The 112958-nt window shown below is 36.7% G+C and overlaps 1 long non-coding RNA gene and 2 pseudogenes across 1 annotated transcript; 2 read left to right on the plus strand and 1 right to left on the minus strand.

The window, feature by feature from the left end:
- The first annotated feature begins 5518 nt into the window (after positions 1-5518).
- Positions 5519-82636, plus strand: LOC140505944 (uncharacterized). The gene is made up of 6 exons (XR_011967713.1): positions 5519-5875; positions 17587-17721; positions 53774-53938; positions 57073-57244; positions 71807-74930; positions 80639-82636. It is a non-coding gene; the product is annotated as an uncharacterized lncRNA (long non-coding RNA).
- Positions 61300-64867, plus strand: LOC140503212 (small ribosomal subunit protein uS10-like; annotated as a pseudogene).
- A 150-nt stretch (positions 82637-82786) lies between the features above and the next one.
- On the minus strand, positions 82787-84443 carry LOC140505943 (beta-hexosaminidase subunit beta-like; annotated as a pseudogene).
- Between the last annotated feature and the right edge of the window lie 28515 nt (positions 84444-112958).

Here is a 112958-nt window from a genome sequence, read left to right on the forward strand (position 1 = left end):
GACAAAAATAAATGATAAATGATCCTCACCCTCACTGACATAGTCCTAAGAGTGCTGAATTTGAAATTCCAGAATTTTAGAGCTTCCTTCACCTTGTCCCTCGTTCAGGAGCAGATTTGGGATAGCAAGGACAGAAATGAATTTAACCAAGGTACCTGGGGAAACAAAGGAAGTGAGCCTTTATTATCTCATTTGATCCTCATGACAAACCTGTAAGGTAGGTGATATTACTCTCCCCATTTTAGAATTGAGGAAACTGAGGCAGACAGAGGTTAAGAGATTTGTCCAGATTCATAGCAAGTAAGTGTCTGAGACAGAATTTGAACTCAGGACTCTTGACTGTGGATCTGGTGTGCTATCCAATGTGCCACCTAGCTGCTCCTAGCTAGTATGGAACTCTAGTGTTTTAGAAAAACTGGGTGAAACTTCTGTTTCTGTTCTCTGTACCAATCTAGCCAGTCTTTCTCTTCTTTGAAACTCTCATCCTTTGCGAATAAGGAGATAAACAGTTCATCAGCCTCAGTCCATTCTGGCTGCACTTCTCATAGGCTCCAGCAGGCAGAAGTGATGAAATGAAATCCCCCTGGGGGTCAGCTAACGTAGCAGTTTGAAAAGAATATTTCCACTTGCATCATAAAAGTAAGACCTTTGGGAATAGCTGTGACTGTCATACTAACCATTTACAGCCCCAACTGGTACACCTGATTACAAAGATAAATTCTCTTCATAGTCAAAGTCTTCTTTTAGCTATTACTCATACAAGGCATTCCATCTTTGTGCCTCCTCCCCCTCTTCTCTTGCTTCCCTGTGTTAGAATGCACTTTCTCCTCACTTCTGCCTTATAGCAAGTCTATCTACCTTCAAAGAATACCTCAGATACCCCTTCCTATGGCAGTTAGGTAGATAGAGGTGTAGGACCTGGAGTCAGGAAGACCTGAGTTCAAATCCCACCTCAAACACATCCTACCTGTGTCAACCTGGGCAAGTCCCTTAACCCTGTTTACCTCAGTTTTCTCATCTGTAAAATCAGCTGGAGAAGGAAATGGCAAATGTTTCCAATATCTTTGCCAAGAAAACCCCAAATGTGGTTACACAAAATAATACAGGACTGAAAAAGGATTGAACAGCAGCAGCAACCAGCTGTTAAAGAGCACTTTTCCTGAGCCTTAAAGTTATTGGTACTTCCCATTGCACCCACTGAAATTACTTTGCATTGTAACACCATCTCCTTTGATCATCATAACAATTCTGTGAAAGACAGGCATTTTTATTATCCCCGTTTTGCAGATGAGGAAACCAAGGCTGGTAAAGGTTAAGTGATTTGTCCAGAATCGCACAGATAATATATCTGAAGCAAGATTTAAACCTGGGTCTTTTTGACTTCAAGTTCAGTTCTCTATCCACTGTTATGCATATATTTTGCATTCACTTATCTATGTACATGTTGTTTCCCCCCCATAAAATGTAAGCTTATAGGTAGAGATTTGTAAATAGAGGCTGTTCATTCTTTTTGTCTTGGATAGTAGACAATAATAAGTTGAATATACAGCAGAAAAACTTGCAATGTTTAATATGTAGCCTCAAAAATGTATTGTTACAAAATGGTGGACTTCAGAATGACAAATGTTTCTGGCTTTAAAAAAGAATAGCGCTTGTTTTATTAGGTTCATTTTAATATGAATCTTTAATATTCATTTTTATCAGAAGCATCAAATTCTGGAAGCCATTATACATTTATTTTTTTGTGGCAAATTTTTGTTTCTGTTTTTGTTTTTCTGTTCATATCTTCCATTTCAGATACTTGAAACCACTAGGTGGTGGTACAAGAACACGGGCAAAAATATTCCTTTCTGCAGCCTATGAACTTGCTCAGCTCTTTCCCTGTGTTAAAAATGGCTAGCCACTTGGGTCCTTAAATGCCTCCTAGGGGATGCCATTGTGATTGCTGTTTAGTAGTTGAGCTCACATTAAATTGATGTTGAGTTTTACAACAGCTGTTAGATACCACTTTATGTTGATGTTGTGACTTTTTAAAAATGCTCATTACTTGGAAATGTTAACTCTTCAGCAGGAATCTGTTGAAGGTTTCCAAGGACTTTGAAGGGCTTACTTATATTTCAGACTGATTTACTGATCTTCAGCTGCTGCAATTGAAACTATTTGGAACTGAACATTGTGTGTGTGTGTGTGTGTGTGTGTGTGTGTGTGTGTATGTGAGCTGATTGCATTTTCAGTAATGCAACCAGCACTTCCTAGCAATGTCAGATGCAAATGGCAAAAATCATCTGTCTGCAGTGGCCCCATCCTGTCAACAACCATCCTGTAGTCTGAAAAGTCTTCTTGCAACATTGGCTTCTATCTGGAGCTATTGAGAAAAATATGTATTTTGGAGACAGGTTTATAGGCAATATAAAAATGTCTTTTTCTAACCTAGGTAACTTTTTGTTACTTTCTTTAAGATTACCTGATTTGTTTAGTATTCTAGATCCAAGTTTGAGGCTGTTGAACAAGAAAACCTCATAACAAAGGAATGCAACATAAATATTAAACTGTTATCAGAATTTTATTGCGATCATTTGCATTTAAATTCTCCCCAAATCTGTGTGATTTTATCTTGATGGAGAGGAAAAACTCTAGGTTTTAGTTGCAATGACAGTAATATTCTCATCACAGCCAGAGTTCCTTCCCCTGAGGCAGTGTCCTTGTTGGCTTACTAGACATGTAGATGCACAAACCTTTCCCCTTCGTGTCAACGTATGTATTACATATGTACGTATATATGTGTGTATATATATGTATGTATATGTATATATGTGTATGGATGTATATGTGTCTATATGTATATGCGTACACACATATGTACATATACGTACACACATATATGTTTGGTCAAACAGGGAAACAGAACTATTGACATCATAGTGGTAATAGATAGAGTGCTGGATTTAGAGTCCAGAGGAGCACCTTGGTTCAAATTCCATTGTGCATGCTGACTAGCCTTGTGACCCTGCACAGATCACTTCCCTTCTCCAGGGTCCAGCTTCTCATCTGTAAAATGAGAGTGTTGCTCTAAATAGCCTCTAAAGTCTCTTCCAATTCTAAATCTATAAGACGTCATTTCCATTAGCATTCCTTGGAGAATAGGGCAAAAGGTCCTTGCCTTACTATGCCAAGGGGCAAAGGGAATGGTATTCCTTCCACCTCTGAAGGATTTTGCTTATCTCCTACCCCAGAGGCCCATGGTACCAGTAACTTTCCTTCCCAATTCTGCCATGTCCCCTCTACTGGGTAACTTGACTCAAAGCTAGAATATCCTCTGCTGGCTCTTCCTCTCCCTAACCTTTTTGGCCCCAGGTTTAACAAAAAGAAATCTAATTTGGCAGTTAGTATTCACAGGCTTTGGATGTGAGAAATTAGGTAGTTTAGGTAAGATTGTGCTAGAGATCATGGGACCATCAAGGGTATTATCTTCTTATTTTCATAGTTATTTAACTCATGCTTTGTCATCCTTAGTCCTGTCTTTAAGCAATTTGTTGGTTTGCTCAAAGAAAAGTGACTTTTTTTTTGCTCCTTTTCATTCAAATTCATTCAAATAAGAAAGGTAGAGTTCAATTTAAACTAAAAATACTAACTTAGAAAAAAGCACCTGCACTTCCTGTCTCATGGAACATGAAACCATTACAGAAGCAGTTCCAGTAAATGGAATCAACACGGCTGATTTCTTGGTTTTATTAGGAAAGGTAGCCAATTTTGTGATCCACGGTGTTTAAATCAATTGAACTATAGTGAAAATTTTCCCTCTGAATCGGCCATTACACAGCTTGCAACCCTTTGTTCAGGAGATTAAGTTTGCATCTCCTCACATTATCTCTTTGTAATTGGAAAACTTTCATTCTGACAGAGAAAATGTGCCAGCCTCCCTCCCTGTGAGCCTTGCCACAAGCCAGTGCAGGGAGCCATCTGGAGAACGGATGCTGAAGTCAGGCAACGACATCCTGTCATTTTTTATCTGGAACTTTACAACCGAACAAACAACGGCATCTTAAGCTTCATTTGTCTGAATCTCTAGTGCTCTTGGCAGAGGTCGTAACCAGCAGTGGTTTTGTTGATTTGCTGCATCAAAAGTAATTAGGTTACAGCACTCACTGGCACAGCCTCTGATAATGGCAGAAGAGCCTCAGGCTTTAACTTTGTCCATTATGTCACAGTGAAGTTTATACTCATGAAAACACACTCCTTTTCTTTGGTTTGCTGGGTGTATTTCATCGCCATAACTGTAAACCTGAATATCTCTTCAAGAAGCTTATTTAGGCAGACTAGGGTGTCTTCCTTTCCTAAATCAGAATTGCTTCTTTATCATTTACAGAGTGCAAATTAAACAGTTGATGCCTCATGTTGGGAGGTCGTGTCACTAAGATAAATGTGTGGCGCCTCTATCTTCACTTGATGTCTTCTTTTGAGAATAGTGGGGGGAAAGCACCTAGAATTTGGGGGTGTTGTAAGATTCTATCAGATTGACTTGGAACTTAGTTCTATACCCTTGCTCATAGGATGACAGTCTCACTGACCTTTTAACCTTAGCTTTTCGGAAAACTCCAGTAAGAGCCAAACTTTCATATATGAAGTTATTAAATGAATCAGTTTCAGAATGTGAGTAAGATAAAGAAACCATTGAACTGGGGTTAAAATCAGGGCATTATTGAGCATGCAAAATAAGACACATTTGAATTATAAGTGGTGATCAGGTTTTAAGACTAGAGGATGAGTAAAGAAGAAAAAAGGGGATTTCTCTCTGAAAGAGTAGGAGAAAAAGTAGTCAGAACTACTTGGGAATCTCATCAGACCTCCTGAGTATTTGAAAAGGTGCATCTTTGGTGTTATTTATTAAGATGTCATCTTAAACACCTCCATAGCTAAAGAACCAGTTAATCCTTTTGGTCAAATGGGGGTGGAATGGAATGAGGCTAGTTAAGAAGAGAAAGAAAAAAAGGGGACCCTAGAAATAAGGTTTAACAGTTTCCTGTATAAATGTTAGAATGCTAGTCAGTGGGGGGTTGTGCCAATGGAAATACTGGGCTTTGGCTCCACAGGGAGGTCACATGTTACCAGAATAGCTACACTATCTAGATGAGATTTTTCAGTTAGCTTGCAGAATGATTAAATGTATTAAAATGTAAGTTATAATAGTAACAGATAATAGTGTGCAGAATGTTTCCCAAGTTATCTCTTCCTCTGGCATCTAAGGCTGTCTTCCCTCCATGATGGTGCTTGTCCCAAAAATTCCTCTGAATTTAAAGGAATTAACATTTTGCCTTCTTTTAGAGGTTGCCTGGTTGGAGGGTGGACAGCGTGCAAAGTTTGCTACTTTTGATAGAAGTCATAAGCATATGTGAAAAAGAGGGTTAAGTAAGTGTTTATTTGAGGATTTAATATTGCCTGCACTCAAGGAGTAAAGCAATTATCCTGTTGTTAATTTCATATTCAGGAACTCCTTATTTATTTATTGTTTACCTCTCTGCATAATGAAAATGCAAAGGAAGTCTGCTTCCTCTGGTGCTCTAATTTTATATGGGGTAAAATGTTATGTATAATTTTAGGTCACAAATTGCTGATTTCCTTCTCCTTTAAATTCTCTAACTACAGAGGCAGCTGAGTCATAATGGATAGAGTGTTGGACTTAGAGCCAGGAAGACAGAGATTCAAATCCCAACTCTGATATTTATTAGCTTTGTAACCATGGAAAAAGTCACAACCTCTCAGTCTCAGTTTCTTCAACTTTCCCTCATCTTTTTCTTTCATTTCTTCAGGCTTGTAGGAAAGTGTATAGGACAACTGAAAGCCTGAGAAGTTTGTACTTATACGTATACATAATAAGGTAAGAATATGGAATAACAGATTTTTCACTTGGGTTCTACCTAGGGTTTGGAAGTTGTTCCTGTCTTTTTCCCTACCCTGTTTCATTTTCATTGGGATGGAAGAAACCAAAGGATCTTGAGAGGCTGAGAAAAACCATAGAAAAATCCAGGAAACTCTTGGCAATTATTTGTTGAAAGGGATACTCTAAAATAATTTTGAAGGGGTTCAAATTGATAATTGGGAATTGAGGGAAGTTAAAAGGATTCTCTACTCTAAATCAGATAGAAGCTTAGAACAAAGACATTACTCCTAACAAGGAGGAATAAATAGACTGAATGACAGACCAAATACCTGGATTGTCTGGGGAGAAAGGACAAACAAAGTTCAGACTCTAGGGAGAGACAAGTTAATCTCTTTAGAGGAAAAACAAAAATAAAAACAGCTAAGGGTTTTCCTCTCCATCTGATGTTTTTGGTAGGTGGAAGACCTGCTTCCCTTATTAAAAGAGCTGAAGCTTAAACCTCTAGGTTAAAAAGAGAGATGGCAAAAATCACTCTTCCTTTCATGGGGAAGAAAAGGGAGGTCAACTGAAAAAGACAGTTGAAACCTAGGAGTTGTAGCTGAGTGATGCTACACAACCACATGCCCAGCAGTGCAGTGCCCAGCAGTAACTGCAGCAAGACCAGGGGAGAACTTCCTGACAAGACATCCCACCTATCACCTGAGACCATCAGGGAGCAGGCACAGCAGAAGCAGCCTGATGCTATCCCCAGAAGTTAGGAGCAGCTCTGCAGCAGGGGAAGCATAAGTTAGCCCTGTAGAAATGCACCCTGCTTCTACATGTTTCCTATGTATTTTCCTTTCTGCATTGGTGTCCTGGCCACACATATAACATAACCTATGTTTGTGCCCTTTCACATATGTTCCCTAGTCATGCCCACTGATGGCTTCTGTATTTGTGGGAACAACATTCTGCTCCCCCCTTTTTTCTTTTTTATTGTGCTTTTTCATTAAATGCCATTGTTTTGAATTAATTTTGTCCCCTGGCTGACTGATAAAAATGACTGCATCAGTAGAAACTTGTGAGCTGTGGATGTGGGTGTGGACTGAGAGATAACCTTTAATATGGGCAACTTTCATGAAGTCCCTAAGTGAAAGAGACAAGTGTCCTAGGTACTACAAGAAAAATGGAATAACAATACCTCTGTTGTCTACCTCACATCGCTGTTGTTGGACCCGAGTGATTTAATTGGATGCAGGGTTATTGTGGGGCTCAGGTAAAATTATATACGGCACACTTTTAAAATCTTAAGTGCTATATGAATATCAAATACATATATGCATATATATACACATATATGCGTGTATGTATGTTACAAACATACACGCATATATGTGTGTTTATTATTAAAAATGCCCCAGCATAAGGTTCTCATCTCTCAGAAGAAAATAGTTTTGTGGAAATAAAATGTACTACATTAAGTAATTGTAACATATACTTAATATCTTGAATTGTAAATTACACTCACTGAAGCTTTTCCTTTTAACTTTTGTGGGAAAAAAAATCACAAAACCATGCTGATTGGATCTATTACAAATTTATGTCATGTAATCTCAACTGGGTCCTCAATTTGGCAAGGAAATTCTTTTACGCCTCTCTAAATGACTTTCTGTCTCACTCACCACAGGACTTTTCTAAGTTTTCATCTCTCCTAAAACATCTTATAACTCCTCCTTATCCTATCATCTTAGCTGAGACTCTTGTCTCATATTTCACTGAAAACTTGAGGTCCTTTGCTGAGAGCCCTCTCTTTTTACCCTATCCTTACTTCATGTCACTTAGATCTCCTCCCTGACCTTTACCTGACATAAAGAAATAGCCCTTCTTCTTGCCTGGGCAAACTCTTCAACCTGCACAAATGATCCCATTCCATCTCATCTTTTCCAGAAGTGTCCCCTAAATTATCTCCATTCTCACTTGTCTTTCATTTCTCCCTGTTAGCTGGCTGCTTCCCTACCGCCTACAAATATTCCCGTTTCTCCCCCATCCTCGAAAAACCACCACTTGATCCATACATCCCCTCTACATGTTAGCCCATATCTCTCCTCCCTTTTGTGACCAGACTCATTGAGAGGGTCATCCACAATTATCCCCTGCATTTCCCTCTTGTTAACTCTCCATAGTATGACTTTACTCTTCATCATTCAACCAAAGCTGCACTCTCTAAAGTTACTAATGATCTATTTGCCAAATCTAATAGTTTTTTCTTAATCATCATCTTTCCTGACTTCTGCAGACTTTGACACTGTTGAGAGCCTTCTCCTTGATATTTTCTTCTTTGTAGATTACTGTTCTCTCCTGCCTCTCCTTCCACCTATCTCACCTCTCCTTCTTGTCTCTTTTGCTGGATCTTCATCCATGTCATACATGCAGACAGTAGGGTCCCTCAAGGCTCTGTTCTGTGATCACTTGGTGATCTTATCATCTCCCATGGATTCAATTATCATCTCTAGGTTGATGACTCTCAGATCTACTTATTCAGCCTATTATCTATTCTGACATCCAGTCTTGTACCTCTGCCTATTGGACATCTTGAACTGAATATCTGTAGATATGTTGGTTTTTTTTTTTTTTAAGGCAGTCAGAGTTAAGTGACTTGCCCATGGTCACAAAGCTAATAAGCATCTCAGGCCAAATTTGGGCTCAGGCCTTCCTGACTCCAGGGCTGGTGCTCTAGCTTTTGGGTCACTTTGTTTACTCTATCTGTAGAGATCTTACTCTATGTCCAAAACCAAACTCATCTTCCCCCACTCAAAACAAAACAAAACAAAAAGACAACCGCCCCAAAAAAACCCAAACCCGTCCTCTCTTCCCAACTTTGCTGTTACTATTGAAGGCACCACTATCCTTTCAGTTACCAACACTCAGAACCCTAGGTATTGTCCTCAACTCAATCTCATCCCCCATATCCAATCTGTTGTCAAGTTCTATGGCTTATTCCTTCAAAATGACTCTTGGATATGCTCCCTTCTTTCTTTTGACACTGCCACCACACTGGTACAGGTCCTCATTGCTTCATGGCCACACTATAGCAATAGCCTGCTGGTTGGTATCCCTTCCTTAAGGCTCTCCCTGTTCTAATCCACCCTCCACTCTGCTATCAAATCTATACCTGATATTTCTTAGGGTAACCATTTAAAAAAAAAGTTCCAGAAAAGACCTGCTTTACCAAAGGGAGAGAAGCCCTCTAGTTCCATAAGTGGAGGTTGTTTTTACTTATAAAGAGAGCAATGAACTGTCTTGATTATAACTTTAGCAGATTATATCTGTGATATAGTGATGATGTGTTGAATCATCATCAACACAAGGGAAATGGAATAAAGTATATCCTAGAGAAATGTATGATCAGAAAAAGAGGTGAGGGGAGGTCAGAAGCAATAATGAAGGACAATAACTGGATAGCCCACGTGGTAATTAGCCATGCAATAACAAGTGATTTAAAAGAAAGTCACTAGCCTGACGGATGAACTCTGGGAAATTTAGAGGAGGATTTGGACAGTCACACAAAACAGGCAGACATGAATAGACAGTGATCTGCATACTGGCTTTTTGTATGAGGAATATTCCCATCAGTGTGATCACAGCTCCATCCATGTACCAAAGTGAAGATGAAAAGTTTTACTATGTAGGTCTAAGTTGTAGACAGTGGCATTCAGTCAGAGCCAGTGGGAGAATCCCAGTTAAGTGTGTATATTTTGGATATCTGATGAAAAGGGAAAAGAAATCAAAATCCATTTTTTCCCTCTTTTTTATATCTCCGAGATTGGAAATACTAGGGCTACTCAACAACTCAATCCCTTTCTGATTGACAGAGAACCTGCTTTTTGACAAGGGTCAGTTCATCTCTTAGGCAATCTGGTGACCTCCCTCCCCCCAGCTAGGGGCTTGTCATGTTAATACAGAGTTTAGTGAGAACACCACTGCAGCTCAGAGTTATAGAGCCTAAGAGATCTGCCAACCTTATCCTCTCCCATAACTGGTTTTAAGGTCTGCATCACTATGCCAGGTGAAAAGAAAAATTAATAAACTTATTTCCTTTATAAGATAAGCCCATCTTTGCGGTTCTGTGCTGTGAGCAGTATTTGAGCTAATTCATTAAACTTCAGTGTTTTGTTTATTATTGCTGGTTCTTGTTGGCAAGTCTTAAATATGTGATCTGAGGGGTCCCCACAAATCACTCTCCAACATCAGAGACCAAAGATGTCAGTTATAGAAACCAATAGCCTCACTGTTATTCTTGTATAAAGTATATGAAAAAATTGGGAAACTATTATTAGGTAAGTAAAGCTAAGTAAATTTTACTGACTATGTTTTTCATATATCAAATGTTAGATCCATATCTCAAGCCAGCACAGTATGATATCCTAGTTCCTGTTTCTTGTTTCTGTATTAAACAGAGGTTACAAGTACTAAACAAAAGCTATGAATTCAGTCCACCAAAACTAAGCATTGTTTTGGAATGTCAAAATTTGGTAACCAGGAATTCACTTGAAATATCAAGCAAGATAATTGTTATTGCTTAGCACAGCTCCTGGCATATATAGTAAGTTCTCTATAAATGTTAGCTATTATTATGTGTAAAGGGAATTCAGTTGAGTGAGCTGGGGTAGGGGAGTGAGAGCACATAAGACAATATAGGGACAGGAACAGTTCCTTTGGTAGCCTGTCCCCTGGAGAGTTTGGTCTGTCTCCTTCTGGAGTTTGATGATATGTATGTATTGTATGTATACACAAGCTCTAGGAGGAGGGCACCATGTTGACAGGATCCTAGAGTTAGCACCTCTGGACTGGTAGTTCCACAAAGTGGCTGAGATTGACAGTTTTGAGGCAAAGCATGGGGAGAGCTCTCCCCTTCCACATACACCTTGACATTCCAGGGTAAAGCCCCACTTAGCCACTGTTAGTTGTATCTGAGGTTAGGGGCTATTGGTTATAGTTCATTCACTATTTAATGAGTCCCTACTCTGAGCTAAAGGAAATATGCATAAAATTAGATTGGGGCTTTCCCTCAAAGAGCTTATAACCTAATATGGGAAATGAGCTTTAAGAGAAACATTTAATAATGTCAACTTAAAATCAAATGACTCTAAGTGTGATATATTTATTTACTTCTGGAAAAATCTTACTACATTTGCAAAAATTTGGTATGCACCAGGGCCAGTTGTTCAATTTCATTGATATTTATACAAAGTATAGCTTTGAATGAAAGAAAATTAGACCATCTGCTAATGTGACACTATTTGATTTGATTCCTAAACACAATACTTTAGCATTTTTCTAACATGTTGATGTGTCTAAAATAGTTTAGTTTCCCTGTTGGCCCATATCCATGGTTTCTAACCTCTATCACTGATGCACTTTACATTACTCTACTTTCTAGTCTCCCAACATAAGGTGGGACCATCTTGTAATATGAATGTCATATGTATGTCCATCTCATCATGTAAATGCGGTGCCCCTGCTTTTACCAATTTGTTATTCCATTGTTTCAGTTGTGTCTCACTCTTTGTGACCTCATTTTGGGATTTTCTTGGCAAAGATACTAGAGTGGTTTTCCATTTCCTTCTCCAGCCCATTTTACAGATGAGGAAATAGAGACAAATAGGGCTAAGTGACTTGCCTAGGGTCACAAAGCTAGTTAGTCAGGTCAGATTTGAACTCATGAAGATGAGTTTTCCTAATTCTAAGCACAGAGCTCTATCCACTGTGCCACCTAGCTGCCTTATTTTTAACCTGTGCAATTAACTTCATTTTAGTCAATTAATTTCAACTTATTTAATTAACTTCATCTTCTTTTGATGGAATTCTGAGAAGTAAAATAAGTGGAAGGGTGGTGGTGGGATATAACATATTCTTGGACATGAGTTTAATTACTCTAATTTTATACCTGAATATATTCTTAGTTGTCTCCTTAAAGCAATCTGAGCCACCTGGGTCAGACTCTTAGCTCTCTCCTGCTGTCCACAGTAATCACAAGCTAGCAGACTGTCCCTTTCTCCCCCAATTTCCATAGAGCATCTACTCTCTAGGAGCACAAAAATACAGTTCATATGCAAGTCAATCATGCTTGTGATGTCATTGAACAAAGAACAAAGACCAACCGGGGAAGGATACGCCTTCTGCAGACAAAACTATTGTGGGGTAATGGTCAAAGCCTAGGGAAAAGATCACAAACACCTGGAAGGAATGAAGAAACAGACTTTCTAGACTTTAGGACTCTTCCAAGGGGGGAATGGGAGAGATTTGTAGTGGAAGAAAAAAGAGAGGAGTATCTGTTTTTGTCAATAAATTTGCACAACTTCCCTGATGCAGTGGGGCTAAGTTGTGTGGCTGCCCATGATATAGATCAGATTGTCTTATGTACTATATTGATATCACCGACTTTTAAGGATTGGGTTGCTTGTTATTGCTGGAGAAGGACATCAGATGGGGGATGTGCCTTTTTACACTGTAGAAGTTATACCATCTCTATTTTTTAAAAACATTATCTAGAGATATATTTTGGTTTTATATTACCTTTACCTCTTAGTTTTCTTTTCCTCCCCCCATGCCCATGTAGCAATCCATCCTTTGTAATAAAGATTCTTTTTTTTTAAAGAAAGAAAAAGACCTCCAGTAAAATAAACCAAGCTAGCCCACGTACCACGTCTGACAGTCTAGGCAACATTCCATAGTCCTAATCCCCCACCCTGGCAAAGAAGAGGCAGACCACCCTAGAGAGTGGAAAGAGAATTAACTCTGGAGTCTAAGGCCTTGGGCTCAGATCTCAGCTGTGACGTTTACTACCTTTGTACCCTTGAACAAGTCTTTTAACTTCTCTGGGCCTCAATTTCCTCATTTATAAAATGAAGATGTCAGGCTAGAAGGTCTTTTTCAACTCTATGTGGTCCTACAAAGTGCCTGTTTTAAACTCTCCTTGGAGAACAGAATTGATTTTATATCCATCTTTTTTCATTTGACCAATTTCTTGGGTGTGAGGCAAAACCCTGGTTATTTTGATGTGCTTTTCTCTTATTTTTAGTGCTTTTGAGATATCTTTCATATGGTTGTTAGTTTTTAATTTATTTATAAACTGTTAATTTATGTGTTTTGACCAGTTATCTATTGGGGAATAATTCTTAGTCTTTTATATTTGTATTAATTTCCTATATATTTTGGTTATCAGAGCACATTATTGTATCCAAAACGTTTTCTTAATTTATATCTTATCCCAGTTCATTGATTTCATTTGTCTAAAAGTTTTTTCAATTTCACGTAATCAAAACTTTTATCATTTGTGAATGCCTATATTCCTGTGGTTAAGGATATTGCTCCTTAGTCATAGATGTGAAAGGGTCCTTTTAAAATTTTCTTTCAATTTTTTAAAGGTGTTATATTTAGATTTATTATGGCATATGGTATAAGATGCTCCTCTAAATCTAATTTCTGCCAAACTGTTTTACAGTGTTCCCAGCAGTTCTTGTCAAATAGGGAGTTCTTCCCTAAGTAAGTTATGTTGTTATTTTTCTAACACTGATTTATCAAGTTTTATTGTTTATGAGCCTTTCTTTTCTAGTCTGTTCCACTCATCTGCTTTTTTTTTTTTTTTTTTTTTTTTATGGTTACCAAATAGGTATGATGATTAAGGCTATGTAGTATAATGCAAGGTTTGGAAGTACTATTCTTGATCATTACTGCTTCTCCCCCCTGTCATCCCCCACCCCCAATCATTTCCCTTGAAATTCTGAACCTTTTGTTACTCCAAATGAATTTTGCTCTTGTCTAGTCTAGCTCTAGAAAGTACCCCTTCGGTAATTGATTTTTATCTATACCTTCCCTTATGTAATTGGTTTGTACTTTCTCCATAGCAACTGCCTTTCTGGGATGGGTGTGGCTTTTGCTAATCTGCCCACCACCATTCTATTTACTTGCTGCTGCGGTAGCCTTTCTTTACTGTTGATACTACTGGGATTGATGTGGCTTTTGCTACCCACCATCAGAGCAGTAACCAATAATTTCTGTACCTGAGATGACAAAAAATATACCTGAGGCAAGCAGTAAGAAATGTTTTTTAAAGCTAGGACAGTTCTCCTGGTAGGAGAGGCTGCCACCTGAAGAAAGGGTCAGGAGAAAATCATGGATATTGGGGAGAAGCACACCAAAGATGTTTGTGTCTGAGATGGAGAACATAGCTGCTATGGGGAGGAAGCATCTGGTAGATGACTACTTTAAGCAATTCTTCTGGTTATCTAGGTGCTAAACTCCATTGTTTCTACTCAAATATGATCAGGGTCCTCTAATTTCAATATGCTGGGGTAAAGTCCTGGTAGCCCAACCCAAAATATGTCAAGGTTTGCCATCAATCTGTTGCAATTTGTATATTTATGAAGAGAGAATTTTCCTTCCTCTAAATTTGTGAACAAGCATTTAGGGTTATAGACCTAGAGCTACTCTGGATCCAAGTGGTTATAGGACTTACTCAAAGTCACAAAGGTAGCAAGTTGTTAGAGATGGGATTTGAACCTAGGAGGCCTCCCTCCAGAGCCTGTGATATTTCTATTATACCATGCTGCTTTCTTTTACTAAGTACCTGTTCTAGGTCAAGACCCTGAGGATACATAGAGAAAATGAAATACACACCCTTCTTTTTTGAAATTGGCTCCCTTTTGGATGACTATAGCACAGGCACAGATCGGTAAATTCAAATGATGCGTATAATCCATGGTGCAGGAACTTCTAGGCTCTGGTTCAATCTTGATTATTGACCAAAGAAATCATTTTTCCAGGTGTTGTGGAGCATGCCTGTCTTCCTTGCTACTGAGGAAGATGAGGCCAGTGGATTTCTTGAGTGAAAGAACTCTAAGCTACAGTGGGCTATGTCAATATTTCATATCAATATGGTCAGTCCCTTCAAAAGCAAGGGCTCATTAGATTGCCTAAGGAGAAGTGAACCAGCTCAAGTCAGAAACAAAGTGGGTCAGATGTCCTGTTGTGATCAGTAGTGAGTGATCCCTGAAGGTCCAGTCTGGACAAGCTAGGGTGACACAATCTTTTCAACAACAACAAAAGTTCATTTTCCCTTTAACTTGTCACACCCCGATGGCCAACCCTTACAAAGTTTACTTCATGAAAAACTCTAAATATAGTCCATGCCTAGAAATACATACACATATACATACATAGATATATGTGCATGTATGTGTACATACATATATGTACATATATATGTACATATATATATATACATATATATATATGTATACAATTAGAAATATAAAGCATTCTCTAGTTCCTGTTCAAGCATTCAAGGTACCATGAAATATTCAAAGGACACCTATATGGCCAGTGTGCCAAGGTTATTTTCTAGTGGGTTGTGTGGGCTTAGTGTTGAAGACCTTGGCCTGTTAGCAGTTTCTTTGTGACTGAGTGGCAGTGTGATATAGTACTCTTATATGTTACTACCCTCCATATACGTTGACCTTGTTATTCTTGTACATGGCATTCCATCTTATAGTTCCCTGCCTTTTCACTGATGGTCCCTTGTTTCTGGAACGATCTCCTTCCTTACCTTTGCCTTCTGATTTACACGGCTTCCTTCAAGAGGTGATGCTAATTCTGCTTTCTGCAAAAGGTTGTCTCTATCCATTTCTTAATACCCTCCTCTACTTCCAGGACTTTCCCTCTAAGATTACCTCCCATTTATTCTGAATATATTTTGTAGGTATACTTTGTTTGCATGTTGTCTTCCCCATTAGAACATGAACTCCTTGACTTTCTTTGTATCCATAGTGCTTAGCATAGTGCCTGGCATGATAAATGTTTAATAAACACTTCTTGTATGTGACTGATATGTGCATATATATATATATATATATATATCAGATACAGGACAGCTATTATTTTAACCTATGTACCTATCATCATTAATACAAGCAATTAGCATTTATTTCATAATCATTATATACAAGAGACTATATTAGGTCCTGTCTCATAGAAGAGTTCCTTACCTTTGAGGAGCTTTTAGTATAAGAGGAAAGGAAGTACATTGGATTGATAAACTAATAATAACACACAATAACCCATAGTACTAGTGCCAAGTAAATAGTATAGACCACTTGTTAGAGGAAGAAAAGAATATTATGGGCATACAAAGCTTCATGAATGAGGTATTATTGAATGAGTTTCACTCAAATGAGTGAACAGGAGGAGGAGGAGCAAGAGTAGTGATCTTATATCACCATGACCTGGTAATTATATTAGGCAATATGTTCTATGGATAGAATATGGAGTCAGGAAGACTTATGTTTAGATCTTCTCTTAAACTTTATCTCCGTATGAACAAATTTTAAAACTTCCATTTCCTAATCAGTAAAATGGAGATGTTAGCTATGGTACCTGCATCATAGGGTATTATGAGGTTAAAATGAAATATGTGCGTGTGTGTGTGTGTGTGTGTGTGCTTTGCAAATTTTTACACGATATATAAGTGCCAATAATGGAATTGTGACTAGATGCAGGATTTCATTCATATAAAGTTTTCCTAGATGAAGAAGCTCCCTCTGCCAATGCAGATGGGCACCTTGACATAGCCAGTAGGTATCAGACGGGGACTTGAATCCAGGTCTTTCTGGCTCTGGGAATAGCTCCTTTTCCATTATGCCATCTTGCTTCTATAATAATATTATAATAATGATTTGTTATTTCATAAAGAGGTTTTAACAAGTTTAAATCAAATTGCTATAACAAACAGAGAGGCCAAGGGAGCTGACAAACACTTGACTTACTTGCCAAGAAGAGAGATAATGCAGCCAAGGGCAAAAACTGTCTAGAAAGTAGAACTGTTTACAAACTGTCATAGAGAAATACAGTGGACAATTATGAGCAGTGTTGTCTCATAAAGTGGAGAGAAACGGTGAAAGGCAATACTAATTTAAAGAAAATGGAGGGAGACATAAAATAGCTGAATCAGACCAAGTCTACCTAGAGGAGATACATGCTGGAGATGACACAATATGCAGGATTAGGAGATGAAGTCACACACAGTATATACAGCAGGGGAAGGTGCCAAAAGCATGGGGGAAAATCTTAGATCTTATTAATACATAAAAGAAGACTGAGAGTATCAAAACCATAAAAAAACTACCAACTTATTTGCCTATTTTCTCATCTTTATAAAATCTGTATACGAATAATATATATCAAGAATATCCACAATAATGGTACTGGAAGGTAAAGTAAGATTTTCAAAAATGATATTCATTAATCAAAATTATCAACATAGTTTTACCTATAAAATGCAGTAAACGCTGGAGAAAATACATAATCCCTCTGTAAGGTACTGTTTGTTAGAGCAAAACACTGCCTTAAAGGCACTCTTTCAAGTGTCTCTAATGAATATATAAATCAAAATTATGTGCAAATTCCTCAAAAGACATAGTAATAGAGATAACTTTGATGACCCTTCAATCGTTAACATTAAGCAAGGTATAAACGAGGTAAATAATGTTGACATTGAAAGGTGAACCGCTGTCCTGGATGAAAGCCACAATGGAGTCCAAGTTGAAGAGGGATTCCCTAAGGGTGACTTGCATCCTACAGGCATTCTTGTTTGCAAATGTCATTGTGCTTCATGTATCAAGTCCTGAGCTTTCTGCGCAAGATCCTTAACCTCTCCCCAATCATCCACATAGGAAAAAGCAGGTGAATGGTGATGACCGTTGCGTAGATTGACGTTGAATTCAATGCAATCAGCTTTATAGAGCTCTTTCTTCAGTGATTCTTGGGAAGACAGTGCAAAGGGACCAACAAATTGAACCAAAATCAAGGTAGGAGACTCATCCTTTGGGAAATTGTAAAATTATTCAGATTTCAAACTTCTTCCTAAAACCAAGGCCTTTAATTATCAACATTCCACCAGTAGTACTGTGACACGTCACAGGATACTAGAATCTCTGAGGAAACAAAATGGGGTATCACTCAGAGGTCAATGGAAAGACACAAGGTAAGTGTAAACAGGTTGTTACATATGACAAAGAAGGAAATAGGAATAATAACTGAGGAAAGGAAATAATCATAGAAATTTATTATCCAAAAAGATGACAACCTGGTCAAACAGAAAGAGTAAAGGATAAAGAATTAATAGCTTAGAAGATCTGGGAATAAGAAAGGATCATTTGAATTGACTCCATATGAGAAAGCAGCTTTTCTTTAAATTAAAGTACTATCTATTTTAACTAATTGTGAAATATTTTTAAATATCCCATAGTTAATTTTGCATAACATTTAATTTTTAGATTTGCCAGAGGTATTAGGGAACTTTTTAGTCCAATCCTCTCTTTTACAGATAAGGGAATTAAGAAATAAGATCTCATTCAATCAACAAACATTTCTTAAGTGCCCACTATGGGCCAGGTTCGGTGCTAAGTGCAAAAAATAATGCCACAAAGAGGTTACATTCTAACAGGGGAGACAAAGTACATACACACATAGGTGTATGTATATAAATGCATGCATGTATACACACATATGTATATTCAAAATATAGAAAAAGTAAAACAAGGTTTTTCGGTAGAAGAGGGAAGCACTAGTATCTAGGAGAATCAGAAAAAGCCTCATGTAGAAGGTAGCCCCAAATATGAACCTTTGCAGCCCTACTATATTTGGGATTTAATAAACTATGCTCTACTTATCCAGAGTCATCATTAGTGAAAATTCGCTTTTAAACATTTAATTGGTTAAACCAAAGCATTCTTTTTAGTTGTCTAGCTGATTTGTTCTATGCAAATTTTTAAGGTCCCTGGGGATGCAAAGCAAAATTTCAAAGAAAGCAAAGACCAAAGACCTACAAATATTTTTCTAAGTAATATATCACTAAGGGATATTTAAGTTGCATGTGTTTAGAAGCTGAATCAAGGAAAATTGATAGTATTCCCCTTGGACTTAATACATAAAACACTCCTTTATACTCTATCTTGAATATTTGATAAATGTTTGTACCATGCACCTGGCAAATTGGTCTGGTTTGAGTTCTTGCTGGCAGACATCTCCCCATAATTCATTCAGTTTGTCCTTGATTCATCCAGTGAATCTTTTTTCATATTTGGAACAGTGGTATAGTTCCTCAAATTTCAGGTCCTGTAAGATAGTGAGAAGCCTGAATGAACCCAGTACTAACTATGTGGCATACACACACACACATACTCACCTATATGAAGATATATATATATACACATATATATACGTATATATAGTTATGTATATGTACATATGTGTCTGTATGTATGTGCATGTGTGTGTGTGCATGTGTTCGTGTATAATTCACATTAGATGCTTTTAAAATGCATTTTAAAAATGAGATAGAAAACAACAGAACAAGATGAAGCCTTAGTCGTTTTCCTCCAACAAGGAGTCCCCATAAATATACTAACATAGTACAAGATTCTATGACAGATGCGACCATGGAGATAACTTTGTTGAAGGATCTTCTGATTATCAGTGTCAAACAAGGTAGAAAGCAGGAAAACATATGCTTACCTAAGCTGTGTGCTAGAGCTTGCCAGGGGGATAACCGATGTATCACTGAGATAGAAGGAATACCTGACTGATGGTGAGGTTTTCGAAATACTCCTCTTTTCAGATAATGTCATATTTATTATAGCCATCCCTGACGTATATTGAAGTCTCCTCAATCACAGCCATCACTGATGTTCATAGGATCATCGATTTAGAGTTAGAAAGAAACTTAGAAGTCCAACATCTTTATTTTACAGATGAAGAAATGGAGTCCAGAAACTAAGTAATTTAATAGAGCCCTAAGTACTCACACTATAATAACAATATTGTCAACATTATAGTATGCTTTTGAAGGGGCAGACTACAGTCTATCAGTGCATGGTTCTTGCCTGGATAGGCACTTTGTTGTTTTTCAGTCATATCTGTCTCTTAATGGTCCAGTTTGGGGTTTTCTTAGCATACTGGAATGATTTGTCATTTATGTCTCCAGCTCATTTTATAGATGAGGAAACTGAGGCAAATAAGGTTAAATGACTTGCCAGGGGTCACATAGCTTGTGTCTACGGCTGGATTTGAACTCGAGAAGATGAGAGTTCCTGACTCCAGGCCTAGCCTTCTATCCACTATGGTGCCACCTAGCTTTCCTGGGGGTTCCACTGAGATAGGCATGACCAGTGAATAATATGGTGGGCCTTGTATCATTGAATATTTACTGCTCATTATGTGCCAGGTACCGGGGATACCAAGAAAGGCAAAAATGCCATCCTCAAGGACCTCTCATTCTGATAGAACAGATAGGTGGAATGGCATATGTTGGTAACCTGGAGATATATTACAGCAACAAAATAACACATATAGAAAGTTCTCCCCCTACCCCACTGTTTTGAGATCAGTGAACAATTTACTGAAAGACACAGGTAAGAACTGCACAAGGTGATAATAATATTAACTAGCAATTACACAGTACCTACAATATGCCAACTTCTCACTGTTCCATGCAATTTACAAATAAATTTCACTGGATCCTCACAACAGCCCTGGGAAGTAGATACTATTATTTTCCCATTATGCAGTAAGGAAACTGAGGCAGAGACTGCATATAAATAATAACTGTATGAAGCCGGATTTGAACTTCGGTTCTTGACTCCTCTCTTGCCCATGAGAAAGCAGCATGGAAATTTACACTGGTAAAAAAGAGGTGACAGGTAGATTTTATCTATGTTCGCTTTGCACCAGTGCTAAAAGTTCTGGGTGGTTTTTATTTATATAATTTTTTATACAGTATGTACTTTTCTTAGGTTTATAATTTATTGAAATATGATATCCATTTTTATTGCAACTTTTAGTGAATCTGCTAAATCTTAGGTTATCTCTCCTTGGCTGGTTTTTTAAGTTTTTGATACTACATTTCTTAGATTTTCTTCTGTTTTCTGTTTCTCTTTTTGTTTTTTTTTTGATATTTTTTATATTGTTGAGTCATTGTTCCCTCTCACTTCTAATTATCAGAGCATTCAGTTCTTGAATGAGGTTTTCCCTGTCAGCTCTAAGAATGTCAAGTTTTAAGTTTTCTTGCCATTCTTTCCCCTCTTGATTTTCTATTCTGTATCTTGTTTCATTTCCTCCAGGTATTCTTGCTGTCTCTGTGGTCAGTGCCTTTTTTCCTCTGAGATTTTTATCTGTTTTTGTTATGATGTCCCATCTTTTTCAGGGGCATCTCTCAAATCAAGGTAGCTCATGATGGTCAGAATTTTCCTAAGTTTGCTTATGGTGAGACCTCCCTGTTTCTGCTGACCAACCCACTTAACTGTCCTTAAGCTGACTCTGGCACAGCTCACTTCTTCAGTTTCAGGCTGGTTTTCTTGCCAAGACCTCTATTTCTGCTTCTTTTGCTATCCATGTTTACCTGCACTTGGATGAGTTTCCTGATATTACCTTTCTATCTGCCTCTGTCAGCTTTGGAGATGTTTTGGGGCACTTCTGGACTGGATGGAGGTGCTTACTTCTCAATCTTTTCAGTTTTCTGTATGTCTGAGGCCATTTAAAGGTCTAGTTTATGCTGAAGACCCGGACCTTTATGTTGCAATCTTAAGAAGAAATTGTCCTCCTTCAGTCGCCCTCCCCACCATAATTTACTACCAACTTCTTCAGAAAAGTGAGGGATATACAGTTCCTTACCTATTCTTGGGGATAAACTTGGTGATATTGTACAGCATTCAGAATGTTTTTTCTTGTTCTTTCTATTTACATATTTGTAGCTATTGTGTATATTGTTTTCCTGATTTGACTTATTTCATTTGGCATATTCATTGTTTTTTATGTTACAGAAAGGCAGCTAGGTGGTGCAGTGGATAGAGTGCCAGGCCTGGAGTCAGGAAGACTCATCTTCCTGAGTTCAAATCCAGTCTCAGATACTTACTAGTTGTGTGAACTTGGTCAAGCCACTTAACTCTGTTTGCCTCAGTTTCCTCATCTGTATTAAGTGAGCTGGAGAGGAAAAAGGCAAAGTACTCCTGTATGTGGCCAAGAAAATTCCAAATGGGGTCACAAAGATGAGGTCACACAAGTGAAATGACTCAACAATATAGATATCATGATAGTATTCTATTACATTCATGTACCACAATTTATTTATCCATCCCACAGTTACTGGACATCTACTTTGTTTCCAGTCCTTTGAGCAATTCTGTGCATATTTTGGTGAAAATGGTACCTTTCTGGCTTTAAACTCCTCTAGGTATAGATCTGTTAGTGGAATCTCTGGGTTAACGCTAATTGATTCTTAATAATTTTGGTCAAACACAACTACCTAAAAAAAGACTACTAATAATATTCTTGCATTATAAGAAAAATTGAAAGATTGTTATGGTAAGGAGCAAAGCACCACCAAAAATAATCATTTGCTTAGCAGTGACTTCTTGTGACTTCCTCAGGAAATCATTTCAGATTGACTCTCAAATAAAAGAGATATTTAGGGTTTTATGTGCCTCTGTTAGTATGAATGTCAGGAAGTGCACTCGAATTAGATGACTTCTTTATATTAAAACCCAGGTTGACAGGATGACACCCTAAGCTCTTTGTTGACTGACCAAACTAGGCAGTTAAAGATAGAGTCCAGAGGCACATCTCAAGCAGCCTACCTCACAGAGCTCATCAACTTATTTGCTTTTGACTGTTGGTTAAGAAACAACAACATATATGAACGTATATTTCACATGGTGAAATGTTATTTTTGCCTCAAATAAAGTATTTTTAAAAACTACTGTAAATACAGGAATTGATTCTGTCGAAGCATAATTGATGCATGTTGGATTGTGAGCAGAGCCCCCAGGTGCTTGCATTTGCTTAACTTAATGATCTAGGGAACAATAAAGGGAAGCGGGCAGGTCACAAGTTTTGTTGAATGTTGGTAGAATAAGTGTTCTTTTGATGGACCACATCAAAATATTGAACCAAATCATTTTGGGAAATGATGTCAAAGTTGTTTTTTTTAAAATATTCTTTAGAATTTAATTTAATCGGGCTTTTTATAAACTTTTATTGCATATTCTTAGATCATAAGCTCCTAGGATCATAGATATGGTTTAAGAAAAATAAAATCAATCACAGGAACCCAGAGGAGTAGTTCTGAACCCTCCATCAAATGTAACATTTCATAGGCATATTGTAGGAAATGAAAGCTACTGTTTCCTAGAACAAAAGTTTGCAAAGGATTGAATTGAATGAATGAATAAACAACCTTTATTAAAAGCTGATTCGGTACCAGTTCTCTTCTAGGTACTATGGATGCAAATACAAGTGAGATAGTCCTTTCCCTGAAGGAGCTTACATTCTAGTGTAGGAAACCACACATATGGGGGAGTGGTGCCTAGGGAATGAAGTTTCTGTCACAGGAATTGTGACTGGATCCATAAGACAGTCAAATGTCATGTCCTTTCCAGGAGTAAATTTATATTTAATTACTGTCTCTGAATTAAGAAATGGACAAAGAGAGAAAAGTTGTGGAAGGAAGTGTGTGCAGTTATGGACACATTCACAGAGCAGATGACAAGATATCCAGGTAGGTGGCTGAATGGTATGTCATTTAGTTATAACTCTTCTGCCTCCAAAAAAAAAGGCTTCTGACTATAAAGGAATATGATTAATTTTGGGGGGAAAACCTCAGATGGTCTGTGATTTCATATCATCATCATCATCATCATCACCATCATCATCATCATCATCATCATCACCACTCCCTCCAGCTGTAAAGATTGAAATCATTTGATGAGATCAGGATAATCATTCAGGTTCTATTTATCCTTGACTCTAACAAGACTCCTTTTCTAGTTATACAAATCTTGATGATGTCTTGATTTCTACCATTATTCTATGTAACCTAAGTCCCAAATCTCATTGGTGTGGGATTCATTAGTGGAGCTCAAGGCCCTGTACTTGGATGAGGGGTGAGGCAAAGGGGTGAGAGAGGGAGAGAGGAAAGCTTCTATCTTGTGACTCACAGCAATCTCTTCCATCTCTTTGGGCTCTGTCTTTGCTTTGAGTGATTCTACCAATCAGCTTTGAGAGAGAAGATGCGTGATGCCAAAGCAAGGATCTGAAGGGAAAATAAGACTCTGGGAGGCAGCCAACATGAGAGGAATTAGAAATCTCTATCATGTCCCTACCCCCAGCTTGCTATACTAGAGGCTTTGTAGAATTTCCCCTTGGTGAAGTCTGGGACTATCTTAGTTGGGCTAAGTTTTCTTGCTCATAATAGGTGAGGTCTTTCACTCTGTCTTGTCTGGTATTTGTTCTCCTATGTATACTTTCTCTGATTTCTGTTTTACTATTGGCTTGGATTAATGAGTTTCTTGGATAAATGGGTTTGTTTGAGTGTTGGGTCTGGAATTAGGAATACCTGAGTTAAAATTTGGCCTCTGACACTTATTAGCTGTGTGATCCTAGGTAAATCATTTAACTTTTGTCTGCCTTAGTTTCCCCAATTATGAAATGATGATAGTAATAGCACCTACCTTTTGTGAGGATCAAATGAGATTATATTTTTAAAAGGTACTTAGCACAGTGTCTGACACATAGAAGGTGCTTTTTCCTGTCCTCTCCCCTTCTTTTTCTCCTCCTAGGTTCATAGAATCATAGACTCACAGGTTTAGCCCTGGAAAGGACTTTAGGGGTCATTGAGTCCAACCTCCTTATTTTAAGGATGAGGAAACTGAGGTATAGGGTGCTTTAGGAAATTGCTTAGTTAGTAATTATCTGCAGCAGAATTTGACCTCAGGTCTTCCTGGCTCCACATCCAGCACTCTGCCTACTATGCCACTTAACAACATCCAGCAACCAGTTTTCCCAGCTAGTGAGGATCACAGTAGAATTTCCCTTTGTTCTCCATCATTTATAGTAAGAAATTATCATTTAGGCAAATCAAGAAGTTATTTGTTTCTTTAGTTTTGGCAGAGACAAAATCCCAACAGAGGTAGGGGTATTTGAAAGGAGTCACTGAAGGTTTTAGAACAGGGAATTGTCATTGTCAGATTTGTGTCTTAGGAATGTAACTTTGACAACTGTGTGAAGGAAAGAGTAGAGAATCTGGAGATTGGAGGTTGAAACACTAATTAGGAGGCTATTATATAGACCAGGTGAGAGTTGATGAGGGCCTGAACTAGGCTGGTGGCCCTGTGAACGGAGAGAAAAGGATGGAGATGAAAGATTATTATAGTTATCTCCTTGGTTGCATCTATAAGGTGATCTTTAATAATTTTAATATATGCAATATACATGCAAAATATCTTTAAGTCTGTATTTTGTTTGTATTAGTCAAGTGCTTTTTGGGGGTAATCAATAAATCAGCAGGACATTTTATTCTCTATAATTCTTGTATCCAATTGTGAGATTCTGAAGGTATAATACATTGTACTCAAGGAAAACAATATACAAGATAACCATAAAAAGGTAAAAGAAAATAACATTGAAAGACATCAGAACTGTGATTAATACAATGACTAATCAACTTTAGAGGACTCAGAGTTCTCTAAACAACTGTTTAGTTGTTTCAATTCTTGGCAGAGAGGTGATAGACTATAGGTCCAGGATGAGGCATATGTGTTAGATACGGCTAATATGTTGATTTCTATTGCTTAACCGAAATTTTCTGTTACAGGGTAGAGTTCTCTTATGAGGACTTTGGTTACACAGAGAGGAAGTCATTGGGAAGTGATATTGACTTTCAGAAGAGAACATCTATAAGACTTTTAATGAGACATAGGCTACTGTATTTTGTAGAAGTCAACCAGTTCCCTTCTTGAATTTTTTAAAAATCATGAATAACCTTGATGAATACATATATCATTCTTGTAATGGCAGTAAACATGTTATCATAGTAATTTTTATATATGCTTGACAATCCTTCAAAATTTTTTTTCTAATTTGGGGTAATCTTAGAAATAGTTTAAAATTAATCATTCACTCATTAAACAAAGCAGTATCTTTTATTATCATTAATAAGAAACAATCTTTTGGTTATATAGCCTTTATTTCATGCTCCTGAACCTTATTAATTGCCTAGTATGTATGAATCACTTTTTTAGGATGACAATACAAAGGCAAAAACTATATTGTTGTGTTCCTCAAGAAACTTATATTCTATGTTGTTTGTTCCCTTTAAAATTGTGTTATATCCAGAGTAGATTTCTTTGTGCATTTAGTAAGATCTAGCTACTATTTCCCACTTGTTTTCAAGAGAATCATAAGTACATTGAACCAAAATGCAATGGAAAGACAAGTGGTGGACATTAAGTCCTTTGCACCATTTTGCAAATGATGAATTGTATCTGAGAAAACCACCATCCAGAATGAGTATGACTGGAAGGGAATGGGGCTAGTAGCAAAGAGAGCTAAAAGACAGACAGATGGAGCACTGCATTAGTACCCACAAAATATTAAAATAAGTAGAGGAAAACCTCTAGGTACATTCTCTGTGAAGAAGTTACAGAAAGTTAAGGACAAGATTTGCACTGGATGAGAAGATGTGAATGGGTTTCAGTATGTATCAAGGGAAGGAGTAGTTCCCACTCTGAAGAAAGCATAGGACTATTGAAGTACTGAAAGATCAAAACATGTAGACATATACACATACAATCTATATATGTATACATATATGCATATGCATGTGTGTATTGTATAGTTATGTGTATACCCTACTGGAGCTAAAACTTCATGAGCTTAGGGGTGTGTGTGTGTGTGTGTGTGTGTGTGTGTGTGTGTGTATGTGTGTTTGTGTGTGTGTGTGCTCATGTGTATTTACATATATACACATACTAATGAATCTGTGATCTCTTCAATTTGGGTATTCTCTACAACAGTCTCATCCTTGAACCATCCTGATAATTAGCTGTAAATTCCTTTGACCTTTTGGTTTCATTAATAGAAAGAATGTTAATTTTGTTACTGTTTAGTTACTCCAGAAGTCTATCCACCCATTAGTTATTAGACAAGGACTTCATGTTCAAAGGGGCAGCTAGGTGGTACAGTGGATAAAGTGCTGGGTCTAGAGTCAGGAAGACCTGAGTTCAAATCTGACCTCAGGCACTTACTAGCTGTGTGACCCTGGGCAAGTCACTTAACCCTATTTGCCTCAGTTTCCTCATCTGTAAAATAAGTTGGAGAAGGAAATGGCCAATCATTCTGGTATCTTTGCCAAGAAAGCCCCCAAAAGGGTTGGATGCAACTGAATAATGACTAAAAAATTTATTTTTCTTGATAGTTTGAAAGTTATGTACTTTGCTTCTCCTGTCCTTTTTTTGGTGCTAGTGTACTACCATCATTGTTGAAGCAGAAGGAGATTGCATAGGGATGAGGGCCATTTGCATTTTAATTTGTTTCACTGGTTTCCAAGGTCAAAGAATCTAACACTAAATGACCAGTACACTAATGATGAACTGTACCATGTTTACCTAGACTGGTCTTTAGGAATCAGAATTAATGCATCTCTTATAGTACTGTATTCAAAGTCATATCAGAATGGGAGAATTTGTTTGAGATTGTCCTTTATCAGAATTGTCCTCAAGAATCTATGGTTACTTCTACACCGTGATGAGACATTAAAAGTAGGATGGGGCTTTGTAGAGGATGCACGTGCATACAAGAATATCCCCAATCAGTCAATAAATGTTAATTAAATGTCTTCTATGTATCAGGGACCTATCAAGGACAGTCTTTACCTTCAAAGAGCTCATAACCTAATGGGGGAGACAGTAAGTAAACAAATATATACAAGCAAGCTCTATACAGCATAAACAGGTATTATCAAGAGAGGGAAGACATTAAATTACAGGAGTTGGAAAATGTTTCTTGTAGAAGATGAGGTTTTAGTTGGGATTTGAAAGGAAGTCAGGGAAGCCAGTAGGTGGAGATGCAGAAGGAGAGAATTCCAGGCATAGGGAACTTCCAGAGAAAATATAGTGTCTTTTTCATGGAACAGAAAGAAGGCCAGTGTCACTGGATAGAAGAGTATATGACAGGGAATACTGGAAAGGTAGGAGTGGGCTAGGTTATAAAAAGCTTTGAATGTCAAATATGATTTTGTATTTGTTCTTGGAAGCAATAGGGAGCCACTGGAGTTTATTGAGTAGGGAGGTTGGGAGTGACACAGTCAGAACTGCTTTTTAGGAAAATCACTTTAGTGGCTGAATGGAGGATGGATTGTTGTGGGAAGAGACTTGAGGCAGGCCAACCCACCAGCTGTCTTTTGCAATAACCTGGGAGTGAGGTGATGAAGGCCTGCTCCAGAGTGGTGGCAGTATCAGAGAAAGGGGCATACTTAAGGGATGTTGCAAAGGTGAAATCAACAGGCTATGGCAACAGATTGGAATTGGGGGATGGGAGTAAGTGAGGAGTACACGTTGAAACCTAGACTGTGAGCCTGAGGATCTGGGAAGACAGTGTTGCCCTCTACAAGGAGGGCAGAAGTAGGAGGAGGGTTTAGGGGGAAAGATAACAAGTTTAGTTTTGGATATGTTGGAATACCCACACATAGGTGTTATGAATGATAGAGCTTTAGTTTATTATGATCACTAAACTTTAATTACTCCATATTTGTCATGTAAATCAGTTTTCCATCATGTGCTTATATAGCTGTTCTAAAAATCTTAGTATAGTTTTAAGCTTTATTAACTTATAAACAGGAGCACCCTGTTTACACACACACACACACACACACACACACACACACACACTAAAAATCATTTCTTTAGAAATGAGTGATAGCTCTAGTTTTGACTTTTCATGTATGACAACGAGAACTGTCATAAGAATCTAGTGTTAATATCTATGCTAGGCAAGTGTAGACATGAATTTATATACAAAGATAAAATTTTATTCCTTGAAGTCTGCTTTTCATGATTAATGTACTGAAATGTATCAATAACAGTCTTTTGACTTTGAGAATAGAGCTATGTACTTAATTTAGGGAAAAAATGTAATTCTGACCTTCTGTCTTTTGTCATAACCAAATTTGTGTCATCATTTCCCCCATCAGTATTGAACATCGTTTGTCTTCAACAGTTTCAGCTCTCAGACTACGTTCAAATCTTTTTTTTCTCCTAACAATTTATTTCCATTATAGCCACTTTCTGTCAATATCAAATTCCCACCAGTGAAAATGACTAGAAATTATTTCCACAGTTCAGGAAAAACTGAGAGTTGATGTATTAGCTGCATAGTGACATGCTATTCCAGCTTTTCCACTGGTGAGGGAAAACAGGAATGTGGTACTGTAAGCAGCAGCCATAAAAATGATTACTCATGGGACAAAAAATGTCCCACTTTATGTAGCCTCTGTCTGTTTCTTTAATGTGATACACTTGAGCGTAAAAATAAGACCCTCTGTCAGGATTATTAATTATCTATTCTAGTTATAGAAGACAGGATTATGAAATGTCTTTGAACCACTTGACGTAATGGGATATTTTGGTGAATTGCACCCATGCTGCCACAAGGGCATCTGCCAACCTGAGAGTGCTGTCTCATCTGCTGGTAAGGTGGCCTCCATGCTGTGGTGGCCTCATACACTGGTACCACTGACTGCAAGAGGACAGAGTAGCCAATTTTCCTCTTACTTTTCTTTTCCTATGCACTGAGGTGCACATTCATCTAACTCTGCTTTATTCAACTATTACACCTTCAGTATACACAGAATCATGGAAGAAGATGGATTTATTTTAACTATCCACATCCCTTCTGCCTTCTACTTTTTTTTTATTCAAATGCTCCAGTGGGGCTATGATCTCATTATTCTGTGTATTTCCTCCTACAATACAGATTATAATTCATCTGTGCCTGTCCATTCTGAATGACTCTCATCCATAAGTCTACCATAGGAGATTCTTCCAAAATGCTGGGAAGTGGGAAGATTTCTCACATTCTTTTGACACAACGAAGTAGGTTGCTTATACAATGGTTACCTTTCAATCTCACTAGATAACCAGCCTTTCTCCTTTGTTGTCACATCCATTGCTCTTTGGAACATCTATTTCCATCAAGGATAGCACTGTGCCTCTCTCTAGTTCCCCACGCTTGACTCCTCACTATCTCTCACCTCACATATCCAAAAATCTTATTTGTTTTACTTCCACAACATCTCTCGATCCATTCCCTCCCACTTGAATTTTGAATAGTTGTAAAATGAAAGCAGCAAAAATGTTGCTTTAAGATGTATTTTATGACAATGAATTTTTATTAACACATTATATATGTTTTTATATGTACATGCTGTCTCTCCCAATAGAATATAAGTTTATGGAGAGCAGTGACTGTTTCCTATTTATCATTGTACCTATCAGGAGGAGGTGCTTATTAAATGCTTGTGAATTAGTTGATTAGGTATGAGCTTACTTTATATGAATGCATTTGCCTGTCAGTGTTGTAAATTTTTAGCTGAGAGAATGCATGTCCTCAGTAGTAGTTGTGAATTATAAATCTTAGTGGAGAGAATATAAGAGTGTTTATCTTGGTTTTCTTTCACAGAGATTGGAAAGTCACACCCTCTTTCACACCTCATTTACTTTCATATAACCCTTGAAAAAAGTTGTCAGTTATTTTACTCTTGGCTCCAACTTATATTTTAGCAAAGGCTGATTTAAATACATTGACTCCAGATTTTTCCCTGTAAGGAAATGACATGTGTGACTGAACCTACTCTCTTTTAGTGAAGCCCTTGCTTAAAAATCAAGACAATTAATACAGATGTGAAGTTGAAAATTATAATGGCAGTCACAATAGAGCTTGGTTTCCCTTTGGAAGTCCCCAGAGTCTTAGGTAGCACCTTGTTAAGTGAAACATGAAAGGCAATGTTCAAGTGTCTACCTGATTCTTAAAGACCCTTCTTTTGTGAGGAATGGTCAAACATATTCATAAGTGGAGTGCTTGTGTTAAGCAAGAATGATAGTCAGATCATTCTTGGTTTTAAAGCAGAGCCATGGCCAGGCTTTGGTATGGAGCATTTCTGGCAGTTTGTCGAAGGCAAATAGTTTCCACCTGTCAAGATGATTTACCCATCAGCCTGTCTGAGAAGAACCACTTACTGACAGAAAACACAAGTCCTTGTTCATCTTAACAGACTGGCTTCTTTTTTTCCCCCCTTCCAGTTGCTAAATTAACCAGGAGGCAAAACCAGCCAGATTGATGCACCCAAGGAACAGCTGATTTTCCTGACAACGTAAAGGAAACAGGAAGTATAATAGCTTGCATTTTTGCCTAATGCAGATACCTGCAAAGTACTTGGCTCATTGCCTGTGATAATGTATCATCTATGAGTTCAATGCTGTGTGCAGTCAATGTAACATGAGACTGTCATCACAATCTTCTCAGAGCACCCACACATGTGTATTTATATTTTTTCTGATGACTTTTGTATTTTGACAGTTCTTTAAACTGCAGCACCTTCCATATTCATCTAGTGTGACTAGTTTTAAATTTCCTTTTAGAAGGTGCAAATCAGACTTTCCCAGTGACCTGTTCGAGGTGCAAATGAATGTTAGCACAACATTTCTAAAATGGAATAATTTTATATTTTGCACACATGGAGATAAGAATACATATCCACTCTACAATGGTGGTATTGGTTGTTGTAGGATTTTAAAAATTATTATTCAAAATGGGAAATAAATGTGTGAATTTAACTGGGGTGTGTGTGAAATTCTGTATTTGAATAGTCTGGGAAACTTGATAGTAATTGGCTCTAATACCAAGAGAAATCAGAAGTGCATACCATTTCTGCAATTTCAGACTGCTTTGAGAGATTTTAGCCTGCTTGATACTGAAAGGTTAGATGTTTGCAAACAGCCTACAAAAGTTAATTCTCTTGTGATTTAAAATAGCAAAAGGCATTAAATGATCTTTTCTATTACTAAAGCTGCCTGACATCTAAAGTGCCTGAATCTGACAAATCCAGCCCAATTGAAATAGGGCTTAACCTTTTCTCTCTTACCAATCAGTGGACAATGGGCCTCAGCTGCATGCAGTATTAGGAAAGCTAACCCAACCTTCAGGCCAGCTGGAAGACAAGGCTGCTGTCCTTCTCAGCCAAATAGACACTTGGCACCCAATTACCCTTGGGCAGAGGTTGAACATGGTTTGAATGAATCTTGGATTTGATGGTGCTTACCTCTTCAGGTTGATAACATTGGGCACCCTCGACTCCTTTCATTAACTGGCCTACTACATAGATGGCAGTGCTGAGAGTCAATAGCCAGCCTCTAAAACAGTTGGTTCTTTTTTTTATTATTTGTAATTTTGTCTATTTGCACATGAGCCTGGCAGCATATGGCATGATGGATTTTTTAAAAAAACCCTCAAAAAAACCCCATAAACACCCATCAAGTAGGCTGAGCATCCAGCTCTCAGCATTTGGGAGTCTATGTTGCCTGTTCCACCTGCCACTTGTTTGGGGGTCAGGACACAAAATGATGACCTATTAGGTTTTCTTAGCCAAGCAGGGCTCTCTAATGCCATGATTTAATTCCTAACAATACTGCCAGAAATGAGTATAAGTGGCAATAACCACCATGTCAATAGCAAATCTGATTGGCCAAATATCTAATCTGTGCAGTGCTTAGTATTCTACTCTAATTAGATCCCTTCCAGGATGTCAGGAATGGTAAGGGAGAAAGACTGCTTCTAATCCAATATTCACAGGTCAGTTTTGAGTAGAAATATGTAGGGATGTACAGTCATGTTATCCAACCACACTAATAAAGATCACCAGGAAACAGAGAGGAAAAATATAAAGATTTTTAAAGGATTTCCATTAGGAGAAACCAATGCAGCAGCATCCATCCCAAGGTCTGCTGCCTTATTTGAGTCTGATTATTGCCTCATAAGCAATATAAATTGCCTAAACACACAAAAGCTACCAAACCTAGTTATGAATAGGTAACTGGTAATAGCCCTTACTTCTCTTTAAGTACCCCAACTAATGCTTTCTCCTACACACTATCCAAAGGATGACACACAGGGCAGTTCAGCCATTTCCAGCAAAATAGTCTTAGTGCTAACCCAGTCAACCTGCTATGTGCCATGTACTGTGCTAAACACTGAAGATACAAATATGGATAAGAAAAGACGTCCCTGCCCTCAAGGACTTAACAATCTAATGGGAGAACACAACGTATAAAACCAAGCTGAAAAGGAAGGTGGGGTAGAGGAAAGCAAGGTATCTGGAATGATAAAGTCCAGAAGTAATATGCCAGATGGGAAATGAAGAGATGGCTAACCTGGAGAAACTGCTTAAACTAAAGTTCTCCACCCATCATGCAGAGGGGTTCCCATATAGTGCAAACAGTACATCAGTTTGTCTAAGGTTTTCCATATCCTTTTAAAATCATCTTTTCCTGATATCTTATAGCATGATAGTACTCCATCTCCTTCATGTATCATATGTTATTCAGCTATTTCTTATTTGATAGACATCTCCTTAAGTTTTCAGGATTATTTTTGTCCCAACAAAAAATGCTGCTACAAACTTTTTTTTTTTTTTTTTTTTGGTGTGTGTAGATAAAGGACCTTTGCTTCTTCAATACCTTTTGGCTATAGGTATAGCAGTGGTATAGTTGGGTCAAAGGGTGCACTGTTTAACAACTTTTTGTGTATAATTACAAATCATTTTCCAGAGTGGTTATGTCCATTCATATATCCATCAGCAATGTATTATTGTGCTTATTCAACCACAGTCCATCCAATACTTATTTTTCTTTTCTTTTTGGTCATTTCTCCCAGTCTGATGAGTATGAGATGGAATCTCAGAATTGCCTTAATTTGCATTTCACTAATTAGTAGTGATGTGAAGCATTTTTACATATGGTTGTACATAGCTTGAGTTTTTTCTCTTGAGAATTGTCTGTTTACATCCTTAAAATGTTTATCAAATAGGGAATGGCTATTCTTCTTATAAATTTGACTTCATCCTATATACATATATATATATGTGTATGTACATATATATGTATATATGTTGCAAATGAGATCTTCATCAGAGAGGCTTGCTAAAAATTTTTTTTCTGTTAATTGTTTTTCGGCTGAGCTGCCCTGTGTGTCACCCTTTGGATACTGTGTGGGAGAAAGCATTAGTTGGGGTACTTAAAGAGAAGGAAGGGCTATTACCAGTTACCTATTCATAACTAGGCTTGGTAGCTTTTGTTTTTAGCTTTATTAGATTTATTTAGGCAAAAATTTTTAAATTTTATATAATCAAAATTATCCATTTTATCTTTTATACTCCTCTCTACTCCTTGTTTGGTCATAAGCTTTTCTACTATTCATTGATCTGTTAGCATTTTTTTCCATGTTTCACTAATTTATGATAGTACCTTTTATATCTAGTTCATCTACCTATTTGGAACTTGTCTTTGTATAAGGTACAAGATTTTGGTGTAGATCTAATTTCTTCTACAATGCTGTCCAGTTTTCCTAGCTGTTTTTGTCAAATAGTGAGAGCTTATTTCAGTAATTGGGGCCTTCATGTTTATTAAAAAAAACAATAAAAACAATTGCTTCCATATGTTGTATACTCATTCTGTTCTACTGATCAATCTCTATTTTTAACCAGTACTAAATTATTTTTAATAAATTACTACTTTGTGATAGAGTTTAATATCTAGCATTGTTATGCCCCCTTTGTTCCCATTTTTCATTATTTTTCTAAGATTCTGTACCGTTTCTCCTTCATATGAATTTCATTATTTTTTCTTATTCTATATAGTAATTTTTAGAGAGTTTGGCATGGATTGGTATCATCATTTTAATTTTTTGGTTTATCCTACTCATGAGCAATTAATATTTTCCCAGTTATTTAATTTATACCTTTATTTCTGCAAATAGTTCTTTGTAGTCATATTTGTATAGTTCTTGTGTGGATCTCAGGGGATAAATTCTCAAGTATTTGACATATTCTCTAGTAATTTTAAATGGAATTTCTTCTCTTCTACTGGGTTTTATTGGTACTACATAGAAATGATATCAATTTATTTTATATCCTGCAAGTTTGCTGAAGTTATTATTTCAATTAATTTTTTAGTTAACTCTTTAGGCTATACCATTATGCAAGTTAAATTTTGTAAGTAATTTTATTTCTTCTTTACCTAAGGTTATTTGCTCAATTTCTTATTTTATTGCTAAAGTCAGCATTTATAGTATTACGTCAAGTAGAAGTGAAATCTCAAAAAGGCCCACTGTCTTTTCCAATCATATTTTCTCTCTGATAACATCTATTTTGTTGTTTCTCCTGCTTGGAAATATGTAGCAGCCTATTCTTTTCTGTTAAGTGTCTTTTTGTCATGCTTGGCAAGCCCGCCAATTCTAATGCTTCAGAGTTTAGTAATCTATGACTCATGGCTATATAACATTACCAGAAGAATACTGGTGTTTAAACGATGGGTCTGCATTTCAGTGAGAATCTTGGGATCATCAGAAACCCCACATTATTTCCCAAATGCCCAATTTTTTTGACTCAACTCTTTGATTATCTGAAATGTGTGTGTATGATATATATTTATAGATTGGGTTATTCCCATGTGGATAATTAGGCCACACTTTTATGATTAATTATGAATCTTTTTTTAGCAGCTTTATAATATTCCAGAGCTTGATTCAATCAGGGCAATGCTATCCACCAATTAGAATGACTTCACACTCTCCAAAGATTCGCTCTTCCATTTGGACTTCATACTGGCTGTCTTTCGTGACAGCAACAAACATACATCTTTTTGCTTTATGCTTCACTTAAAGTTATTTCTATGGTTGCAGATATTTTAAAAATGAATTTATTTTTAGTTTTCAGTTCCACAAGCTTTTGAGTTTCAAATTTTCTCTGACTTCCTCCCCTCCCCCTTCCCAAGATGGCATGCAGTCTGATATAGGCTATACATATACATTCATATTAAATATATTTTCACATTAATCGTGTTGTAAAGAAGAATTAGAACCAATGGGATGAAATATGATTGCATCTTTTAATGAATTTCATATGATTTAGATAAATCCATGGAGGATGCATTATTGGAGAAAAGTCTTTAAAGAAACAGTTTGTTCTACCAATTCAACATTTTTTAAAAATCAGCAAATAATAGCTACAATAGGGTGTTGTATTTTACATATATTTTAGCCAATTGTGTGACTATAAAGCTACTATCTCACAGCAGACTCTTAAGTGTTTGTTGAATGAGCAAAATTGGACATTAAATGAAGGGTGTTTTCAAATATAAAATTTTAATGTAGACCATATAGATGAAGAATTTAGCATAGCGAAGAGACTCCGGCTGTTTGTTAGATTCCAAATCCCAGATAAAAGCAAGGTATCAAATTAGAGAGAAAACTAATTATTTCTTCCTGCTGTGGTGATTTATTTAAAATTGCTCTGAAGTAGTGAAAATAAATTTACACAGTAGTCCAAATCTTCCATTGTTAAAATTTCTGTTTCAAGGAAAAATATCTTTAATATATTAAAAAAACTAGCAAGAATAGAAAATAATCTACTGAATAGTAATATTGTATGAGATCTAAAGTAGATTGATTTATACACTTTTATTTAGGAAAAAATGGTTTTCCAAAGAAATTATGAATTCATTAGAATTTATAACTATGCCTCTCCTGGTGTTGTCAATTAGAATAAGAACACAGGTGTCCTTAAAAATAGAAATATTTATCTTCTGCTTAGAAATGAAAAGTCATAGCATCATCACCAGGGCAAAATGCAGACAGTCTCCAACATACAAACCGGTTATGTTTCAAGTTCGAATCTCTTGAGTTTTTGAAGTTATGAATGTATTTTCCAATAGAGATAATGTTGTGAGTTCAGACTAGTTTTGCTAAGCAACCTGGAAAGAACATATAATATATTTAAACAGCTGAATTATACTACTAATTGCACTATAGAATCTAAATAATGCTTAAAAATTCTATAGGAAAATTCATTCTATACCATTGCACTATAAAAAATGAACAGGAAGACTTCAGAGAGGCCTGGAAGGACTTATATGATCTGATGCTGAGTGAAAGGAGCAGAACCAGGAGAACCTTGTGCACATCAACGACCACAGTCTGTGAGAGTTTTTTCTGGTCGACTTGGAACTTCATTGTAATGCAAGGACTTAAAAAAAATTCCCAATGGTCTTTTAAGGCAAAATGCCTTCCATACCCAGAGAAAGGTCTTTGTAATTCAATCGCAGAATGTAGCAGATCATTTTCTTTTGTATTATGTTTTGTTATGTTATATGATTTCTCCCATTCATTTTAATTCTTCTACATGTCATGACTATAGTGAAAATGTATTTAATTGGAGCGTATGTATAGAACCTATATAAAATTGTATGCTGTCTCAGGGAGGCAGGGGGAAGGTGGAGAAAGGGAGGGAAAAAATAATCTAAGTTATCTGGTAGTGATTGTAGAACACTGATAATAATAAAATTAATATATAAAAAAGAAAATTCATTCAAAATTTGAACTAAATCCTAGAGTAGTGGGAGACCCTCAAGCCCCATTGTACAGCAGAGATACAGTTTCTTCCTCCCCCACCCCTAACACTTTTTAATTTAATTCCCAAAGTGAGGACTCCATGGGTAGAGCCAGGGTTTCATGGTGTAAAGGGAGAGGGGCTTAAGATTCTCAACCATTATTTTTTTGGAATGATGGAGTTCGTGTATGCAGCTTTAACTTCAGTACACCAAGGGTTCAGGCAGAAGGAGAGCAAAGACCCTGGAAGTTTGTTTAGCATTAGCGTCCACTTTTATATACAGATCATTTGTAAGTCAGATGTTTGGAAGCAAAAGATCACGTGTATTTGCAAATGAATGCAGGGGATGACAGAATCAAGTTCCCAACTTTCTCAGCTGGATTGAATAGAACAACATAACATTCAGCAGAGATAAACATATAATACTACATTTAAAGTTAAATTATGTGATGGTGGAGATGTGACTGAAAGAGCAATCCACGCGAAAAAGACCTGAGGGATTTGATTGAGCATAATTTAAAAATTCAATTTTAAAAAATTTTTCATTCTAAATTCTCTCCCTTCCCCACCAATTGAGAAGGCAAGAAAAACAAAGCCCATTACAAATATATATAGTCTTGCAAAACAAATTTACATATTAATGTCAAAAAAATAGAAAACAGGTAAATATGCTTTGATGTGCACTTTGAGTTCATCACTTCTCTCTCTGAAAGGGGATAACATGTTTCATCATTTATCTTTTGGAATTGTAGTTGGTCTTTCTGTTTATCAGAGTTCCTAAATCTTTTGGAGTTTATAATCTTTACAATATTGCTTTTATTGTATAAATTGTTCTCCTGGTTCTGCTCACCTCCCTGTATCAGTTCATATAAATCTTCCCAGGTGTCTCTGAAATCATGTCTTTCATTATTTATTACAGCCCAATAGTATTCTTTCACATTCACATATCATTATGTGTTCAGTCATTCCCCAACTGATGCAACTGATTTTTTAGAACCAGTATTTTTTTTCAGGCAACAAACCATGCAACTCCATAATCTTTGAAGTTAAGGATTATTGAAAGAGCTTTGGAGGAGAGGTGTATGATGAGTTGAGCAGTCTGCAATACATCAGGAGTGAAGAATTGTTAGAAGCAGTATAAAAGATATCATAAAAGAAATGTGTGAGAGAAAAAAGAGATAGCCAATCACATTGTGAGAGCAAGGGAAAATTGATGGATAACTCTCTAGCTCCATTGGTATCCTTAACACATCAAGAGAACATGGAGGCTTCCTGCATTTTAGACAGACCCCTAAGGCAAACTTCATAGGACATTACTGACAAGAGTTACACATGATGGGTAGGTATGGATCAGTTTTGACTTACATTATTAGAGGAAATTCCTGTCAGTGAGAAAGCAAATTTATTGAAGTTTTGAAGGAAATTTTAAAGTAGGAAGTGATTTCTTAAAAAAAAAGTTAATGAAATATTAGACAAGTACTACATTCAGAAGGAAGCATTCCCATTTTCACAGACACATAGACCTCCTCAAAAGTTCCCTTCCTTCTACTCTGCATGTATTATGTATGTTCTATTTGTTTACATGTTATCTCTTTTATTAGTATGTAAATTTTTTGAGGACAGAGCCATTTTTTGGTTTTCCTAATCCTGGGGGAGAAGGTAGAGAACCCCCAAAGTAGTATAGCTAAGTGAGAAATGAGGATGAGAAGGTTCAGAAACACTGGTCTAGAGCATGACAATCAAAATGGTTAAGAAGTCTGCAACCATATCACATGAGAAGTGATTGAAGTAACCATGGGCAGGGATCATGTTTTATTCAGCTTTCCATCCTCTTCACTCTGTCCCTGAAAACACAACAAACAAACATATTTTCCTCCTTGTGTTCTCACTCCCAGATAAGAATTTAATTAACTTACTTTAGGATCAGTTCTTTGGGGCCATTATCTGTGACTATTTGACCAATTCAGATAAGTTAAGCAATTCCTTTTTGGTATCCATAGATAAACAGCTAGAAGAGCAAGGATACTGGAGGGATACTTTCCTTCATATAATTTGGTAAGAGCACTGTAGCAGTGATATTGGGTTCCTACTATGCAATAACTCCTCTTAATGAGGTTAAAAAACATGGCCAATTCATATTGGGTCAACATTATAATAGGCATCTCTGATGTTGGTTCATATATACACACATTAATTGTCTCCAGTATTGATAGAAACTGATAAGAACATCTAACTGTGTCACCTGACACCTGATTTCTCTCTGTTATTTTTTTTTAAATATTTTATTTTTCCAATTACTTGAACAAAATTTTACAACTAAAAAAAAATTGAGTTCCAAATTCTGTTCCTCCCTCCCTCTACTTCCTCCAGCTGAGAAGGCAAGAAAATTGATATAGATTATACATGTGTAGTCATAGAAAACATATTTCCATATCAGTCATGTTGTGAAAGAAAACAAAGACAAAAAAAACCAAAACCCAAAACCCACTCAACCCCATAAGTAAAATAAACTAAAAAAGTGCTTTGATCTTCATTCAGAATCACTTCTTTCTTTGGAGGTGAGTAGCATTTTTCATCAGGAATACTTTGGGATTGCCTTGGATCATTGTATGGCTGAGAATAGCTAAATAATTTATAGTTGATTATCAATACAATATTACTGTTACTATATACAATGTACTGCTGATTCTGTGCACTTCACTTTGCATTTTTTTCCAGGTTTTTCTGAAAGCATCCAGTTTTTAATCATTTCTTATAGCACAATAGTATACTATCACAATCACATACCATAACTTGTTTAGTCATACCTCAATTGACAGGCATCTTCTCAATTTCCAATTCTTTGTCACCACAAAAATTGCTGCTATGAGTAATTTTGTACGTAGAAAGTCTTTTCTTTTTTTAAAAAATTTGTTTAGAATACAGACCTAGTAGTAATATTTATGGTCAAAGGGTATACACAGTTTCACAGCCATTTGGGCATCATTCCAAGCTCCTCTCTAGAATGGTTGGATCAGTTTGCAACTTCACCAACACTGCATTAGTGTCCCAATTTTCCCACATCTCCTCCAATATTTATTTTCCTTTTCTGTTGTATTAGCCAATCTGAGTTCTTTTAATTTGCATTTCTCTACTAAATAGTGATTTAGAGCATTTTTTCTTTTTTTTCTTTTCTTTTTTTTTAATGAACATTTTAATTAATTAATTAATTTAACTTTTAACATTCTTTTTCACAAAATTTTGGGTTCCAAATTTTCTCCCCATTTGTCCTCTCCCCCCACTCCAAAACACCAAGCATTCTAATTGCCCCATCACCAACCTGCCCTCTCTTCTGTCATCCCTCCCTTCCCTTGTCCCCATCTTCTCTTTTGTCCTGTAGGGCCAGATAACTTTCTATACCCCATTGCCTGTATTTCTTATTTCCTAGTTGTATGCAAGAACAATACTCAATAGTTGTTCCTAAAACTTTGAGTTCCAACTTCTCTTCATCCATCCCTCCCTCCCCACCCATTCCCTTTGGAAGGCAAGCAATTCAATATAGGCCATATCTGTGTAGTTTTGCAAATGACTTCCATATTAGTCATTGTTGTGTAGGACTAACTATATTTCCCTCCATCCTATCCTGCCCCCCATTGCTTCTATTCTCTCTTTGGGTCCTGTCCCTCCCCAAGAGTGTTGACTTTAAAATGCTCCCTCTTCCCATTGCCCTCCCTTCCATCATCCCCTCCACCCTGCTTATCCCCTTCTCCCCCACTTTCCTGTATTGTAAGATAGGTTTTCATACCAAAATGAGTGTGCATTTTATTCCTTCCTTTAGTCGAATGTGATGAGAGTAAACTTCATGTTTTTCTCTCACCTCCCTTCTTTTTCCCTCCACTAAAAAGTCTTATGCTTGCCTCTTTTATGAGAGATAATTTGCCCCATTCCATTTCTCTCTTTCTCCTCCCAATATATTTCTCTCTCACCGCTTAATTTCATTTTTTTAAGATATGATCCCATCCTATTCAATTCATTCTGTGCTGTGTGTGTGTGTGTGTGTGTGTGTGTGTGGTGTGGTGTGTGTAATCCCACCCACTACCCAGATACTGAAAAGTTTCAAGAGTTACAAATATTGTCTTTCCATGTAGAAATGTAAACAGTTCAACTTTAGTAAGTCCCTTGTGACTTCTCTTTGCTGTTTACCTTTTCATGCTTCTCTTCATTCTTGTGTTTGAAAGTCAAATTTTCTTTTCAGCTCTGGTCTTTTCATCAAGAATGCTTGAAAGTCCTCTATTTCATTGAAACACCATTTTTTTTCCTGAAGTATGATACTCAGTTTTGCTGGGAAGGTGATTCTTGGTTTTAGTTCTAGTTCCTTTGACTTCTGGAATATCATATTCCAGGCCCTTCGATCCCTTGATGTAGAAGCTGCTAGATCTTGTGTTATCCTGATTGTATTCCTACAATACTTGAATTGTTTCTTTCTAGCTGCTTGCAATAGCTGCATCTGTTCCATTCTAATTTTGAAAGAACTATTTTCTTCAGTGAGCTTTTGAATCTCCTTTTCCATTTGGCTAATTCTGCTTTTGAAAGCATTCTTCTCCTCATTGGCTTTTTGAACCTCTTTTGTCAATTGAGTTAGCCTATTTTTCAAGGTGTTATTTTCTTCAGCATTTTTTTGGGGTCTCCTTTAGCAAGGTGTTGACCTGCTTTTCATGCTTTTCTTTCATTTCTCTCATTTCTCTTCCCAGTTTTTCGTCCACCTCTCTAACTTGATTTTCAAAATCCTTTTTGAGCTCTTCCATGACCTGAGACCATTGAATATTTATTTTGTCTGCTTGGGATACAGAAGCCTTGACGTTTATGTATTTCCCAGATGGTAAACGTTGTTCTTCCTCATCCAAAAGGAAGGGAGGAGATATCTGTTCCCCAAGAAAGTAACCTTCTATAGTCTTATTTTTTTTCCCTTTTCTGGGCATTTTCCCAGCCAGTGACTTGACTTCTGAGCTTCCTTTTCACACGCACCTTGCCTCCAGATCCTCCCAGCCAGTGCTTGGGGTCTGAGATTTAAATGCTGCTTCCCAGCCTCAGGGCTTTCGGTGGGGGTGGGGCTGCTATTCAGTGTGAGATTAAGTTCAGGTGCTCAGGTGGGGGCAGGGCCACCACACGGGGCTCAGTTCCCTCAGGGGGTTTACTTGGAGACCTTCAACAATGGATCTGAACTCCTGCCTGCTTTGGGATCCCCTGTCCGCTGCTGCCTCTGGAGGGGCCTGAGTTACGGAGACACTCTACTCCCCTCTCTGCCAGACAAAGAGACTTTCTCGCTGACCTTTGCCGCCTGTGGGTGGAGGGACCCGCACGGCCGCTGGAGATTCTGTCCCTGAATCCTGCTCGGATCTGCTCCTCTCAGTGCCTGGCAGCCAAGGCAGGGCTGGGCTCTGTTCTAGTCAGGTGCCTGATGGACCTTTCACGTCGGTTTTTCAGCTCTCTCTGGAACAGTAATCTCCTCCACTCCATTGTTGTGTGGCTTCTGCTGCTCCAGAATTTGTTGGGAGTTCTTCTTTATAGGTAATTTATGGGCTGTGGGTTTGGAGCTAGCATATGTGTATCTTTCTACTCCTCCATCTTGGCTCCTCAGCATTTTTTCTTAAAACTACAGATAGCTTTGATTTTTTCATTTGAAAACTGCCACATCTCTTGCCATTTATAAATTGAGAATCACTTGTATTCTTATAAATTTAACACACTTCTCTTGGGAAGTGAGGACTTTATCAGAGAAACTTGCTGTAAAAATTTCCTCCAGTTTTCAAACTTTCCTTCTAATCTTGGCTGTGTTGATTTTGTTTGTAAAAACAAACAAACAAACAAAAACCCCTGCTTCTTACTTTAATGTAACCAGAATGATTCATTTTATATTCCATGATACTCTATATCTCTTGTTTAGTCACAAATTCTTCCCTTATTCATAGATCTGGCAGGTAAACTATTCCATACTCCCCAGCACACTTAGGGTATCACTGTTTATGTCTAAATCATGTCTCCATTTTGAGCTTATCTTAATATATGATGTGAGATGTTGGTCCCTGTCTAGTTTCTGCCAAATGACATTCCAATTATCCCAGCAATTTTTGTCAAATAGTCAGCTTTTGTCCCCACAGCTGGGTTTGGGTTTATCAAACACTAGATTCCTGTGGTCATTACTACTGTGTATCATGTTTCTAATTTTGTCTACTGATTTAACACTATTTTTTAGCACCAGATTATCTTAATGATAATTGCTTTGTAATTCAGTTTAGGAGCTGGTACTGCTAGACCACATTTCTTCACATTTTTTTATCATTGATTGCCTTCGTATTCTTGATCATTTGTTCTTCCAGATGAGTTTTATTATTGTTTTTCTAGCTCTGTGAAATAATTTTTGATTGATGTAACACTGAATAAGTAGGTCAATTTAGGTAGAATGGTCATTTTTATTGTATTGGCTTGACCAATACAGTAAATGAGCAAATAATATATGTACAGTTTTTTAGACCTGACTTTATATGAAAAGTGTTTTGTAATTGTGTTGATAGGGTTCCTAGGTTTATTTGACAGGTAGACTCCTAAGCATTTTATGTTGTTTTGCAGTTATTTTAAATGTAATTTCTCTACCTCTTGTTGCTTGACTTTATTGGTAATATATAGAAAAGATGATTTATGTGGGTTTATCTTATATCCTGCAACTTTGCTGAAGTTGTTAATTATTTCAGCTAGCTTTTTAGTTGATTTTCTAGGACTCTCCAAGTATACCATCATAGCATCTACAAAGAATGACACTTTTGCTTCCTCATTGTCTATTCTAATTCCTTCAATTTCTTTTTTTCTTGTCTTATTGCTATAGTTAGCATATCTAGTACAGTAAATACCCAATAAGATTAGGATGAAGCAAGGATGATTATTATCGAGAAGGTTTTCAGCTTATCTCTATTACAGATAACGTTTGCTCATGGTTTTTGACAGATACTACTTATTTTAAGGATGACTGCATTTATTCTTATGCTTTCTAATGTTCTTTAATAGGAATGAGTACTGTATTTTGTCAAAAGTTTTTTCTGCATCTATTGAGATAATCATATGATTTTCTTTTTGTTATTGATATGATCAATTACTCTCATAGTTTTCCTAATACTAAACTAACCCTACATTCTTGGTATAAATCTCACCAGGTCACAGTCTTTGATTTTTGTGATTTATTGCTGTAATCTTCTTGCTAGTATTTAATTTAGTTTTTAAAATAGTTTTTGCATCAATATTCATTAGGGAAATTATTCTATAGTTTTCTTTCTCTGTTTTTGTTTTTCTAGTTTAGGTATCAACATCATAATTTTGTTATAAAAAGAATTTGGTCGGACTCCTTTTTTGCCTATTTTTCCAAATAATTTATATAGTATTAGAACCAATTCTTTAAATCTTTGGTAGAATTCTCTTGTGAATCCATCTGGTCCTAGGAACTTTTTCTTAGGGAGCTGATTGAATGCTTGTTCAATTCTTTTTCTAAGATAGAATTATTTAAATATTCTATCCACTTCTATTAATCTGCAAAACATTTATTTCTGTAAATATTAATCCATTTCCCTTAGACTGTTGGATTTATTGGCATACAATTAGGCAATATAGCTAGTAATAATAGCTCCTGCTTTAATTTCATATTGATTGGTGGCAAATTCACCCTTTTTATATTTTATCCTGGTAAGTTGCTTTTCTTTTTTCTTTTTTTTAAAATCAAATTAACCAAAAATGTATCTATATAATTTTTTCATAAAAGCAGCTCCTATTTTTATTGATTAATTCAATGGCTTTCTTACATTCAATTTTGATTTGTCGTTTAATCAGAATTTTTAAATTTGATCTTAATTTCTTTTTTTTTTTTTTAGTTTTTTTTAGTTGCATGCCCAATTCATTGATCTACTCTTAATTTTATTCATGTAAGTGTGTAGAGATATAAAATTTCTTGTGAGTACTTCTTTGGCTGCATCTCATAAATTATAATGTTTTCTCATTGTTGTGATTCTCATTACTTTTTTATTATTTATTTTTAACACAGTTTATAACAGATAAAGCAATTCAAACTTTTGGTCAGGTTCTTTTTGGTCAGGCTTATTTTTAAAGCATTTACAATATGGATCACAAAGGAATATGTTTTTTTAAACATTAGCCAACTGAGACACAAATAATATTTATGTTGCTAACTTCACAAGCTCTTGACCTAATTGTCTCCACAGTATTACTAAGAATTAAAGGACCCTAACTTATTGTTGTTGGTCTAAAGTCCTATGCCTAATAACTTAATTTTAGACAATCTTGGATGTTCCCCTACCCATAATACATAATTGAATAGATCTAGTATTAAGCTTACAAACCTTTTGACTATAGGAAATTGCCACCAATAGTAAGGACATTGCAGGGATACAATATCTCCCCAACTTCATGCCAGTTCCAGGCAGGATTAGATTGTCCACTTGCATTCAGTCAGGCTTAAAGTCTTCCAGGTGTCAGTGGGGAAATTGAGTCAGGAGAATCCCACCTCAGCCCATGCTGAACAGCCGCTCTCCCACCCTTCCCTTGAGATCACCTATGCAGTTCATACCAGCATCTCATCAGCTTACTGGCATCCATTCAATTACTTTTAATCTTTGATATGGTCAGTTATGAGGGCTTGTGGATAATTATGTCAAAATTTGATTGCCGGGAGAAATTAATCAGTATTAATTAATTAATCCTTCTAACTGCCCTAAAAAATGTTAAAGTTCTTAGAAGTTACACACATCCTCTTCCTCTCTAGGAATGTAATTTAACCTTATTGAAACTTTATGATTTCTCTTTCCTCTTTGCCTTTTTTATGCTTCTCTTGAATCTTGTGTTCAGAAGTCAAATTTCTATTGACTCTGGACTTTTTATAAGGGATGTTTGAAAATTCTCAATTTCATTGAGTCCATTTTTTCCCCCTGAAGGTTTATACTCTGTTTTGCTAGGTAGGTGATTCTTGATTGAAATCCTAGCTCCTTTACCTTTCAGAATACCAAATTCCAAGTCCTCTGATCCTTTAATGTAGAAACTGCTAACTCTTATGTTATCCTAACAATAACTCCATAATCTTTGAATTGTTTCTTTCTGGCTACTTGTAATATTTTTTATTTTACCTGGGAGGTCTGGAATTTGGCTGAGAGTTTTCATTTTTTTGAAAATCTCTTTCAGGAGGTAATTGAGTGGATTCTTTCAATTTCTAGCTTGCACTCTGCTTCTAGGATATGTTTTCCTTGGTAATTTCTTGAAATATGATAGCTAAGCTCTTATCTTTTTAAAATCACAGCTTTTTGTTGTTCAGCAATTCTTAAATTATCTCTCCTTGATCTGTTTTCCAGTTCAGTTGTTTTTCCTATGAGATATTTCACATTTTCTTCTTTCTTTTGATTTTGTTTTATTATTTTTTGATGTATCATCAAACCATTAACTTCCACTTGAACAATTCTAATTTTTAAGGAATTACAGTATTTTTTTTAGTGAGTTTTGATATTTCCTGTTCCTTTTGGCAAATTCTACTTTTTAAGAAGTTCTCTTCAGTGGATTTTTGTGCCTCTTTTTACCATTTGGCCTCTTCTGGTTTTTGAGGTAGTAGTATCTTCAGTATTATTTTGTGTGCCTCCTTACCAAGGTGTTGATTCTTTTTTCATTATTTTCTTGCATCACTCTCATTTCTTTTCCCAATTTTTCCTCTATATCTCTTATTTGATTAAAAAAATTTTTTTTGAGATTTTCTAGGGCCTGAGACAAATGCAAATTTTCCTTGAGGCTTTGAATGTAGTTGCTTTAATTTCATTGTCTTCTTCTGAATATGTGTTGGAGGAGAAGTGAGGCTGATGACCTTGCACAGCCCTCCCTCACTCAAAGCAAAGTCAAATTCAAGTCATGTCATTTCTCTGATGACATGGTCTTCTTCAGCAATGAAGAACGAATACAACAACAACAATAGCAACGTTCTATGTTCAGGTTTTTTTTTTTTCCTCATTTTCCCAACTTTCTTGACTTTTTACTTCATGTTAAAGTTGAGTGCTGCTCCTGAGGTGAAAGGTGGTAAGCTTCATGATTTTTGTGCTACTGTTTGCAGAGCTGGTTCTGGGCATCTGTAAGTTTTCAGCTCTTCCAGGGTGACATGACCTAAGGAGAGGTATGGTTACAGATTTCTTAGCCTCTGCTGTGATCTGTGAATGATCACAAGCACTCTTTTTAACCCTACAAACTGCTCCTGTGAGTGCTCCTCCTCACTCTGGGACTGTGACCCTGAATTGCATATAGATAATGCAGCAGAGTCTGGCTTCCAGTGCCAGCAAAGAGTCCCCTGCAATCTCCTTCTGATCAGTTGTCTGACTTCCTTACTGTCTGTGGGTTGAGAGCTCTGGAAACCACTTGCTGCTGACGCACATGCCCCTAAGGTCTGCTTCTGGCTTGCTGGGGGTGGCAGGGTGGCCTATGCTGGACTGAACTCCACTCTCACCCAGTGAGACAGATCTTTCCTGCTGACCTTCTAAGTTTTCTTGGACTGGAAAATTGTTTCACCCTGTCCTTTTGTTGGTTCTGTAGTCCCAAAATTCATTTGGAGACATTATTTTAAAAGCTGTTTGGAGGGGAATTTTGGAGAGCTCAGGAAAGTTCCTGCTTTTATTTTACCATCTTGACTCCACCCACTGACCTTTATCTATTATGATATTAGTCTCCACACATCAGTGATCAGCCGCAGTGATTGTGACACCATGGTGGGTACAATTTTCATTGGTTGGATTTAGGTTTGTTTACTTCTTGATATTGTGTGCATCCAGGAAGCCTTGGGGTTTCATTTCTTGGTCAGTCATGATGTTTGTACTATCTATGCATCTTGGTTCCTTGAATTACTGTTTATCTTGAGATAATAAAGGGAGAACTATGGTATTTCTCTTCAAATATTTGAGGAGATATTATGTGACAGCAGATTTATTGTGCATTCTTCCACTGGCACAAATTAGGAATAGTAGATAGGAGTTACTGGGTGGCAAGATTTTGACTGAGTATAAGGAAAAATATTTTTAGTAATCACATCATTGGAACTAATAACTTTATCAAAAGATAGTTATGATCAGCAGTGTGCTGAATAGTTCCCTCTCATTAATTTGTTCAATTCCCTTGTGAAATGGATGCTTTATGAAGACTTAGGAATATAAGCAAGTTTAAATTTGGAACTATGCCTCGAACTAAATTTTGCATACTGATACTATGATACTGCTAGTAAGTCTATAATTAGATCTGAAAAAAGAGAAAGAATCCAATATGTACAAAAATATAGCAGTTCTTTTTGAGAAAGAGCAGGAGACTAAGTGGAGGGAACAACTTTTAGTTGAGGAATGGCTGAACAAATTATTTGAAATGAACATTGTAAGACATGAAGAAAGAAAGACTTTCATGAAATGATGAAGAGTGAAGTGAAAAAACTAAGAGAACAATGTTACTATAACATGAACATTATAAAAAAGAATACTTTTGAAAGATTTAATAGCTGATTAATGCGATGATCGACCATAATTCCAGAGAACTAATGATGAAAAATGTTACCCACTTCTTAAGAAATTAATATGCAAAATGAGACATGTTTCTGGACATGGCCAATATGAATGTTTCTGGACATATGGCAGAACTTGACTATGCTTATTGGTTACAAGAGTTTTGTTTTTCTGGTGTTTTTTTCCCCCAAAGAACAAGGGAAGGATATGAGACAGATAATGTTGAAAATGGAAAAAAATAAAATTCCTTTTGAAAAAAAGGAACATCAATAGTTATCACTGGAAAGCTGCCTGGATTCAGTAAGAATAAGTCATATCAGATTAATCTCATTACTTCCTTGACCAGAATATGCATAGATTTGTATCTGAACAGCAAATATAATATCAATGTCAATCTGGAGGGAAGTCAGTAGCTAGAAAGACTCTGTTCTAGGCTTTGTTTTATTCCGCATTTTTATCACTGAGTTGGATTGGCACACTTCTCAGATTGGTACGTGACACAATTATGGGAGATAGTCTAGGATCCAGAAAAATATTAATAGACTAATAAGATAAAACAAATCTTGGAAGATTAAATAAAATGGGGATGATTTAAAAAAGTCAACAGCAAGAGTTTAGGGTGAGAAAGGTATGGCTTATCAGCAACTCACAGAAAAAAGCTCAGTATAAGTCAACATTAGGACATAGGTGCTTGCCAAAAATAATTCTGACTTTTATGTTGTACTAATGCGAGTATAGATACTATAACAAGGAAAGTGATAATTCTATCGTACCCAGTTGTGTTTTTAGTTTAGTTCTGGTCCTCCCATTTTGTTTTATTCTTTATTAAAATTTTATTGAATTTTTTTAATGAAAAAAGGTTTTCAGATGTGCTTCCTTAATCACCTAATCAGTGTTGTAAAAATTGATGTACAGTGATGTAAAAACAGAGCTTATAGTATGAGGGAATGGGATGAAGGAGGAAATACAGGATATGTGGATAGAAAGGTAACCAAAAACATAAAATGGCATATGCTAAGTTTGCAATGGAACAGCTAGATGGTACAGTGGATAGAGTGCCAGGCCTAAGTTCAAATCTGGCACCAGACACTTACAAATTCTGTGATCCTGGGCAAGTCACTTAACCCCATTTGCCTCCATTTCTTTTTTCTTTTGCTAATGTATATTTATTTTTAGTTTTGAACATTCATTTCCACAAAATTTTGAGTTCCAAATTTTCTCCCCATCTCTCCACTCCCCCTACCCCAAAATACCTTGTATTCCAATTGCCCCTTCCCCCAATCTGCCCTCCCTTCTATCACACCTCTCACTTCGCTTATCCCTATCTTCTCTATTTTCTTGTAGGGCAAGATAGATTTCTATACCCCATTACCTGTATTACTTATTTGCCTCAATTTCTTCATCCATAAAATGAGCTTGAGAAGGCAATGGCGAACCACTCCAGTACATCTTTGCCAAGAAAAACCCAAATGGAGTCACAGTCTGAACAACAACAGCAGCCACAGCAGCAGCAATAACAATGACAACAAAGTAATGAATAAATCTATGATGATGATGATGATTATGATGGTAGTTAATATTATAATTAATATTAATATATTGCCCTTTGAAGTTGGCAAAGTGCTTTATAATTAACATGTCACTTGCTAAGTATCACCGAAGTTTGTTGGAAGGAGAGATAACTAAATATTAGTATGTCAGAGAAATGCTTTATGAAGTAGGTGGGTCTGAAGCTAGTCCTTGAAGGATGTGGACCAAGATCAGCAGAGGGATGGAGGGGATGCAGGGCATTCCAGTTGGGAGCAGTGGCGGTGCTGGGTGGTCCTTGGCACTTTTTATACCTTACACCACTCTTCAGACTTCTAACCTTGACTTCCTTGCTGTTCCTTGAATGACATCTCTCTACTCTTAAGCACTTTCCTTGGCTGTCTTCTATGCCTAAAATGCTTTCCCAATCACTATGCTAAGTGTCAAGGATACAAACACAAGTAAATAGAAAGATGGTCTCTGTCCTTGGGAAGGTTATTTTCTAAGGGGGAAGGCAATACAAAAAAGAGGGGGAAGAGGAGAGGAAGGAAATATCTGAAGAAGTATGAGGAGGTATGATGTCAATGAAATTTGGAAATTTAGAGGAGCCCGGAGAGGAATGAAGTTTGATCATCAATGGGAAAATTGGGCCAGTATGATGGAGGGATGTTCCAGGGTGAGAAGGGGAAACTATAATTGCATTGCTTCTTAGATATATCAGGTGAATAGCTTGATATTCTCATGCTTAATCTTCTACTCAAACACAACCCAAGGAAATGGTTGTAGGCACCTCAAGTCCTCAGGTGCTGGAGAGGGAGGAAGACTGAGCTGGAAGGCAGCAAGAAATTACTGCAGTCTATGGAGTACTGTATTCACCAGAGAGGAAGTAGCTGTTGTAGTTTAGGAAGCCAATTTCTTTCGCTTTTTGGTGAAACAAAGGTTTACAAAATTTAGACCCAAGTAGGGTGACATTTTCTATCACAAGGTGCTTGGATGATAGTGTCTTATCTAGTATTCTGAAATATTTTTAAGTTGTTAAAGCCTGAAACTTCACTCAGACTTTTGGGGCAACACATATAATGTATGTCATAAATATGCCATGCTGCTTACTTTTAATTGTTTTTAAAGTGAAATTTGTTTTTTTAGCTTAAAAGCAATGTTCAACTCAACACTTTTTAAGCATTTATTTTGCAAAGTACTATGTTGGAAAGATGATATTTTGTATGGATGTTTTTCTTTAAAAAAAGTATAGGCTGGCTAATTAAGAAACTAGCATCTCATGGTAGAATCAATAAGTCACATAAGTATTTTTTTTTGAATACAAGGCAGTGAGGGTTTTCTGTAGAAAACTGACCATTGCATCCTGGGCCTTCTCCAGTCATCCTGATAAATACCTGGTCACTGGATCCAGAAAGCTCAGGAGAAGAAAGTGATATTGGTGACCTTGCATGGCCCTCCCTCACTCAAAACAAAGTCAATGCAAGTCATGTCATCATTTCTCTGATGTCACGTTCTTCTTCGAAAATGAAGGATGAACACAGACAGACAGAACACTGGCAATTATTTCATAACATGAATAGACATTTAAAAATAATCAAATTGGGCATTAGTCCTTCTTTAGCTCCTATCTATCTCCTCTGCACTCACACAGCCAAAAGTCCAATTCAAATTCATCACCTCTAACTGGACTGTTGTAATAACCTCCCAATTAGACTTGCTCTCTGCCTTCTCCAGACTTCCACACAGCTCTCAGAACAATAATGTTGAGTGACCATGTCATTCCCCTTCCTGATCTAAGAAGTTTCAGGAACTCTCTGTTGCCTCCAGAATAAAACATCAAGACCTCTGCTTGGCATTTAAAGCCCTTCCCAAGCCAGTCCTACATAGCCTGCCTTTCCAGGCTAATTATGCATTACTCCCCTTTCCTGGCCCCTACACACCTGCCAGACTGTTTCCTTTGTTCCCCATACATGACGTTTTCTCCCAACATTTTGTCTTCTGCCTCCAAGCAGTCATGACCCTAGGCCTATAATGCTCTCTCTCCTTGATGCCACTTCTTGGACCTCTTCCTCCATTGAAACTCAAACTCTACCTCCTACTAGAGACCCTAGGTGATTTTGCCAGTTGTTAGTGCTTCTCTCTTCCTCCATGTCTACTTTGTGAGCACTTTTTTATGTTCTTTATTTGCATACATGTTGTTTTCCCTTTGATCCATTTTTTGTCTTTTATAGTCAAGAACTATCACATTACCTGGCTCATGGTAGGTATTTAATAAATGCTTGTTGAATTGATATAAGAAATACAATCCCGTGTCCCTGCCTTCAAAATGGTTTATAGAGAGTACTGGTATAATATGGAATTATTCTAGGTGGCTCAGTGGAAAGAATGCTGGATCTGGACTACTTGAGTTCAAATTCAACCTCAGACACTTGGCTGCTGTGTGAACCTGGACAAGTCCCTTAATTTCTTGGTGCCTCAGTTTCCTCAACTATAGAACAGAGATAATAATAGTACCTACTCCTGAGGAGGGTTGTGAACATCAAATGAGATAATTTTTGGAAAGTATTTAACACAGTACTTAATGCATAGTAGGTACTATATAAATGTTAGCTACTATTATTAGTAATTTAGAAGTAGCAACAGCTATAGCAGCAGCTGCAGCAGCAGTAGTGGTGGTGGTGGTGGTGGTGGTGGGAGTAGTAGCATATTCCTCTACTTCGGGCACTCAGCACTTAGAATGGATGCTCTCTATTTATGGGAGGAAATAGAAAAGATTCATAGAAGTACCCGTCACAGATTCATTGGCTTATTGCAGTACGCTTATTGCTAAGATAGAGCTATCAATTAAACCTAACATTTCATGGCTATGGGGAATTCCCAGATGAGAAATCTCTCTTTTCTGATGAAGGCCAGCATCTTCTCTGCTCCTTCCTCTTAATTGTCTAGACCAGGTCACAGAGAGCTTATGTGACCATACAGCTAGTCTATGTCAGAAGCAGGACTTCTACCTAGATCTAAGTCTTTTGCATCATATGTAAATGATTTCAGTTTAATTGAGAAGAGGACATAGAATTTAATATCTAGAGACTCATTGCTATTATGTTTTAAAGAAGAAGGGGTTCTCTTCTGTCAGTAATACTCTCTATGATGCTTCACTGGAAAGTTTTACAAAAGCAAAAGTCTGTGCTTCAGGGAAACTCAGCAGCCGAAATGCTTTGAATCTTGTGTGTGTGGGTGCATTGAAACCATTCGACTGCCTGATCTTGACTTCTCTTTGACTTCTCGTTTTGACTGTTTTAGATGATGACCCGACCTCAGAGGGCAGAAAGCTCGGGGGTACTGGATCTAACTGCCAGCATTGCCTCAGCTCCACAGGAAACCATCTCTCTAACCACTGCTTGATCGCTGCTCTGTTGTCTACGCTCAAAACAACTGTCAGACAGCCTGGCCATGAGATCTTGCCTGGTGAGGAAAAAAAGACAAACATGGTGGGAAAAGCACCTCCTTAGGAAAAAAAAAGTAATTTGTAAAGATACTGACTGAGAAAAGTTCATAAGTCCAAGCATAGGGGCTTTTTATTTGGAGTGGGAGGTGGGGGAGGGACAGTGGAAAGACGGGGACTTGTAGAAACAGTCCATTTTTAGATTGAATCCAACGTCGTGTTTGTGAAATGAGACAGAGTACAGGTTAGATGTCAGCAAGACTGTGGACCAAAAGTAATTTGTAGAATAGAGAAGGGAGGGGAAGGGGTGAGAGAGCTCCCAAATGTCCTATCTCCAGAAGGAAGCAAGTTATGTTGTCTAGACAAGAGGAAATGGCTTGGGTACTTTGGGAAGGTTAGCAGGACTTTAAAAGTCAAAATGATGGCTGGGAAAATCAAACTGAAGCTTTATGGTCTGCTTTGGGTTTTACACAGATTCTTCGAGTTTGGATTTTTTTTTTTAATATCTGTCTTGTGAGTACAAGATGCTCATTAAAATGTGATTAAAATTAGTAATTCCAACATAATAGAGGCCTTGCTACAATAACATGCCTCCTGGGGCCTTCTTCCCATTGAGGGTTTTAAGTGCGTAGGGAATCAAACTGTTTATTATGCCTTCCTCTTTGGTGGAGCACAAAACACATGGTTAGACAAAATGTGTTTGCCAAAAGAATCTGAAAAATACCATGAGTTTTGATGTTTTTTTTCTATATAATAAGTATATAGTCACTAAATATATCAATTAATGTAAAATTAAAACTTGTCCTTAGTTATTCATAGAAAGCACTTTTAACCTTGAAAGCTATATTTCTCTGCCTCACTCACCACTGACGTTTTTGTATTTTTCCTTTTCCCTTCAGAGGTTTTATTTTCTACTTTCACCTTTACCCCTTTCCATGATTATCAGCATTTTTCTCCTAGTTTCCTCCAGAAATGGAGGAAAAAGAAATTTCAGTTCAGCTCAATTCTACACACATTTATTGAGATCTTCCAAGGCAACACAGCAAAGTGGATTGAAATCCAGTCTCATGTCAGGAAGATCTGGGTTCATTTCCCACCTCTGACATGTACTAATGACTTGATCGTGGTCAAGTAACATGGTCTTTCAGTGCGCAAAGTGACTAAAATTATTTTCACACTAAGAGTTTCCTAGACTGATGAAATTTGAGGTTTGGACTCTGCTACCCTATGATCCCCTCACACTCTACAAAGTGCAAGGCAATGGTCAGAGGGTTGGTATATGAAGATGCAAAATGAAGCAGTTATTGTATTCAACACATTTTCAAATAGGGAAGATAAAATATATGAATAAACAAGCATGACACAAAACATGATGTGAAAGTCAAAGAAAAGAGACACAGTTTTATATAAATCTGGGTAAGGAGAGAGCATCTTTTTTGTGAGAATCATGGAAGGCTTCATGTAGGAGTTAGCATTTGATTTGGGTCTAAAAGAAGAGATTTCAATAGCAGAGACAAAGGGAGAGTTACCTAAATCATCCTCTTTTTCTTTCCAATCTTCAACCTCTCTCCAGCTACTTCTTACCCTATAGTCTTCAAGCATATCCAAGTCTCCCTACTCCTTACACAAGCAAACAATCTCAAACTTCTAGAAAAAGAATTATTTGTACTCACTGCTTTTGCATCCTCTTCTCTTACTATAAAACCCTTTGTAATTTGGTGTCTCGCTTCATCTCTGAACTGAAACTGCTTACTCTGAAATTACCAGTCATCTCTTGATTGCTAGATTTGATGGTCTTTTCTCAGTCCTCATACATCTTAACCTAGTGGCTGCATATGGCACTGTTGACTCTCTTTTAGACTCTTGGATACTCTTTTCTCTCTGGGTTTTTGTGACAAGACTCTCCTCTCTCTCTCTCTCTTAGATTTTTGTGAAATTTTCTTTGTGTGCTTATCATCCATATCATACCCCTCTACTGTGTGTACTTCTCAAGATTCTCTCATGCCCTCTTTTCTTCTCTTTTATTGCTAAGATTGCTATTTCACTAAACTTATCACCTCCCATGGGCTTAATTATCATCACTATGTGGATAAGTCACAGTTCTATCTATCCAGTTTCAGTCTCTTCTCTAAGCTTCAACGCCACATCACCAATTTCCTATTTCAAACTGAAAGTTCCAGAGATGATTCTGAAACATTTCAAACTCAAGTACAAAATCTTTTCTTCCAAACATTGTCTTCTTCCAAATTTAGTTGCCAAATCTTGCTATTTTGCATCTATGACATCTCTTGCATCCTACCCCTTTTTTCCACTCACATAGCTACACACCTTAGTTCAGAACTCTCCTCATCTTTGGCTGAAATTTTTTCCAACAGCCCCCTCCCTGCCCTGTACTAAGGCATGAAAGAGAGTATGGGTTGTCTTCTCTGAGTAGCTATCCATACTACTAACATCATGGATCTTGTGAAACATTCTATTGGATTAAAACTCAGACTTAAGGTTAAAAGGCATATCTTTCAACCTAACATTGTCAGATATACACTGCTTCTTTTGAGTTGCTTTCTGAAATATTGTGGCAGTCGGTATTGGGTCTGGCATTCCTTCAGTATAGCAGACCAAAAAAGAAACTGCTCTAAAAGGTCTGAACCTGGAACCACTGAGTCTGGAGTTAGCTCTGTGTAAGATTTTCTCTTAGTGAGTTGTTGTTGTTCAGTCATTTTTAAGTATGTCTGACTCTTTGTGACCCCATGTAGAGTTTTCTTGGTAAAGATACTAAGTGGTTTGCCATTTCCTTCTCCAGCTCATTTTACAGATTAGGAAACTGAGGCAAACAGGGTTAAGTAATTTGCCTAGGGTCACATAGCCAGTAAATGTGTGAGGTCAGATTTGAACTCAGGAAGATGAGTGTTCCTGACTTTAGGCCTGACACTCTATCGACTGTACCTCATATGGTAGACACATGATAATTCCTTGCATTTGTTTGGTTTTTTTTTTAGTAGAAATTGTCTTATGTTTTAAAGGTCTACTCAAATACTACCCCATCCAGACAGCCTTCCGTAATACTCTTAGTTAATAATGATATTTCTATGATAGAATCTTATAAAACAATTCACTTGAACATCTTTATGGGTCTATCATGTTCTATTTTGTATTTTAGTTACTTATGTATGGATCATCTCTTCTCAATTTTGGGTTCCATAAGACCAGAGGCCATGTTTGATCAAAAACTTAAATCTCCCGAAGCACCTACCGTGATGGAAGATATTTCACAAAACTTCATTGCATTATTGATGGCCAACTGAATCCTTCAAACAATTCTGCTGGTTGGGGTATTTATAATAATAATACATCTATATAGCACTCAAGGTTTATAATGCACTTTTTTCTCATAACTGTAAGATAAATAGTGCAAAGATTTTAATTCCATTTCATGGATGAATAAACTGAGACTCAGAGAATATAATTAATTTACCCAAGATAATTCACTCTTCACTCAGGTAGTAAATATTGGAGCTAGGGACTGAATAAGTCTCCTGACTATAAGTCAAATGTTCTTTATGATTTTTGCCTTGATGCCATTTTAAAGAAATTATAATCATTTATCAGTATTTTGCTTCCCTTTAGCTCCCCCCTACCCCCACACAAGGACCTTCAAGCCTTGTAACAAAGAATAGTTAAGGCAAATCAATAGCTAACACATGTCTGTGAACCTACCAAGAGAAGTTCTTTGATCATTTCATCAAGTGCTCTTTCTATTATGTCATACTGCAAGTTTTCTTATTATCTTGACTCATCCAATAGGAAAATAAAAGAACACTGTGACTTACCTAAGGTCAAATAAGTGATAAGCAGAGCAAATCTAGTTGTTGTTCTTTTTACATGACCATGCCAGTACCCAGTAACTCTAGGCATGGCCTCATCAGAATTAACCCCTATCTATATCTGGATCTTCAGGGTAACCTGGAACTGATAGAGATGATAAAGGTACAGAATTTAGGTACTTCTGGGATCACTATGTGTAATACTGCCACACCTGCCACATCATGCTCATGGCTCTTGGGGCTCCCTGGATTTTTATGAGAATTATATACCTGGGAGATACCATTTTTCCAAGAAAGCAGGAACTTTGGGTCCCAAATGGTAGATACCAGTTAAACTATAAACAAAATTTCTCTTTTTATGTAGTTATTGAGGGAGGAGTGGCCCAGATAATCCCCCAAAGCAGATAAAACAAAATTCTTTTTCTATTTAATGTTAAAATTATGACATGGTTTTGTAGTTGTCACCTTAATAATTATGTATTGGGATAGAGGCTGGTAAGGCACTCAGGGTTAAGTGACTTGCTCAGGGTCACACAACTAGTAAGTATCTGAGGCCAGTGTTGAACTTAGGTCCTCCTGATTCCAGGATAATTATGTATTTCTTAGAAATATTAGATTGACTTCTTGCAATATGGACCAGAGCAGTAATGAAGAGGGGATGCCCAGGAAGGTGTTAGATGGAGGATAGTAGGGTGGTATTGTTTAAACTTCTGCTTCAGATAATCTAGATAGAATATGGATGCTTGACACTTGAAAGTTTTTGATTTGGATCAAGTCAGTTTAAGGAGCAGGATCAGATGCAGTAATAGTAGCACAGTATGGTGTAATGGAAAGAGGAATGGCCTCAGGGCAATTTAGAAGACCTGAGCAACAGTCTTGACTTGGACCTTTAACTAGTTGTGTGATCTTGGAGGAATCACTCATCCCTTCTCAGCCTCAGTTTCTTTACCTGTAAAATGGGAATAAAAATGTGCTATTTACCTCGCAGCATTGTTGTAAAGAAAGCATCGTGGGTACCTTGCACAGAGGAAGTAGGTGTTAAAGATGTGTGAATTGAATTGAGTTGAATTGAAATCCCTGTTTGACTGGGGCAGTAGAGCAGGCTAAGCAGGGTGCCATCATGATGCCAGTGATACAATGAGAAGAGGTCCCACAAACGTATACTGTGCTGTGGGGAGGATTTTGATAGAAGTTTAGAATAATATATGGTCAGTCACAGAATACACTATGACAACATAGCCCAGCTGAATGGAGAAACCTACAAAGATAAGGAGTATGTGAACAAAGACCAAAATTATGAATGGCATCATTAACATTAGAATGAATAATTAACAGCAAATGTATGTTCTGAGGAAAGGGATACATTCACTCAATTGCGTCCTTTGAACAGTTTGAATTGTCCTATTCATGTGGGGAAAGTACAGCCATCTTTAAGTATATGGACGACTGGCAAGGAGGGATGGGGGGGTGGATTAGATTTACTCAACATGACCCCAGACAGTAGAACCAGGAGCAGTGGGTAGGAGTGAAAAAGAAAGAAGCTCAGACTTGAGAAAAATTTTAAGAATTAGAGTTCTCTTGTTGTGGAACAGGCTTTCATCAGAAGGCAGATTCTCTCCTCAACAGAGGCTCTCAGAAAATGCTGAACAACCACTTGTCAGGTTAATTCTAAGAGAGCTAGATTTGGAGTCAGGAAGACCTGAGTTCAAATCCTTCCTCATCCACATTCTGGATGTGTGATCCTGGGTAAGGCACTTAACCTTTATGTACCTCAGTTTCCTCATCTGTAAAAACTATAAAAAGAGGCTCATAATAGCATCTACCTCTAAGGGTTGGTGAGAGGATTAAATGAGATAAAATTTGTAAAGTTCTTTGTAAATCTTAAAGTTTTGTGAAAATGCTAGCTAATTATAGAGATTGTTTCTTGTTCAGGTTGGACAGATATCCTCTGACATCCTTTCTAACACTGAGATTCTGTGATTCTTGTGTTCTGCCCAGGTTTTATTTCCTTGTACCTCTGTGTGTGCATCTGTGGGCACATATTCCCGCAGGTGTTACTTCTACCGACGTAAATAGAAACTACAAATACACATGTATCTGCCTCGATTGTAAATGGCCCAATTTAAACTTTTTTTGTTTTCTTCAGAGATGCTAACCCTGCATGCAAAGAGAAGAGTTCGTGGCAGTCTGATCATTTTGTAAGGTTATTGCTTTACATCCTTTACCAAAAATGCCGCTTTACTTTTTAGAGTTTTCCAAGCTTACTAATAGCCATGTGAGAATGAAAAAATTTGACATAATTTAAGAACAGTTTCAAAAATTGTTCAAATAAGATAAGAAATTGCACTGCATTGTTTGTGTCATTTGGGCCGAGAACAATATTATAGGCATTATTAAAACATTACTGAAAACAAATAGCATTTCACTAAAAAATATAAACACTGAATTTGACCAAAGAAAATATGAGTTTCGCATCATAACTAGAATGCAAAGCAGGCATTTATGGAGCTGTTGGCTTTATTTTTCTTTAAGTCAAAGCTTGTTCCATGCAATGTTTCTAAAAACTGAGTTCTTTGGGTGTTTTAAGATCAACATGCATATCTTAGAGAGATGTAGGATTTCTGTATCCCTAAGGAGAAACTAAGGATGTTTCATATATATATGTATATATATGTACATATATATACATATATAATTAATGAACACAGGGCAATTGTTGATGCTACTAACTTTTTTCACTTGATAGGTTTCATAGGTTACAGCTTGCTAAAGACACATGGGCCTGTTAACCTGTGCTGTTGCTTAAATACAAATCTGGCACGACTTTCTACGTTTGCCCCTCGTCCTTCAGATCCAAGATTTTACCAAAATCTAGTTTTTTAAATTATTGATTTACATTTTCTATAACCTTTATTTGAGGGTTCTGTCTGTCAGAGAATCACAGGCTCAAACAATCTCAGAGTTGGAATTGACTTCAGAGATTATATGGTAACTAATCCAACTTGTGCCTATAAATGAACATAGCCAACAGTGAGTATCTAGACTTTCAAGTTTTCTTGACGACTTAGTCCTTAGATAATAGATTCATGATTTGTCACCAGTCTTGTACTTGAAGCCTTTCCAACATGGAAAGTGCAATGTTTTGGAACAAATGTGCTTGACATGATATGAACTGCTCATAAGAAAGTTGCTTTGAATGTCCTAATTCTGACTATGGTTGAAACATCTATCTTTTGATTAGAACCAGATGTTTTCTTTCAATATTAAGAAAAGAATTCTAATAACTAATGATGTGCTAATGAACTTTCAGTTTAGATATTTGAAAACAATACAATAGCTCTTGGGAAGTGTTTTTCTTCTAGGCAGATAAATTCTTAAGAGTTCTGCCTGACAGAAAAAATTAAAATCTTCACCTTTTTATAAGTTTTGAAACAAAATACAAATACATGATGCACTTTAATTAGAGTAATCTTTCAAGGAGAGAGAATAGAAGCAGCCTTGCTGACTTCAATACACTTTCACCATGTACATCTGGCGCCCAACACAGAGTCTACCATAACGAAATGAGTCACAAAGCTCCTAGGGAGCTTTCTAGAATACAAAAGTATCTGACAAGCCCTGTGTTCCGCAAGTCCAGTACCTGACACTTGTTTTTAGTTAATGTTCACGTAAATATTGAGGAATTATCTTCCTCATGCTTCTCTTTCCTCCATTGTGATTAGCATTTGTGTCTCCCTAAGCCAAAATGACTTCAATGAGATTCCAATCTACCGAAATACTTTTAAAAAATGTCAAGTAGGAAGCCCCCCTTTTATTGCTTCACTGGTGTCACTTCACAGACACACAGAAATGGAACTAAGGAGGAATAAGTTCAAAGTCACTTCATTTATATGGCTCATTAAATTTAACCTGTTTAACAAATCCAACAGATATTTGTTGCTGTTACATTCGAATCTAACTTGCTGAAAGGACTGTGGAGCTGTTGTGGGGGCTAAGCAGGTGATGAAATTTCTGCCTTCAAGGTTCTTATAATCTACCATTCTAACTTTTTGCATTTCTGATGTCTCAAAATGCAAAAAAGAAAGAAGTGATCCTTCACAAAATCAGACATGTCCTTGGCAGTATAAAGAAATTTTTTGAGTGTATGCAAATCAGTTGGGAGCCCTTTCCCAAAGACTTTCAACAGTGTTTTGAATAATGCATAATAAATACAGATTAAAATAATTTTTTTGGCACCAACTTGTTTAATTTCATTTTGCAACTTTTTCCTGGTTGATCTTCAATGAAAAGTTTATTTGAAGAGATGCTTTTCAGTTTTGACTATTCTTTTACTCCATGCTTTCATTAAAAAAAAAAAAATTTAAGTGAACTTAATCATTAACAGACACAAAAATCAATACACAAAGAACAAGGAAGAGGGAAACTTTAAAAAGTGGCTTTTAGAAAATACCTATGTCCCCTCTTTAGTGAAGGTGCCATCTCTGTGGCAGCGGGGAGTTGTCATTCCCAGCTCTCCTCCTTACTCACTGCTGTTTACTCTCACAGAGGAATAAGTCAGTCAGGAAGATGTTTCACTGCCACGGCATTTAGAGACACGGGTCAGACATTTGCGAAGACCGAAGTGGCCGTTCTCCAGAGTCGTATCACTCTGACCAGCCGCAATGTGAAATCACTCGAGAAAGTGTGTACTGACGTAATTAGATGAACCAAAGAAAAGAACTTAAAAATTAAAGGAACTGTTCGAATGTCCACTTAAACACATTCGAATCACGACTAGGAAAAACTCCTGGTGGTGAAGGTTCAAAGACTTGGGAGCCGCTGCAGATGAGAATCCACAAGCACCTTATTGATTTGCACAATCCTTCTGAAATTGTTAAATAGATCATTTCTGTGAGCACTGAACCAGGTAAAGAAGTTGAAGTCAACATTTCAGATGCCTAATCAATCAACTCGTTTAATAAATTGATTGCAACTATTAAAATAAAAGAAAATACATGTCTGTATAGGTAACTACATATATCATTTAACAAAATAATAATTAATTTGCTCTATTTGTGTCTCCTTCTGGACTTTTTTTTTCTGTGCATTGGAAAAAATTTCGCTGATGTGAAACTACCTAGTAGCCTATATCATTCCTTCTTGTTTAGTGTGCTATTTCAAATGATGTTCGTTCATTCTTTTTTTTTTGTCTGTTTTGGGACCTCATGTCTTGATGTTCTACTTTGTTCAGTCACAAAAAAAGAAAAAAAAACCTTTCCAAGGCAAAATCAGAAATTTACAACTTAAATAGGAGATTCATTTTTACAATATCTTAATAAAAAAGTTAAATACCGAGCAGTCCATATAAAAAGAGTCAGAAATGACAGTTGACAACCTAATAAGATATTTAGAAAATAAAAAGGCAATTCCTCATAAATGAAATATAATCATGCTTATTTAATTTATCCTATGAAAATAGTTTAATTTTTTAAGAGTACAAGTATTCAAATGAAACAAGTCTTATTACTCAGTAAAATGTGATATAGACTGAGAACTTGCTCACCAAATAATTAGTATTTAGTAATGCAAAAAATACATAAATACCTTTTAGTCCATGTGTATGAGTTAGGCATTTCCATACATATTGACCTTTTCTTGTTGCAAATAGCTACCACCCTCATGTGGGATTCCATTGTTTTGATCAGAGTAGCTAAGTCTTTCACAGTTGATCATCATTACAATATTACTGTTACTATGTACAATGTTTTTCTCACTTCACTCTGCATTAATTCATGTAAGTATTCTTAGGTTTTTCTGAAACCATCCTGCTCATCATTTCTTATAGCAAAATAGTATTCTGTGACAATCATATACCACAACTTGTTCAGCCATTTCCCAATTGATGGGCATCCCCTCAATTTCCAATTCTTTGTCACCACAAAAAGAGCTGTTTAGATAGCATTTCTAATACAATATTGAATTACAGTGGTAATAATGGGCATCCTAACTTTACCCCTGATCTCATTGGGAAATCTTCTGATTCATACCCACTACAGATGCTCTTGGTTTTAGATAGATATTACTTATCATTAAAAAAAAAAAAAGATTCCATTTATTCCTTTGCTTTCTAGTTTGTTTTTTTTTTTAAATGGGAATGGGTGTTGTATTTTGTCAAAAGCTTTTTATGGAGATAATCATATGATTTTTGTTATTTTTAAAATTATTTATATGGTCAATTATGCTTATATCAAATCATTCTGCATTCCTGATATAAATTCCACTCAGTCGTTGTATATAATCTTTGTGATAGAGTGCTGTAGTCATCTTGCTTGTTGGGGCAGCTAGGTGGTACAGTGGATAGAGCACCAATGCAGGAGTCAGGAGGACCTAAGTTCAAATCTCACCTCAGATACTTGACACTCACTAGCTGTGTGACCTTGGGCAAGTCACTTAACCCCAATTACCTCATCCTAGGTCATCTCCAGTCATCATGATGAATATCTGGTCACTGGATTCAGATGTCTCTGGAGGTGAAGTGAGGCTGGTGACCTGCACAGCCCTCTCTGACTCAAAACAAAGTCAAGTGCAAGTCATGTCATCATTTCTCTGATGGCATGGTCTTCTTTGGCAATGAAGGATGAACACACACACATCTTGCTTGTATTTTGTTTAAAATTTTTGTATTGGTATTCACTAAGGAAATTGGTCTATAGTTTTCTTTCTCTGTGTTTGCTTTTCCTGATTTAGGTATTAGCACTATATTTGTGGCATAAAAGGAATTTGGTAGGACTCTTTATTTGCCTATTTTAAAAAAATGATTTATATAGTATTGGAATCATTGTTCTTTAAATCTTTGGTAGAATTCACTTATGAATCCATCTGTTTCTGAGGATTTTTTCTAACATAAGATTATTTAAATATTCTTCTTCTACTTTTGTTAATCTGGGAAATTTATATTTTTGCCAGTATTTATCCATTTCACTTAGTTTTACTGGCATGTAAAGGGGCAAAATAGCTCCTAATAATTGCTTTAATTTAATCTTAATTGCTAGTACATGCTACCTTTTAATTTTTGAACCCTATAACTGAGTTTTCTACTTTCATTTTAAAAAAAATTAAATTAATGAATGGTTTATTTTTTCTGTAAAACCAGCTCCTACTTTTATTTAAAAGTTCAGTTTTTAAATTTTAAATTTCACTAACATCTCCTTTGTTTTCCAGGATTTCCAATTTGGTATTGAATTGGGGATTTTTATTTGTTCTTTTTATAGTTTTTTTAGTGCATATCAAATTCATCAATCTGTTCTTTCTCTCTTTTACTGATGTACACATTTAGGGATATAATTTTTCCCTGAAGTAATGCTTTGATTGCATCCCACAAATATGTTGTCTCATTGTTGTCATTCTCTTTAATGACATTATTGTTTTTTTCTACAGTTTGTTCTTAGACCTACTCATTTCTAATAATCTCTTATTTGGCAAGTCTTTTCCCAGTCTTTTTCTTTCTTGATCTATCCAAGCATAAACTTGCCTCTGAATCTTTCACATATTGCTCCTGGATTTGCCCTTGTGACCAAGTAGAGGCCAAATTCCTATTCTTTTCAAAAATTCAAAATTCCAGTTATCAAATTCATTTCTCCCCTCCTGCTTCCCCCTATCCACTGAAAGGAAAGAAAGAAAAGAAGAAAAGAATATAGAACACCTGCATTACATAGCACAGTCAAGCAAAATATATTCCTATATTGATCATATCCAAAAATGAATGTCCATATTCAGTTTTTAATTCTATTATCTGTCAGGAAGTGAGTAGCATTCTTTGTTATGTCCTTTGGAATGCTGGTTGATTATTTAGTTGATTAAAGTTCTTAAATATTTCAAAATTATTTGTGCTAATTTCTCTATGTGATAATTCTTCTAATACTTAATGACACTATCATATCTCCCCAAAATCTTTTCTCTGGGCTAAATATCATTAGTTTCTTCAGTGGATCCTTTTATGGCATGATTGGTGGCCCTTTCATCATTCTGATTGCCCTCCTCTGAGCTTTCTCCAGGTTGACAAGGTCCTTTCTAATTGTGGCTCCCAGAACTAAATATGGTACTCTAGATGTGTGTGTGTGTGTGTGTGTGTGTGTGTGTGTGTATGTTTATCCTTTGTGACCGAAGAAGACCATGCCATCAGAGAAATAATGACATGATTTGCACTTGACTTGGTATTGAGTGAGGGAGGGCTGTGCAGGTCACCAGCCTCACTTCGCCTCCTGAGACATCTGAATCCAGGGACCACATATTCATCAGGATGACTGGAGATGACCCAGGATGAGGCAAATGGGGTTAAGTGACTTGTCCAAGGTCACACAGCTAGTGAGTGTCAAGTGTCTGAGGTGAGATTTGAACTCAGGTCCTCCTGACTCCTGCACTGGTGCTCTATCCGTTTCACCACCTAGCTGCCATGCTTTAGATGTTATGACCAGAGCAGAGAACAGTGGAACTATCACAACACTAGTCCTTGATACTATGACTCTTGTTTTTTAAGCCCAGGATTGCAGTAGCTCTTTTTTTTTTTTTGGTAGCTGTATCACACTATGGAGGCAGTGTGTGCATGTTCATCCTTCATTGCCAAAGAAGGCCATGCCATCAGAGAAATAATGACATGATTTGCATATCATATCATGTGATGAAACACTGACGTTAGAGGCAGACAACCTGGATTCAAATACTGCCTTTAATATATTTTTCCCTATGGAATTTTATCTTATTACATTTGGTTCAATGTTCTAGCCTTGTGAGATCTTTTTGGGTTCTGATTATGTCATCCAGCGTGATATCTATCCGTCCCAATTTGTTTCATCTCCAAATGTGGTAAGCATGCCGTCTATCACTTTACTCAAACCATTGATAAAAATGTTAATACACAGACAAGAATTCCACTAGACTAGCCTTCCTTATTTAAATTGCCTTTGAAACTGAATGACTGATATTTGAATCTAGTCATTCAACTGATTTGAATTCTACCTAACTGTACCTAACTCTAGCATACCTCTCCCCATGTTTTCCATTACAGTAGTATGTGGGATTTTGTCAAATACTTTGTTAAAAAGTAGGAAAGCTTTATAGCATTGTCCTGATCACTATTCTTCTATCAAAAAAGTAATGGAATTAGTCTGGCATGACCCACTGTATAAACTATATTGACTCTTTGTGGTCCTTGTTTCCTTTTTTGGATTTTCATTAGCCACTTTTTAATAAAATATTCTAAAATTTGACCAGGAATTGAAACCAAGCTTACCTTCATACAATTTGTAGACTTAACTCTTTTCACCTGATCAGAAAAAATCTGTCCTGTAGTCTTGTAGCACCTCTGCTTCTCTTTGCTGTTTTAAAGCTTATAGAGTCAGGAATCATATCCACCAGTTTTCTTGGAATCTTAGAACAAAGTTTGTCTACACCTGATGACCTACTCATAAAGGATAGCTAGATATCCAAGATAACTGTCTTATTGTTCTCCTATTTATGTTGGATTTTTAACCCCCTTGTTTTGTCTTTTCCAAAGCAAAGATGATTTTTCTTGGTAGAATAAACAAAAGAAAGATGAATTGTTTTTAATCATCTTTCTGTCATCCATTTTCATCATGCCAGCCACTGATTAAAATGTAACAAACAAAACAATAAAAACGTTCTTTCTGGTGTCCTTGGCTTTCTTACGGGCTCAGGTTATTCTAAATTTTAGGGCTCCTGACACTATTGTCTTAGAAGGGCCATGCCGTGCTTTTATATTCAATTCTCTGCAATCCACTTTTGCTTTTATTTTTTGTGTGTATATTTTTAATGCATATGTCCCAGAAGCTCAAACTCTGGGAATGGAGCAGTTTCAATTTTGAGGATTGTGCGTAGGGCTTTTTAATAATGTTTTTATTTGGTTCTATGTTTGTTCTGTTTTCTCCCGTTTTAGAGAGAAGTCTAAGAGTATAGCTTAGATTGACAGCAGCCTTGACCCAATCAGTCATGGCATTAACCATCTATTTAATAACATTGTATTTCAAAGATATAATTCAATCTTTCATCTTCAGTGAGGTAGCAATAGGTTAACAAGCACTTAGATTAATGGTTGATCCTCTTAACTCCCTCAGTTCAGTTTCCTTGAAAATTGAAACTTTAATACCCTTAAAACTGAGTCCATGTGAGGGGAGATATGCAATATGTCTAGTTAGGAAAGAACAGAGTAAGACAATATTAGGATAGCATTAATTTGGAGTATGTAAAAAAGGTATCATGCGAAATAAATTTTAAAAGTGAATGTAGACTTCTGAGCCACAGACAAAAGAGTTTGTATTTTATCTTTCAGGTGGTGGGGATCATGGAAAGTTTCTGAATAGGAAATTGATATGTCATAACTATATATTAAAAAGATTAATTTGGTACTTTTGTGATGGAGGAATTAGAGAGTGGAGAGAATATAATGAGAAAGGCCAGTTAGGAGATTGTTATAGTAATCTAGTAGAAAGAGGATGAAAACCTGACCTAGGGTGATGTAACTGTGAATGAAGAGGAGAGTGCAGACTCAGTAAGTATTGTGGAAGTAGAGTCCACAGGATTTGGTAAATAATTAGCTATGGTGGATGAGGGAGAGTGAAAGGGAAGAGAAAAATGGAAGTTGGAAACCTGGATGCTTGAGAGGTTGGTGTAATGGATTTATAGCAAATCAAAGGATGATTTTTACTTGTAATTGTCTGGATGCTCACTTTGGATACAACTTTTACTTAGGAGTAAATGGAGATACGTTATGAAAGAAATGAGATATTTTTAGGCCAAGCAGAGACAATTTTATCTATGTCTGTATCTATCTATGCCTATGGTATATCTATCTATACCTATGGTTAGTTGATAGTTTGTCCTTCATTCTTGAAGAGGATCAAAATGACATCACCATGACAAAGTGAAGTTTCAATGTATACGACTGTGGCTGATCAGACCAATACAAGCTCAGAATGCTCTACCACAGACTGGGCACATATACCCCATATGAATATTTGGGGTGGTTGCTCCAAATTTACTCATCCTACCTTTCCTTTGTGCTATTTCAATTCTGCCTTGCTCATGGAGCACAGCACCTTTTTTGATGTGGGCACACCATGCTGAGCGGTTCTGTGCCAGTGTCTCCCATGTCTCACAATCAAATCCAGAGTTCTTGAGAGAGACCTTGAGAGTATCCTTGTATCACTTCTTCTGACCACCACGTGATTGCCTGTCCCATGTGAATCTCCATAAAATAATCTTTTTGGCAAATGTATATTTTGCTTTGGAACAATGTGGCCAGCCCATTGGAGTTGCACTCTCTGAAGCATAGTTTGAATGCTTTGCAGTTTAGTTTGAGCAAGGATGTCAGTGTCTGATACCTTATCCTGCCATATGATCTTCAGAATCTTCCTAAGACAGTTTAAATGAAAGTGATTCAGTTTCCTGGCATGGTGCTAATAGACTGTCCATGTTTTGCATGCATACAACAATGAGGTCAGCACAATGGCTCTGTAGACCTTCAGTTTGGTAGTCAGTCTAATACCTCTTCTCTCCCAAACTTTTCTTTGGAGCCTCCCAAACACTGAGCTAGCTCTGGCAATGCATGCATCAATCTCATTGTCAATGTGTATATCCCTGGAAAGTACACTACCAAGATATCTACAGCATTCAAAACTTCTCCATTTGTTGTAACTGATGATTCCATGTATGGATGGTGTGTTGGTGGCTGATGGAGCACCTGTGTTTTCCTGGTGGTAATTATTAGGCCAAAATTAGCACAGGCAGCAGAGAATTTATCCATACTTCGTTGCATCTCAGCTTCAGAGGCTCCATTGAGTGCACAATCATCTGAAAACAGAAAATCATGCACCAACACTCCCTCCACTTTGGTCTTAGCTTGTTGCCTTTTCAAATTGAAGAACATACCATCAGTACAGTAGTTGACCTTGATGCTGTGTTTGAAAAACACATTAAAAGCATTTGACAACATGGCTGAAAACATCATGTTGAAAAGCATGGGAACAAGTACACAGCTCTGTTTCACTCGATTGGTGACTGAGAAGGCACAAGAGCATTGTCCATTATCCAGAACCTGAGCAAACATGCCATCATGAAATTGATGTACAATGCTGATGATCTTCTCTGGGCAAGCAAATTTTGACATAATTTTCCATAAGTCCTCATGACTAACAGTGTCAAAGGCCTTGGTCAGACCTACAAACATTGTGTACAGACCTCTGTTCTGCTCCTGGCATTTCTCCTGGAGTTGTTGGGCAGCAAGCATCATATTGACTGTTCCTTGGACCTTTCTGAAGCCACACTGGCTCTCAGGTATATGACCATCTTCCAGGTGAAGGATCAGCCTATTAAGAAGGACCCTAGCAAGAATCTTGCCAGCATTGACTAAGAGAGAGACCCCACTGTGATTGTCACAGGACAATCTATTCCCTTTACCTTTATAGAGATGGACAATGGAGGCATCCTTGAACTCCTAGGGGATAACCTCCTCTTGCTATATAACCTGGAATATTTCAGTCAGCTTTTGTATGAGCAATGGTCCCCCCACCTTGTAAATCTCAACTGGAATAGAATCAGCACCAGGTGATTTGCTATATGAAAGGAGCCTAATGGCCTTCAAAACCTCTTCTTCAGTTGGAGGTTCAGCTAAAGAGGGATTGACTTCAACCTGAGGTCAGTGGCCTAAGCATTGATTGGTGATGGTCTGTTGAGAACACTATGGAAATATATAGCCCATCTCTCTAGGGTCATGTCCTTATCACTAATCACTAATGATTAATGATCTATACCTATACAAATTATGTGTATATACTTTTGCAAATATGGGAAGTGGAAAGAAGAGAAAGAACATAGGGGAGAAGTGTTTATAATGACTTTCAATAGCTAGAGAATTGTTAGCTTCTGTATACCTCAGTGTTTTCTTTTCAGTCTGTAATATTAAAAACCATTTCAGGATCTTATATATACTCATAAATTATGCCAAATGATATGATTTGCTTTCTCACAGTTAATTTAGGAAACATGACCTTAATAGCATCAAATCTACTCTGACTTCCTACATTAAACAACTTGTTTCCTCAGATATTCATAGATACATTTTCCATGTTTGCTTCACTAAAGAATAAACATTTACTTCTTAATTTTTTTCTCTCTCTGACTTCTAAGTCAGGAACTAGGTTACTGGAGTACTTGCTTCTGAAGTGGGGGTTCTAGGTCATGGAACTCTTTGGAAAACTGGTGAAGCTTAAGGAGCCTTTGATTACAAAGAAAACAAATTATATTGAAATATAGTTAATAAAATATTTTTAAAAAATTAAACAAGTTCATAGACTCCAAGTTAAAAACTCCTGCAGGATTACCTGACAGTAACTTGAAGATAGAGATATTTCTTCCTTGCATTGCTCATTGTCTCCTCTTGACAAGCTAGAATGGATAAATCTGCCCAATTATGTTTTAAGTACTTAGATATTTTTATTCTTTATCACTGTCTCTTCATTTTCTGTGTCTCAGTATTAAAAATCAGATCTTTTCCTCTAAAAGCTCTTGTTTATCTCAAAATAGAAGATGCTATTTGATAGGCATTGGCTTTTCTCAATAAGTTATATTTTTTACTTCTTCTGATAATTCCATGAACAAAAATGAAAAAAATCAACAAATAGGGTGATGTCTAAAACTTTCAGTGTTTTGAAGTTTAGCTTCCTGTTTTATAATGTTTTTATTTTTCTTTTTTAATTATACCATTTCTTTTCCTAGTTGGATAATTAAAAAACGAACAGAGGAGATAGGAAGACCGAATCATGGGTAGAATTTAAGTAAACAATGGCAGAAGTTAGGAATGGGAAGAAGAACCAACTATTGAATGAGACAAAGAATAAATGACCAGAATAAAAGTGGGATGGGATGTCATAGAGATCACGGGAGGATTTGGAGGAGAGAGTAGTATAAACATTGATAGATGGTGGAGAGAAGAGAAGAGAAAAGAGGAATGAGAAAAGATCAGTAGATTTGGTGGGTGACTAATAACTAATGAGACTGCCTTTTTTTTTTTTTTAACAGAATGGCAAAAACAGAAGGAGACCATAATGATTAAGGAGAAAGAAGGTGGTGAAGAAGGGGAAGCAGTTTGTGATGGGTTCATTTTTGTGTCTATGGTGGGGTGTGTGTGTTTGCATTGTAAATTGAAAGTAGGACAACCTTATTTCTACTTATGTTGTGTTGCCTTGTATTTCCCTTGTTCCTAGAGAAGGGAACGGGGCAGCTAGGTGGTGCAGTGGATAGTGCAGGAGTCAGGAGGACCTGAGTTCAGATCTCACCTCACACACTTGACAATCACTAGCTGTGTGACCTTGGGCAAGTCACTTAACACCAATTGCCTCATCCTGAGTCATCTCCAGTCATCCTGATGAATATCTGGTCCCTGGATTCAGATGGCTCTGGAGGAGAAGTGAGGCTGGTGACCTGCACAGCCCTACCTCACTCAGAACAAAGTCAAGTGCAAGTCATGTCATCATTTCTCTGATGGCATGGTCTTCTTCAGCAATGAAGGACGAACACACACACACACACACGCACACACACACACGGGAAGAAGGAAGGACAGAATTACTTATCTCAGACATTACATAGGAATAGGGAATTCTGTCCCATTCCCTTATATAATGGAGAAGTTTCATTTTTTTGGGTGACAGTAAATCTGTAATTTTATGATAGAACAATGAGATCAATTGATGCAGGGATCTGAATAAGAAAATCCCAAAACAACCTGGGAATGTTCCGGTACAAAAATAACATTCTTCAATGGAGTCCACAGGGGAGATCAGTATCTCTGAACCTAGACAGAAAGGGGATACTTAAGTTTAGGTTTGTGAAACTGTAGCTAGACAGAATATCATAGGAATTCCAAGTGCTACATAGTGTTATTAAGTGGCTTTCTTTTCTTTGCATGTTTAATTGTCAGAGAGGCAGTCTTCCATAATGCATAGTAGTCCAGGCTCTGAATGAGAATGAATTAGGTTCATGTAAAGGTTATAGACAAATTGCCAATCTGTATGAACAAAGATGAAATCACAGATTCCCAATTACAGAAGCCAAATTATCTCATGCATTATTTCCAAATTTATATGTTCTCATTTCCTTGTAAATAAGCCTTGGAAAACATTCTCACATGGTCTCCAGTCCATAGAGACAGGACAGAGAAAAGGGTAAGACGGAGGAGGATACTAGATCAGAGTGACAGTGAATAGTGAAAGCATTCAAATAAGAGAATTTAAATAAGGTTTGGAGTGAAAAAATTGAAAATATCTGAATGCCAAGCTGGCTCAGGGACCTGGGTAAGAGCAGTAGACTCTGTTCCTTGAATTGGGGTTCATTAACTAGTGGAGTTTATACAGTATCAAAAGGTAAAAACTCTAGAACCAAAGGCAAAAGTCACATGGATCATTTGTTTTTTTTTAAAATTAATTTATCTTTAGTTTTCACAAGATTTTGAGTTCCAAATTTTCTCCCCATCTCTCCCCTCCCCCCACCCCAAGACATCGTGCATTCTGATTACTCCTTCTCCCAATCTACCCTCCCTTTTATCACACCCCTCCCTTCCCTTATCCTCATCTCCTCTATTTTCTTGTAGGGAAGATAGATTTCTATACCCCATTACCTGTATTTCTTATTTCCCAGTTTTATGTAAAAATAATTTTTAACATTAGTTTTTAAAACTTTGAGTTCCAACTTCTCTCCCTTCCTCCCTCCCCACCCATCCCCACTGAGGAGGCAAACAATTCATTATAGGTTATACTTGTGTAGTTATGCAAAAGACTTCCATAAAATTCATGTTGTGAAAGACTAACTATATTTGCCTCCATCCTATCCTGCCCCCATTTATTCTATTCTCTCTTTTGACCTTGTCCCTCCTCCAAAGTGTTTACTTCTAATTACCTCCTCCTTCAATTTGCCCTCCTTTCTATCATCTCCCCCACACCTAATTTATCCCCTTCTCCCCTACTTTCCCGTAGTGTAAGATTGATTTTTGTATCACATTGAGTGTGCATGTTATTCCCTCCTTAAGGCAAATGTGATGAGAGTAAGCTTCACTTTTTCCCCTCTCACCTCCCACCTTTTTCCCTCAATTGAAAAAGCTTTTTCTTGCCTCTTTTATGAGAAATAATTTGCCCCATTCCATTTCTCCCTTTCTCCTCCCAATATATTCTTCTCTCACTCCTTAGTTTTATTTTTTTAGATATCATCCCCTCCTATTCAACTCACTCTGTGCCCTCTGTCTATATGTATATAATCTCTTCAACTACCTAAATAGTGAGAAAAATTTCAAGAGGTACAAATGTTATCTTTCCATGTAGGAATGTAAGCAGTACAACTTTGGTAAGTCCCTTATGATACTCTTTCCTGTTTACCTTTTCATGCTTCTCTTGATTCTTGTGTTTGAAATTCAGATTTTCTAGCTCTGGTTTTTTCATCAAGAATGCTTGGAAGTCTTCTATTTCATTGAATGACTATTTTTTTCTCCTGAAGTATTACACTCAGTTTTTCTGGGTTGGTGATTCTTGGTTTTAATACTAGTTCCCTTGACTTCTGAAATATCCTATTCCAAGCCCTTCAGTCTCTTAATGTAGAAGCTGCTAGATCTTGTGTTATTCTGATTGTATTTCCATAATACTCAAAATTGTTTCTTTCTAGCTGCTTGAAATATTTTCTACTTTACTTGGGAACTCTGGAATTTGGCTACAATGTTCCTAGGAGTTTTTTTTTCTTCAGATCTCTTTCAGGAGGTGATTGGTGGATTCTTTTAATATTCATTTTACCCTCTGGTTCTAGAATATCAGGACAATTTTTCTTGATAATTTCATAAAAGATGATGTCTAGGCTCCTTTTTTGATCCTGGCTTTCAGGTAGTCCCACAATTTTAAAATTGTCTCTCCTGGATCTATTTTCCAGGTCAGTTGTTTTTCCACTGAGATATTTCACATTGTCTTCTATTTTTTCATTCCTTTGGTTTTGTTTTATAATTTCTTGATTTTTCATAAAGTCATTAACTTCCCTTTGCTCCATTCTAATCTTTAAGGAATTATTTTCTTCAATGAGCTTCCTGATCTCTTTTTGCATCTGGCCAATTCTGCATTTTGGGACATTCTTCTCCTCGTTGGCTTTTTGGATTTCTTTTGCCATTTGGGTAAGTCTATTTTTTAAAATGTTATTTTCTTCAGCATTCTTTTGGGTCTCTTTTAGCAAGCAGTTGACTCATTTTTCATGGTTTTTTTTCATCACTCTCATTTCTCTTCACAATTTTTGCTCTACTTCTCTTACTTGATTTTCAAAATCCTTTTTGAGCTCTTCCATGGACTGAAATCAATTCATATTTTTCTTGGAGGTTTTTGATGGAGGAGCATTGACTTAATTTTCTTCTATTTGCATGCTTTGGTCTTCCTTATCACCAAAATAGGATTCTATAGTCTTATTCTTTTTCCAGTTTTTTTCTCATTTTTCCAACCATTTGCTTGACTTTTGAGCTGTTTGTCAAGGTAATTCTCTGCTTCCAGTGAGGTTTGGGGGGTGTATTGTCAGCAGCTCGATCTTCCCACAATCTGTGGGCCTAGAGCTCCATAAACCCTCTGCCCCTCCCTGCTCTGTTGCCCTAGAGTTGGGGCCAGACCACTCCACTCTCCTGTACTGGTCCCACAGGCTTTTCCCACTGACCTTCTAATTTTTCTTCAGTGTTTTGGAGTCCTGAAGTCTGAAACCTGCCACAGTTGTGAGAGATCTGGTCTCCCCAGGACCTGGTCAAATCCTGTCTGTGCTGGTTGAGCCCAAGCTGGACCATGCCTTGCCCCCACTGTGGCAAAATAAACACTTTCTGGAGACCTTCCAGGATGTTTTGGGCTGGAGATCTGCTTCACTCCATCATTCTATGGGTTCTGCAGCTCCAGAATTTTTTTAGAGTCACTTTTTACAGATATTTGACTGGACTTGGCGGGAATGCTCTAGAAAGTATATGCTGTTAGTCCGCCATCTTTGCTCCATGCCCCCCACGCCCCAATGGATCATTTGTGTGAGGAGAATATGCTTTTTTGGGGATCCTAGGGCCTTAATGCAAATGTAGGCCATTCCTTTTAGAGGTCTAGCAATAAAACATAACCAAACTGGAGAGGGAAAGAGGTCAAATACGTAATCTGTACTTAGTAATGATGAAACATAAGCTATAGCAAAGAATTAGTTTACTCTTTTTCCCTAGTGACTTTCAAGAAAAGACAAAATGAATTCTTTATTAAGAGTGTTATATCAAGTCATAAAATAGAAATCAATAAATTAAAGCCCAAGACAGCTAAATAATTTCAGGTAAAGGAAATTTTAAAGCTTTGAGTTGCATATTATTATCTCAATTTTACTTTCTTAATGTATATTTACCTTAAGGCAGCATATACAAATATAGCTTGACTAGATTTTTTAAAATGGCTGAGTGTAATAAAAAACCCTAAAGCTTTTTCTCCTCAAGCTGCATAATAATAAACAACAACTTGGGTGATTTTGTAAAAACTTATCCTTTTGCTCTTGGAAAACTGCATTTCTTAGATAGGGAATGAAAATAAAATGCATCCCTCAATTCTGAGCATTTCTAGAAGTACTAAGACATGTACAATACAATTAATGAGAACTAGTAAGTTCGAAGTATATCTGTTACTTAAAACAAAAATATTAATTTGTCATTCATTTGCTTAAATAAGATAAAAACCTCAGTCTCTGTAAATTTCCTGTTGTTCTAAATAACCACAGTACATCTACTTTCTGTACTGTTTAACCCCACAACAGCTTAATTCGATTACTATGTACACTCTAGGGGTCACATTGTAAACATTGCCAAATAAATTTGATTTCACTTTCCCAAACATCACTACCACCAAAAAAGGAGCCCATGAGCCGTTCATTAGTCAAACTGTATATATAATTTGCACATGAAGTGATCATAGAATTATCACCACAGAGGGTATGCCTAGTGATAATGTGGAAATTATGCCCTTTTGTATGACTGGGAAGGTCTCCAAGATGTGTGCCATTTCTTAAACAACAGAATAGTTTTCTCACATGAGCTCTATGACAGAAGAGTGTTACACAGCTCACACTTGGATACTGGCAGCAAAGTGACACCCAAACACAATCCCAAATCTGTATGCATGTAATTGAAAATCCCTGCAGCACCTTCACTTCTGGTGGGCACAATGATCTAAATTAATCTCTCACTTTTATTCTTGGGGAGAAGCCGGGCTGCCAATGATTCCATTAGCTTATTTCAAGGTGAGAAAAATGTCACTCTGCAATAGACATCCAATAGAGCTAGAATTCCTTTTTTTTTTGTTTGTTTGTTTTCTGTGAAATACACAGCTTGATCTGAGGGCATCCAGCTCATTTTCCAATCTATTTCTGTAATGTGTGTGTGTGTGTGTGTGTGTGTGTGTGTGTGTGTACATGTGCACATGTGAACATTTGCATATTTTTTCTACGTGCTTTAATAACATTTATTTTGATGATGTCAGGGGCACTGCAGGTGCATGGGCTATTGTATGCAACACTTTTACTCTTTAAGTAGAGATGCCAACATATGGAAGGTATTCTTCTTTGGACTGCAGCTGCTCTCTTGGCAAATGACAAAGGTGGTTCTATTGGTTGCTTTGGAGTTGCTGTTGGGTCTGCCATGTTTTTAGATTGCAGATGGTGTCTCGGCTGCTTTGTTGTCCTGAGTACATTTTCTTTTCTCTTGGTTTGAATTTTGAGAAATTGATACTCTTCTTATCTAACTTATCATAAATTATCTTTTTTGTATTAGGATTTCAAAAATAGAAATATTTCAAAGCCTAACTTCTCCTTTATTTCATATTATATCCTTAGGAAGAGAAAATTTAAGACTAAAGGGAAGAAAGATATTTGTTTGCTCAAGCATTAAAATGTTTGGAAACTCCAATTTACAACTAATAATTGTCTCAAGATTTTCTGAGACATTTCAGGTTCCAGATCATAAGGTCCTGTGACCTCTGAGTACAAAGGGTCCATAACATCTGAACAACCATCTGCATCTGAGAAAATAGAGAAAGGCTAGGAAGTTGTTATCAAGGACACAGTTGTTATTAACTGTGAATACAGAGTCATAGTTATCTAATCCTTCAATGTTTTCTGAGTCCAAGAAAAACTTCAAATAACTAACAGCAAAGCCCAGCACATAAGGCTTCTCTACTCTTCCCTAGTCTACACAACACAGAGGAATACAAGCACAAGTATACAGACAAAACCATTCCCATAAACCAGATCTCCTCAGCGATGCTGTTCTGCCATGATCAAGCCTCTCTTAGTTTTCTTGATCTCTCTTCTTTTGATACATATAGCTCTGAAACTGTAGTATGCTGGAACTTCCTAACACCATTCCAGAGGCTTTGATGAACCCTGCTTTGACTCACTCTCTGTAGCTAACTGTATACTGGCAGAAAAAGTCATGACATTATTAAGGCTATTGACAATGGTGGTTGCCTTCCTGCTCCAAAGGTCAACTATTTTTTTCCCTCCTTGATTGTGGTTAAAAATTGTAAATGAGAGAGGGAATACAAGATGGATGGGAGACAGGAGGGTAAAGTGAGGTGGAAGGAAGGCAAAGTAGGGAGGAAAAAGAACATCTAGGGGAGAAAGATGAATTCAAGAAGGAATGAAATGGAAAAAAAAAGTTTGGATCTTCTTTGAAAAATCAGGATCCTCCATACCTTCTGGAAATATGTAAATAATGGAAACCACATGGCAAGTACTTGTAAGCCTTAGTAGTTAGGTTTGTTTGGTAGATATGTGAATGCTCTCTGGGAGATGATTTTGGTCATCAGGTCTCCTACCTGCATTTGAAAGTAGAGCTCCCTCAATTTTCATCTGAACAAGATCCTCAACACCCTTAGTACAACTGGGTAGGAGCATCTATATTAGAGCCCTGGTTTTTTGATGATAGATAGGTTCTTTCCAAAATCTTGCCCTGAAGTTTTCCATGAGAATCAACTTGAACTATTCTTAGTGCTGTGTCAGCATGGTTGAAATACCTTTGCTTCAGGGACATCTAGTGAGGCACTGATGCTAAGATGAAATGCAAAGAAAAAATCTGATGCAAAAAAGAAATCAGATAATCTTGAGGATTTACGGCCAGGAGTAACGTTGGAAATCAGTCATCACAATCATCATCAATATTCTTATTTATTTTTTACAAGTTGGGAGTAGGATCAGAAAATAAGGTGAGCTGGTCAAATGACAAAAATAAGAACCAATATGTTTATAATTTTCCTCTGCCAGTAAGTTATATATCCCCATGGATAGGGAGGATTGGATCAGTGATTTCATTTTTTATAGCAGCTGGATGGCACAGTGAATAGACTATTGGAATTGGAGCCAGGAAGACTTGAGTTATAATCTACCCTCAGACACATTAGCTGTGTGATCCTGGGTAAATAACTCTTATTTTCCTCAGTTTTTTCACCTGTAAAATGGATAATAATAATAGCACCTATCTTCCATGGTTGCTGGATCAAAAGAGCTAATAGTTGGAAAGTACTTTGCAAACTATAAAACACTATATAATGTTTATCATCATCATCATCAGTTTTAGAAATTCTTAGGTGAGGCAAATCCCTCCACCAATCCATACTAGTACCTTATTTGTAACTTATAGTCTTACAAAGCTGTCCAGAATACTAAGTGGTTAAATTACTTACCCAGAGACAGAGATGGGCTTTGAACCCAGCTTTTCCTAGGTCCAAGACCAACTCTCTATCTGTTATGTCATGTTGCCTTTCTGCCTCCATTGGCACCCACAAACCATGAAAAAAGCAAAGGAAGGGTAGCTCCTCCAGGTTTCTGGATGAACATGGATAAGACCTGAATAGGAAAAGAAACATAAGATCATAAATCTAGAGCAGGGGTAGGAAACTTGAGGCCTCTAGGCCACATGTGGCCCTCTAGGTCCTCAAGTGCAGCCCTTTGACTGAATCTAAACTTCACAAAACAAATTCCGTTACAAAAAGGATTTGTTCTGTAAAACTTGGACTCAGTCAAAAGACTGCACTTGAGGACCTAGAAGGCCACGTGTAGCCTTGTGGCCTCAAGGCCACAAATTATTCACCCCTGATCTAGAGATTGAAGGAGGTATCAAATTCAATCTTCCTATTTTACAGATGAGCAAAACTGAGGTCCAGGGAGAATAAGCGACTTGTCCAACATCCGACAGATAGTAATCACAAAAGGTAGAATTTGAACCCAAGGCACAGATGAATTGTACTCTGCTCTAGAGGAAGGAGTATATACATCAACAAAGTCATAGATCTGTTGAAGTGTCAAAATAGGAGTAGGAGTGATGCTATGACAAGATTTTAGCTTTTGATTTAAGTGATTTTTTTTTTAAAACAAAGAAGCACCAAAGTCACTGAATTAGGTTAATTTCTTGATGCATACTAGCAGTGCTCCTGTGCTTATTTTCCTGATCTGTAAAATGGAGATAATACACATGTGGTATCTACTTTATAGCATTATTGTGAAAACAGTAAAGTATTATAGAAATATGAGCATCTTTATAAATAGAAATCCATTTCATCTACTTATTCATCCAAATATTTTGAGTTGTTCATATGTACACTGGAATGCCACTATGAAACCATCCTTGATGTTTATGGTAAAGGTATTATAGAGATAAAGATTGGACCTAAGATTTCATTTGTATATGGAATATCCAGATGAAGGGTTCTGTTTTGGGCATATTGAGCTTGAGATGCATATAGAAATCTAGTTCTTGATGTTCAAGAAACATGTGATGCTGTGATGTAAAACTAGAACTCAGGAGGGAAGTTAAAGCTGTTTTTTTTCTCTGAATAGAGATGATAATTGAACCTGTGGAAGTTGAAAAGATTAACAAGGGAGAAAGTGTAGGAAAAGAGAAGAAAGTCCAAGACTGAGCCTTGGGGGACTCTGCATGACCTGCTATAGGAAAGCCGGCAAGACAAACTGAGAAGAACTGGTCTGATAGGTAGGAGTGGAACCTGGAGAGAACAATGTTATGAAAACCAAGAGAATATCCAGGTGAAGAGAATGATTCACTATGTCAAAGGCTGTAGAGAAGTCAAGATGGATGAGTATCGAGAAAAGGTCATTAGATTTGGCAACTGAGAAAATAATGAGTTTGGAGAGAACAGTTTTAGTTGAATGATGGAAGACGTCTTACAGAGGGTGTAGAAGACAGTGAGGGGAGAGGAATTGGAGGCACCAATTGTATGACTTTCTCAAGGAGAGCTCTAGGATGATAGCTAGTAGATGCCTTTTTAAGGATAAGGGAGGGCTGTATTTGTAGATAGCATGAAGAAGTCAATAGGTAAGGAGAGACTGAAGATTAGGGTATAGGGATAATAAAGGGATCACTTTGCTAGAAAAGAGGCTCAGGAAGTTAAAGGAAGGAATTTAATACTTGGAGACACAATTTTTTTAAAGCTTTAGTTGACTTATTTTTTAGTCTGAATTTAACATACACTAAATAAAATGGGCATTTTTTAAAATAAGTTCTTGCGTTATTATGAAATTCCAAGTCTACGAGAAAAAACTCTTGCACACTCTGGTCGTTGCTGTGCACAAAGTTCTCCTGGTTCTGCTCCTTTCACAGAGCATCAGATCATATAAGTCCTTCCAGGCCTCTCTGAAGTCTTCTTGTTCATCATTTCTTATGGCACAATAGTACTCCATTACATTCATATACCATAATTTATTCAGCCATTCCCCAGTTGATGGGCACCCCCTTGACTTCCAGTTTTTGGCAACTACAAAGAGTACTGCTATAAATATTTTTGTACATATGGGACCCTTTCCCATTTTTATGATCTCTTGGGGATACAGTCCTAGTAGCGATATTGCTGGGTCAGAGGGTATGCACATTTTTATAGCCCTTTGGGCATAGTTCCAAATTGCTCTCCAGAATGGTTGGATGAGTTCACAGCTCCACCAACAATGAATTAGTGTTCCAACTCTCCCACATCCTTTCCAGCATTTATCGTTTTCTTGTTTTGTCATGTTTGCCAATCTTATAGGTGTGATGTGGTACCTCAGAGTTGTTTTGATTTGCATCTCTCTAATCAAAAGTGATTTAGAGCATTTTTCATATGATTATAGATATCTTTAATTTCTTCTTCTGAAAATTGCCTGTTCATATCCTTTGACCATTTATCAATTGGGGAATGACTTGTATGGTTATACATTTGAGTCAGTTCTCTATATATTCTAGAAATGAGGCCTCTATCCCTGAGCTTAGCCGTCAAAATTCTTTCCCAATTTACTACATCCCTCCGAATTTTGGTTGCATTGGGTTTGGTTGTGCAAAAACTTCTCAGTTTAATGTAAAATGGTGGTTTTCTAAAGGCAAAATGCCTTCCAGAGTCAGAGAAAGAAATATGGAAGTCATTCACAGAATGTAGCAGATCATGTTTGTGTATGTGTATGTGTTTGTGTATCATGTTTTGATTTGTTATATGATTTCTTCCATTTATTTTAGTTCGACTACATAGCATGACTATAGTGAAAATGTACTCAGTAGGAAAGTATATGTAGAACCTATACAGAATTGTATGCTGTTGTGGGGAGGGAGGGGGGTACTGGGGGGTAAGTGTGAGGGGGATAAAATCTTAATTTTATGGCAGTGATTGCAAAACATTAAATAATAATAATAATAATAATAATAATAATAATAAAAAGATACAAAAAGATAAAATGGGCATTTTAATATACGTAGTAAAAGAGGAAAATATTGATTGTACCTGAAATTGCAAATCTCTTGTGCTTAGCTTGTCTTTCTTTTAAATTATATAATAAATTCAATATGTGATTTTTAAATCTGTCCTGTTTTTGATTCTTTCTGGATTTCTTTGTAATCTTTTCTAAACAATTTAAAGATACACCAATCTTTTTTTTTAATTTTTACAAAGATATATTTTATTTATAAAAATTCATACTTCCTATTTTAATTTACATAATTTCAAAATTAAGTTGATCACAGTACAGACATCAACTATTTTGCTTCATTTGGGCACTTTACATTTCACAATATCCAGTGAAAAGAGGTTGAGCTTTTATTCCATGTCTGACCATGCAGCAGCGATGTTCTGTCAGCCTATCATAAGCATCATCCAGGTTTCGGACATTTGTGGGGCTCCAAAGCTGCTCTGCTACAGCACTTGCTCGAGGCCATAATCTTGGAGAGAGATTAGTGTCATCCATGTATTCTCCCCACAGGGCAGCTGTTCCACCAAGTACAAAGTTTTTCTGTTTTTCAGTCCCAACAAAATTAAGGGGTTCCACAGAACAGTATTTTTTTCAATCTTGTCCATAAGTAATATAGTCTAAGTACCAAGGAGCTGCAAGGACTGTAGCATACCCAGCTGCTGTAACTTTCTGTAGCTCCTCACTATAAGAAGACTGGATCCATACTTCAACTATAGTGTCGTTCTTAAGCTTTACTCCATTATCAAAAACTTCCTGCCAAACCATGTATCCTTTGTTTCTAGGTGAAACGATGTCTATAAGCCTCTGAATATAGTACGATTCAAGTTTCGAGTAATCTTGACCTAAGCCTTGTTGCCTCATGAATTGTGTCACATCTGGGTTTGATTCCCAACAATCGAAGTCTACTTCATCTCCTCCCAAATGAATGTAGTCTTCTGGAAACACTCTGCTAATTTCTTTGAAAAAATTCGACATGAATGTATAGGTTGAATTTAAAGTCGGATTTGCAGGCCCAAAAAATCAGTCTTCTCTGACTCTATAACAAGGTGTCAGTAGGTCTTTCTGACCTTTTTCCCAGGATTCCATATGGCCTGGAGTATCAAACTCTGGGATAACTCTGATTCCTCGTAATCCAGCATATTCAATCACAACTTTGACATCAGTGTAAGTATAAATAAGGGCAGGCTAATAGGCTCCTTCTCTGCTTAAGTCTGGATAAGTCCAACTCTGATATGGGAAAAAATGGTCATCCACTATATGCCAATGCAGAACATTAAATTTATTAAATGCCATGGCATCCAGGGTGTTAAGAATAGTGTTCATTGGCAGAAAGTGTCTGGATGTGTCGATTAAAACTCCTCTAAAACCAAACCTTGGAGAGTCAGTCACCTCTGACTGGTTGACCATATAAGCCCCATAAACATCTTTGTAAACCAACTGGCTAGAAGTTTCCAAACCTCCTAAAGCACCCCAAACCTTCTTGGCTTCTAGTATTGCCACAGGCTCCTTAACAACCAATTTATAAGACTCATCAGAATTGCTGTTAGGGTGAGCATCACACTCTGAGTCAGAGTTAATTGTGACAAGAAGTTGCCGCAGCTCTTTTCCAACAAAAGACTAGGGATGGCCATCTGAGCTCACGAAATAGTCAAAAATGTATTCATGATAGCGGCGGAAAGCCTCCTCCAGCAGAAAGCAATTGGAGTCCTCGGAAGAGTGGGGGCCGTGAGCGATCTCGAAGCTGTCAGGGGACAGGTACAGCACCCGGGGTGACTGCCGCACGGACGCGGGCTGGGGACACAGAGCCTGGCAGCGGGCGGCGGCCAGCGGGGCCCCGGGTCCGAGCAGCAGAGGCAGCAGCCCCAGCAGCAGCGCGCTGCTGGATAGCACCGGGAGCGTCATGGCCAGGCTCAATTGCTTCCTGATACACCTATCTTTTGAGTGGAAAAAAAGGATTCTCTTTTCTTTTTTTGGTGGGGCTTTCCATCTCTTCATGTTAGATTTTGTTATTAACATACAGTAATATCGATGATTATGAGGATTTATTTTCCTTCTGTGTAACTTTGTTGAAAACATGAACATTTTTCAGTTAGTCCTTAATCTTTTGGGTTCTCTAGATAGACCAATATATGGCCAGAAAAAAAGCAATCATTTATTTCTTTTTGTCTTATGTTTATTACATATAGATTAGCAAATATGTTAAATCATATTGTTAGGCAATAATGGGCATGCTTGTTTTATCTTTGATATCATTGGAAAGGGTTCTACCCTTTTCTCATTGAGTACAATGTTGTCTTTAGGTCTTAGATAGTATTTACCATGTTAAGGAAAGGCCCATTTTATTCTTGTGCTTCTTTAGTGTTTTTAATAGAAATGGATGTTTCTTATCAACCTCTTCCCACTCATTATTATTTCAAGACTGGGTCTTTCTATCTTTCTCAGCCTGAAAGTAGGGGACATTCTATAGGTCTAATCTTTCTACTCCATGGGACAAGACTTTTGATCTGCTGTATTTCTACCTGAGTGATTTTATTCCTATTAAGTAGCCTGGTAGTCTGACCCCACTGTTCCTGGGTGCTCACCATATTGGTGCCAGACTTAATGTGAATACTTAATTGGATTTATTCACATTTTAACTTGGAACTCATGAACTCAAGCAATTCACCAGCTCCAGCCTCCCCAGGTATTACAGGTATAAGCCACCACATCTGGTTATTTAGCATCTACTCACATAATTAAATGGTTTTAATCTATATTCTATTAATTTTAAAGTAATTATGTCTATAGTTTTACTTATATTGAAAGAATCATGAATAATTGATATAAATTCAACCTACTCAAACTATATAAACTTTTATAATGTTACTGTAGATTACTTACTAATATTTATTAATATGTTTATATTGATGATGATTAGAGATGTTGATCTATAATTTTCTTTCACCACTTTTTGTCCCTCACGTTTCAGTATTTGTTTCATAAAAAGAGTTTAGAGTGATAGTTCTTTTCTTATTTTTGTGAATAGCCTATACAATATTTAAATTCACTGGGTCTTTTAAATCTTTGATAGAATTCACTTGTAAATACCATCTGGTCTTGATTTTTTCCTTTGAGAGTTCATTTACAATGTGTTCAATTTATTTTTTTAGATATTTTATCATTTAAATAAACCTCTTTCAACTTTTATTAATCTGAATATTTTATACTTTTATGAATGTCTATCCATTTCACCTGTTATTAGCTTTGTTGTAGTTGGTATGTAGTTGGCAAAGAGTTTCTGATAGTTTCCTTTATTCCATTTTCAATCATCATGAAATATTCTTTTGCATTTTTGATGCAGATAATTTGGTTTCTCTCTCTTTAATCATATTAATTGGTTATTTTTAAAGATTAACTGAATTGTTTATTAATTAACTAAATATATGTTTATTATTTTTAATAATTTCACTTTTGTTATCGTCTCCTTTCATTTTCAGAATTTCTATTTTGGTGTTTAGTTGGAGGTTTTATTTGTTGATTTTCTAAAGGTTTTTGTTTTGTTTTGTTTGTTATTTTGGGAGGGAAGGCAAGGCAATTGGGGTTAAGTGACTTGCCCATGGTCACACAGTTAATAAGTGTCAAATGTCTCAGACTGAATTTGAACTCAGGTCCTCCTGACTCCAAGACTGGTGCTTAAATTCCTTTCTGTTACCATACTTTAAAAAACAGGTGCCTATCATCTCTGTTTTCCCCCCTTAAAGTTCTATTCAGATCCTTAACTTTTTTTTTTGTTTATCTCTATTATATTTGTTTAAGTCTGAAAGGGCTACATTGGGGTTTTCCACTGTTATAATTTTGTAATTTTCCTTTTGTAATTTGATTTATTTAGTTGTTATGCCATTTTGTATATTTATATTAAGTACTATATTGATTTGTTGTTTATGGTTTTTAAATCATAATGTAGTTGCCTAGGGTTTTTTTTTTTTTGTGTGTGTGTGTGTATGTTTTTTTCTTTTACTATTGACTTGTCTGAAATCATGATACAAAGCTTGCTTTAGACCCTTAGTTTAACTGTGTGAATTTTTATGTTTCAAGTACCCTTCTTGTAAGAAATATTGTTGTAGTCTGTTTTCTAATCCATTTGGTTATCCTTCTATGAGAGTTCATTCAATTAACACTTACAATTATGAAGATTAATCACTTATTTCTCTCCATCTTATCCTTTTATAATTTTTCTTCTCTTTAACTTTCCCCACTCCAACCTTTACAAAGAAGAAGATTATAACAAGGAGTCACTTAATCTAAGTGTTTTGTAATTAGAGCAATCCATTTCCTCTCCATTGACCATATTTCTTCTCTTGTCCTACTCCTGATCTCAGGTTTCTATTTCTTTTTGTCTGTCTTTTATACCCCATCCTCTGATGTTGGAGTTTGTTTTGCTTCTTACTACTTCTTTACCTATCGTATCTTTTTTTTCTTAACCCTATCCCTCTCCCCACTATTTTCCTGTCTATTTTAATATGTTTCCACACAACACTTTTTCTGCATTTATGTGAATGTGTTCAACTCTCCTTTGGTTCAGATGAAAATAAAATTCATGTGATGCTAGTTCTCTTCATGCCTTTCTCCATGTTTTAATACTCTTTTTCTCATGTAAACCTATTCTGTGAAATAGCCAGCAACCTCTCCTTCTTTCTCTATTTCTATTATATTCCTCTTTCATTCCCATTTTCTCTTTGAACACTATAAAGACAAAATAAAAACATTCATAGATCTCTGTCTTATTTAACTTTATGTCCCTTGAAGACATTAAAGTTATGAAAGAAAGATCACTGCTTTGTTTTCCTGTTAGAATATAAACAATTCATTATTATATAGTCCCTTCCAATTCATTATGCACACACACACACACACACACACACACACACATCTTTGTTTCAATTGTTTCTTTTGTTTTTACTTCATATTTTATATTTAGTTCTTGACTTTTAGTTAAGATTGCTTAGAAGTCCTCTATTTCACTAATGGTTTTCCCCCTCTAGAATTAGACTGAGTTTTGTCAGATAGGTTACTCTTGATTATGTTTTTACCTTTGGCCCTCTCTAATGTCTTATTCCAAACTCTCCTCTCTTTTAAAGTAAAAACTTCAAAGTGTTGTGTGATCCCCTCTCCTTGGTACATGAACTCTCTTTTTGGATGTGTGGGGGAAACTTAGGATTTTGGTATGATATTCCCGGGAATTTTCATTTTGATGTTTTTTTAGGATGTGAGGTAGATTCTTGATATTTTCATATTTACTTATGTTTCTAATATATGTGAACTGTTTTCAGTTGTGACTTCTTGAAATGATGATTATGAAATTATTAAGGCATTTTATTTTGGTTTTCATCATCAAGTAGTCTTAGGATTTTAGATTATCTCTCCTTGACCTGTTTTATTATTTTTTTCATCTTATACATTTACTGGGGTGTCTATGGGGGAACTGAGCTCCTCTAGGACCTAATATGCCACCATATTCCCATAATTTTTTTAGAGATATGACATTGAATAGTGGTTAGTATTCTAGATTTGGAATCAGAAAGACATGGGTTCATATAATGCCTTTTATGTTTAATAACTCTGTTAACATTGGTAGGTTATTTCACCCTTTTGAGCCTGTTTCTTTATCAGTAAAAAAGGGAGAATAATACTGGCCTCACAGGTTAAGGCTCAAATGAGATAAAGTATGCAAAGTACTATTATAAACTTTAAGATGATATATCCATATGTATATACAGAAATACACATGCATGTATGTGCCACTTATTAAATTATGTGTCCAAAGTTACACAGAAAGTATCAGAACCAGGAATTTTGACTCAATATCCCAAACTCATTCCACTCTAGACTATATCTCCTCTAGATATGGCAGATAAAAGCATATATATTTGCAAATGTATAATATTTTAAAATATCTTAAATAAACACTACAATTCATTTTACAGAAGAATTTAAAACACAAATAATGATGATTAACTGTTTTTTCCACCAATTTTAGCATCACTTTTTGTTTAGAAGGATAGAATTGAACCCTAAAATGAGGTGGGAGTTATTATTTGCTCAGTTAGTAATATATTGGTCAGCCTTTTGCTGGTTTCAGATATAGGACACTAACTTGAAATATAATCAGAAACCATTTAAAATGTTTTTTCTTGGAGTGATGAACTTTTCAAGGAATTAATCATTGAATCCCCCCCTAATATTTGTCTTAGACTATAATTTTCCTTACATACATAATTTAAAAAAAATAGCACCTCTCTCTGCCTCTGTCTCTCTTATCATGAAAACAGTAAAGACTCTAACACACATCTGCCCTATTTCTACAACATCACTAAGTTTTTTTTAAAAGTGAAAAATAGCAACAGGAAGCAAATGTCAAGATGGCAACTCACAATGAACTGTTGGCTTCAATACTGGGTCAGTTTTTTTCTGAAGCATTTCAGGACTATAGGCATCTGTAAATACAATTTAGCATGCTTTGAAACTCCTCATGTGCAAGCCAAGAGGAAGGAGAAATCCAAGTGGAAAGTGCTACAGATTTTCCTTTCAGGTACAGAATTCAGAAATTTAGGATGATTTGTATTCTTCAGCACGACTTTGCTTTTTCCCAGAGAAATCTATTTGGAACCACTTCTCTAGTACCTGAGAACATTAGCATCAGAGTGGTGGGAGCTTGGTGAAAAGGAGTTAGGGAATTCAAGTTGGTTTTCTTCAGGAATTCATGAAAATAAACAGAATAAATGAGCAAAGAGATAAAGGTCTAGAATTCTTGCTACCAGAGAGGCTGAGACTGTTGGGTTACTTGAACTTAGGAGTTCTGTGCTGAAATGGTATAAGTGATTGAATGTCTACCCTAAGACCATCACTGGACACAGAGGAGAGAATACAAGTTGTATTTTTAAAGCATCTAGCACAGTGCCTGGAACATAGGATATACTTAATAAATACTTGGTTTCTTCCTTCTTTCCTCCCTCCCTTCCTTCTTCCCTCCTTTCCTCCCTTCCTTCTTTTTTCTTCCTTCCTCCCCCCTTTTTTCTTCTTTCCTTCCTTCCTTCCTTCCTTCCTTCCTTCCTTCCTTCCTTCCTTCCTTCCTTCCTTCCTTCCTTCCTTCCTTCCTTCCTTCCTTCTTTCCTTCCTTCTTCCTCTCTTCCTCCCTTCTTCCCTTCCTTCATATTTCCTTTGTTTTCTTCCTTTCCTCTGTCTCCCCCTTCTCTTCTTCCTTTTCTCCCTCCCTTCCTTTTTTCCTTGCTTCTGAGGAGAAAACAAGTCCAGGTTGGAAACACTGAGTTGAATTGAATAAGAAATGATCAGTCAATCAGTAAACATGCACCAAGTACCTACTATATGCCAGATACTATTCTGGGCCCTAGCGATACAGAGACAGATGTGAAACACTTGGTGTAGGAACACTTTTGAAGGGAGGTATGAGAGAAGACTGTCTCCCAGAAAAGGGGAATCACTCTGCAGAGTCATGGAATGCCATGGAATATCATTCATGGGGAACAGTCAAAAGGACAATTTGCCTGAAATGGGGAGTACATGTTGGGGAATAATATGAAATAGTCATTTTATATTTTTGGTAGTAGGAAGTATTATTTCATATTCCTACCAAAAGGTTGGTGGGATGTTTTTAATGTCAAGCCAAAGAGTTTATAGTTTCTCATAGAGGCGATGAAAGACCATTAAAGATTTCTGAGTAGGAGCTGACATGGTCAGATCTGCTTTTTTAGGAACATTAATTTAGTAATTATATAGAGGATGAATCAGAGAAGGGAGAAACTGGAAGCAGGGAAACTAATGTAGCAGTCCAGACCAGAGGTGATGAAAGTCCTACATAGAGTCTGTGTGAGTGAAGAGGAGAGAGAAAAAATGGGTGATATGAAGGTATAACAAAAAGAAAATGATTGGCTATAGAGACTGAAGAAAAAGTAAGAATGAAGGACGATTTTAAGGGTAAGCATGTAGATGAGAAGAATGATGGTGGTGCCATTGATAGAAATGAGGAAACTGAGAGGAGGGATGAGATAAGGGCAAATATGAGGAGTCCTGTTTTGGGCATGTCAAGATGCTTTTGGAATATCTAAGAGGAAATATCCAGTTACTAGTTAGTAAACTTGTAGTAGAGTTCAGGAGAGAGGTTAGGGCCTGATACGGATTTGGAGTCCTTTGCAAAGTGATGCTGATTGAATCCATAGAAACTGATGAAATCATTGAATGAAAAGAAGAAAAAAGCCAAGCCAGGGGCTAATTTAGAGACAATAACCCTGTAGAACTCATATCTCAGTATCAGAGTGGTTGAAGGGGTTCTGACAATGAAACTCAGACTCATAGAATTTCAGAGCTACAAGGAACCTTGAGATCATCTAGTTCCTTATTTCACACATGCAGGAACATGTTTATGCCCACAGTTTATGACTTGTTTAAGCTTACACGGCCATTTTGTGATAGACCTGGTACTAGGCAGCTAGGCACTGAAGTATGGTATCCTTGACTTGGAGTCAAGCAATCTGAATTCAAAACCTGCCTCAGACTTTAACTAGCTGTGATACCCTGGGCAAGTCATTCAACCTGTGTCAGTCTCAGTTCCTTCATCTGTAAAATGAAGATAATAATAGCATCCATGAGGATCAAATGAGATAGCACATGTAAAGTGCTTTGCAAACCTTAAAGCACCATAGAAATGCTAACTTTTATTAGTAGTATAATCCAGTACTTCTAGATAAGTTCAATTCAGTTCAGTAACTTAAAAAAAAAGCTGAAGGACCAATTATTTGCCAGGCATAGGTGAAGTGCTGTAGAAAGTAAGTTCCTTGAGAATAGATACATTTTTTTCTTTATTTCTTTGTATCCCCAGCACAGGGTCTGGCATATAGTAGGTGCTTAGTAAATGTTTATTGTCGGACTGACAGAGAAGTTCAAACATAATCTCTGCCTCTAAGGAGTTTATAATTGAATATATTCAATGATGTCCAGTCTAGGCTTTTTCTCCTACTTCATCCAATGAAAGACATTGTTCTAGGAAACAAAATTTATGGGATTAGGTGATATCATGTAATTTAATGGCAGGGGCTAAGGGTAAGAGAGAAATCAGCTACTAGAATTGTGAATAGTACCTACTGATCACCAGAAAAGTTTTCCTGAAATCCCGGGTAGTAAGATCACCTTCTCTGTGAGAGATAGCTCCTCACAAAGGGAACCGTTATTAAGACTTAAAATTAGATGTATTGCTTGCCTTTTTACTAAAGTAGAAACCTAAGTCTGTCCAGAAAATAGAATAGCGAACTGAAGACACTTAATATTTGTAGTTGAGTTTGAGGTGAGCATGCCACTTCCACCCTTTGAAGCCCTGTAGGTGTGAATTAGTAAAATTGTCCTAGCATGGCTGCTGCTGACTCCACCCTGGTGCTTTCCACCCACTCCCACCCTCACCCTTCCAGTTATGATTTCTACCTTGTCACACTTTAATCTTGGCTCTTTTGTCTTTTAGGCAAAATTATGTGTCTGTCTAACCTGTGCCTTCAACCTGAGGTAGTGAGTTTGTCTTGTGATGGTAATTAAGACATCCTTTTATACCTTTTCAAGGGTTATCTTCTTTCATGTATTTAAAAGAAACTATGTATCTGAACTTGTGGAGGAAGGATAGGCAGGCAGCTAGATGGTGTAGTAGATAGAATGTTGGACCCGGAGTCAGCAAGACCCATCTTCATGAGTTCAAATCTGGCCTCAGTCATTTTTACTAGCTATATGATCCTGGGCAAGTCATTTAACCCTATTGCCTCAGTTTCTTCATCAGTAAAATGAACTGGAGAAGGAAATGGCAACTCTCCAATATCTGTCAAAAAACCCCTCAAAAACCTCCTAATGGGTTCACAAAGAGTTGGACACAACTGAAAAGAGTTGAACATCAAATGTATCTGAACTAAACATACACTTATAAAAGATAACAAATTGTATTTTTTTAAAGAAGAAAATGAAATTCTTTTTAAAATCAGGATTTGGGTTTCCCCTCACCCTAATCTGAACTTTTGGAGGTTGTTTTAATTTTCTTTTCTTCTGAAGAACTGGTCACCCTATTGTTGATGGTATTGGTTAAGATTTAAAGGAAACGTAAACATATAGGTTAAATTCCATTTGAAGATATACAATAATAATATTTTGCATGTTTATGGTAATTTATAATTTCCCAGCTCTTTCGCATTCATTATCTTAAGAAGAGAAGGTCTGACAAAGTAGATGATAAAATGCTAGAAACAAAGGCAGGAAGATCCTGGTTTAAACCCTTGTTGTTCTATGTCACTCTGAAAGTCGCTGAACTTCTGAATCTCAGTTTCCTCCTGTATAAAGTAGGAGTCATAATACTTTCAGTCTGTATCTGAGATAGTTGTAAGGATCAAATGAGACGATGTATATGGAGTGCTTTGCAAACTTTAAAACATTATTTGAATGCCAACTGTCATTAGTATCCCATTTGATCCTCATGGCTATTCTGTGACATAGGAAGAGACTTTGGTAAAAATGGTCTTCATCAGAGCTGAAATAATTGGCACAGTTAATTATCGATAGAGTGCTTTACTGATGGAAACACTCAGAAAATATTTGATCACTGCTTTCAGCTGTTTTTGTCCAAGTTGTTCCAGAACGTTATGTTCAATAGATTTCACGAGGGTCACCTTTTCTTAAAGAAAGAAAAGTTTTAAAACTATTTCAGATGATTATGATATGTTGAACACTTAGATCTGAGTGAAAATATTGTCTCATTTGTCACCTTCATTAAAGTGTTTTTAATTTCAAATACATATATAGTCTTAAAAAAAATCCTGTTCTAAGCATGAGCAGTGGGAGCTCAGATAGTTTACAGTTATGCAAATCATTTCTTCTGCCTCTATAATTATATGATGGCCTGGTTTCCTGGTGTATTATATACTTAATGTGGGTTTCTAAAAAGATGCTCTAATCGTCTAATTGCTAGTTTATCAAGTAGAAAACATAGGTCTGAGAACATTATCATTATGTCATTAGTCTCCACAAAAGCTCTGAAGAAGCCATTATGAGGCAAATAGCAGTTTTCTATGGTGTTTAAACTCACAAAGATCCCAAAAATCAGAAGAAAAGAGAATGAACCCAAAGGTGAAATATGTATAAAGCAGCAAGGCCAATAAATACAATGTTGGAGAAATATGAAAATTCTATTCAGGCCTAAAGGAAATCAATCAACTATTCAAATATAAAAACTTAGTGACTGATTGACTAAAGACAGCTGGTTAAGTGGTGGAAGAGAAATAAAATTAAACTGCTTCTCCTCTTCAATAATCCTTTGTGTTTTTATGCTTATTGGTTTGGAGTCAGAGATTTGGGGTTTGTATTCTACCTGTCACACAATCTGTGTGATCACGGACCTGAGTTTCCTCCTATAGAAAGGAAATATATACAGAAATGATTGTAGAACACTGAAAGCAAATAAAATAAAAATAAATGAAAAGAAAGAAAGTGAGGGACTTGAAATAGAAGGTATATCAAATGCTGCTAGTTCTAGATCTATAGTCTTAATTACCTAATGATCCCATGTAGTAGAAGGGAGGCACATTACTGTAGCAGATAGATGGGTGTACTCTTTTTACCTAGCTGGAAATGGTAAGGAATTAACTGAAGCCAACTTCAGTTTTAGTGACTGATAAAGTTTTACCAGGTTTAACTTTCAGTGTGCACTAGGTGTGGAAGCTATTGGACATTCAGAATATAATCCAGACTAAAGGAAAGCTGTTTACTCATCTCTCCTCTCCTCTCTTTTACTACTCTCTCCCTTACTTCTTTCCCTCACTTCCTCTGTTCCTTCCTTCCTTTTTTATTTAAAATAAGTTCTCTTAAGCTGAAAATGCAGTGGTCTAATTCCACTCCTTCCTCTCTAGCTCCCAGGCTCACTATATTAATGTTGAACTTAGCTCAGGCACTCAATTGGCATAGCTTATTGCTGCTCAGAACTCCTGAGCTTGAGGGATCTGCAAGACTCAGCCTCCCAGGTAGGTGGAATTACACGCATGTACCACCATATGCAACTTGGTTATTGATTTTCTATGAAATTCAGGGAAGTCAAAAGTAAGACTGATTCCTGACTGTGAACAGACAGGAATAGACCACAAACCTGAGGACAGAGGTAAGAAGTAAAGTCAGGAAAGTAGATTTACAGATATGGTGGAGGAATGAAGTTGTGACTATACTATGGTCCCAGGACTAAGTGCTTCTGTAATGTATGTTAGAGCGATAGATCTAGGTCAATGGTTTTCACATTATCTTTGTAATTAAGCAAAGCTAATTAGAGAAATAAATTTTAAAAGGAACAGAAAAAAGATTGGTTCAAATGAAACTGAATTTAGTCCAAGAAAAAGAGACCTTCACTCATTCCCTGAGTTAAAAATATTCAAATCCCTCAGGAGAAAAAAGGATTGACCAGTTGTTTTCTCCCCAACATTTAAAAACATTTTCTTTTCATCACTTCATGTTCCTCTTGTCCTTTTTCGTTGTCTCAGACCATCTTACATTTTCATACCAGCAAAAGCAGTTTTGACTCTCTTAAAGAGTGTCCTTTGGGAAAATAGTCCATTTAAGCACATTTAGGTTTTTATATATAGAACATTGTTTTGCCTTAACCTAAGTAAATCAGGAACTGAAACTAATGTTGTTAAGAGTGTGGTGGGATTTTTGTTTTTGTAATTACCACAATTGTTGAACAGATATGCAGGTGGATAGACAATCTATAGAGTTCATCCATTAATGTGACTATCTTGGACAGACACTGCAAATGGGCAAGGAGCCGTGAGAATTGAATAGGATAGGGAGAGTGTGCTGTACTGCCTCCAAAAGACTGTAACGTTCTTTTAATGATGTCAAGCTTCTTTCTGAAACAGTGGCTGTTCTTCTGGATGGTTATGTTCTTCCAGTATCATGGTTATGAATGTGAGTTATGGAATATTATCATGTCTGAAGGACTGAAGTTGGAGATCACCCAGAGATGAATGGATCTCTGTCAAACTGCAAGTGAAGATATTTTTCAGGAGAAGTAATCTGAATCAAAGAAATGAATCACAGAAAAGGAAGATAGCTCTGTCACAAAGTAGGGGAAGAAAGGACAATCTGCATACTTCACTCATCTTTTAGATGTCAGGAAAACTTAGGGAAGGCCTCTGGCATGCTGAATTTATCTCTGACCATGAAGTTTTGGGAAGAAATAAATGAAAATCTCACAAGATCAGCAGGCATGGATGATTGTGATATGCATTGATAGAGAAATACCCACATCCAATAGATCCTAAATGTATGGAAATCTGGGCATATCAAAGTATGACAATGCAAGAGAGGCAACCTAATGAAATCAATTAGAGGATGGCTTTTAGATCACTGTTCTGAGAGTGGCAAAATTAATCATTAACATCACATGTAAAGGAGATAACAACTTATGTTTTCCCCATTTTAAAGATGAAGAAACTGAGGTTAAGAGAGTTTAACTCATTTGTGGTCACACATGTAGTATTAGAAACAGTATTTACACTCAGGTTTCCTGACTTTAACTCCAGCACTTACCCTATCAGCCTCAAAGTAAGTAAGAAGTAGGCAAATGTTCCTGTCTACTGAAAATGAAATCTCTTTTGGGCACTTCAGTCTCCTTTTCCAGCCACTACAAATGTTGATGCCACACTAGCCCTGTTTTTGATCTTAGACATCAATCAATCAATAAACATTTATTAAGTGCCTACTATATGCCGGGCACTATGCTAATCATTGGGTAAACAGAAAGAGGCAAGAGATGGCCCTTGATTTCAAGGAGCTTACAATCCAATGGAATTTACAATCTCTTCTTCTTCTTCTTCTTCTTCTTCTTCTTCTTCTTCTTCTCCTCCTCCTCCTCCTCCTCCTCCTCCTTCTTCTTCTTCTTCTTCTTCTTCTTCTTCTTCTTCTTCTCCTTCTTCTCCTTCTTCTCCTCCTTTTCCTTCTCCTTCTCTTCTTCCTCCTCCCCTTCTCCTTCTCCTTCTTCTTTTTTCTTTTTCTCCTCTTCTTCCTCCTCCTCCTTTTTCTCCTCCTTTTTCTCCTTCTCCTTCTTCTCCTTCTCCTCCTCTTCATTCTTCTTCTTCTTCTTCTTCTTCTTCTCCTTCTTCTCCTCCTTTTCCTTCTCCTTCTCTTCCTCCTCCTCCTCCTTCTCCTCCTCCTTCTTCTCCTCCTCCTCCTCCTCCTCCTCATTCTTCTTCTTCTTCTTCTTCTTCTTCTTCTTCTTCTTCTTCTTCTTCTTCTTCCATGACAAGTGAAGGGAGGAGGCCAAAGTGAGCATTTGGTGTTAAAAATACACAATACACATTCAGTCACACCTAACGCTATACTTGAATTTCTCTTCTCTCACAATTTTTCTTTCCTCTTTCAGAAAGGCTATCTTTTATTTCTTTTTTATTATTGCATTTTATTTTTTCCTTCAATAACATGTTAAAACATTTTTAACACTTTTTTTGACTTCTGAATTCCAAATTCTATCCATCCCTTCCTCTCCCCCCACCCCTCCTGAAGTAGTAAGCAATTCAATACAAGTTATATATATGTGCAATCATGTAAAACACTTCCATATTAGTAATTTTGTACAAAAAGACTCAAACAAAACAGCACAAAAAGAATGAAAGTAAAAAACAGCATGATAAAAGACCATAATGATCTAGTATATGATAAACCCAAAGATCCAAGCTTTTGGAACAAAAACGCATTTGACAAAACCTTCTGGGAAAACTGGAAAATAGTATGACAGAAACAAGGTATAGACCAGCTTCTCACATCTTATACCAAGATATCGTCAAAATGTGTACCTGATTTATACATAAAGGGTGATAGCATAAGCAGATTAAGAGAGCATGAAATAGTTTATCTGTCAGATCTATGGATAAGGGAAGAATTTATGACCAAACAAGATAAACAGAGCATGCTTATTTTTCCTCCATCCTAGTCCTTTTTTTCCCAACATTATCACTTTTATTAAGCCAAGTGAATATTTATCATTGAACCAAGTGGAAAAAGAAATGAAACAAACAATAAATGTTCAAACCACCTTCCCACTCTCAGGTTCTTTGGAATAAGGCTTTATTGGAGGTAGCATATTCTAATGCAAAGGGCTCAAGCCCAAGAGTCAGAAAACATGAGTTCTAGTTCCAAGTCTGCCACTTATATGCTGTGTGCCTCTGGGCACATCATTTAACCTCTTGGAGTCTCAGTCTCCTCATCTGCAAATTGAGGATAAGAATATGGACTTTTCCTATCTCATAGGATTGTTGCTAAAATCAATGGAATCAGAGATATGGAAAAGCTTTGGAAATATAACACACTATGCCAAAATAAGGCATTATGTCTTTTGCTCATTGACACTGAAAGAGAACCCCATGTTTCATGTTCCTCCTTCTCCCCATCGTTATTAACAAATACTGATTTTTGATAAATCATAAAGTATATGTGAAAATAGATTTGTGGTTGAGGTGGTTGTGGAACAAAACTCAAGAGGTTAGAGATTTGCTTGGTATTTGAATAGTATATCTGCACACTCAGAGATAGACTGTGGTAGTGAACAGAGAGTTGACCTCAAACCAATAGGGTTAGGGTTATAACCAACTACTACATGGTTAGTAAAAGTCTGTGAAACTGAATTACAAAATGAATTACAGATACAGATAACAAGTAGGTAGGTAGGGACTTGACCTATGATTTCATTAGTAATGGGACTCTCAAATGAGGGAATTCCCCTCTACCAATGCATTTTAGTATTTTTTCTGAAATTCAGTCTTAGAGCTATCAAGAGTAATGAGAGGTTTGGTGATTTGCCCAGGGTTACCCTACTCATAAGTATCATAGTCAGTACTTTTATTAACTGCCTATTATGTGCAATGCTATGAATAAAAATAGGATACAGAGCCTGCTCTGGCCTGCCTGCATTATAAACCTTTATTAGATGCCACTCTCATATAAAGTCAAATATTTTTGTTCTTTCATTTCTTTTTCAAATATAATATAGATATAGCCTACGTGGTTGGTTTCAGTGTGATGGCTCCACGCTGATAACTATCACAAGACTTTCTTTGTCTTTCTTCCAAAACATCAAAGCACATGTCATTTTGCTCAGCTATGCTAAAATCAGTATTTTTCTTTCCTCTGGTATCCTACTACTCTGTGGCTAATTGTAATAGGTGACACAGGACCATGGCATTACAAAAAATATTTTTACAAGATCTCTTAATTGCCAAATATAAGAGTCTTTTCTCAATCCATATCCTTCCTGACCCCTCTGAAGAATTTGTCTACACACACACACACACACACACACACACACACACACAACATTGTACACACTGTGCAATGATAACTATGAATTTGCTCTTCTCAGTAATAGAATGATCCAAGACATTTTCAAAGAATTCATGATGGAAAATGTTGTCCATATCTAGAGAAAAGACTAATGGAACCAGAATGCAGATCAAAGCACACAATTTTCACTTTCTTTATTTTTTCCATAGTTTTTTTCTTCTTTCACAGCATGACTAAGATGGAAATATATTTTATGTGATTGCAAATATATAACCTATTTAAAATTCTTAACATTTTTGGGAGGGGGCTGGAGAGTGATAGAGGAAATTTGGAACTCCACATTTAAAAAATTTTGAATGTTAAAAATTGTCTTTATATGTATTTGGGAAAAATTAAATGCTATTAAAAAATAATTTGGTTATATTCAACTCAGTCTTTTCCTGTTGTATGCACTCCATTCTCTAAGTTTTTATGTTTTATTGCTCTCTCTCAGTTCTTTTCCTGCCTGTCCACTTGTCTCTTCAATCTCACATCCTGGGTCTTCATCCTTGTCACTGGTACTAACTGAGGGTGTTCTTCAAAGTGCTGCCTCTCTTTTCTCTCCATATCTTCTCATTAAGTGATCTCATCAGTTTCCACTAGTTTAATGATTATATCTATGCTAATGATTCCTAGATCTATATATCTAACCATAGTTTCTCTCCTGACCATCAGTCTGATATTATCATCCACTTATTGAAGATTTCAATTAGTTATATTTTCAGCATCTCTTACTATGTCCAAAATGGAACTCATTTTTTTTTGTTAATCTGGTGAACTTTCCCTGCTGTCATCCAGTACTGCCATACTTCCAGTCACCTGAGTCTATAACCTTAATTTCATCCTTTACTCCTTACTCTCACACACCCCACATGCACAGTTAGTTGCATAATCTTATTGTTTCTTTCACCATAACATATGTCATAAAGGTCTCCTTTTCTCCACTCCCACAGCCACCACCAGAATTCAATTCCTCATCACCTCTTGACTAGACTAAGAAAATAATCTTCTAATTGATCTCCCTGACTCAAGTCTTTCCCTACTCTAATCCATCCTCATTTTCCACTCAGCTGCTGAAGTGATTTTCCTAAAGCACATACCTGATACTATCACTCTCTCTACTCAATAAATTCTAGTGCTGCCTATTATTTCTAGGATAAAATACAAAATCCTTTGTTTAGCATTTAAAGCTTCTTACTCTCCATCTCCTTTCTATTTTTCTATCATCTTACATGTTATATATTCCTTGGCATGCACTCAATAATCCAGCTCTACTGGCCCACTTGCCTTTCTACACACACACACACACACACACACACACACACACACACACACACACACACACGCACACACACACACACACACACGCACACACACACACACACACACACGCACACACACACACACACACACACACAATGCACATATCTATTTTGTGCCTTTGCACTGGCTTTTCTCCATTCATCTCTTCTTGTTTGCATCTCAGAATCCCTTAAAGACTCAGCTCAAATGCCGCCTTCTTCAGGAAGCCTTTCTTAGACTTCCCAGGGGCATCTCCTAGTGGTACTCTTTAATGTATCATTCCATGGTAACCCTCTAAGGTGACCATCTATCTACTTGTTTGTACCAAGATATTTACATATTATTTCTCATTAGAACATAAGCTCTTTGAAGACAAGAACTGTTTCCTTTTTGTATTTGTATTCTCAGAACTTAGCACTGTGCCTGACATACAATAAACAGTTAATATATCAATAACAGAGCATATTGATAGGTTGCAAGAATATTGAAATTTAAAGACATCATAGAGTACTTTTCAAGAATGTTACACACACTTATGAGTCTACAAAAATATATCCAGGGTGAAGCTGACTTTGAATTTACTGAACAAAATAAATATAGATGCTTATTAAATAGTTTTAGTTCAGGACCTAATTTATGCTATTTGAATTAAAGAATGAATGAAAAATTATTTATTAAGTACTTATCATATACAGCTAAGTGCTACAGTGGATAGAGCACTGATCCTAAAGTTAGGAAGCTTTATCTTCCTGAGTTGAAATTTGGCCTCAGATACTTCCTATTTGTGGGACCCTGGGCAATTACTTAACCCTATTTCCCTCAATTTCCTCATCTATAAAATGAACTGGTGAAGGAAATGGGAAACCACTTTAGTATCTTTGTCAAGAAAATCCCACATGGGGTCATGAAGAGTTGGACATAACTGATAAAGAACTAAACAATAATTAACATACTCCAAATATTGAGAATATAACTATAAAAAGCCAGATAGCCCCTGTCCTCAAGAAATTTACTGTTAGATAGGGGAAAACAGGCTGGAGGTTATGGCTGGAGTATAAGAGCATGGAATACAGATGGTTGGGGAGCTACACAACAAGTTTCAGTAGGAGATATATATGCAAAGATTGTGAGATTTACAGTTGCTTAAAAGCCAAGTTGGGAACATCTTTTTGCTTTACTCAAGTAAGAAAGGTTAGTTTTGGATAGAGTTCTAGACCTGGAGTCAGAAGATATAAATTTAAATCCAGCCTCAGATATTTGCTAGATGTGTGACATTGGGCAAGTCACTTAACCTTTGTTTGCCTCAGTTTCATAAACTGCTAAATGAAAAAATCCTACCTCCCAGGATTGTTGTGAGGATGAAATGAGATAATATTTGTAAAGCACTTAGCACAGTACCTGACACGTGGTAGGCACTATAGAAATGCTGGCTATTTTATCATCATTATCACCAGAAATCTTAGAAATGTGTTCCTTTCCAATTCTGTCACAAGTTCACATGAATGGAAATTGAAAGAAGAAAAGAGAGGAGATATATGGGAATGTGAGAAAATGTATTTGAGTGAATAGGAGGATAAGAAGAAGAGCGACATTTGGAAGGAGAAGGGAGAGAGTGAGAAAACAAGAGAAGCTGACAGCTAGGTGGCAAATTGAACTTGGGTTCAGGAACACCTCAATTCAAATCTGATCTCAGACACTTGCTAACTCTGGTCAAGTCACTTAACTGCTATCTGCCTCGGTTCTCTTATATGTAAAAAGGGAATGATAATAGCACCCACCTTACAGAATTCTTGTGAAGGTCAGCGAGATAATATTTGTAAAGTGTTTTTCAAACCTTTAAGTACAATATAAATACTAGCTATTGGTGGGACAGTGGACAGAGGGCTGGGCTTGGAGTCAGAAAGACCCAAGTTCAACTTTAGCTTTAGACACTTACTAACTGTGTGACCCTGGGCAAGTCACTTACCCCTGGTTTCTCTGAAAAAAATGTATAAATACTCCGAGGTGAGGTTTTACTTTGGGGCTTACTCTTTGAAAGTGTTTGTTTGGGCAGGCCAGACTGTGAGCAGCTCCTAAAGAGTCCCCCAGCTTTTATTGGTGCTTCTCTTTCTGGTAACTTTGTATGTATGTAATGGTCAGACAGTTGTATCTGTCTGTTGATCTGTGATGTATGTATTGCTTATGTCAGGCAGCTGGAAGCACTGGCTGTTGATTTGGATTTCTCTGAACTTTCTCTGAAGTTCGGGGTGCTGACTTTTTCCTCTGAACTAAGTGAATGATATATACGTGCTTGATTAAAGTGATTGATTATTGACCCCTCAAAAGTTACCTTTTCTTTCAGAAAAGCAGATCAAAGAAACTGTGAGAGCAGGCCCTCCTAGCCTACTTTTACAGTGGACTAACAACCGGAGCCAGTGTCATTGATTAGATGAATTAGCAGAAAGTTGTGTGCTCTAATGAGGCTTTGTGGAATCCATAGCTTTGGTGTGAGGCAGTTCTTCTGCTAATGCAGATCTCAATCCCCTTATGTAATTCATTTGTCTCTCTGTTGGAAGATTTCTATGCAGAACCCTTTCTGTGTGTTTTGATCTAATATCTGTGAGCATACCATTGTACTATCAAGCCTATTTTTCTGGATGTCTCTCATTCTAGTTATGTGATCAATTTCCTACTTTTGTATCATTGATGCCTCAACTTTGAAGATTTCAATTTCTATTAAAAGAGAAAACTGTATTGCAATTAAACTTGTGACAAAAAACTCTCATGATTCCATTTTTTGTGGTATTCATCAGCTGACCTCTTTTTTTGCACTTAATATTTTATTTTCTTTCCAATTACATGTAAAGATATTTTTCAACATTAAGTTTTGTAAGATTTTGAGTTCCAAATTTTTCTCCCTCTCTCATTTTTCTCCCCTCCCCAAGACAGTAAGCAATTTGATACTGGTTAAACATGTACAATCATGTTAAACATATTTCCACATTAGTCACACTGTGAAAGAAGAATCAGAACAAAAGGGACAAAACACGAGAAAGAAAAAAACCCAAAAAAATGAAAACAGTGTGTTTCGATCTGCATTCAGACTGCAGAGTTGTTTCTCTGGATATGCATAGCCCTTTCCCTCAGGAGTCTTTTGGAATTTCCTGAGAAGATCAAATCTATAAGTTCATCATCACACAAAGTTGCTGTTACTATGTACAATGTTCTCCTCCTTCTGCTCACTTCATTCACCATCAGTTCATGTAAGTCATTCCAGGTTTTTCTGAAGTCTGCCTGTTCATCATTTCTTATAGAACAATAGTATTCTGTTACCTTTATATAGTACAACTTGTTAAGCCATTCCCCAGTTGATGGGCATGCCTTCAATTTCCAGTTCTTTGCCACCACAAAAAGAGTTGCTATAAATATTTTGTACATGTGAGTCAGTGATGACTTTCAAAAAAAATAATGGAAAGTTTAAAAATATCTCAGCAATTTTTTTTAGCTTGGAGTAATTTGGTTCTTCCCACAAGACAACATTAATGAAAGACAATATCAGTGGGAAAGAAAAAAAATTAGCCTTCCTCAATATCTGAGTCCCAGAGAAGTGGAAGATAGACTTTCTTAGAGACAATTTGTAAAGGTGAAACAGGGCTGTGTTAATTGATTCCGTCACTATGTAATGATTTTCGGAGCAATGACGTTTCTGGTTTGGGTCACCTACTTCAGTGTCACTGAGTGTTAACACATTTGTTTGCATTCCTTCTTCGGGTGTTTTTTGATGCAGGATACTTTCTTTTCCTTTCCTCACACCTGGCATTTGCACCTCTAGCAGCTGTATGGAAGTCACAGTGAGGGGCAATGAGCATTAGAGAGACAAAAATTTAATTGATAATTGATTCAGTGAATGAAGATTAGCACTCCAGCCCTCACACATATGACATTTAGAGAAAATTGAGAAATGTCCACAGTTTTGTATTATTTTAATAAAGTTTTCTGCAGAAGCTTATTATGTTTGTGGCTATTTGAACAACAAAACTTGACAAGACAGATTTGTTTACAACTAGATATCTCCGATGGCAGAATTGACCCTAGAATCTCATTCTGCTCTTCAGTTCCCACTTATCACACTGGCTAATAACTAATTGAGCTCAAAATAGTCTGTCCTGCAATTATGGGAGATTTCTGGTCCCAGGTTTCATTGTAATAGGGTATTCACTTCTGGTAGAGCTCTTAGCCCTGTGCTTGGGATGAGTACTTCATTCATTCTCTTTGGGTCCCACACATTCACATAAAAACGCCTGTAAAACAGCCCTCAGAAGACTTCATGGGTATGCCTTTTCTGCATTGCCCACCACGTGGTTTATGGTTCTTTAGAATCCAATGACCCTTGGGGCTGGGAACTCTGGGGCTGGCTAGTTGGGGAAGGGGAGGGGAGAGTAGGGACTGGTCTGTGGCTGGCTTGTTTCCCGTGCCATAAGCCTGCTCCCTATCCCTTTCTTCTTGGCTTTCTCTGACATAGCTCTTTCCCAGACACATCAGGAAAATTACATGTATCCAAAGGGGGTGACCAGGGTTTGACCTACTGCTCTCATTCCCAAACCCATGTGAATGTTTTATTTTCTTTCATTCACTGTATGGGGGTGGAGAGGAAATTCGCCAGCCTGGCTTATTTGCAGTCCTTTAACTAAGAGAAACCAGACAAGAGAGGGCCCAGAATTAGAGAGAAAAGAAATGAGAAGGATGTCACAAAAATGACTTGGTTCTACCAGGAGAGAAGCAAGGGCTGAGGGGTCAGATGACCTGGGTATTGAGGAGGAGGCTTCCTATAAGAAAAGAGCCCAAGGAGAAAGGTCATGTGATCCATCGGAGAAGTCATGGCCCTATCCATCTCTGAGAACCCCAGGGGCATGATTCCTGAGAACTGCCAGACCTCCTGGGATTTCTAAGCTCACTGGCTATTTCTTTGATACTTTTTAAAAAAAGTAACTTGATGTGAAGCATATAATTTGAGTTTCTTTCAAAATTTTGAAACTGAAATAAACATCTAATTTGATTTTATTTCAGAATTAAGGATAGAAGGAAATCATCTTTTTGCTAATTAGGAGATGCTCCAAAATAAAGTCTGTACTCTTCCATCTGACATGTAAAGTCCTCTATAATATTTTATTAAACTGTGTTTCCAGGCCCCGCTCCCCTCCCCCACCTCCCTGGGGTTGCTGGTGCTAGAGACAGCTTACACAGGCTTCTGATTATAAAATTTTTTAGGGGGAGCACTTATATCTTGGAAATCATCAAATACCGTTAATCAGGGCTTGATTTATTGCTTTGTTGATTGTCAAGAATTAAGAAAAGTGATAGGGAAGATATTATAATCATGCAGATCAAACTTAAAAGTGTGTCATGGATGATATTTTTTTTTTTTATTGGAGAGCTAGGTGTTAAACATTTGCTAATATACCCTGCCTCCCCAGCCTAGTCTCTATGTACCATGCAAATTGGATTATTCATTTTTTACTAATTAGAATGTACAAATTTAGAGGTCTAGGCTAACTCATTTAGGGAATGAAATCTACTCTTAAATTTAAAAATTATCTTATTTTGAATATTTGAATTTATAATTAAATCAATATCAGCCTTCAGTAATCTTTATTTCTCTGAGCACATAAGTTCTGAATAAGGGAAAACCAAGAATAATAGAAAGAATTTTAAAGTTGGAATAATTCATATAATCTTTCAATAGGTCATAATAATAGCTATCATTTATATAGAACTTTTAAGGTTTATAAAACACTTTACAAACATCTAATTTTATTCTCACAACAACTCTGGGATTATTGTATAATACTCTAGGTATTATTATTATCTGTATTTTGTGGTAGACGAAACTGAGGCAGACAGAAATTAAGTGACTTGTCCAGGGTCACACAGCGAGCAAGAGTTGGGGGCCAGATCTGAACTCAGACCTTCCTGATCCCAGGTCCAGTAATCCATCTATTTCATCTGTATATTTTTTTAACCAGTGCTCTTATCTATAGCATCGGTAAATTTTTCTTAACCTGTGTTTTTATATTAGCAGCCATTAAACACAAAAATAGAAAAGTTTTAAAAAAATATTCAAGTGCCATGAAATCAGAGGATTTTTTTTCATGCATAGGAAATATATTTTAAGATAAGGAAAGCTTTTTCTTCATTAAGAATTATGAACACTAAGGCTTTTTAGGAACTGGTCCTAGAAAATCTTTTGCATTTTTATAAAATATTTGGGGAAAGAAATGCACAGTGAAATCCCCAGGTTTATAGATGACACCAATTTCTTTTGAATTCATGGGAATTCAAGTATAAATTATGGAAAGATGATACCAGATCTTTGAATATAGACAATGACAGACAAGCATCAATATCACAGTATATTTAGGGGGAAATGATCCAAATATTCTTTGACATTTATAAAAGGAGGGACTTATCCTGGACCAGTTCTTTGCTGTGGTTTGAAAAAAAGCTGACAAAATGGTTGGGATAATCAGATAATTGAACTTTAAGTAAATTCAGTTTAATGGAAATTTATTGAGCCTCTATTCTGTACAAGGTCATCCAAGTGGTACGGTGGATAGACCAAGAGTAAGGAAGACTCAGCTTCCTGAGTTCAAATCTGGCTTCAGACACTTACTAGCTGTGTGACCCTGGGCAAGTCATTTAACCATGTTGGCCTCTGTTTCCTCATCTGTAAAATGAGCTGGAAATAGCAAACCACTCCAGGATCTTTGTCAACAAAACCCCAAATGGGGTCATGAAGAGTCTCACATGACTGATAGACAGCTGAACTATTATGTGCAAGACATTGTACTATTGGAAAGATTAAAAAAAAGAGGAAAGCATAACTTTTGCTTGAAGGAATTTATAATCTAGTAGGAAAAATAAAAGAAGATAGAGAAATCATGAGGGAACCAAGTTGCACATAAAAAACCAGAAATTTGTTGTTTGTTGTTTGTCTTTCATTCTGGAAGAGGAGCAGTGACGTCAGGGACTTGCAAATGATTTGGGTTTAAGTGAGGCAGGGCTGTGCAGTCACCAGCCTCATTCTCTTCTCCAGGGTCATCTGAGCCCAGCGGCAAGACACAGGTCAGGATGACTGACATCGTGGGAAGTACAAAGTGTTCAGAGGAAATAACTCCATAGGATTGAGGGGATTAAGGGAGACTTCTTAAGGAGGGGACATTTGGCTTGATCCTTAAAGGACTAGTAGAATTTTGACAGCTGGAGAAAGAGTGGGAGATCTTAAATTGAAGTAGTAACTTAAACGGAAAAAAGGGCCAGACATATTTGGAGAATATGGAGTAGTACACTTTGGGTGGGAGGTTGTAGGAGGATAACAAAGAGAAGGACTGAAAAAGTTAAGTTGGGGAACAGTATTATGTAGAGCATTGAATGCCAGGTGAAAAAGTTTGAGCTTCATTCAACAGGGACCTTGAGTAGGGACTTGCCATGTGCTTTGCACATTTTTTTAAAATCTGTGTTCCTATGCCAATGCAGGTTGTCATCCAGTCAATAAGCATTTATTAAACACCTATAGTATGCTAGGCACTGTGTTAAGCATAGAGGATACAACATAAGGCAAAAGCTCTGGCTGCACTTAAGGAGCTTATAGTAACATTTACCATTTAGTTTCCTGGAACGCAGAGAGGTTTAGTGGCTTGCCTTGGGTTACACAGCCCTTATGTCCCACAGGCAGGACTGGAACCCAGATCCATGCTAAGTTAAAGGCTAGCTTTTTATTCACCACACCACAGCTGTGTCTTGCTTTGTAAAGCTTAGAACCCTATTTAGATGTCATTTATTGTGATGATTACAGCTGTGCTTTAGGAAGTTTTATTTTATCTTCCTTCTCAGAGGCAGCTGGTGGCAAGGTAGATAAAGGTTGGAAGCCAGACAGTTCTGGGTTCAAATCCAGCCTCAGATACTTGCTAGCTGTGTGACCCTAGGCAAGTCACTTAACCTCTGTTTGCCTTAGTTTTCTCCACAATAAAAAAAAAAAAATTGGAGATAATAGTCATGTCTGCCTTGCAGGGTTGTTTTGAGGATCTAATGAGAAAATATTTTTAAAAACTGCTTAGCACAGTGCCTGCCACATAGTAGGAGCTATATAATAGATAAATACCTATTCCTTCCCCTTTTCCCTCCTCCCTCAAATCTTATATAATGCTTCCAGGACTGAATCATTGCTTTAGAGGGAGTATTTTTAAGAAATAATTATTTATTGGGCTCTTTTGTCATCAGTACACTTTGCAGTATACCTCTTACCTCTTCCCTGTCCAGAGAATGAGTCTTTATAATACAGAATAAAAAAGAGAAGGAAAAAGTTCAACAAAACTAAAGAAGATATTGAAAAAACCTGCTGTTAAATGCTATTCCACACCCATAGTCCCCCATCATAGCAAATGACAGGGGTCTGTTATTATATCTTCTTTGACATACTTCCAGTCCACCCCATCCTTATCCATCATCCAGGTGATCAATCTCTTTGGAGAAGAATTCTACCAATTCCATAACAACCAATGTCAGCTGTAGCCAAAGGGCAAGGAAGCAAACCCCAGAAGCCTAAAAACCACAGCCACCTCCCAGACCACCAGATCTGCTCCTAGGAAGGACCTCATAGTCATCATGTAGGGCAACTGTCCCTGTAGGCATTGTAGTGCCTGCCTTTTCAGCAGCCATAATTACTGAAGGTACAGAAAAGAAAACTCTGGATGCCCAAAGTTCTTAGTATTGTCAATTGGTTTAACATCAGTAATAGATATCATTCTAAGGAAAGTGGATGACCACATTCCTTTTCAGAGTACCCTAGAGACCTCTGGCCTTTCCATCATACATTATTTTTTTGCACATGAAACTGCAAATCTATTACAACTTGCTATTCCTTTGAAATATATAAAAAAGTTATCGTATACATTTTTTCCCCTTTTTTTCTTCCTTCCCCTCACCCTAGAGATGGCTACCATTAGACACAAATATGTATATGTATATGTATAAGCATGTGTGCGTGTGTGTGTATGTGTATGTAAAATCTTTCTGTACATAATTCTATGTATCAGTTCTGTCTCTGGATGCAGATAGCATCTTCTTTCATAAGTTCTTTGTAGTTAATTAATTTGGGTATTTATAATAGCCAAAATGACTTGTTCACTCAAAGTTGTTCTTAAAACAATATTGTTGTTAACTTCTCTTTTTTCTGCTCATTTCACTCATCATTATTTCATGTAAGTCTATCCATGTTTTTCCTACGATTAATGAATTTCTTATAACACAGTAGTATTCTATCATAATCATATATTATAATTTATTCAGCCATTCCCCAATTGACAAGCAAATTCTAGTTCTTTGCCATCTTAGAACATATAGGTTCTTTTTCTTTTTCTCTAATCATCTTTGGAAATAGTCCTGGTAGAGGTATTACTCGTCAAAGGGTATAGGCAGTTTAATAACTTTTGAGCATAATTTCAGATCGCTCACCAAAATGGTTAAATCACTTCACAGCTCCATCAACAACGAATTAGTATCCCAATTTTCCCACATATCTTTGACCATTTATCACTTTCTCTTTCAATCATTTTAACTAATATGATGGCTGCAATCTCCTATATATACTGTTTTCTGTTAGAATATGAACTTGTTGAGTAATTCTTTTCTATTTGTGTCCCAGCCTTTAGCATAGTATTTTACACATTAGTAATCACTTCATACTTTTTCTTTAATTAACTCATTCATTTATTTGAGGTCAAGCTTAGTGGTTATAATTTCAAAGCATTAAGTTTCAATTGTTTAATTGCTTAAAGAGAGTTTTAGGGAAAGTGAAAGGAAGTAGTTCATGCATAATAAAGTTATGGCATTTGTCATCTTAAGAGATGATACAAATTATAAATATGAATACATTGAAAAAATATATTTGTAAACTCAAAGGATAGATCCAAATGGTTTTTCAGTAATAACAGCTCACATTGATATACTATATTTATATTATTTCAATAATAAATATTAAATTTACATTAACAATAACTTGCAACATGCTTTCCTCCCAACAAACTGGGGAGCTGAATAGGGTAGATGTCATTATTTCCATTTGCAGATGAGAAATGTGAAAGAATTGCTTGCTCAAAGTTATGGAACTAGTAAATGGCAGAGCCTACTTGTATGTAGCATCTAGCCACTCATTGCCTCTCAGTTTTTGAGGGACATGGCTAACCTTAAGAGGAGGTGAATATCATGGAGGACAACCGTGATCTTTCACAAAAATGCCTCAATGTCACTATTAGAATTCTTGTGCCAGATAGAATCCCAGACTGGGTGGACCATGGATATGCATGACACAGAAGAACCTTTATCATGTAGGTCTCTTCCTCAATTTCCCCATGTACCAGCAATCTCGAACTGGAAATTGAAGTAGAAGAAGGGAATGTGTATCATTGATCACAAAAACTGGCACCAAGAGGCATCCTAAATATCTTAAAGGTCCACTTTCTTATCAGATTTTCTTAAGTTAGTGGATCAGAAATTTTCTGGTACAAATAGTATAAAACAATCTTTCTGGTAGGTATCTAAAAGTAAAATATGATCACTTATATTAGATTGTTTTTTTAATGGCAAAGGAGATTCAAAAATAAATAGTTCTTCAAATACTTTTTTCAGTTCCTTTTCTGCCAGTGACACAATCCTTCCAGATTAAGAGTTTAGCAAGGTCTTCCATCCCAGACATAATTTCTGTCTCTTGAGAATAAAATACATTTTGCCACCCCCATTGGCTAAGAGATCAGTCAACTGGAACAGGGTGTTAAGAAACTTAATCTGTGTCCTGGCAGCTTAGTGTTGGCTCTCAGCCAGTTAACCAAATATAAAATGATCTGCTTATCATTGAATGCTATGCTACTATGCTGAAATTTCCTTTCTTTCAAGGAGGGCCATATATTTAAAGATCTTGCCCTCTTAATCCATATTGGTAAGTGAGGGTTTTTTTTTTAATTATAGCTGTAAATATACACTTAATGCATTTTACACCCCATTTCACACATTTTTTTCACAATCACTTTATCAAGATCACACCTCTTTGTAAGCTAGTGCCTGCATATCTTCTCATACTTGTTTTTAATGCTTATTTCTATACATTTTCACACCAACTGAGCTCATTCTGCTTCACACCTTCCCCCCTTTTTTTACACCAGAAGCTAATGAGTCTTACTTCCTTTGTAGTCTCTCTGCTTCTATCTTTGCTTAGATCCCCACAAAACAGCTTTTTCTGTCAAAGGCCATACAGAAGAAAATACATATATTTGCTTCGAAATCCTTGGCATTTGTAATATTTTATTGCAAGAGTAAAGGATTGTTTCTCCCTCAAATCAAGAGTTCAGCTATTATTTTAAAATACCAAATCCATTATTTCACCCACCAAAATTTCTTAGTCACTGTTTTACTTAAAGCTTTCTTATTCATGAATAGACATCTGTGGGGTTCTAGAAAAGACAATGGAAGCTGTTTACTCTATTAAGTTGTCCCCAAAGCCTTAGTGCGGTTTGAAGTTATTAAAACTTAGAAGGTTAAAGCTGGGGAAAGTTCTGCTGTAATGTCTTAAAGCTATGAAAGCTTAAAACTGCAGTAAGTCTTTTGAGACAAACTTCATATTTATATATATGTATGTCATATATATATGTATATCTGTATAATTATGTATCCATAGCTTTGTAAGCTCACCTCAGTCTTTTGAAATGTTCCTGAATCAAATTTTTTTTAGATCACCCTCCACTCATTTGTTCCATTCTGTAGAGGAGATGTGTTTACTAAATGGGACAAAGAGAAGCCAAATCAACATGTGCTAAAGAAGTTGGCAAAATGAAGTTGTAAATATGATGGTTATTCAGTGTCCAGCAAACATCTGATATTTGATAATGTAAGTTACTGAAGTGATATTTTTGCAGCCTTAACAAAGAAACTTCAAACTATACGTAAGATGTTAAATTACTTAGAAACTCCTTTGAATCTGAGGTCTCTTTACACAACCCATCCATACCTTTTCTGACTATGTGATTCTAGACCTGAATTCAAACCCAGGCTCAGACGATTACGAGCTGTGCCATGCTGGACAAGTCACTTGTCCTCTGTCTGCCTCATTTTCCTCAGATACAAAATGGATAAAATACCAGTACCTATCTCACAATGCTGTTGTGAGAATCTAGTGAGATAATACTTGTATGGTGCAAAGAACAGTGTTAGGCATACAGTAGGCATTATGTAAATCCTTATTCCCTTCTATTTCCTATAAATCTATAAAACATCAGTTCATAGGAGATATTACTGTGATTATTTGAACATTTTGTAGATAATATTAAAATACTTTATCTTTCTGTTATCTCTTGCTCGTATTGTATGACTAGCTCATTTTGCAGTTATATGTGTTCTTTATATTTTTTACACCGCTTCTTTAAAAAATGATTTATTGATGCCTTTTATTTTTGTATCACAGTCACTTCTGAATATATACATCCTTTCTTTTCCCCCAGAATTGGATCCCTCCTTTTTATGTCTGCATAAAATTTGGCTTATTCCTCCTCCTAGATTATAAACTCTTTTGGCAAGGACACAGATTTATTATTCTTGTAACCCCAATTGTGTCTAGGACAGTGATAAAAAAGATCTGTCAATACAGCTACCCCATCTACCATTGTATACAACATTCTTTCCTACTAGTCCTTGCCATTTTGCTATGGTAGGCATACTTCATTATTTGTTT

This window comes from Notamacropus eugenii, chromosome 5 (genome assembly GCF_028372415.1).
Source record: "Notamacropus eugenii isolate mMacEug1 chromosome 5, mMacEug1.pri_v2, whole genome shotgun sequence".
NCBI lineage: Eukaryota > Metazoa > Chordata > Mammalia > Diprotodontia > Macropodidae > Notamacropus > Notamacropus eugenii.